This window comes from Lynx canadensis, chromosome B2, assembly GCF_007474595.2.
Source record: "Lynx canadensis isolate LIC74 chromosome B2, mLynCan4.pri.v2, whole genome shotgun sequence".
Classification (NCBI taxonomy): Eukaryota; Metazoa; Chordata; class Mammalia; order Carnivora; family Felidae; genus Lynx; species Lynx canadensis.
Window position 1 is genome coordinate 45,075,921 of NC_044307.1, and position 144,179 is coordinate 45,220,099.

Here is a 144,179-nt window from a genome sequence, read left to right on the forward strand (position 1 = left end):
TCTAGTTTACAACGTTACTGCGAGGAGTCTGATAATATTCTGATTTTGACCTTTTACGTAAAACCTTTTTTTCCCCCTCTGAAAACGTTTTGTTCTTCTTTTTTTTCTTCTGTCACAGAATATCATAGAAGAAATTTCACAATGCTGTCATCTCAGTTGGTTCAAGCTGCTATAACCAAATACCATAGACTGGGTGCCTTATAAACATTTATTTCCCATAGTTCTGGAGGCTGGAAGTTCAAGATCAGGATGCCAATACTGTCGGTTTCTGGCAAGACCCTCTTCTGAGATACAGACTGCCAACTTCCAACTTGGTGGAAAGGGCAAGAGAGCCCTATGGAGTCTTTTTTAAGAGCACCGATGCCATTCGCAAAGATTCCACCTTCACGATCTAACTACTTCCCAAAGGCCCCACTTCCTACTACTATCACTTGGGGGTTAGGTATTAACATATGCATTTGGAGGGGCACAAACCTAACTGTGGGTCTATTTTCACCTATCATCTCCTTGAGTGTGGCCAGGACCTGTGACCTACTTCCAGTAATTGAATATGGTAAAAGTCGTGAGATGTCACTCACCTGATTATGTTATACTTTGTCTTAAAAGCCCACTGGAGTAACAGACCCTTCTGGCAGGCTTACGGGCATAAGTGGCCACGTTAGAGAATCTCTTGTGTCAGGGAAGTATAGGCAGCCTCCGGGGTCTCAGGGTAACCTCTAACCAATAAGTCAGCAAAAAGTCAAGGTTCTCATTCCCACAACTGCAGAGAAATGAATTCTGCCAATAACTTGAAGGAGGTGGAGTTCCCCAGTCAAGCCTCCAGCTGAAAATGCAGCCCTTGATTACAGTCTTGTGAAACTGAGCAGAGGACGCAGTTAACTGTGTCTGGACTCCTGACTCAGAAGCTATGAGATAATAAACGTGTGTTGCTTTAAGCCCCTGTTTGTGGCAATTTTTATTTTTTTTTTTAATTTTTTTTTTTTTAATTATTTTTTTCAACGTTTATTTATTTTTGGGACAGAGAGAGACAGAGCATGAACAGGGGAGGGGCAGAGAGAGAGGGAGACACAGAATCAGAAACAGGCTCCAGGCTCTGAGCCATCAGCCCAGAGCCCGACGCGGGGCTCGAACTCACGGACCGCGAGATCGTGACCTGGCTGAAGTCGGACGCTTAACCGACTGCGCCACCCAGGCGCCCCTGTGGCAATTTTTAAATTCAGCAATAGGAACTTTTGCAATGTTTTACTCTTTTTCTGACTCTTTTATCGTTTTTAGTAGCATTTTGGGAAGTATCTGAGGTGAACGTGTGTGTAATCAGTGGATTAAACAAACGTGGCTTATGACATGTGATCAAACACCCTTTTTTTTTTTTGGTCTCTCATTATCCTTATGAAATTTATTCAAGAGTAAAAGCTTTTCTTTCCCACCAGATATGTTCCAGAAATTACTCCAACATGCTCCAATAATAGCAGCTTTGTGGTCACTTTGGATAGTTCACACACTCTCAGTTTGGTTATTAAGATGCTCAGTCTTGGGGCGCCTGGGTGGCGCAGTCGGTTAAGCGTCCGACTTCAGCCAGGTCACGATCTCGCGGTCCGTGAGTTCGAGCCCCGCGTCGGGCTCTGGGCTGATGGCTCAGAGCCTGGAGCTTGTTTCCGATTCTGTGTCTCCCTCTCTCTCTGCCCCTCCCCCGTTCATGCTCTGTCTCTCTCTGTCCCAAAAATAAATAAACGTTGGGAAAAAAAAAAAATTAAGATGCTCAGTCTCATGTAATAATAATAATTACAAATAATTTGGCTTAAATTTCTATTCTCCCCCAATTCCCTCTCCAACTGAGTCCTACTCTGGGTTGGCTCTTTGCACTGGCACATCTTTGCTGATGGACAGTTTTGCTTAATTTTTCTTCCTCTCCTTCTACCCGCCCCACCTTGGGCAATGAGGTTTCTGACCTCCTTTCCCTCAAGTCCAGGAAGAAAGATTTGTATTACAAGATGGGGTTGCCTTCATATGGTGCCAGGTCTCTGGATGTAAGGGAGGGAGTGTTCGGGAACTCTTCTGAAATTTCGTATCCCTGACCTCTCTCACATGCAATTCCTTTAGCTCATACAAATTCATCTATATTCCAGGTGCTCATCCCCTAATCTGGCTTCACCTCCAACTTCTTTCTGCTCGATCTCCACCACTTTGGGTGGCCCCCTCACACAGCACCCAAGACAACCCCTTATTGTCTCTCTCTTGCTTGCTTGTCTCACCATTCTCCGTAAGAAACACACACACATGCTTCACTCTGACAAACTGTAGGCATGCAGGCTGGTCTCAACACAGAGTCCATTTAGGGCCCCAGACCAGGGCTGTGGCCACAGTTCCAAGCAAGAATAAGAACCTCGTCTTCCCCCAACCAACTAGTCAGCCATAGAAGGCTAAGAAATCCTTCATTAAGTTTGAAGTCAGGGGACAAGTATCTCTTCTTCTCTCACCTCTTGGGGTAGATGAGGAGGTTCACGAAGCAGCTTTCTCCAAGGAAATTCTCATAAAATTCTCATTTGTATATCTCTGTGGAGTATGGAACATCTACTGGTCTCTGATCATTTCTTTTGAACATCTCACTTTGGTATCTCATGTGTACTCCATCTTGGTGCCACATGGAGCCTTACATCTTCATTTGCTGTATGCATGCCTATTCAATCCACCACCATTAACTGGAAGGTCCCCTTGCTCTCTTTATTTGTATATTATGAAGGCTATTCATGTCAGAAGGCTAACAGATACTCTTAAGACTTTGTAACTCTCGGGGCGCCTGGGGGCCTCAGTTGGTTAAGCATCTGAGTTCAGCTCAGGTCATGATCTTGTGGTTTGTGAGTTCATGCCCTGCATCGGGCTCTGTGCTGGCAGCTCGGAGTTTGGAGCCTGCTTTAGATTCTGTGTCTCTCTCTCTCTGCCCTTCCCCACTCACACTCTGTCTCTCTCTCTCAAAAATAAATAGACATTAAAAAATTTAAATACAAAAAGTAATTTTAAAAAGACTCTGTAAATCTCAAAATAGCCCATTCAGAAATCTGTTCTGTGTCCTACTTGAACATGCCTAATGAATGTTCATTGTGTCCATGGGGCTGAATTCAGATGCACTGCCCTAAGTGGGACCTACTGCAGTAGAGAGCCTGGTCTAAGAACCAAAAGGTTGGCACAAATTCACATGCTCTTCTTCCATCAATGACTCCAATGGGCATAATAAAAATGCATCCACATCTCCTCCCTTGTCAGTAGAAAGGTGGAAGAATGTGGGGCAGGGACTGTCCAACCTGGAGTTTGATCTTTATGGGCTCACTCTTCACTAAGTGCTGGCACTCACATCTGACCTCTCTAGCTTGAAAGACAGAACTGTTGACAGTGGGTATATCCAGGCAATATGAGGTGGAGACTGGGAGGAAGCTACCCCAACCCACTCTGATGCCATGAGCAACAGGAGCCTTAGAGACCTCTAGGATCAAACGCTTGGCATGAGCACTGACACGTCCATGAGAGGTAGGGCGTGGCGGCGAGGCTTCACCAAAGAGATTCTGTAAGCAGCAACTGTGGATGAGTGAGAGGCAGAACAAGAAAGGGAGGCCAAGGCGGGTGGACCTAATTAGGGTTACCACAAGTGACTATGAAGATTATGGCCTAGACCACTTTAGTTGGCACCATTAATATCACAGGTGTGAGAATGGCACCTTCTTGAGTACACGGCCTGTAAAGCCATATGTGGTGACCCTGGAAAACTATGGTCATTGCACCTGAGATTGTCCTTCATCATTCCCTTGGGGACTTCAAGAAATAACTGAGAGGATATGTTGAAAGACCCTAAGTTCAATTAAACAGACAGATAAGAACCCTAGCTGCTTGTTAGGAATTGAACTGCGTGTCTGCAAAATTCATATTTTGAAGCCCTAACCTCCAATATGACTGTATGTGGAGACGAGGCCATTTAGGAGGTGATTAAGGTTCAGTGAGGTGATCAGAGTGGGATCCCCATCTGATAGGATGGGCGCTCTTAAAGAAGAAGAGACACCAGAGACCTCTATTAGCATACAATGAGAAAAGACCATGTGGGGACATAGCAAGAAGGTGGATGTCTATGAGACGGGAAGAGTGGTCTCATCAGAAAATAACCCTAAAGACAGCTTGATCTTGGAAGTCCTAGCTTCCGGAACTGTGAAAAACATGAATTTCTGTTGTTTAAACTACCCAGTTTGTGATATGTTGTTATAGCAGTCTGAGTTAATATACTACTATAGATAGCCATTAAAAGTGGACATGACTTCATCTTGTAATCATGGTCTGCTGAGATTTGGGGCATGAGGACTACATGTAAAATAGGGACTAGATGATGCTTGAGATCCCTCACAGACCAGAGAGTGTAAGATTCTAATTACAATTAAATAAGCAGTGCCCTTGCCTTCTAGTCTGACTTATATAACCCACTTCCTGTTAAAATTAACATCCACGACTATTATATGTATAACGGCTATTCATCATCCGTGTTGCCCTGCTCACATTATTTCCCCTTTGTGCCTTCGTTTCTGCTGCTGTAAACCAGGGACAGTAATGTTCCCCACTCCCAAGCTTCTTGTGAAGATTAAGAGTTAACATATGCAAGGCACTTAGTGCCTGGCAGGGAGTGAGCAGTCTATGAATGTTGCTTCTTCTTCTTTGACCTCTTACCATTATCGTCACCATCACCATCGTCATCACAATTATTGTTGAAAGCAATCTGCCCTTGAAGATTTTTAGGATGTCTAAGATTTCTAGAAGCAGGGACGAGTCAGATAAGGCTCAGTCTTTCTGGGCCCAGTGGCCAGGGTTGAAACACTGGCGAGCCCAGGGGGTGAAAGTATGGAAAGGAAATGTCACTTTGTGTGGTGCCTGTCCACCTGCTGCTCTCTGTCTCATCTGAAAGTGGCATTGGCTGTACATGTAAACAACCCCAAAAGTACTCACAGTGGTTATGAAAGAAAACCAGGAAAAAAAAAAAAAAGAAAACCAGGATGTGTTACGGTATCTCCCCGGAAGGTGACAACCAAACTCTCCCTCAATTTGCCTCTTACATCGAAAGAATTCTGGGAGTAATGAAACTCATATCTGACCTTATAAGTATTGTTAAGGTTGAAGGTCATTTCTAAGGCTGTTATGGGCCATAGAACTGGACTAGGAACCAAAAGTCCTAAAAGCCCTCAGTACCCCTTTACTGGCTACACAATCTCCACCTCGTTGAACATGTGTTTCCTCATCTCTGCTTTAGATCTTCCTGGACATCTCACTTCACTGGACTGGGGGCCAGATGAAATTACAAGGTGTAGACCGAAAAACACTGCCTTACGTATAAAATCATATCATTATACTTCCCAACTAATGGCTACAAAGCTGTGTGAAATAGAATTTTTTCATTTTATTTCTGAATGAGTTTCAAAGGTAAGTGACTGAACCCAAAAAAGAAAAAAAAAGGATAAAATCCAACTGGAAAATTTGGGAGGGAAATGCCTCTCCTCTAGGAAATTTGCGCCAATGACTTTTTGATAGGAAGCGAACATGGGCCATCCATTTATCTCAGGTGATTTCGTGACGGTTTCTGACTGCAGTTCAGATGCCTGGGAATGTGACAAGAATAATGCTATTTCATGAAAAAGGAAACTGCAGTCTGTGGCAGTGAAAAGCTGGTACAACGGACGCAGCTTCTAATAAAACCTACTTTCCTACGTTTATGAAGCAATTCCTTTGAGTCAAACCACATGGAAATAAATGGTTCCGTTTAAATGAAGATAAAAAGAGCAGGGATAGAGCTGCTGAAACCTTCTCATTTTATTCCAGATGCCCACATCAGAAAATTCCATCTAATACTGTGCTAATTTTTTCACTGACATTTAGTTCTAAATGTCAAGTTGCACCAAAAATTTCCCTTGATTTTATGGTTCGCAGCCTTACTCAGTTGATAAAAACTGGGTTAGCATGATGTCATTTGACGATTCTCCAGTATGGGAAAGAGCATAAATGCCTAGGAGAGGAAAGAGACAATAAGAGTTACTGCTTCTATGTCGGAATCAAGCATGAGACCAAAATGAAAATATGCCTAGCCAGGTCCTTACAACTCTGGACAGCTCTGGAAAGATGATAGGGAAAGCTACAGAATGTAGTTGGATGATAGGCAGCCACATTTTCATTAATTCCCAAGAGACTTGCGTTCATCAGACATCTCTCATTGGAGAAGAGAAGCACCACAGCTTTCAGATACGGCTGAGAGGTGAGATAAAGTAGGTGTGAGATCATCAAATGTAATTGCTAGAAGGAAACTTTGTGGTCTCTTAGGTTTTTCATATTACTGACGAGGGACAAACATCCAAAAAGGTTAAGAGATTTGTAAACAACACGCAGGCTGGTTGGTGACACTGATAACAGGACCCAAGGTTTCTGGGTGGGCACACTGGACATTTGGGGAGGGAAGCCTTTTCAAGTTCAAACACCTGAACTTTATTTGGAATTCAAATAATTTTTCTTAGAAGCTAACGTGAGTGGCCCATTTCTCTGCCCTCATAAAGATATTAACCTAATTTAACATGTAGTGAGACTTGGGCATTTATTTATTTATTTTTTTTTTTTTAATTTTTTTTTTTCAACGTTTATTTATTTTTGGGACAGAGAGAGACAGAGCATGAATGGGGGAGGGTCAGAGAGAGGGAGACACAGAATCGGAAACAGGCTCCAGGCTCTGAGCCATCAGCCCAGAGCCCGACGCGGGGCTCGAACTCACGGACCGCGAGATCGTGACCTGGCTAAAGTCGGACGCTTAACCGACTGCGCCACCCAGGCGCCCCCCACCTGAGGTTTTTAAAAGTACCCCTTCAATTTTCCTCATGTGATATATTCATATTCTTTCTTCTATTTTTTATTAACCTTTGGCTTATTGTTAACTCACCTTTGTGTTGCAGTGGGTTGAAAGGCTTGGGGAATTTGGGTTTGGCAGATACATCTGTTGAGTTCTGCTGCATAAAAGAAAAACAAGTCATTCGGAAATTAATTCTATTCGTTTAGTGATGCTCTGCATTTCCGACATCTTAATGTCATTAGTGAACCTTTACTCCATTTACATGGTGCACTATTCTGTTTTATTAGAGTACTCCTTTCTCACGCTTTCTCCTGCTTTAATCTTTTTAAAATGCCTAAGGACTTATTTCTAAATTTTTTTTTCAACGTTTTTATTTATTTTTGGGACAGAGAGAGACAGAGCATGAACGGGGGAGGGGCAGAGAGAGAGGGAGACACAGAATCGGAAACAGGCTCCAGGCTCTGAGCCATCAGCCCAGAGCCTGACGCGGGGCTTGAACTCACGGACAGCGAGATCGTGACCTGGCTGAAGTCGGACGCTTAACCGACTGAGCCACCCAGGCGCCCCCTAAGGACTTATTTCTAAGTGAATCTTGTGTTCCTGTATATTCTCACAACTTCTGACAACAAACCAGAAAGAAGGTTTTTTTTGTTTAATTTTTTTTAATGTTTGTTTTTGAAAGAGACAGAATGCGAGCGGGTTAGGGGCAGAGAGAGAGGGAGACACAGAATCCGAAGCAGGCTCTAGGCTCCTAGCTGTCAGCACAGAGCCCGACGCGGGGCTCGAACTCACGGACCGCGAGATCATGACCTGAGCTGAAGTCGGACGCTCAACTGACTGAGCCACCCAGGAGCCCCAAACCAGAAAGAAGTTTTAAAGAGGGCATTATTGGGGTGCCTGGGAGGCTCAGTCGTTTAAGTGTCCAACTTCAGCTCGGGTCATGATCTCACAGCTCGTGGGTCCCCATGTTGGGCTCTGTGCTGACAGCTCAGGGCCTGGAACCTGCTTCAGATTCTGTGTCTCCCTCTCTCTCGGCACCTCTCCTGCTCATACTCTCTCTCTCTCTCTCAAAAATAAACATTAAAATAAATAAATAAAATAAAGAAGGCATTATCTTTTTTCATGTCTATGCTTACATTTCTTTGGTTCACACATGTATCACTAGAAAAGAAACCCCAGGGGGGAAAAACAATAGTTCTATAAAAATGGTCTCAAATAAAACTTTGCCTTATTCTCACTCATCTTAGCATTCAAATTCCTTTGTGAATAATCCTTTAGCAACTGCTGCAGAGGCTAAATAGAGTTCAAAAATTTGAAAACTGAATTATCTCACTGAAATCAAATTTTTAAAATGAAGAATATGTTCTTATGGGGAAAGGTAAACGTGTTAAGATACACTGTATCCTTTTCCACTCACCAGTTGATTTATTCATCAATTTAACATCTCCTATTGAGTACCACTGTATGCTAGACACTATGTTAGGCACCAGGAATATTAGAAAGAATAAGATCCATTTTCTATCACTGTCCATATCATGAGGAAGCTAAATCAAGATGGAAGAAAAAAGGTTCTTGTTATATGCAGTGGGCAACCCAGTGATAGCTCCTGATTTTCATGGAAATATAGAAGCTGCTACCCCACATTGAGCTCTGGAAAAAAAAATTATCATAGAGAGAGGAATGAGAAATGTCTGAAAGTTCCAAAGCATAATAACTGATTTTCTAGATTCAGGACTTAGTAAACATATACTAAAGAAAAATTCTACGGTCATTATCATTGCTTTTAAAACTGCATCCTGCCCCATAGAGAGAGAAGAATCTTAGATTGCTTAGATTTCAACACACTCAGGGATTCTACATGGTCTGGGGTAAAGCAGCCTCTTCAGACATGTGAATATATGGGGTTAAGCTCTTGGTCAAATAAAAGGACCTGAATCATTGGAACCATAAATAATTAAATATCTTCTCTCTGGAGGGAAATTCTGTAGGGGCCACCAGTGTCTGCCTCTTGGCGAAGAGTTGCAGAGAACATGGCTAGAGACGATGGAAGGGCCAAGAAGGGTCCCTGAGCCCTCAGCAAGGATTTGAGAGAAACTGCACCACGGGTCCACACAGTGTCATGGCGGCTTGAGGGATGGTCCTTGTGGAGAACACTGTGGGCTACTTTCATTCCTTTCAGCCAACAACCCAAATTTCACTGCCCTTTTAAGACCCTTATTTTGCCATCCATTTTTCCATCTCTTATTGGATAGCCTTTTCTCCTACTGTAAAAACAAAACAAAACAAAAAAGTATCCAGGTCTGAATTCTCTCACCCCCTGACCCAATCTGCACACGTTGCTCTATCTGCATCAAACTGATGCTTCCTGTGTCCAGGGAAGAGTCTGACCCCTCTGTCTTAAGTCGAGCTATTCCATGTGCCTTCCCAAGAATCTTCTTCCTTCAGTCATCCTTCCCAACCCCCATTTGTCTTCAGACTATCTTTGCTGGCTCATCCCTTCCAGCATATGGACTTGCTCACATCCTCGTGACTCAGCTCTACCATCACTGCTGTCCTGAGTCTGCGTCTGCTTTCCACCCTCACTCTCTTTTCTCTCACTACGAGTTTCTTGCAGGAACATTCCCACAGAGGTATCTTTTCCTCCCCTTCTCATTCCTCAACCGGGGTAATCTGGGTTCCTGTTTTACATTCAAACTTCCTCAGCATTTAAATGTGACTTCAGCTTAACTTGTAACACAATACCTCTTCCTCACCCCTCTTGATCCACTCTTCTCCTCCAGGCATATTGCAACTATTTGCAAGGCATACATATCAGTCTTCCTGTAGCTGAATATCATTGACTTTAGCAACAGCCAATAGATGAGGGTAAAAACAATGCATGTCACAGCTGGAGGGGGCAGTGCTTTCTCACCCATAGCAAGTGGTGGCTTCTCCCTTTGCAGGAACATTTTAGAGGGGAGGGGATACCTAATACCTGGCCCATGCCCACTGCTCAGTTGCTGACACAAGGGGAGTGACTCTCCGGTAAGGACAAAATTGGTATTCATCTAGCCACACTCCTGCACCCCATGATCCCAATGATCAATGTCATCAATTTACATAATGTCTAAGTGAGGAAATGGTGGTGATTTGTGATGAAATTAAAAGGGACACCATGGGTCTCCATGAGCCTTGGGAAATTACAAACACCCATCTTCTATTCTGCCAAATATACATTTATTTTAAAGCCAGTGAGCCACCTAACCCGAAAACAAAGTCCCACTTTTGTCATCTGATTTTAAAATGACATTGGAGGGGCACCTGGATGGCTCAGTCGGTTGGGCGGCCGACTTCGGCTCAGGTCACGATCTCGCGGTCCGTGAGTTCGAGCCCCGCGTCAGGCTCTGGGCTGACAGCTCAGAGCCCGGAGCCTGTTTCAGATTCTGTGTCTCCCTCTCTCTGACCCTCCCCTGTTCATGCTCTGTCTCTGCCTCTCTCAAAAATAAATAAAACGTAAAAAAAAAAAATTAAAAAAAAATGACATTGGAAAAGGAGTACAAATCCACAAGATGCCTCAGTGACCACAGCTGCCTGCTGACCAGTGTCAACACTTTACATTAGAAACAGGGAGAAAAAACACTGTCAGGCATCCTTACTTTTGTTTTCGTTTTAATTTATGTTGGGGTGTTTTTCTCTCTTTGGTTTTCAAATGAGAAAAATTCTGACTTCCTGCTTGGTGGGGTGGGGGGTGTCCTGTGTTACCTTGTTAACTTCAGGTCTTTCTATAATGCAGTCACATATGCTGTAGCTCCCTCCTTTTCTGAAGAATAGTGAGTGGTTTATTAGTTTCACATTTTCTGGTTGAAGAGTTTGGTTCTTCAAGACATAAACTCAAAATCACAGAAAGTCAGAACTTCTGCTTTGAGTGACCAGCCCAACAGTTAATATTAACAGTTGAAACAAAAATTAAAACCAAAAGGTACCATGTGACTTTCCTAAAATCATTCAGCCAATTGGTTACTGAGTCAGAAATACAGGGCAGGTATGCTCTCACGGGCCACCGATCCCTAACTCACAGCAATTTCCGGTACTAGGAAATGCAGAGCCAGGGAAAAATTTTAAGGTCAAAGGTTAATTTCTTCACAGTTGGGCTTTTTTTTTCTTTTTTTTTACTATTATTATTTCAAAAGATTATCTTGTCCCTTATAAAAATCTCTAAACACCATGTAGGTTTACATTGACTTAAGTCAGCTGACTTCTATCAAACACAAAAATCTCTGCTTTAGAGCTCGTTCTGAAAGGCCTTCAGTGTTTTGCTGAAAAGCAAAAGACTAAATTGACTTCAAAAATACAAAATATGAACACAAAGGCGTTTGTTCCTACTATATTCTCCTTAAATGGATTGCACTATCATGGCAAAGAATGAAACAGGAATCCTTTGTTGCCATACAAATGTCTCCGTTTGTAGATTTAAGAGCTACAGTTGCAAGAGACAGTTATACCCACTTAAGAGGGAAAACTCAGAGAGGACATTTCACATATTAGAAGTTAATCAAGGACTTCACCGTTTACTTTTATGAAAGCAAAATGGTCTACAGGAGGTCCAGAAAGTCATTCAGAGAAAAGGGTCTCACTGACTCTAGATATTGGCAGACAAGTCAGACTAAAGCAAATGATTGCTGTAAGGTAGTTGCCCACAAGAACACCCACAGACCTCAGTGCTTGAACATCTTTGTAACTTTCCCTGCCTTCTCATTCACTCATTTATACACTCATTCATTCATTCACTCATTCATTGTCTCACTCACTCAACTTTATGAGTATTGACGCTGTGCTAGGAACCATGCCAGATAACAGAAATATAATGCTGCCAGAAACTCAAGGGGTTATGCAAAAGTGGGCTTGCTGTAAAACGGCACACAGAGAAAAGTATGAAACCGGAACTTCAGGCATTGGACTCATGGCAGCAGATGATTACCTTTGATGCTTGCTTCTGAGAGCTTAAAGGAGTCAATTTGTTGAACAGCAATTGTCGCAGCTATAAGGCAACAAAGAAATATTGAAGACAGGCACATATTCAATCACAAAAGACAAATCCAGAACAAAACTACAGATTGGAATTGTTGTTTACTAGAGGTATTTCCCAGAAGCGCTTAATAGACCTTAACCATGACTATCTGATGAAAGGATTTGTTATATTTGTTTGCTTTACCTATAAATAAATCTAAGATTCAACAAAGAACAACAGTACCAAAAGCTGTCATAATTCAGATCCTAGGCAAATAGTAATTTATAATAATTGCTAAGTTGAAATTTATCTTTGAAGTAAAGACTTTCCTGACCATGTGAATGATGCCATTAAGAGAATTATTTAGTCTCCTCAAGAACAGCAAATTGCTTCTCTGTAAACAGGGATTTTGTGTATGTGCTAAAATTGTGCTAATTATAAAATATTCTTATCTTCTTATTAAAACAAAGTCCGTATCGCTTAGCTTACTGTCTTTACGTCTCTCAACAGACTTGCTCAAAGCTTGGGCAAAATAATGAAACAAGTTGATATAAAATTTTTTCTATAATCTTTTGCTCACATTGGTTGTCCTTCATTAGAGCTTTTATTTAATGTTAAAGGCTATTTAATATTTACCATATAAAACTCTAGAAATATGGGAGGAGATACTTCTTTCAGCATGTTGTAAGTAAATGCATAAATTTAATCGAGGAGAAACAGAAAATTCAACCTTCCTGAAAGTACTTCCGCTCTTCAATGACTGCGAAATGGTGGATAAAAGCAGCAAAATGAAAAGTAAAAACAATTTCCCTTTTTTGTCTACAATGTTCACATTATATGTTGTGATTAGTCCTATATAGTTTTTTTTTTATCAGAGGTGAGTATTTCCACTGAGTCTTCCTGAGTCTGCCTTTTATAAAATTATAGAATTTGATTACAAAAGTACCCAGGGTCTCACCTCTATTGTGAATAAGAGCCCAGAAATCTTATTGGGTTGGATGCCTGGATTAGAAGAAGAAAGAGATAAAGAGAGAAATGAACACACATACCTTACTATCCCAGAGCATTCCAAAACATAAGATGAAAAAACCCTAAAAAAAAAAAAAAAAAAAAAAGAATAGATCACGTGCATGGTCTTATCTTTTCCAGAAAAATGAAGCACTGATATGTAATACTATTCTATCACCCAACATGGAAGTTGCTTTCTTGTCTGTCTTCCTACTAGACAGCGGGCTCCTTGAAGGCAAGGACCCTGGGTCACTCCCCAGTGCCTGGCATAACACAAGCCCTCAAAAATGTTTGTGTCAAATGTATAAAGAAGTGAGTGAATAAAGTTTTAAATGCATGCCGAGATTTCTTTTCCCCCTTGTGTCATCCTAAACCCAATACAAATCACTTCCATTTGCCTCTATATCTTAGTCTTTCTTTAGAATAGGCATTAAATAAACATTGACTAAACATTTATGACGGCAGTGGGCATTGAGGTCCAACCCTAAGATCAAACGGAGGACCTTTATATGCACCCTTTCCATCAAGTCCACCCTTGGGGAACCCCTGGAAGAGGCTTTCTTGTACCTTGGAATCCTCTTCCCTGTCAGAGCACCCTCAACTGGTGCCTGTTCACACAGCATATCACCATGGGTCTGCCCTCCACAGGAGCTCCCTAAGCCCGTCACCATTAGGTCCGTGCTTTCAAGGTTTGCCATCTGTCCCACCACTGAAAACATTCACCAGTATGCTAACATAGGTGGAAAACCACTCGCTTTTAGAAGACGTATTAGCATCTGCTATGTGCCAGGCACTGTGCTAAGAGCTAACTTATGCCATTTAATCTTCACATCTACTTTATGATACAGGTAATGATATTATCCATTTAACAGATGAAAGAATTGAAAGAGAGATTAAATAATTTTTTATGGGTCACAGTTGATAACGTGACATATTTGAGCTGAGACCTCTTTAAGTACAGAGCTCAAATGTTTAACCACCACCTTCCTGAATCATTGTCCAGAGGGGACCAGCAAATTTTCATCAAACCAGGATTAAAGGCTCTCTTCCAGACTCATCAAATCCTAAAGATTACTTTGTCTACCTACTCTCTGACCACTCTCTGGTTGTGGAATGTAAAACCCATGCTTTGCAGCAGGGGTAGGCCAACTTTTTCTGGAAAAAGCCAGAGAGGACACGTTTTAGGCTTTGCAGGTCATACTATCGCAACTGCTCAGCTTTGCCAGTGTAAAGAAAGCAGCCGCAGACCGTATCTAAACAAACTGGTGTGGCTGTCTTCCAATAAAACTTTATTTACAAAAACAGAGCTGGCTACAGTTTGCCAGGTCCTGCTCTGTCATGCTCTAGAGACTTCCTTTGCACCATGCAGAGTCAACAATCACTCTTGATTTCTTTCCCTTTCCCTGTGTGCTTTTGCAGAGAGGTCTGCCCAAGAGAAAGGGGACTGAGTCAGCAGCAAGAGGGATTAACGTTAGCTATATGGACTCAAACAGATTTCAAATCCTGGGATGGAGGGGTGCCTGGGGTGACTTCAGTCGGTTGTGTCCGACTTTGGCTCGGGTTGTGATCTCATGGTTCACGAGTTCGAGCCCCGCATCGGGCTCTGTGCTGACGGCTCAGAGCCTGGAAGCTGCTTCAGATTCTGTGTCTCCCTCTCTCTCTGCTCCTCTGCCACTCACGCTCTGTCTCTCTCTCAAAAATTAAAATCCTGGGATGGATTACTGAAGAAGTCTAATATTCTGCTTCAGTATAAGAATAACTCTTGGAAAATATGGATCCTTTTGTTTGTTTGTTTTCTATTCACTGTTCCCAGGCAGTGTTGGTTTACAGACCTGGTCGGGCCGGGAGAGGAGATAGCCTCCAGAGTGGTATCACCAACCTCAGTTCTCTATAATTATTCCCAACACCTGATGATATAAGAAGTTATTCTTATTGTTCTTACCTGGAATGCATTGAGTAATGCAAAAATAACATGCCAAGCCAGATTCCGGTTGTCCACTATTGTTCCTATGCCAAAGCCCCAGGTGAGCCCCAGCAGAGGGGTCAGGATGAGGAGGCTCTTCCCCATGCGGACAATAGTGGCCTTGTTGTCCTGACTCGGCCTTTCTCCAACAGTGGGCCTCCAGAGCTTTGTGAGAACTAATAGCACCACAACCAAATTCACAGCCACAATAGTCAGTGCAGGAACAGCAAAGGCCAAGAGGGGTTTGCTTTTATCAGACCAATTAAGCCAACACACGTCTTTCCTTTCGTAGCCATTGCCAGGTTGCGTGACGGCAATGGTGACGACAGATATGATGAGAGGGCACCCATAGCCCAGGCAGAACCCGAAAGCCATCATCAAATGCAGGCCCACATGATGGAACACAAAGAGGATCCGATAAGCTAGCAGGATGCCAAGCATGAGCATCCAAAAGAACAAGGAGAGGTAGAAAAAGTGCATAAAAAACACTGCAGCTATGCAGACTCCAGAAAAGCTTACTGTGGAGTCTGCAGTGGCAGCAACGATAAACCAAACATCAGCAATCAGGAGGCACAAGGCTATGTTCACCATGCAAATATGGCGCGTGTAGGAAGTTTGGTTTTTCTTGACCTGCTTCCAAAATAGAGCTTCAATGATTAGGCATAAGGTGAGACTTCCGATGGAGATGCCCAGTCCCACAAAAGTGATCCATTTCACAAAGGGGATGATGGCAGGGGGGACTAAGGGTGACATCAGTATGGAGAAGGAGGTCAGGTGAGTACATTGGCACGTCACCGTGTCTGGAGTTTCATTCACTAGGTGGCAGCCCGCATTGTTCCATTGCAAATGCCTGAAATCCCAAAACACACAGTGAGGCTGGCTCAGATTTGACTCTGTCTTGGGAAAAACCAGGAAAATTTCATTTATGGAATAGTTTTGGATAACCGTGGATATCACTGGCCCATTGACCTGAGCATTTCCATTTTTGGCAATGGATAGAATATTCCCCAGGGTCAACGAGGCCATGCTGATAATAGTTTCTGGAAAGGACCCCTGGAATTGGTCTGACCCAATTAACACATGGCCTCTGATGGGAATGGAAGTATTTGGGGGCGATATTTTAGCCTCATAGCTGTAACCCATCTCAAGTTGGCTTTGGGACCCTGGAATCCCTCTCCAGTGAATGAATTCCCGAGAGAAACTCAGGGGCAGAGCTGTCGAAGGTACGAGGCTGCTGATGTTTTCCAGTGTCTCCAGTAATCGTGAGCTGGCATGCTGTTCTTCCTGCAGTAACACCGTCCAGTTGGTTACTGATGCTGAATTAAGGATGTGGTCAGCAATACTGATGACATCCTGAAATACAAGGATGAAAGTCGGTTTGCATTTTGAATAAGCAGTTCAGAGGACTAAGAGCAGAGAGTCATTAGAATATTAGGTATACTACAATTGCAGGGGCACCTGGGTGGCTCAGTCGGTTGAGCGTCCAACTTCAGCTCAGGTCATGATCTCATGGTTTGTGAGTTCGAGCCCTGTCTCGGGCTCTGTGCTGTCAGCTCAGAGCCCGGAGCCTGCTTCGGATTCTGCGTCACCTTCTCTCTCTGCCCCTCCCCCACTCGTGCTCTGCCTCTTTCTGTCTCTTAAAAATAAATAATGCAAAAAAAAAAAATTTTTTTTTTTTTTCAAAAAGTATAGTACAAATGCCCAGAGAGTTGACTTGGTTGAGGACCACATTCAAATTCATCAGCAATAATCAGCTTAGTTGCTCTGCACGGTGGAAGCTTTGGGTTAAGAAACTTGGGTCAGCAGAATCATATAAGTCTCAGAGTGATCTCCCCAGGGCATTCATATGCACACTGGGGATCCAGCATGGCTGACAAAGAATCCTGTGATGTGGGTTGCAGCAGGGCCCATTTCTGTCCTCAGAGATGACCAACATGGCTGCCTTATTAATAGTTCAGCTGAGGCTCAAGGAGTAAGATGTTATTTTGAACTGCTCTCCAACATTATGTTTCTTTTGCTAACATCAGAAGTTCTAAATTCATGTCATGGACGTTCAAGTTTTAATCCATGTGTGTTTATGACCATTTAATAGAAGAGAATATAAAGTAAAAATCCTTAAAAACTGGACAAGCAACCAGGAAGCATGGAATTATTGTGGGTTTTAAGTGTCAGTCTTAGTTTAAGAGATTCCTTTTCCTAACAAGCCCTTGAAAGGTGGACCGTGTCTCTGGCTTATGGCTCAGGTTCCCAGGCATTGTCAACGCCCCAGGTGTTGTCACTCTGAGTCTCACCCTAAATGGGCCCTCTGTGGCTTCTGGCCCTGAGTCCCATAGCATGCTTCTTGTACTGCCCCTTGGAACCTCTGCCTTCTTTTGGTTTCTGTTTGCCTGCTCTGTGCTCTTCAGTTTATTTTTAAATTTTTTACGTCATTTTGTTTTAGCTGGCTTCTAGTAAACAGCACAAAGCCAGGCTTTAAAAAAATTTTTTTTTGAGCATCTTTCCTTTGATTCAGGGAGTTTAACCTATTTATATTTAATGTCATCTCTGACATATCCATTCTATAATCCAGTTGTGTAAAATATTATGTACTTTAACATACACAATGCATGTATCCAAAATGGTTGGAAGGACATTTAGTTAAGAAATATTTATTGAGTACCTTCTATGTGCTACTTGTCATTTTGTCATTTTCTAGGCACTGAGGTAATACCTAAAATGTAAGCAATGGCTATTCTAGGGTGACCAGATTACATATCTTTATTATTATTTTTTGTCTATTTGCATTTCTTAGTAAGCAAGTTTTACCTGCATAAATTTTAAGCTAATTTTTATTTGTTTGTTTGTTTGTTTTTGAGAGAGAGAGAGCATGTGCACGCTCGAAGGGGAGGCGCAGAAGGAGAGGAAGAGAGAGAGAACCTAAGCAGGTTCCATGCCCAGCCTAGTGCTTGATATGGGGCTCGATCTCACAACCATGAGATCATGACCTGAGCCAAATCAAGGGTCAGACACTTAACCGACTGAGCCTCCCAGGTGCCCTTAAACTAATTTTTAAATATCCAAACCAGGGCCGCCTGGGTGGCTCAGTCGGTTAAGCGTCCATCCGACTTCAGCTCAGGTCAGGATCTCGAGGTCCGTGAGTTCGAGCCCGCGTCTGGCTCTGGGCTGATGGCTCAGAGCCTGGAGCCTGCTTCGGATTCTGTGTCTCCCTCTCTCTCTGCCCCTCCCCCGTTCATGCTCTGTCTCTCTCTGTCTCAAAAATAAATAAATGTTAAAAAAAATAAAATAAATAAATAAATAAATAAATAAATAAATGTTAAAAAAAAAATTAAATATCCAAACTAAACCTTGAATTCCCCGGTCAAAATGAGGGAGTTCTTAAAATATATACTACTAAAATTAGAGCTTTTAGCCACAGGAAAGATAACTGCAAAGACAGGAGAAAGTTGGCACCTGTGCCACACAGTGGAGAAGCTCATTCCTTCCTCCAAGCCTGCCTAGAGGCAGCCCCTCTTTGAACTCACATAATCAATCCCGTGACTTCATTGTACACTGTGGAGGAAGCAGTAAAGCTCATACAAAGACTGTTTGTTACATGACTCTTCAGTCTTTTTTTCCCAAAGGTTATTTTGAGAGAGAGAGAGAGGGAAAGAGAGAGAGAACACAAGTGGGGAAAGGGCAGAGAGAGAGGAGAGAGGAAATTTCAAGCAGCCTCCACACCGTCAGCACAGAGCCTGATGTGGGGCCTGAGAGATTGTGACCTGAGCCAGAATCAAGAATCCACGCTTAACTGACTGAGTTACCCAGACGCCCCTCTTTGGTCTTTTTCAATGGTGGGTCTTCAACTCAGGCTTTTATCATTCTTCCTAAGAGACGGGGCACACCTAAGGTGAATTCTTAGCATGCCTAGGTGACTCTGTCAGTTAAGTGTCCCATTCTTGGTTTAGGCTCAGGTCATGATCTCACAGTTAAGGAGACCATGCCCCACATCAGGGATTCTTTCTTTCCCTCTCTCTCTCTCTCCCCCTTCCCAACCTCTCGGGTTAAATAAATAAACTTAAAAAAAAAAATACAGTGAGTTCTTCTAGCACAGGCAGACCATACCTCCATGGTTGAATTGGACACCTTGAAATGACTTGACAGTGACAGAGACAAGACGTTGTCCAGAATGGACACCACTGAAGCCAGATTGCCAGCTGTAGTTGATGGGTTTTGCCGAATGACGACTGAAAGATTTCGCACCAAGGATGACACAGCTGCCTCAGTGGCATTGCCTGCGATCACACTGAAATTCTAGGAATAAAAATGGTTAGGTTCTAGAGAACAACAAAATGCTTGTGTTTCATATACATTTTTACCCTGATTATACAGAAACTGATATTCAGTGAGATTTGGTGACTTTCCAAACTACACAGCGGGAAGTGGAAAGGTAGGCTCTACTGGCACTAAGTCCTATGTTATATCCACCATGCGATGCCGAGAAATCCTTGCGGGATGAGAAGACAAAAGGACAGATGTGGAGATAGGACTACACTTTTCATTGGATCAGGAGTTTTGCTTCTTCCTTCAGGCTCCCCTCTGCCTTCGCTACACTGAGCTAGCTTGAAAGGCAGCCAAGAAGGGATATTCCTTTCCGTTCAAAGTCAACCCAGGAATCAGATCCCATCTGTTTTCCTTTTTGCTCTCCTCAACTGACAGTGCTGTTCTCTACTCAAAGCACCTGGGATCTGCCTGCCCTCACACTTGGAGGGGACTAGTCCCAGCTATGGTCCCTGTCTGGAACCGATGTAGAGAAGGCAAGAACAAGGATAGACTCCAGAAGCCATCTGGTCCAATCTCCCTCCCCAGTTTGCAGATGAGAAAACTCAGAAAGGAAGCAGTAAACTTTCTATACTCTTCTGAGAAAGATCATTCTGCATTTCATCTACAATAGCAGGGTCTCTGGCTGGGAGATAAGTTCTGCTCAATATGGACATCTATTTGCAAAATAGTGTCTGTGAACTGATCTCAGAGTCCCTTCTTTCTTTTCCTTGAGTTCTAATCCCTCGCCATTTGCTTCCATCTTTCTATCCACCTTGCCTTAAGGACCTGAAGCTTTCTAAGGAAACATCACGAGGAGGTCATAGTCTAGGACTGGATATCAAGCGATCACGTTTTTAGTTCAGTGCTATTGCTACCAGAGGGACCATTAGCCTCTTCGTCTTTCAATTCCTGATCAACAAAAATGGGTTGACAAGCCAGATGGCCCTTGAGATCCATTGCAGCTCTGTCATTGTATATGGTTCACCCCTGGCTGACCCAGTCCCTGCCCAGGTTTCTGACGTGTGATCCTCTCACTTGTACTGAGTTTACAGCTTCTGACTCACACCTTCACTTAGATCTTTGCTTCCCCGGTTTTCTGGACTTCTAAGGCCAGCTTAGTTGCTGTTTTACTATCTTAGAACTCTTCAGCATTGACTCATTCCTCTGCAGCACCCTCCCCACTAGAAACATCAACTCTGACTTGTTCTGACTCTCTCGACTTGCACCTGGACTCTGCTACCCATGCCCACACTCCCTGGGGTTGCCAGGCTCTGATAACACCCTCGACCTCTGTGCACTAACCACTGAGACAAATTGATATATTATCTACCGCCTAGCCCACGCTCACTGGGGGATGCCCACCGTGAAATTCAAAACATGAGACAGACACGCTTCACCTTCTTCAGTTCGTCCAGCTGAGAGTGTACACATGTCTCCCTGAGGACCTGCCACCCAGAGGGCTGGCACCTGGCTGTAATGTTTCCAGTGTAGCCGCTGCTACAGGGAAGAGTGTACTCGTCATTCCCGGACCCAAATCCAAAGACAATGCTGTTACACTGGGCTGGGAAAAAAATGGAAACAAAGAGGAAAAGTGTCTAAATATCTCAGCATGCCGTATAAACCATACGGCAGTGCTTTAGAAGTCATGTTTTCAGAGGCAAAACCCAGGCAAAATTCAGGAGTAGAAATCTGTCCTTGATGCCCAGCTTCAGCCTTGTCAGTACCCTTTTGTCCTTTCTGGCGCCTTCCCCAAGGCTGGCTGGTGTCTGATCTGTGCCAGCACTCTTGCTTTTGATGGCCTATCAGCTAGTAAGCCGCAGGTGGAAACAAGACAGGGTGCAATCACTCTCAGGAAAGAGTTTCACTCTGCAAGGAAGTGTCAGAAAATCAGAAACTCTTCCAGGAGCGAGGGAACAAAGTAGTAATGATAACGGTTAAAAGAGGAGCAGTTGCCGTAGCAGGGTGGCACGTGTGTTCCTTTGAAAGCTTCTCACATTGTGACCAGTCACGAGTTTGAGTCATTTCCACCACAGCCTGCTGAAAAGCCGATCTTCCACAGTGTCTGCCCTGGGAACTGGAGACCAGATCGCACCGAAATAGTCCACTGAAGCTGAGTTTCATCATGGTGAGGGGGGAAAGGCTGACTGTGTCTATGGAAAGTCAGTCTTAGAACAATCCTGTATCAGAAACATTTCCAATCTACTCCCCGAAGACACAAGTAAGTGACTAATTAAAGGACTCCCGGAACCTGAGCCAGGGAAGGGAATTGGGTAGTACCTTTTCCAAATACTCTGAAAGAGCTGTCTTCTAGTGGGAACAGCTTGCGAAGGCCTGCCTTCACCTTCTCAGCCACCTGTTCGATGGCTGACAGCAGCTCAGATGTGCTGCTGGAACCCACAACTTCAAACCCAGCAATGATGCTTCCATCCCTATAATGACTATGTGGAAAGAAAAATGAGATTCATTCAGTCACGCGGGGCCTGCTGTGTGTATGTACGGCATTGGGTCCACAGGAACACATCAAACAGATTTGGTCCCTGCCTTCATGAAGCTTACATTCTAGTGGAGAAGACAAGGCAAATAGGGAACAAGTGACCAGCATACATAAACAATTATATATAATTTATATAACATAAAATATACATATATATATAATATATACATTTAGTTAAGTGTTATGAGAGACAGGTGCAATGATAAGAATAGCAGGTGGAGGGGCACCTGGGTGCTCAGCTGATTGAGGGTCTGACTCTTGATTTCAGCTCAGGTCATGATCCCCGGGTCATGGGATCAAGCCCTGAAGCTGGCTTCGTGCTGAGTATGGAGCCTGCTTGAGATGCTCTCTCTCCCTCTGCCCCTCTCCCCTGCTCGTGTGTTCTCTCTCTTTCCAGAATAAAATAAAATAAAATAAAATAAAATAAAATAAAATAAAACAAAATTGCTTTAAAAATTAAGAATAGCAGGTAGAGATGAGGCTCACTTTAAATAAGGCTGGATAGAAAAGGCTTTTCTGTGCAGAGAGTCTGAAGCTGAGGCCCAAATGATGAGAAGAAAAGCTAATATTGCAAAGAACATCGATGTAGGGTGTCAGCAGGTGTGAAGGCCCGCATGCAGGAAAATGTCTATGAGTGGGACACATTGAAAGACTAGCTTCCAGGGGTGCCTGGGTGGCTCAGTCAGTTAAGCATCTGACTTCGGCTCAGGTCATGATTTCACTGGTCCCAGGGTTGAGCCCCGCGTCGGGCTCTGTGCTGACCACTCAGAGCCTGGAGCCTGTTTCAGATTCTGTGTCTACCTCTCTCTCTGCTCTTCCCCCACTTGCGCTCTCTCTCTCTCTCTCTCTCTCTCTCTCTCTCAAAACTAAATAAACATTAAAAACAATCAAAAAAAAAAATAAAGTCTAGCTGCCAGGTCAAGAACCGAAGTTGCTTCTCAGTGTGCAAATTCTTCAACGTAGGCTTCAATTATCCAGGGAGAATACATTGGGTTCAACAAAATCAGTACAAGTTAGAAGACAAAAATTAATTAATTACCTAGTTAACTAATTCTAGCATAACTAAGTTTTCAATGAGCAGGAGAGAAATGGTAGAAGATGATATTAGATAAGCAGCCAAGAGCCAGATCAAATAGGGCCTCAGAGTTTGAATTTTATTTTTTATTAAAAGGTTTTATTCTTTAGTAAAGGTCAGTGGTATGCTCAGGTTTATTGCTGAAGAACATCACTCTGGCTGCTGCACAGAATGGACTGAAGAGAGGGAAGCGGGGAAACAGGAGGACCCATTAGGAAAGAGGTGATGGTGGCTTGAACTTGGGTGCAGTGTATGTGGAGAGAAATGGCCAGGTTGTACTTGAAGGCTGAGCCACTGGAATTGCTAAAGACGCTGGGAATGGAGAAAAGAACCGGTCAAGAATGACTCCAAGGGATAGAAAAAACAAACTGAGGTGTATTCATACAATGGAATAGCACTTGGCAATAAAAAGGAGGCCCCTGACACTCAGAAAAACAAGAATGACCCTCAAAGACATTATGCTGAGGGAAAGAAGTCAGACACACAAAACAATTACACATTGGGTGATTCCATTTGTATGAAGTTCTAGAATAGACTAAACTAGCCTATGATGATAGAAAAATGAGCAGTGGTTATTTCTAGTGGCAGGTAAGGCATCGAATTGGCTAGAAAGAGGCACAAGGGAACTTTCGGGGTGATGAAAATGTTCTGTCTTATTAAAAGGTGGCTGATGCAAGCATTTGTCAAAGCTTATTAAACCGCACACATGAGGTTTGAGCATATCACTGTACATAATTATATCTCAGTAAAAAATGATTACAAAGGATAACTCCAAGTTTGGGTCTCTGCAACTAGAAGACTAGCACCGCTGTAATTGAGATGGGCATGATAGCAGGAGAAGTAGGTTAAAAGTTCTGAGAAGAAAAGTTGGAGGACCCCTGTTTTGGACACATTATATGTGACGTGCCTGCTAGAACACCAAGTGGAGATGCTCACAGGTTGTTGGATATTTGGGTTTGGACTTTATGAGAGGAGCCAAGCTCAAGTAATAAATTTAGAAGACATCAGCATACACATGGTGTTCGAAGTCATGAAAACAAGTGAGATCACATATATTAAGTTAATCCTGCAATAATTCCATGAGGTACACACTGTATTAGCCCCATTATGTAGATGAGGGAGCTGGAATCCTAAAGAGAAGTTGGGTCAAGCAATTATTAGTTATTAACTGATACTCCAAATATCAAATTCTTAATCACTACACCGAACTACCACTCACAATGTATGAATAAATCCAAATATTCTTTTACGTAGTGGGAATCACAATGTCTTTGCATAAATATGGTTATTCTATCAAGAAAACATTGTTTCCAAAATATTTTCCTGCCTATTATTTCATTTGATTTAATGAAGCTAAATCAGATTCCACATGTATTAACAGTACTGTTTAACAGAGAAATAAATTGAGACACTAAGAAATTAAGATTTACTTTAAATCATATACATAAAGAGTGAAACCTAAATAATATTATTTTATAGACTTATGCCTACTTTAGCTTTGATTTTTTCTACAAATTATTGGAGACAGCTTATAAGACATTTGGAATGGAATATACATAGGAAATACAAATGGAGGGGCACCTGGGTGGTTCAGTCAGTTAAGCGTCCAGTTTCAGCTCAGGTCATGATCTCACAGTTCATGAGTTCAAGCCTCACATCGGGCTCTGTGGTGACAGCTCAGAGGTTGGAGCTTGCCTACGTATTCTGTGTCTCCCTCTCTCTCTCTACCCCTCCCTGACTCACACTCTGTCTCTCCGTCTCTCAAAAATAAACATTGAAAACAAATTTTTTTTTGAAGAAATATAAATGGAAAGCCAGGACCAAGGTAAAGAAAAATATGAATATTGAAGACAAAAATTACTGATTAAGTTTCAAGTTTGTCTATGCATTCAGTGACTGCAAAGTCAGAAGGAAAATATGATTCATTGTATAGACTTTAGTATAAGAAAAAAGAGGTGGGGCACCTGGGTGGCTCATTTAGTTAAGCGTCCAACTCAGCTCAGGTCGTGATCTCGCGGTTTGTGAGTTCGAGCCCCACATCAGGCTCTGTGCTGACAGCTCAGAGCCTGGAGCCTGCTTCGGATTCTGTGTCTCCCTCTTCCTCTGCCCCTCTCCCACTCCCACTCTGTCTCTCTCTCCTTCAGAAATAAATAAACATTAAAAAAAGAAAGAAAGAAAAAAGAAGCAGTGTCCTTCCTAGTGCTGAATTTTAAAGAAAATTATCCACGTGGGCCTGTATATAAGAACATGGGATATCTGGAAGGATAAGATCCAGGACAGTATATTGATGACAAATGCTGTTGAAAATTTCCTATAGCTATTCTTTAAGTTAACTATGAAAAAAAAAAATATATATATATATATGAAGTCAAGTTCTCTGACCTCTAAGCCACTTCCTCTATCCAGCAGATTATAAATAGTTAGTAATCAATGTACACATGGCTAACTAACCATATCACTTTTGGAATGAAAGTATAAACAAAAAGATAATTTACTAAATATCTCTTTATTTGCTGTAGACAATGCCTACTGGGTTATGAGTTATGGTGCATACATGATACCTGCAGAAAAATATAATGGTTCGCCGTAGGCTGCCCCCACGGCTCCCAGTTATACAGCTTTGTACCATATCTCCCTGTGCTTAGGACAGAGAAAAACCATCCCTCTGCAACCCATAACCCTCATCTCCACCCCTCATCCTGTTCCATACGTGCACACCACGATCTCCTGCTTCATCCCAAGTTCTCCCACTGTGGGTTTGCAGTTCCAGTCTCTAATCTATAGCTTGGAGAAGGCCATTCAATATTTAAGTTTCCTCTTCTGACATTTAAAAGCATTACAGAATCGCTTCTCGGCCTTTTGGCTAAGCATTACAGACTTTTGTCTAGTTTTAGTAAGAATACTAGAAAGACCAGTTCTGCCCTATTTTCTGTCAAGGTCATTTGGGAACCTAGCACTAGGAATTCTGCAGGATGGGTGCACAATTCTGAGGATGCCCTTCTAAGGCCATTGTGTTACTTACCGAAATTGGGTGACATGAACCGACTCAAAATCTTGAATTCTTTTGAATGCTTCTTTAAGCTTACAAACAGAAAAAAGGGCGACATGTTGATCTTTGCCCCCATTCGAGGAAGATATTTAAGCAAAAAACTGATGGAGGTAATAAATAAACCAACAGAACCACTGAGCAAAGAGATACCACAAGAGGTAGTTGCTATTATACAAATACAGTTCAAATGGCACTTGAGAATGTACACACACACACACACACACACACACGCGAGTCACACCATTTATTTTTTAGTTTGCTAATAAAGATGGAAGAACCAATTTGTTATAAGGGGGGATTGGGTGCCAGATAACATAAATTTACCCCCGAAATGTATGTTTTCTCCCTCATAAAAATATGACATAAATTTCCATATGCATTTAAACTGAATCTATTGGAAAGTATTTGTGTGTCTTCAGTGAAAATCACACCTGAACCATCATCTGAGGCAGACGGGCACTAACCGAATTTTTGGATGACTTCATTATATAGTCCAGAATTTTTCTCAATAATTCTATTTAGCCTCTAACAAGAGAAGCTTCTTTCCGGAACAAATCCCAGATGCTGACAATTGAGCCTAGATCATGAAAATTTTCTTTTGACAAATAAAAAAACAGAAAACAATCAAGAAGACTCGGTAGGATATGACTCACATAAATGAGCAAAAGCGAACACAAGAGAAATGGAACGAAGTCAATTACTAAAACTCTCCCAGAAAGAGAATGTTCAATGTACGTCAGTTGTGAGCTATGTGATTAACTGTTCTGTAATAACTCATTGAATGTGAATGATTAAGAATATGCATTAAATAAACATGCGGAATTGAAAACACTTGAACTTATGTTTAGCCAACAATTTCTTATGTAATAAGCAGAAAGTGCTTACTTGAATTTCAATTCCAGTTGTATACTTGGAATATGAAGGAGAAGATGAATTCAAAAGGTCTTTGGTAAATCGTTCATTGATTTTGAAAGTGCCCCAAACCTCTACGGGAAATAAAAAGAGGTTGATAGATATAAAAATTATTCGCTTGAATTTATGACAGCATAAAATTACAGAAGTACATTTGGAGCCCATCTATTTAACAGCAGTATTTCAATTTCTTTTTGTAATGAATGTTCACCTAAAATAATATAGGAAGTGTACATAAAACTAGATTTTCAACCGTGAATTTGTAACGTAACAGGAAAGTGCTGGTGATCAAGACAACTTTATAAGTAGGTAAATGTGTGGCCACCATGTGTGGTTTAAAAAAAAAAAAATCAGTCACTTAACCCTGAAATACATGCCCATCTAGACATTGAACTTAAATACTGTCCCCATTAAAAATTAAGAAACAAAACAAAGCAATAAAACACTACTTGCTATCTCTAGCATATGCTTGTTTACCCATTGCTGGTACTTTTCTGTTCAGGGACAAGTTGTTGCCCATTTTTATATGGATAAATACCATTTATCCTTCATTAAGGACCTAGTGAAATGTACTTCCTGTGCAAGCCGTCCCCTGATCCCCAGTTGCAAAGATTCTTTCCTTCCTCTAAATTCCTACAGTCCTTTGTTCGTACCCCCTTTACAACCTCTTGTACAGACATATCTATTTGTGAGCATTTCTCACGTTTATATGTCCCTGCTCCACTTTGGGAAGACCTTTGTGAGTGTAATCCCTGTCTCATCCATGGTTGTCTCTCTTCAAGATGGAATAGACACAGACCACCCTTCAAAAGGTAGACTTTCATTCAAATTCGTTGAGGAAAATATATTATCTTCTTTCTTGTATTGTAGCCTAACCTCCCCAACTAGCCTTCTAATTCATACATAGAGAGAAGTGTTTCATTGTGTCCTCCCAGCATTTGCCTCTGATCCGGGTATAAAGATGGTGTTTCATAAATATGCATTGCCTTCGTGAATTGGCATCGTCCTGGGAAGGGGAGCGAGAAATGTCCAGAAGATCTGGGCTATTTCAGTTTCTCCTTCACTCTTTGCTCAGCTCTGCCCAAATCCAAAGCTTCAAGATAACTGGAGTAATCTCTGAGGAAACTTTTTAAAGACCTTCAAGCCCTGAAGCTCATGTCATTTGGCTCGCCTCATCACCCACTGAACATAAACCTAAGGCGACAGCTCACTCAGCTTCCACTGGTTTCCTAAAATAGACTTTTAATTTCTTGTTCTGTTTGGTAATGCATTCAGTACACCTACCTGTTGGCAATTTTGTACGTGTATTTCAATATAATCACTATGTGCTCCTCCCTGCTCTCACACCTCTAGACTTCCCTTTTCTGAAAGCTGATGTTGGCAAAAGAAATGAAAGAAGTCAGGAAAGAAAATCATGTACTCAAGCAGCTCCCCTACTTGGGATTTCGGTGCATCTCCCTAAATCTCAATAAAATCAGAGAATTGCAGAGCTCAGCTAGATGAACCTCAGGGTTGAATTGATGCTCAAATATCAACTTGCATGTCTGAATTTTCTGCAATTAGGATGTTCTCAGTGTGTGCAGTTAAGCCTAGTGGGGTATACTGTTACCACCTTTTGATGACCCTGCAAACACTAGCTCTGCTAGTTGAATACGTGGGTGAAGAGCTAGGGTTTCCTCTCCATGGCTTGTTGGGTGCCGGGGTGCAGGCCTGGAGCTCTCCTCCCAGCACCCTGATGTGCTTACTTGCTCTCTCGCAGAAACTGAGGCTCTGGGTGAGGTTGTTGAGATGACAGTCACAGCTCTGGAGGGCTCCGGCCGTGTGAAGGTAGCATTTCTGGGGATCAAGGCATGAGGGAGGGAACCAGGAATAGCCGTCCTCACAGGAACACTGCAGGACCCCATTCTGGTGCCCACAGTCTGCACAGAAAACAGAGCTTGGTCTCGCGGGGTCTGATTTATCAATTGACTAGCGTTGAGTTCTCATCCTTGTTTCTGACTTAGAATCTGAACCCAGTGTTTCCCACCAAAAGCCAGAAGGATAAAACTAGGATGGCAATGTGTTTAAGGTAAGGAAACGTCCAACTCAATAGATTCTGAGGCTGATATCAAACGCTTGGCAAACATAAAATCAAGTGGCTGGGTCTAGCATCCAAAGGAAGGATGAATGCCCAGTAGATAGCCCTTGGAATGGCAAAGAGAAGCAAAAGAGGGTATACAAACCTGATAGCTATTTAAGAGTTCTAGAAGGTATTTCTCCACTACTTCATTGCAGGCTCCTCTTATCTACCTAACACCGTTTTTAGGTAGGCCCCTTAAGCAAGATGGCAAACACCGAGAGACGTTTTTGAGAGTCATGAGGAAAAATTCCATCAGCCAATTCTGTAGTCTCAGTTCCTACTAACTGACCAAAAATGCCCCATCAAAAGGCATTCCTTTATAATAGACAAAAAACTGGAACAAAGTCACCAGACATCTTTGTGAAAACATGCATCATGATATGCAGTGAATGATTCTTTAATTTTGCCATATGTCAGAACCACCTGGAGGGTCTCATCCCAAAGTTTCTGATTCAGTAAGTCTGGGATGGGGCCAAGGATTTGGATTTCTATTAAGTTCCCTGATAATGCTGCTGCTGCTAATCTGGGCACCATACTTTGACAACTACTGCTTTAGACAAATCGTTTAACATCTCTGAACCCCAGCATTGTGGTCATTAGTGCTGTTTGTCAATTAGTTCTTGCACTTTTCCAGGCACAAAGTAAGATTACATATCTTGCCCCCACCCCCTCCCCTTCCCCGAGGTTGAATGGAACCATGAAACCAGTTTTGGCCAATAAATTGTGAGCAGAACTAACGTGTGTCACTTCTGAGGTGGAGAATTCAACTGCCAATGTGAAACCCTCTATTTTTCCATTTCTTTTTGGCTCAAACTGGGTACATTTGAGGTAGTTTCTGATTGATTAGCCTGGATTCCCAAGTGACACAAACACAACCATGCTGCCAAACTGCAGTAGAGATATAGCGTGAAGAAGAAAGAACGCATGTATCCTTTCCGGCCACAGATATGGTGGGGATGGTTGTCTCCATAGCATAACCTAACCTATCCTGACTGATACACCCACCTTCCCCATTTCTACTCCCAGTTCCCAGAGGGCAGATTTACATGTGGTGGTCTTTGCGCTGATAATCTTCATTGGTTCATGTAACCATAACAATGGAGGCTTCAAAAGCTTCAGAAAATTCTTCAAGTGTCTCTTCTCCTTGGAATCTCTGTAGGCCACCTGAAGCAGCAGCTCATATTCCTGGACTGAGCCTAAAGACAGGAAGAGAGTCAGGAGTCTCCTCTTTCAGCCTGAGAGACAAATATTGTCAAGGAAGCAACCACGAAGCAACCATCACATGTAGTCTGGGGGGTCACAGGCTGGGCCACAAAGCTTGTTACTGACATCTGCTTGTCCAGACATTAAGTACAAATGAGCGTCCAGAACAAACACTTGCAGGCAGTCCCACATGTGAGTGATATATGTCTATCCCCCCACTTCTGCTCAGGCAGCTGCTCCCACTCTTCCTGACCCACCCTGGCCTCCCCCTGCTGACTTTACACAGTTCCTCAGGACGTCCAAGGTCACGTTTCAGGGACCAAGACCCAAGGGAGAAGATGGGAGAAAATCCGAGTCACTCTTCCTTCTTACTCTCTCAGCTCTGGGCTCCTGGAAGTATCTCTGGCATAAAACCCCCAGTCTCACACTTAGCAAAGAGCCCTTTTTTCTCCTGGGAAGAGGTTCCAGCAATTAGCCAAGTTTGAGTACCTTATGTGATGTGCAAAAGCCAAACGAAACCAGACCCTACTCAAGTCTCATCAATGCCTTATCACTGAGGAGCAGCACCTTTTGTTTCCCTAGGGAGAGGCCGTTAAGCGTTCTGGGCTCAGAGAGAATATGAGTCCTGTGAGTATTCTCTCACCCAGATGACTCATTTAGGCACGTTCATGTGAAAGTTAGTGCACGATTTCATGGGGTTTCAAGATCCTCCAAAGCTCATCTATGGATCCCAGATTGAGAATGTGAAGGACCTTAGAGAAAAAGGGGGAAAAGGTGAACATCCTTTTATCCTGGGTCTCCTTTGATTTCCACTGGCAGTGAAATCTCTTAGAAGTCTTAGATTTCTCGGGACATCCATGCTTTTTGCAGGGACAGATGAGCTGGGAGCTTCTATGAGACTGTCCCATTTCTTAGGGACCTGGTGGGGATGTCCAAGCAAAAAGGAAATTTGTAGAGAAAAAAATCAGCAGATCAACCCCTAGACTTTTCAGAAGGCAGGAAGCTGGCTGAGGCTAACATGTTCCAGAACATTTATAAGAGCTTCCTATCTGCCATAACTTCCACCATCTCACTCCATAAAGCCTCAGCCCTGCCTCTTTCTCTCCCCTCCCTTTGTAGGCTGGAGCCTCTGCCCCAGGTTTGGGAGCCACACCAAGTAGAGAGAGCTAAGGGGACTCCTGTTCCCACTGCCCAAGCAGGTAAGAGGTGGGGGAATGGTCAGTGTTAGAGGTTAATGGCACTGGTTCTGGAGCCAGGTTGACTGGGTTTTAATCATTCCATTTGCCCCTAGCTCTGTTTTTAATTTCACTATCTATAAAATAAAGATGACCACTGTTCCTAAATGAGAGGGTCAATGTGAGGATTTAATTAGTCTAATGCACTTAAAATAGTGCCTGGCATCTAGTAACAGCTCAATAAATACTAGCTGTATTTTTACTCCGAGGGAAAATGTATTCATGGCATTCCAAATTGAATTTTTATTTCACTTTCTGAAGAATCATAGCCAGCCTTGCATGGTGGTAAGTTCAATGACACCATTAGAACACTGTTTTATGACAGACCACTGCACTGGGGAAAGGCTTTTGTGGACTGACCCAGGAACCGAACAACCATCTGTGGACATCATTATTTCCAAGAAATATATTCGGTGCTTGAAACGTCAGAACGACAAATTGAATTTCAGAACACAACCCATTTCTCGACTGAGAGTTGTACCCACTAATGACTTTGTTAGGATTGAGATAAGGAAGGAAAGGGAGAGCTATTTGTCAGGTATGGTGCAGGATGCTATGCCTTCGTATGTTATTTAACCTTCACAAATGTTTTGCTAGTAGGGATTGCTGTTATTCTCATTTCACAGATTTAGGGTCATACCACCAGTCACAAGCACTACTGAGGTTTGAACCCTGGTCCCTTGGCACCAGTGTCTATCACACCACACTCTACAGGAGTCTCACCTGGATGCTTTTTCTTATTCACAGTGAGTCCTCTTTTTGTTTTCATGCCTTCATTTCTCTATTTAAGAGGGGAACAAAAGAATAATTACAACATGGCCTTGTAATGATGTACTTCATAAGGCGCTGTTGGAACTCCCAGAACAATTGAAATTATGGATCTAAAAATCCAAACCAGGGATGGTGGAGAGGTGGCCAGAGAAGACCTCACTGAGGCAACTTTTGAGCACAATCCTGAAGGAGGTGAGGAACTGAGAATCCCTGGAAAAGAACTTTCCAGGCAGAGGGAACAGCACATGTAATATCCTTGGGATGAGAACATGCCTGGCATGGGAGGACAGAATGAGGAGGCCAGAGTAGCTCAGCGGAATGGGTAAGGGGAGAGGGGCAGGAAGTGAGATCAGAGAGTATCTCCAAGGAGACAGGCTGTGTAGATCTTTATAGGCTATAGCAATGGTTTAGCTTTTACTTCAGTGAGATAGGAACCCACCGGAGAGCTCTGAACAGAGGTGAGAGTGCTCTACTTTACTTTTTAGAAGGTTCAATCCCGCAGCCATGTTAGGAACAGACAAGCACAAAAGCAATGAGAGCATCTCAAGAGTTAGTGCAATAACACAGGTGAGAGATACTGAAGGTGTGGATTGAGGTGGTAGCCATAGAGGTAATGAGAAATGTTTGAATTCCAGGTGTGTTATAAAGATAAAGCAAAACAAAACAAGAGCCAATGGTTTAGATATGGATTATGAGGAGAGTCAAGCACGAAAATAAATTTTCTTCCCAGGCATCTAGAGGGACAATGGCACCACTTGCTGAAATGAGAAAGGAGAAGCAAGCTTGGCAAGGAAAAACTCAAGAATTTAATTTTGGACTCATTAACTTAAGGGGCCTGTTGGACACCCAACTGGAAATAGCAAGTAGGTAGTAGATACACGGGGTTAGAGTTCAGGGGAAAAGGCTGAGAGGTAGATGTAAATTGGGGAGCCATCAGAGAACATTAAAACCATGATCCTAGATGAAAGCATCAAGAAAGTGAGCGTAGAGAGGGAAGAGAGTCCAAGGATTGCCCATGCCAATCTGTATGCCTCTTCTTGGTCAAAGAAACCATAGGAAGGAACGTGCTGAGCTAGCAGAGATCTCCAAGATGGTTCAGTCTGAGTTCCTTATTTTGCAGTTCGATCATCTAAGCTCCAGGAGATGAAACTGTTTGTCCAAGGCTACACAGCTCATGTTGGTAATGTTGAGACAAGAACCCAGGACTTCTGATTCCAAGTCTACTAACTTATATAGCTCCAGTTGCTGAGGGAGTGATAGGTTCTCAAAGTGCAGAGGGAGAGAAGAGTGGCGGTAAGGAGGAAAAATGGGGCATGTGCCAACTCACCCCCAGGAAGCCTTCCCCGCCGTCGGTGAGTGTGAAGAAAGAGATGAGCCAGAGCATGCGGAATTTCATCTTCAGCTGGTCTCCCTCCTTACCGTGGACTCAACCGGGGTCACGGTCTGTGGCCAGACGATCGATGTACCATGCAAGGCTGCAAAGCTGATGCAAAAAAAAAAAACAAAAAAAAAAAAAACCAAAACCGAAACCAAAAAAAACCCAAAAAACCAAACAACAAAAAACCACCACCAACAACAAAAACAAAAACAAAAAAAACAAGTCGTTCAAGCCAAAATTTAAAAATGCACACAGTGGTTGGGCCTAAATGAGCAGATCAGAAGCCCTGAGTGTTTGATGATTTTTCCATTTCACGTGTGTAGCCTGAGATACCATTACTTTCGCTCCAGTAGCAGAAGGTATTAAGTCTCTGTCTTTCCAAACTTCCCAGAAAATTGCTCAAGAGCACTCAAATTTGCCTAAACACAGGCTATTTTATTTTATTTGTTTATTTAAAAAAAAATTTTTTTTTACATTTATTTTTGAGAAACAGAGACAAAGAGTGAACGGGGGAGGGGCAGAGAGAGTAGGAGACACAGAATCTGAAGCAGGCTTCAGGCTCTGAGCAAGTGGTCAGCACAGAGCCTGATGCGGGGCTCGAACCCACGAACTGTGAGATCATGACCTGAGCCGAAGTCGGACGCTCAACCGACTGAGCCACCCAGGCGCCCCAACACAGGCTATTTTAAAATTATGACTTGCTTAACTTTGTGACTAAATGCATTCAACATCCAGCCTTTTTATATTTCACGGTTTCCCTTTTATCAGTAAAAGCAAGCATTAAAATAACCAATGATCCTTAGAAGCGTTAATATACATGGAATATATATTGGAATATATATGGAATAATATGGAATCAGTGTTTAAGCATAAAAGTAATAATGAAGCGATGCAGCAAATTTCTTTCTTTATAGTTGACGTAATTATCAACAAATTATCCTCAAGTTTATGGTTATGTCAGAAGAATTGAGACAAAATTCAGCACATGGTCAGGGTCACAAAATTCATCATTTATACCCAGGTTATTTGGTGTCAACAACAAAAAAAATCACCATAAGTTAGAATTGTTCTGTCCAATATAGTAGCCACTGGATACATGTGGCAGTCTGAATTTTAATTTTAATTACAATAAAATGAAATGAACAATGCAACACCTCAGTCACACCAGCCACATTTCAGGTATTCGATAACCACATGTAGCTGGCGGCTACCAATATTAGGCAGTGTAGACACAGGACATTTCTGTTATTGCCAAAAGTTTTATTAGGCACAGAATACTATTCAGCCTTAAAATAAAAGGAAATCCTGTCCCATGATACAATATGGGTAAACCTCAAGAGCATTATATTAAGAAAAAGAAGCCAATTGCAAAAAGGCAAATCCTGTATGATTCCACTTGTATAAAGTATCTAAAGTAGTCAAGCTCATAGAAATGGAAAGTAGAATGGCAGTTGCCAAGGGCTTGGGGGAGGGGGAAATGGGGACTTGTTATTTCATGGGTCTAAGTTTCAGTTTTGCCAGATAAGAAAGTTCCAGAGATCTGGTGTATAACAATGTGTATATACTTAATTAACACTACTGCAACCACACACTTAAAAATGGTTAAGGTGACACATTTTACGTGGGGTTTTTCTCACAATGTTTGAAAAGTGGTATTGGACAGCATCGACAGAAATGAAGGAGTGCAATGGGCTCGCAACATTCTTTCACATTGCCATAGGAAACGACGAAAAAATAGGATTCCTAGCCTCGATAACCCACCATTAGAATAAGTGTGCTTGACCAGCAGCACAGAAAACGCAGAGTTGGACCCTGCCTTCCAGCTCTTACCTGGTTTCCTGGGTGTACCTTAACCCTCACACAAGTCCTGACATCCCTGACAGGCCCCCACACTTTGCCCTCTGGTCTACAAGAAGAGAAAAAAGGCATTAGGGACAGGATAAAGACTACCACAGGCGTGGCCTACGTGTCAGCAGCGATCCTTTCCAGGGCTTTCTAGGGAAGTAAAAAAAATAAGCAATGAACCACATACAACTTTTGTGTTTACCTTCTCCCCTTAGGTGAATTTCGATCCTCTCCCATCGCTACCTTCCCACTTGCCAAAACTCCTTCGAAATCTACTGATTTTAACTTTCTTTGAGCAGCAGCCTATGCTCCAGATTGTTCTTATAGATTCTTGCTTCTCAAAATTTATCTTCTTCAGGTCCTATTCCCAATGGCCTGCTCTGTGCGTTCTCAAAGTGATGGATATTTATGCTTAGGGCAGTGTTTTTCAAACTTTTTGACCAGGCTCGATAAAAAGAAATATATTTTATAACATGTGCATGTATAGACACACATATAATAAAATGTAGGAGTATGTATGTATAAATAACGGAATAGTTAAATAACAGAACAATTCTGTGAAACGGAACTTAATAATTTCTGAGACGTGCCCTTGGACATTTCTATTTGTTTTTGTGTGTGTGTGGTTGCTGTTGTTTTTATTCAAATTCCAGTTAGTTAACATACAGTGTAATATTAGTTTCCGGTGTACAAAATAGTGATTTCACACTTCATACATCACCTGGCGCTCATCACAGCAAGTGCCCTCCTTAGTCCCCATTGTCCATTTAACCCATCCTCCCACCTACCTCCTCTCTGGTTAACCATCCGTTTGTTCTCTTTAGTTAAAAGTCTCTTGGTTTATCTCTCTCTCTGTCTTTTTCCTTTTCTCATTTGTTTTGTTTCTTAAATTCCACATTTGTGGAAAGCTATTTGTCTTTCTCTGACTGACATATTTCAATTTAGTGTAATACTCTCCAACTCTACCCATGTCATTACAAATGGCAAGATGTCATTCTTTTTTATGGCTGAGTAATATTACACACACACACACACGCACGCGCGCGCGCACACACACACACACACATACCACATCTTTATCCATTCATCAGTTGGTTATTTCCATATCTTGGCTATTGTAGACAATTCTGCTATAAACATCAGGGTGCATGTATCCCTTTGTATTCTTCAGGGAAATACCTAGCAGTAAAATTTTTGGATGGTAAAGTAGTTCTAGTTTGAACTTTTTCAGGAATCTCCATGCTGTTGTCCAGAGTGGCTGCACCAGTTTGCATTCTTACCAACAGTTCAAGAGGGTTCCCCTTTCTCCACATCCTCGTCAACACCTGTTGTTTCTTGTGTTGTTGATTTTAGCCATTTTGACAGATGTGAGGTGATATCTTATTGTGATTTTTTTTTTAATTTTTTTTTTAACCTTTATTTATTTTTGAGACAGAGAGAGACAGAGCATGAACGGGGGAGGGTCAGAGAGAGAGGGAGACACAGAATCTGAAACAGGCTCCAGGCTCTGAGCCATCAGCACAGAGCCCGATGTGGGGCTTGAACTCACGAACCGCGAGATCATGACCTGAGCCGAAGTCGGATGCTTAACCGACTGAGCCACCCAGGCGCCCCTCTCATTGTGATTTTTATTTGTGTTTCCCTAATGATGAGTGATGTTGAGCATCTTTTCATGTATATTGTTGGCCACCTGAATGTCTTCTTTGGAAAAATGTCTATTCATGTCTTCTGTCCATTTTTTAATTGGATTATTCATTTCCTGAGTGTTGAGTTTGTTAAGTTGTTTTACAGATTTTGGATACTAACCCTGTATCAGATATGTCACTTGCAAATATCTTCTCTAATACCATAGGTTATCTTTTAGTTTTGTTGATTATTTCCTTCACTATGCAGAAACTTTTCATCTTGATAAAGTCCCAATAGTTCCAATACCTTCTTGGAGTGCAGCCACATTGCAGAGGAAGCCTGTGCTCTTTCCAACCCCATTTTCACTTTTTCTCCACCTCCAGGGAAAACATTTTAATGTCAGTTCCTGAGCACTTTTGGGACCACGGTCTGTAGTGGTGAAGATTTCAAAGAGGGAAACAGTCTCTGTGCCTGTAAGGTGTGATCTATCCTGTCCTTGTGCCAGGGTCTGTGTCCCAGTGGGAGGCTCGCCCTCATATGGCTCTTTCTCTCAATTCTCCCTCTCAATCTCTCTCTGAAAAATCTTCTTTCTCATCTATGTTGTCCAGAGAGGCTGCAAACCCAACCCAATAAGGCCTAGATGACAGCCTGGGCATCGTAAGGAAACTCTTTCTCATACTTTTGGCCTCTTTATCCACTCTTCCTCCCATGTGGAGGGTGTATTCCAGGCTGGCTCCTCGGACTTGCTAGAAATGGTAAACTGTCACTTACAGTCAGGACTTCAGAACAGTGATTCCCAGTCACCGCTCTGTAGGCCAATCATGAATAGCTAGACTATAAAACAAGATGGGGAAAGAAGAAGCGGATGAGAAAAGAAAACACTGGGAAGCTCATTAGAAAATGCAAGTATCTGCATCCCACCCTAAGCGTACTAAATCTCAAACAGGCTAGGCCCAGCCATGTGCATTATTAAAGTTACCAAGAGATGCTGGCCTCCAGGCAGGTTTGAGAGTTATTATTCTAGACTGGTTCTGGGATAGGAAAAAGGAGTTCTGCCCTAAGGCCAATCCTGTGATTTGAATTCTAATTTGGGGCTTGGGACCAAAGCTCAAACTAATCAAATTTTTTTCTTTGCTTCCTTGGTGTAAACACCTCCTCCTTAGATAGAGTTGGAAGACTGGATTTCAGGTAAATAATGGCTAGTGTTTCAGTGTTAAGTATGTGCCATACAACATTTGGGACACTATTCATTGTCCAGAATTATTCGTTGTTTTTCTGAAATTCAAATTTAACTGGGCATCCTCTATTTGCCAACTAGTCAAAGGTGGGAAAATGGTATCTCAAGGCACACGGATCAAAACAAGCACTGTAGTTGAATTGTCCAGGGTTCAGTTACCAGCTTTGATATTATCAAGTAGATGCCCTCTGACATTTTCTCAGGCTTCCCGTACCTCAGTTTACTAACCTATAACCATGGAGGAAATAGTATATAATTCAGAAGTTCTTACGAGAGTTGAATGCATTATTGCATACAAAGTAACCAAAACAATACCTGGCGGGTGATAAGCCTCAATTATGTTAGTGGTTAAAATGAACATTACTAACATTTCAATTTCAGCACCAGTTTTTACAGTTACTTGTTGAATTGTGTCAGAATTTGACTTCGATTGTGAACCAAATTAACTTACCAAATAAAGATGCTCCCAGGTCTACGGCCACCGCTATGTAAATAGAAGGATGGATTTCAGCCTCAAGGTAATACAGTTTCATAGTAACTGAATTATCTGACTCAAAGGAGGGTCATCAACAGTGTAGATGTCAAGAAATACTGTGTGTGTGTGTGTGTGTGTGTGTGTGTGTGTGTGTGTGTGTAGGGTACGGTAATCTTAAATCCCACTTAACATTGCCTTTACTCGAGGCAACCTTCGTGGTATTCTCAGGACTTCCTTTCCAAACTGAAAGGGTCCTGATTATTAAAAATTCTCTGAATCCGTGTGCCTTAGCCACAAACAAGGAGCTGTTGTTGTCATCAGAGTATATGTGTTTACATCACTTGCTTTTGGCAGCTGGGGGCCAATGATGCCTGAGCCACAGCTGTGTTGGCACTGGCTGCAGAGGGAAGGCTTGGCCATGGCAAGACTCTCGTCACTTCCTTGAATTCATTTAAGTGAATTCATTCCTGATAATCCCTGTCCTTCAGTTTGCAGAGAACAATCATTAAGACTTACTGTTACGCCTGTGGAGAAGGCTGTCCATTGTCTCTCCATTCTTCCAGTTATGTATTTATGGGCTCCAAATATTATTTATTTATGTCAACAGCTGTCACCTTATCAACAGCGGTGCTTAGTTGGAACTGCTCACACCTACACTTCCCAGAATTTTTAGCAACATTCTAATCTTAGGCACGGTTGACCCGTTGAGCTGCTTTGTTGGCACCAATATTTATGGGATTGTTTCTTCCTCCTTAAATAGAAGAAATCCTAGTAGAGTTGTCTCCCTCCTCTCTGTCTTGGACTCACATGGGCACGTGTATACAACACACACACACACACACACACACACATGCTAATGCGAAGAGCAGATCTCCAGCTAGGATCTGAAAGAAATCATGACTCAAATAGAAGTGCTTGCTTTACAGGCAGAGGACCTATACAACCTTGGTTTTATTTCATGTCTTATTTTATAACTCTTTGGTAACATTTTCATTGGATCTGTCTTTGTGTAAGAATCCTTGGGCCTTCTGCCATTGAGAAAAGTTTCTTTGTGCTCCTTTAAGTAGGCAGATATAGTAGAAAAGGTGAAAAGATAGGTGGGGACAGAGAAGGCAACCCATTCACATCTGGAAAAATGCTGGGAGGTCTGGTGAACCTTATGAGCTAGACAAACTCCTTCTGGAAGAACTACAATTTAAAGTTATTTAAAATCTTGGGGGGCCTGGGTGGCTTAGTCATTTGACTTCGACTCAGGTCACGATCTCACGGCTTGTGAGTTCGAGCCCCGTGTCGGGCTCTGTGCTGACAGCTCGGAGACTGGAGCCTATTTCAGATTCTGTGTCTCCCCCTCTCTCTACCCCTCCCCTGCTTGCACTCTGTCTATCTCTCTCTCAAAAATAAGTAAACATTAATAAAATTTTTTCTAATTTAAAGTTATTTAAAATCTCAGTGAGTATCTGCATAAATATGTGTGCACAGTAAATTTTAAGCACGTATTTCACATTTAGCAGGTTTTTTAGCATGCTTCTGTTGTATAAACATAGTGGAAAAGACCTAGATTAATTAGAATCCAACCCCAGGTTTGTCTCTTATCTGTCAGAACTTGTGAAAGTTAAAAAACAAAACGAAACAAAACCTTGCTGGACTCAGTTTCCTCCTCTATAAAATAACCAATAGAATAAGGTGAGTTCAAATCCATTCACATTCAGATTCTATTGTTATATGCCCATTTCCCAAGTTCTATTTGCATATTATTTATTTATTGTTCTTTTCCTTAGTGTGTGTCAGTCATCAAATAGAACCTGGGAAAGATAAAAAAAAAAAAAAATTTACTGGGCTTTATACCTGTTTTCTCTTCAAACTGGTTATTCTAATTCTGGAACATCTTTTGAAATGGGCTGAAAACCTACTAAGAATGATGCCCTTGGGTTGAGAATAGAGGTGTGATTTTTAAGAATCCTAGAACTTTAAGCCTGGAAGAGACCAAAGGAATGAATGACTTAGCTCAGTCATTCCTTCCCCAGGACATTTTACCAATCTGCTAAACTCTAATTTGAGAGCTTCCAATTTCCCAGGCACCGTGCCAAGCACTGGAGGTTCACAGCACAGTCAGGCGGGCTGTTCATACACCCTAACTCTACCCATTAAGAGAAACTCCAAAAGCAGCGATCCAGACCCACTTTTGAGGAGAACTTCTGGGTTGCTGGGGTCTCTGTTTCCTATTTAAACTCTCCAACATTGCATCGAAGGGATCTCCCTTCAGAGTCCAGCTTGTGACCCTACCTCCTCCTCTGATCCTTTTTGTTCCAAAAATTAACGTACGTTTTACAAGTCTGTGTGTCCTTTGCCACTCATGGGAACTTCAGTTGCAGGGGATTACTCCTAATGCTGGTGCTGTCAGCCTAGCACGGCTGTGTGTTCCCCACGAACAAAGATTCTGGGCTTTTTTAAGTCATTCCATCTGTGCTTTGTGTCTTAGTTACAGGATGAACTGTTGTTCTGAGCTCATCACCCAAGATGGATGTTCTAATACAGTTCATTTCCTACAGACAAGTCCAACTCAATCCCGTTGTAAGAGCCTGACTGCCAGCCTCAGGGGTTGGCTCTATTCCAACGCCTTGTAACTGAAGCTTTTCTCCTGTCACTCTTGGTTCGGTAGAGTCAACATTACCACCAAGCCCTTAAACGATGATCAATGGCATTCCAGAGAAGGTGCCAAGCTGTTTCTTCCAGCCAAGCCTTCAGCTCAGCAATGGGGACCCAGCCTTCCTGGAATCCCCAGATGACTTCTTCCTCACATGACTCCATGGGTAAAACCCATGGAATTTGAACTTCCTCTCATATTGTTCCTTTGAAAAAGTATTTGCATGGCACTTGAGGGAGGTGATGGTTACATAAGAAGAAGAAATAAGAATAATTCTTTCTAGTTTACAAAATACTTTCATATGGATTGATTTGTTATTTTGGCAATGTTGTAAATAAAGTGGGAATTATTTCCACTTCACACTTGCAGAAAATGAAAAGGGCAGGCCTGAATCCTACATAAAGACTTATCTTTAAATGTTTATCCTGTAAAGAGATTTTTATTCTTTAAAAAGAATTTATCAACTATTTCTCTAAATTTCTCTCCCCAAAACAATCTAACCTTCCTCTTGGACTTTGAGCCAATGCATTTTGTTGCTTGGGAGATGATTTTAAGAAAATCCGGATTGTTAATTTGATCTCCATCTGACTTCCTTACGAATAAGGTTTCTTTGTTCAAGAAAAAGAAGAGTATACATTTCAAAGCAATCCTTCTAACAAATATGAGTGTCTTCAGTGTCAATGGATGAAAATACACTTTATCAGGCCTACTGGAAAGAACCAGAGAACAGGCTTTGTGGCAACTTCTTATGTGAAAGTTCAGATTAAAGATGTAACAAGCTCTTCCTGGGTATCTTTTTAAATAACACAAATATCCAACTTCATTCAATGCTTAGAGCCATAGAGTGATAAATCTTAATTATTTCAAATACACCAAAAAACAATCATTCTTTGTTTCCCTATGCCTAGTAACAGTATTTTCATCATAATTTCCCGGTGAGTAAAAGCAAGTTTTTCAATCATATTCCCCAAGTGATTCTTCTAGAAATAGAACCAGTTTCCTGGCATTCCCCCTACCTTGCAAATATTATGGCAGTTGATATTCCAAAACCTTCCAGGCTCCACTCTATGTTCAGATAAAGACGCATTATGGTGGCAAATTCGTTATTTGGACTCTTACCATCTGCCCTCAAATGTTCGTTCTGTGAAACTTCTTGCATATCCTTAATTCCAGGCAAATCGGGATTTTTCCAGGTTAGAGTGAAGTCCTGCCTCTATGCACTTTGACTTCTGATCTGCATGGCCAACGTGCCCTCCTCGTTTGTACCCCTGTCCACACCCCAGTGAGGTGTAGAAATGCCAGTTTCATCACCCTGTCCCCAGCATCTTTTTTAGTGTTTGCCAAATCGATAAGCAAAATTTTTTTCTAATTTTAATTTCCATGTCTTTGATTATCACTAAGAATAAGCATTGTTTTTCAGATGTTTATTAGCCATTTGTATTTTTTTTTTCCTGGCTTGACTTTTTAAGTCATTGTTCTAAGTTTTTCTATTGAAATGTTTACTTTTTCTTAAGAACTGCTTCTTTGGAGCTTTTATGTAACACGGATATTGGCTTTTTTTCTCTTCTGTTATAAATCTGTGCCCATTTGTCTTTGGTCTTTTAACTTTTTATGTTCTGCACAAGAGCTCAAAATGTTCATGAAATCACATCTGTCGATCTTTCCCATTTTGTATTTTAAACTAGGAGTCAACCTCAAAAAAAAGTTTTATAAAATGATTATAAAAATATTCTATGTTTCCTTCTAAACTTTCATTTTAAAATACATTTAAACTTTTATTCCTTCTGGACTTACTTTAGGTGTTGGTATGAAATAGGCGTTTACTTTCATTTTCCCCCAAATGAACAACCAGTTATCCCAACTATGTTTCTTAACTGAACCATTCTTTTTCAAGACACCTTGATAATTCTTTGACAGTTTTCTTTTTTCTTTTTTTTTTTTAACATTTATTTATTTTTGAGACAGAGAGACACAGAGCATGAATGGGGGAGGGTCAGAGAGAGGGAGACACAGAATCTGAAACAGGCTCCAGGCTCTGAGCTGTCAGCACAGAGCCCGACGCGGGGCTCGAACTCACGGACCGCGAGATCATGACCTGAGCTGAAGTCGGCCGCTTAACCGACTGAGCCATCCAGGCGCCCCTCTTTGACAGTTTTAAAAGCCACCTTGTCACATAGTGAAATTCTGATTTATGTATCTGTGAATTGTACCATTGTGTCTTTTTTTTTTTTTTGCCATTTACTTGTTTAATTGGTATCTTGATCAACGATACAGTAGAGTGTTATATGCCTAAGAATTATATCGTTAAGTTTCTTATGGGAAACAATTAGCCAGATTCGCTAAGAGATTAAGTATACAAAAGTCTTCAAACAAAATTAGGCTAAACTACAAACACAAGTGTGCAAGGTTTTCATAGAAAATATAATCTCCTTAAGACAAGGTCTCTTTACCCAAAACTTCGCAGGTGTGAACCTGTTTCATTGTGAACAGTTATCCTAATACCACAAATTTACAGTAAATGGGTGCTTACCCCTAAACAATAAAGGAACTTATATGATCAGGGTTTTTTTTTTATTTAATCTTAGTATAAAAAAGCAAATAAGGAAATTATCTTAGACTTTATTTAACGTCTTAATTTTAAAAGACTTTATTTAAAACAAAACAAAAAAAACTAGAGTTTCCAAGGTGTGTGGGCCTCAGAGATTAAAAACTGACATTTACAATGAGGACCCACAGACACTATGGGGGCCTGAGAACCCTCATCAACGAGATTTCACTACAGTTTCACAGTTTGAGGGCTACATACCTCACTGCTATTCTCCTCTTTATTATTGTTACTTGTTATTTATGCAACAGCCTACTCAGGGGAATTTACTCCAACCTTATGAAGTTCCAGGCACTGTCACACTGATTCTTACGGAATTTCATTCTCAACATCTCAGAGCCCAGGTTTCCACCTGCCATTGAACAGGACCCCCTGAGATTATCTTTGGCTTTGAGGGGAGAGGGGTGGTGAGAGGGCCTCCCTTCCCCACGGGTTTTGTGTACCATTCAGCAAAGCTAGAATCAGCTGTGCATGTGACAGACTATGTTTCAGGCCATGATACTATAGACCTTTTCCACTATCCCTCCAAGTTTCTAGGTTATTTTCACAACTATTAAGAACAGGTGTCTATCTATCCTTGAACTGTAGAGACCCTGACGTCCTGTGAGCACTTCCCTGCTCAAACACAACTAGAACTCCCCGATGTGTCTGGGAACAGTTTCCCCTTTTCTGTAGCTATGGGTTTTTCCTGCCAAAGAGCTTGAGGAAGAAAACAAGGCAGAATATTGTTGAAGTGGTAAATACATGTTTAGATTGGCTGGACTACGGTTTCCTAAGCGGCGTTAAGCAAAACTGAGAATTCAGTGACATCGTACCCAGGATACCACTTCTCCACTGTCTGAGTTCTTCACCCTTTATGGCACACCCCTCCCGCTGGTAATGCCCTTCGATACTCAGTACCCTCTGGCTGCTTCCGGTTTACTGTTGCTCCCAACCAAAGTGCTAAACTGGTCACTTACAGACCCTAGTTTAAATGAATGTGTTCATTTATTTTTTTAGGAGAATATTTACATTCCTTTAATTGTGGAATGAATGAATGACAGCAGAGGGCATGTGGATGCAAAAATCTGGTGTTCCCCTTACCCTCAGCACAGCAAGAGACAAACTGTGTAATGGGAACCCTACCCCTACTTTAAAAAAATAAATAGGGGTGCCTGGGCGGCTCAACTGGTTAAGTGCAGACTCTGGTTCAGCTCAGGTCAGGTGAGGTTCAGGTTTGTGAGATTGAGCCCCACGGGGTACATGAGGTCCAATTCCGCACTGGGCTCTGGGCTGACAGCATGGAGCCTGCTTGGGATTCTCTCTGTCCCTCTCTCTCTTTCTCTCTGCCCTTCCCCTGCTCATGCTCTCTCTCTCAAATATAAATAAATAAAAATAAACTTTAAAAAAATTATAGAAATTGACTGCCATTTTAGAGGGGAAGGGCATGTACACCCGTGAGGCATGTCAACAACAGTTCCCATCAGTTTGTGGCTGCATACAAAACAGAAGTGTTTGCAAGTCAACCTGGTAAATCTCAACATGCACGTGCTCTGATTTTCAGTCCTAATGCTTATTGCCACCATTCAGCAAATTTAGTAATCAGAGCACAAAAAGCTTAAATAATGTGCTCAAGGTTATAACCCTTGCTAGTATTACTAAGTGTGGCCATTTTGTAAGATTGCTCTTAATTTCGATGATGGTTGTATAAGTAGCAGTGGTCTGTTACAGGAAAAGAAAAAAAATAAATAAAAGGCTGTGCAAATATTCTAATAAATTATAGAATATATGCTTATCTATTTTTATTATTTCTTTCCTATCTGTAATTTCACACCAATGTGTGTCATTATCAAGATTAGTTTAACAGGTATCGTCACGGAAAAGCCACAGGTATCATTTACCTATATCTCTTCCACCTTGATCTTCTTTCTGTACTTTCTCCAGTGACTTCCCATATCTAGGATATCAGGCTCACATAAATGAATTTTTCATTTCAAAAAAAGGAAAAGGAAAAGAAAAATTACCAATTTTCAAGGCCCATCAGTCAGAAAATAGAGAGTTATCGCTTTATATATATTAGTGGGAAGGAGCAGGGAAATGATTGTAAGGGTCAATGTTTGGATTTTTTCTCAGTTCAGGGAAGGAGCTAAATTGCAAAGTATTCCCAGATTTATACTGGTTCATGCAAAGCTTACAGGAATTTGTTCTAAAGTGAAAATAAATTTAATCTTCTCGAGCATATTTGTATTTTAAGAGATTGCTAAAGCTAATATATTACTAACCAGTGGAAGTCGTGAGACTGATATTTGTAAGGTTCCTTGGTGGCACCTTCTTTATTCCAGCCAATCTACCTCCCAGGCACACCTGAAGAAGAGGGTACCCCTTATTCTGTGTTATAATCGATAGGGAGACGTGTGTGCTGACGTGTGAGTCAGCAAACCTCGAGTCTGCGAATCAGCAAATCCCCTCAATTTATATAGTCACCAAGAGGATGAACTCTCTGCTCGTCTCTGCTTGTTGCTTTTTCCATCCTCTGTTCCTTTATTTAACCTTCTTTGGGAAATGGGATGTTGAAATCAGAGTTTTCCCCGGGGGAAAGGGATCTCAATTCAACAGGTAGTACTGGGTTGATAGCAATACACAGTCTAAGGAATCAAATCTCAGCTATTGGGCTTACCTGGTGATTCCTCTCTTCACATCACAGCCTTAGGGAGCCCCTCCTCCAGTGTACCTGTGGTTCAATCACTTCTTAATGCTGTTTGGAAAGACATCGCTAATATCTGACCAGCAGCTCACTGGCATTCATGCAGGTCCACTGATTCATAAGCAACTCCTGGTGCATGTTGCTGCCCTTGTAGGCAGACAAGCCCGGGACACACCCCCCTCAAGAAGGAAAAGAGAAATACTTTTATGCTGACTCTCCCTCCCACTTGGAGTCAATACCAGGCCTGGTAAGAGGAAGGAGATCTGAGCCCAAGACCTAACGATTCTTGCAGCAGACAGATTTCTGAAACCACAAAAGGAAAGTGGGGGAAAAAAATGCTCTAGGGGAACGCGGAACACTTCTGTCCTAGATCAGTTTGCTATCAAATGCCACTCTGTCGAGTTTCATGTCCAGCCTCAGGACACCCGCGGGTCATACCCCATAAAGCGGAAGGAATGCAGCCCTTCGTGTATAATTCCAATGGCGGGGGAGGTGGGCAATTCCAGTGGAGTGAAGATAGGGGTCAATATTATTTTTCCTTTTCTGACTTCTTTCCCAGACAAAGGAACCTCAGACTTACCCGTGGGATAATATGGAATGGGCAAAAGAGAACAACAGCGTACATGCTGAGGGTGGAATGCTCTTTGGCCTTAGAAAACCTAGAATGGAATCATGTTAACTTTTTAATAAATGCTTCTTTGCTTTCTAAGGACCCATCTGATTTGAAAATTACCATACACACGTACACACACACACACACACATATATATATTGTTTAAGTGTTTATTTATTAATTTTTGAGAGAAAGACAGCACAAGCAGGGGAGCGGCAGAGAGAGAGGGAGAGAGAGAAAATCCCAAGCAGGTTCAGCACTCTCAGCACAGAGTCTGATGTGGGGCTTAAACTCACAAACTGCGAGATCATAACCTGAGCTGAAATCGCGTGTCAGACGTTTAACTGACTGAGCCACCCAGGTGCCCCTAACACCCTTATATTCTGCAAGTGACTTGAGGTGGCTCACCATGTCAATGCATTTAAAAACATTATATTGGACTAGAAATAAGGAAACGTGAACTATGAAAGTTCTATATACACTACACAAATGATAGAAAGCGAAGCTATAGAGTGTCAATGAAGAAAAAGAATGCAAATAGAAACCTATGAGGTATTTACACTATTTTATAAATTTGAAGCTTAACTTTAGGAGAAGAGCTTCCTAGCATTCAAGAAAAGGGGAAGTCAATCAGGTACATTGTTCTCATCACAGAAAAGAAAACATTCATCTTCTTCAGAAGGAGAAAATGATCTTCAGAGCACTGGATTCTAATAGAAATATCTCTTTTAGAGTGAACAATTCTCCGAATAAAATTGGAGCTCATAATTTCATGCTGAAGACCTTTGGTGTCAAGAAGGCCTAAACACAATGTGACCTTCTTGTTTCCAATACCAATTGAGCCACTTGGTCTATAGCATAATTTTTCATGATCAGGTCTAAGTCTGGTCCAGTGGAGAAGTTATCAAGAGAACAAAGACGACTTGACAATCCCTAACTGTTCAAAGGCATCAGCCATCCCTCCTTTGTCGGCCACCAGCCTGGGCAAAATAGAGCTGATCTCGCAGTCTAATCAAGTCAACGTCACTCTCTGCTGTGCCCTTTCTGCAGGGTTTGGCGCATTTTCCAGATCCACCAATTGCAAATGGAGACCAAATTTCCTTTCAGTACAGAAGGTCGAGGGCTTCCAGAAGGTCCTCACTCAGTTGATCTGATGTCTGAAGTTCTAGGATTAAATGCCATCTTTTCAGTTCAGTGCTATTTGTTTCCTATTGTCTGTGTTAAAATGCAAGTGCATGTAGGAGCACAGAAGTCACTGACACCGCAGTGGGAATGTGTTTATAAAATGGTACTAATAGTCTATTAATTACTTAGGGAGGAAAGTGACCGTGGAATTGGAAGGGGGTCAGGCAAAGGAGTAAGACAGACAAAATGGCCACTCACTCTGGAGCTTAATGGGGGAGGGCTTGAAGCTCAGATAGAAGGTCTGTTAGTGACCTCCAGCTCATCGTGTTGCAAAGCCCAGCAACTTCCTAGGGGCTGGCATGTGGCCCTTGGAACCAAAGGGATCCCTATAGTTTCTTCTTAGACCGAAAACACTTTAGCAGATAGTAGAAAATTAGGCACCCAATAGACACCAATAATTCCTTGAGTAGATTGGTTTTGGAGAAAATCTGAATCCAAACAAATGAATATATTTAATTGTTTGTTAATTCTGCATTTAATGGAAGGAGATCCTAGTATGCCCAATATTTGGGTTGTTTCACAAATAGGGTGTGCTTTTGAATTACTGATGGGTGACTCACCACTAAGCCACTTACTCACCCCTTCTAGTTTCCTCCTAACCATCTACTAACACATGCGAGGCTGAATTCAATACTTCCTGGTTAGGTTATAGGGCTCCGGAGTCCCTGCGGAGGACAGAAAGCAAAAGAGAGTAACACGGGTTTTTGCACACTGTGGCAGCATGGTGACATATCATTCTTCTGAGCCCAAGGAGAGCTGGTCTTCTGGGAAGGCAGAGTTGAGGAAGGCTTGCCCCTCTGGTACAACGGCAACTCTCCTTTGGCTGCAAAATCGCACACACTCCCCTGTGAAGCAGGTACAAGGTGTCCACCTGAGCATACAAAGGCAGCTAAACGAATGTGTTTTGGTCCCTCTGGTATATTTTATATCGTCTGCTCATCTGGACCACAGAACTTCCTTGACTAAACCAGCCCCCAGCCCCGGCATCCTATAGATAGATGCCCAAGAGAACAAGGAGGAAGACCAGGGGGCCGAAGAAGCCCTTTGAACCCTGTCAAATCATCTCTCTGTTTGCGTTGGTTTCCTGGGCAGTCTGATGGCTTGCTTTCCTGGTAAAAGAGTAGAGTCACAGCAATAAATAGCAACAACCCTGAGGCCCCGGAGAAAGGACAAAGCGAACAGACTCTCGTTATTGGAACTAGTTTTCTAAATCTTATCACGCATTATCACCGAGTGTGAGGCACTATCTGAATGTGGTCAGCAGGTGAGCTGGAGAGGATCCGGGAGGGCAGTGTTTATCCTTCAGAGGTGCTGGGAGGTCTCTGCCCTTGGTCTTAGAGAAGCTCTAATCCAGGGGCTGTAAACACAGTTGGTCACCTTGAATGATATGGTGACTCGAGGGTGTGATAGGCCCTGAGCTGTTTCAGGTGGCTTTATTCCACACTGTGAAATGATTAAATGCAATAAGAAATATTTCAAGTATAATTAAAAAACACACACACACAAACCTGAAAGGAACAGTAAAGAGAAGAGTTGAGTGTAAAATGTACATTATAGTGAGAAGGTTTTCCTAACTAATAAAGATTTTATCAAAACTGATATAGTCTTTTAACACTCAACACCAGGGCTTAAAAAATAAAGAGAGATGGGAGTTATTAAGTTATTTGAGGATAAAGCTTAGTCAAAGGGGCTTATGAGAAACTGTTTGGGGGTGGTATTTAATCATTGTAATGCTACTTAGCTTGAATATAAGGTATACTCAAATAAACAAACGGAGAGCTCACAAAACTGTAGGAAATCTTTTCCCATCCATATCACAGACAAGTGTAGCAATCTATACACATGAACACTGGCCTGGGCAGAAAATCAGAGAAGAGATCAACAGTCAAGCACGTAGTAACAGCCCCCATTTACTAAGCACTTACTATGTTCCAAGTAGTGTTCTGAGCAGTTTCCAAGTGCTTTTATACTCCCAGCAACCCGCGAGGCAGTTCCCACCATCATTCCCCTTTTATAGGTGAGGAAATGGGGGGACAGAGCAGGTAAGTAAATGATGGGCCTGCCTTCAGTCTGTGTTCCTCTTTTTTGTTGTTGTGAATTTTTTAAGCTTATTTATTCATTTTGAGAGACACAGAGTGCATGGTGGAGGGGCAGAGAAAGAATGGGAGAGAAAACCCCAAGCAGGCAATGCACTGTCAGTGTGGAGCCTGATACGGGGCTCGAACTCACGCAACATGAGATCATGACCTCAGCAGAGATCAAGAGTTGAGCGCTTAACCAACTGAGCCACCAAGGCACCCTGCGAGAAAAGGCAGGTGAGAAATACAAACAGAAGTGTCCGACCTTTCCAAAATAACCAAAGAAAAGACCAAGGCAACATTATGGTCTTAGGCACTAATGAGACATAGCATTCTTATCAGCTGAACCTTTCATAGTAAAATGAAGGGCCACCAAAGCCCCCGGAGAGAATCCACGTTTCCATTTCATTCAGCGAGTAAGCTTCACGTGTCCCTAAATTCAAAGCCCTGGACAAACTTAGCAAGGCCAAGCAGAATTCCCCCACTGCCTGTCATCAGTTCAGAGCTTACAGGGTTTGAATGCCAGAGGTAACACTGACTACGAAAATCATGAACTTTGCTTCTTTTTCCCTCTGCCTGTCTTTAAAATGAGAATTACACAACATCAAGCAGCTTTCTCTCTAGACTCAAGGGACCCAACCTGTGTGGCGGGGACAGTGCAGCCACAGGCAACAGAGCCCATCCACTTACACTCAACGTGATGTGGAAAAATCCATCAGCGGGTTGGGGCAGCCTCAGTGGAAATGCTCAATCTGATGCAGTTTACAAGAATCCTGCTTTGACCATGCAGGTTCTAGAACACGAGACCTTTAACAGGAATGTGCATTTCTCCACTGGCCTATAGCGCCAGACAAAAGTAACACAAACAAGGCTCCCAAACAACAGTCAGGAGTCTGCTGGATTAGAAGCTAAAACCCAACAGACTGTCACTCCGTCTCCCAAGGGAGAGATCCTGTGGGTGAGAAGATCTCCCAGAACAAAATAAATCCGATTCTGTCCCTGGGCATTTTTTCTTTGTCATTGTGGCTGTACTCAACTTCCTCATGAGGACAAACATCTGAAGAGGCGGACTGAGATGAAGACATTCTATTTTTTGCGGAAGTATGGTTTCTGTTTAGCAAACCGCCAGTTGACCCCAGGGTTTCGGAATGTCCTTTAAGCAAAGGGAGACATCTAGTGGCCAAGATTTGCATGTTAGAAGAGAGGTTCAGTTGCCTTGAGGATGGACTGGGGCACTTGGCCAGAAGGGAGTAGAAAGAAGGAGTGATCTCAATCAGGTAACCCCTGAGACCCTGAGTTACTTTGTTCAGATGCTTGGCAGGGATCCTGCTTGTGGTGGAATTCATTCATTCATTCATTCATTCAGCTATCTTATTAAATATTGACTAGGTACAAGACTGCTAGGCCATGGGGACCTCAAAATCTATATACATTGCCTTCAAGGATCTTGTAGCTTAGTAGAAAGACTAGACCAGCAACAATCAGTTAAAATACATCATGATAGGGGCTGAGCACACTACGTTATAGTAGCCCATAGAAAAGTCACTTAAATGAATCTCCAAGGGTGAGAGGAATAAATGCCTAGACCGCAATTCCCAAACTGTCACCCTGTGGGCCCCATCTGGCCTCCATATGTGTTTTGCTTGGCCCATGCAATGTTCTTAAAACTCTGAATTAGTTGCTAACATTTCAAACAACAGGGGATTTCACATGAAAATCCAGATTACAGCTTCTTTTGAAAAATGACAAGATCTGACAGCATGGTTTCCATATGGCTGTAGGGAGATATTAAAGTGGAGTTGGGTAGGGGCTGCTCACCTTCCTGTTCCTGTTTCATAACAATAAAGAATTTACTTATTTCAGTGAAGTTTTGGTAGATTTCACACGAATGGGGTACAAAAGTCAAAATTACAAAACTCTATTCATTGAAAAATTAGTCTCCTGCAATGCCTTGTTCTACAGCCAACAAATCGTCACCTACAAAGGCACTCACTATTGTTACCAAGTAGAGATTGAACGTATCCCTCCCTAACCCCTCACATCAAAATTAATTTCATCTGTTTTACAAATTTTAAAACAAAATATAAAACTACAAATACTAGAAGAAAACAAAAAAAGGTTATTTTCTTTGTATTCTTTAAATAATATGTTCATTTATGATTAAGGCATTTTGTAAAGAGAGACCATAATTCAGGCATCACAAACACACACACACACACACACACACACACACACACACACAATAAAAAGGGAATTCTTCTTGGCAAAAAATACAATGAACAGCATCCAAACATAAAGTACCTAGAAAAATATTTTTGATTTATATCAGAAATGACTTTTTCTTGAATATGTAAGTAGTCCTTATAAATCAATAAGAAAAAGACACACCAGGGGCTTGTGGGTGGCTCAGTAGGTTAGGCAGCTATCTTGATTTTGGCTCAAGTCATGATCACATGGTTCGTGAGTTCAAGTCCCATGTCGGGCTCTGAGCTCGTGGCATGGAGCCTGCTTGGGAGTCTCTCTCTGCCCCTCCTCCCCTCTTGCTTTCTCTCTCTCTCTCTCTCTCTCTCAAAATAAATAAATAAACACTAAAAGAGAAAAACATGCCCAAGGACACAAATGGGCCAACAGGAATAAGCCAAAAAAAAGAATACAAATAGTTCTAAAATATATTAAAAGGATGAAAAGTGATGTTTCACCTCTCAGGTGAGAAAAAATTCAGCAGAAATGATAACATTTGTGCAGGTGGGAAGAAACAGGTAGTCTCATATGCAGCTGGTGGGTGGGTAAACTAGCAAGTCAGTATCAAATTTTAAAACGTGCTTGTCCCTTGGCTTAGCAGGTCTACAGGCAGACTTCCGTTAATGCATCTCACTTGGTTGTGCTCCACAGATAATGTGTTTCTTTTTTTTTATAAACTGAAGACTTGTGGCGACCCTGAGTCAAGCAAATCTATCAGTGCCATTCTTCCAACAGCATTTGTCCATTTCATGTCTCTCTGTCACATTTTGGCAGTTCTCACAATAGGTCAAACTTTTTCATTGTTACTGCATTTGTTACGGTGATTCGCGATCTGTGATTACAGCTCGCTGAAAGTTCAGATGATGATTGGCAATCTTTAGCAATAAACTGCTTGTTAACTAAGGTATGTGCATTGTCTTTGTATACCTAATGTTACTGCACACTTACTAGACCACCATACAGTGTAAACATAACTTTTATATGCACTGGGAAACCAAAATGTTTGTTTGATTTGCTTTATTGCTCTATTCACTTTATTGCGTTGGTAAGGAACCAGACTGGCAGTATCTCCAAAGCATGCCTGTATCTCCAGAAATGTAAGCTACAGATATGCTTGCCCATGTGCAAAATGATATCCACACAAAGATGCCCGGTGCAGAATTATTTCTAATATGTGGAAATTAGAAGCAGTATAAAGTTCCATTAATAGATGCGGTGGATTGTATTTGTTTAAAATGTGTTATATGCTCAAACCATAAACCTTTTTCCTGTCTGTGTCAAGCAATTGAAATTCTGAAATTGTTACTACAATGTCAATTAGCTAAAGTTACAACAGAAATTGGTCCTAAGAGTGGGGCAAAAGCTCTCATAAGAGAGATCTGAAAATATATGGCATTAGCCTCTGGTCTGCTGATGGGAAGCAAGGAAATTTATTGGAAAAGAACGGAGGCTGTGTATGTAATGCAGTGAAACATTTTATGAACTTGGATGGCAGATAACGTGCTAACCAAGCTTGTGGCTTTAGGCAAAGAAGTTAGAATCCCTTTTAGTGCAACAGTGGCTCTCCTGACAGGGCAAGCCTCTTTAAAATATACTTGGCTTTTTACCTATCTTATTCCAGTTAGCTCTAGGTGCCTGTGATATGATTCATAAGAAGAAACATGTATTTGGCCTTTTCCCTGTGCTGGCAAAGAGCTCCTAAAACCCTTGGAATTTCCTAAGTAATGAATGCAGTAAAATTGTCTCATGTTAACGAGATGATTTTTGTTTAGCACTAGGATGCGGGGTGGGGGAGGCTGGCTGCCAGGAGAACCAGCTGAGTGGTTAAAGGATTAGAACTTTTAACCCCACCGCCCTGACCTCCCTCCCGGGGGAAGAGATTGGTGCTGGAGGTGCTTGAATCCGTCGCCAATGGCCAGTGATTTCATCAACCATGCCCGTGTAACGAAACCGACATAAAAATCCATAAGGACGGGTTTCAGAGGGCTTCCAGGTTGGTACCCATGTGGCGATTTGGGGAAAGTGGCACACTTGGAGAGGGAACAGAAGCTCCAGCCCTCTCCCCAGCCTTGTTCCATGCATCTGATTCATCTGATTCCTGAGTAATATTCTTTTATAATAAACTGGTAATCTCGTAAGTAAAATGTTTCTCTGAGTTTTACGAGCCACTCCAGCAAATTGAGCAAACCCAAGGAGGAAGTCATGGGAACCTCTGATTTATGGCCAGTCGGTCAGCAGTATAGGTAACAACATGGGGTTGCAACTGAAGTGGGGGGTGTGGGGGACAGTCTTGTGAGACTAGCCCTTAACCTATGGAACCCGACCCTATCTCCAGATAGACCGTGTCAGAATTGAGTTAAATTCTGGGACACCCAGCTGGTGTCCAAGAATTGCTTGGATTTCTGTGGAAAACTCGCCCCCTGCCCCTCCCCCACACACAATGGAACTGGATGCAGAACTTTTAGTGCCAGTAGTTATGCGCCCAATTCTTTTCCAGACAGATAACCTTGAGGGAATCGGGCTTCAGAGGGAGAGGCACACCTTTGGCCTCTTTTCCCTGAGCACTTTTTCAAAGGAGAGTATTGACTTAGAAGCACCTTAATCATTCCAGCTCTTTAAGCAACAGGTTTGATGGCCCTACCTTGACTTGTTTCTAGCCATGAGTCTTAGCTATAATTGGTCCTAATCACTGAAGGTCCATCTCACTTTTATATTTTACCAGTTAGAGGTAGGAATTAGTTACTAGTTAGAGGTGGAAGTATGTTACATCTTCTAGTCGGAATTTTTGTGCCTATTGTTTTTCCTTTTTGCACCTGTGTGAGAACTCGTCATTGCTTTCTTGCAACATGTAGTCTAAGCGGGCCAATAGCAGCTAAGGCGTGCTAATAATTGGTGTTTCAGCTATCTAGCCATTTTTCCCACACCAATGACTGAACAATCCATCTTTTCCTCACTGTTTTCAGATGCCACCTGCATTAAATATTAAATTCCCGGGCATCTTTGGGTCTACTTATGGACTACTTATCGACTAGTTTACTCGAGACTAAACTCAACACTATTTGCTGTAGCTTCATGATATATTTTCGTATCCAACACAATAAGTCTCCCTTATCATTCTTCCTTTTCAAATGTTTTTCTTTCCAATGTTTAATAATTTTTTATAGAGGGGCGCCTGGGTGGCTCAGTCAGTTAAGTGTCCGACTCTTGATTTCAGCTCAGGTCATGATCTCACAGTTTGTGAGTTCCAGCGCTTCGTGGGGCTCTGCATTGACAGCATGGAGCCTGCTTGGGATTCTCTGTCTCCCTGTCTCTCTGCCCCTCCCCCACTCACATGCTTGTGCATGCTCTCTCTCTCAAAATTAATAAACACTTAAGAAATACTTATTTCTGGGGCACCTGGGTGGCTCAGTCGGTTGGGCGTCCGACTTTGGCTCGGGTCGTGGTCTCACAGTTTGTCGGTTCGAGCCCCACCTCGGGCTCTGTGCTGACGGCTCGGAGCCTGGAGCCTGCTTCGGATTCTGTGTCTCCCTCTCTCTCTGCTCCTCCCCCACTCGTGCTGTCTCTCTCTGTCTCAAAAAATAAAATAAAACATTAAAAAAATTTTTTAATAAAAATAAAATAAAGAAATATTTATTATTTATTTATTTATTTACTTACTTATTTATTTATTTATTATTTATTTTAGAGAGAGAGAGAGAGACAGAAATACAGCATGAGCAGGAGAGGGGCAGAGAGGGAGACACAGAATTCGAAGTAGGCTCCAAGCTCTGATCTGTCAGCACTGAGTGCCACACGGGGCTCGAACCCACACACTGCAAGATCATGACCTGAGCCAAAGTCCAACACACTTAACCGACTGAGGCACCCAGGTGCCCCATTAAGAAATAATATTAATGTTATACATAAACTTTAGAATAATTTTTCCACATAGACTTTATTTTTTATTTATTTTTTGAATGTTAAATTGTTTTGGATTTTATTTGTTTGGGTTTTGCTAATTGATAATAGGTATATGACAGAATTTGATTTGGGGCTTATTTTCATTGTAGCATATGAACTTAGGAGATACAGATATCCTATGTGTATATATATATATCTTTCATTCCCTCTTAGTATTAAAGGATATAGTTATTTATGAAAAATAGTAATATAGTGCCTCTGTCTTATAGCAGTTTACAACAGAATAAAACAATAAATTAACAAGGTATTATTAGGGTGATGAGTGAAGTTCTTTCCTAAGTGTTCATATTTAAGTTGAAGGATGAGAACGATAACTATATTACTATCAATATATTGGGAAAATTGGGGAACTATATTCTGTATTTCAGAGAGAGAGCATGAGAAAGAGAGAAAAAATATTGTAAAGATCTTTAAACGGGAAGAAAACATGACACAATCCAGAGAATGTCAGAGGGATTTAAGACAAGAAAAAAGTCAAGAGAATGGAGAGCCACTAAGAGTCATCAGGTGAATTTGAGAGTTTGGAATTTCAAGGCCTTGCAAGGCTTGTTTAAAATAAGGAACAAAATTAAATATTATTATAAGTAATATTAAGCATAATCCTGTAAAAATTTCAAGAGGGGCATTCATATGATCTGTTTGGGATATAAAAGGAATACTCAAGATGATGTGTGAAGAATGAAGGACTAAAGAAGACAAAATAAGGCAGTAGAGAAACCAATTTAATGGCTAATAATAATAGTCATTTAGACATTACTAAGGTTGAAGAGGAAGATGGATGCAAATATGTTTTGAGGAGATCATTAACCTAGATGTTGAATTCACCAAGGATGATGATAGAAGTATATAGGAAGATTATGAACCATAAATATTCCTAAGAAGGAGGCCTCTTTTCCCAAAGTATATGGTGTCAGAGAAGTAAATGTTTCCTGCTTATGTGTGTCACTGGGGAAAAAACATCATCAGAGAATAGCCACATATCATCCACATAGACTTTAAAATCAGTTTGTGGGTCCCTCCTTCCAGCAAACACCACCCTCCCAAATCTATTAACATATTTATTGAGATTTTGTTAAATGTATAAATAAATTTGGGAACCATCAATGTCTTTTGAATGTTGAGTTCCCATAATTAAGAATATGATTTGATTTTCTAGTTCAAATAAAATAAAATATTAAGGAATAATTCTAACAAATATACAAGATCAATGTGAAGAAATCTTTCTAAATTTACTAAAGAACACAAAAAAGAATTTTTTAGTTACATCCAAAGCTTGTGAAGCATGTGTGCATGCTCACATGTATCATTAAAATATAAAACAAAACTAACCTGATGTTGAGAAATATTTCCACTCAGGATGATGTTCCATTGCAAGTTTACCATGAAATTGCAAAGAGGAGCTTCTGGGATAAATGGGTAAAAGATACACCTTTATTTTACTTATTTGTTTGTTTGTTTGTTTTGCTTTTCAAATTCTTATTTAAATTCCCGTTAGTTAACATACAGTGTGGGGCACCTGGGTGACTCAGTCGGTTAAGTGGCTGACCTCAGCTCAGGTCATGATCTCACAGTTTGTGGGTTCGAGCCCCGCGTTGGGCTCTGTGATGACGGCTCGGAGCCTGGAGCCTGTTTCGGATTCTGTGTCTCCCTCTCTCTCTGCCACTCTCTCTCACACACTCTCTGTCCCTCTCTCTCTCTCTAAAATATAAATATTAAAAAAAAAAACAAAAACAGTGCAATATTGGTTTCTGGAGTCGAATTCGGTGATTCAACACTTACATACTACACCCAGGGCTCATCCCAACAAGTGCCCTCCTTAGTGGCCATCACCCATGTAACCCATCCCCCACCCACCTCCCTCCACCAACCCTCAGTCTGCTCTCTAAAAAGATACACCTTTAAAAATAGATACATTTTCTTCATAAAGAAAGGGTGGCAAGGGAAAGGAAAGAACACAGGGAGACAAAAAATATATATACTCCCTTTTGCTGCTCTGGCTATTTCTGGTTGTTGCTGTTCTTTGATGACCTTGGAGTATGATGCGTATTTTCAGACAGCTTTTATTTTTCTGCACACAAATGAAATTTCAACAGGGCCAGAGCATGCTCAATTATCCATCTACATTTGCTACCCACCCCCCTTTTTTCTCTCTCCCTTCCACCTTTTCCTCACATTGGTGTGGTGGGGGAGGGTACTGCAAATGATGAAGAGTGAATCCAAAACCTTTCTTTTGAAATACGTGTTCCGTCCCCGGGTAAGCATCAACACTGATTATTGACAACCTCTCTTAAAAGACTTCTTTTAACTTGACTTAACTCTAATTCTCAGACCTCAAAAGCAGAATTTTATGTAAAGTATTCTCACATTAAATGTGTCTTTCACGTATTCTGTAAGCCTTTATTCAAAACTTGATCAAACACATTCTCACACTTACACTTTGCAAGCTGGAGACCTAATTTATAATTTGTCATATACAAAACCTTTTAACAAAAACTTAAACAAAAATCCACATAAATCCACATAAAGGATATTAGGGAGTCGTGTAAACATATCTTCATAAACCTATATTCTCTTTCCTAGTTCACAGTTAGGCAGCAGGTCAGAGTTAGGGGTGCAGTTACTTAAAGTGGGAAAGCAAATTTAAATGGCTCATCAAGTGCCTGAACATAATACCATGGCTAAACAAAAGTATGTTTAGTTTACCAAGTGTATTATTAGTTAGGGTTCTCCACAGAGATAGGACCAATAAGGTATATGTATATATCTACTCAGAAAGAGATTTATTATAAGGGATTGGCTCAGGTGATTACAGAGGCTAAGAAGTTCAAGATCTGCCATCAACAGGCTGGAGACCCAAGAGAGGTGATGTATAGTTCCAGTCCAAAATCAAAGCCCTAAGAACCAGGAGAGTCAATGGTGTGAGTTCCAGTTTGAAAGCTGGCAAGTTCAAGATCCAAGATCCAAAAAGAATCCAAGTCTGAAGGCTTGGAAAGACCAATGTTCCAGCTCTATCAATCAGGTGGCAATCTTCTCTCTACTCACAGGGAAGTCAGTATTTTTGTTCTACTCAGGCCTTTAACTGATTACATGAGGGCTACTCACATTATAGAGAGCAATTTTCTTTATTCAGTCTAGAAATTCAAATATTAATCTCATTCAAAAACACCTTCACCCTCATTACAAGCTAACTAGCCACAGACTGTCCAACCCAAGGTTCTGGATTTTTCATGCTACTCTTATCAGCCTTCACATGATTTCTTTTTTTTTTTTTGAAGTTTATTTTTTTTCAATATATGAAGTTTATTGTCAAATTGGTTTCCATACAACACCCAGTGCTCATCCCAAAAGGTGCCCTCCTCAATACCCATCACCCACCCTCCCCTCCCTCCCACCCCCCATGATTTCTACCACGTTCTTCGAAAATTATAATACTGTACTATTTTGTTGAGACTCATCTATTTAACCAGCCAGAAATAGATAAAAATCAATGAAATATTGGGCATTACACAGAAGCCATCAGTAGATCAAGACCTGCCATCTTTGTCAATGGCATGGAAAATTTCTGACACTTCATCTAGATCACCTTAGCCACCCTGATCCCAAGATAACTCCTATCACCTGGTAGATATCAGGTATTTGGATACACAATACCTGAAGAACCCAATATTAAATCCAACTGTCCCCAACAACTCTGACTAGCTAAAACAATATCTAGACCCTTCAGACTCACTCAACAAGCATCAATGCTGTGTTTAACATGACCCAACATTTCAAGAGGTCTCCAAGGGGGACACCTTTTCAGAGCGAACACTTGGGAATGGGGAATACACTGAGAATGACAAATATCAGTTCTTCCCTGCATTAAAGCATTTTAAAGTATTGGCTTGCCTACCAGATACAAGAAACAAAATCCAAGAGACAGAAAAGATTTTTCTGAGCGTACACTATTTCAGGTGGTCTTTGGAAAAGAAGTATATGCTATAGAACAGGTTTCTAAACTAAGAAACAGGGAGAACTGTCATTGAGAGAAAATGTGAGGATCTACCTTTCTCTATGATGTGGACAGGGGGAGCAGTGAATTTCATTCAGGCATAACAATACCTATGCAATTCCGCCACTGACTCATGGAACCTGTTGAAGCAGCTTTTCCATGTGGTTGTCCCACAACAAACAGACCACAACGCTTCCTTCAACCACCCATCCTCCTGTGCCACCTACTCCTTCCTAGGGGACACAAATAGGCTTTGAATGGAAATAACCAAGGCAATTCCACTAATTTATTTCACCTACTAATTTTACAGTTATGGAACACACTAATGCCGGGAAATACTTTGCATGGACTTTCTCAATTAAATTTCACAACAACCACCGATGATGGGTTCTATTTTTTTCTTCCATTTTATAATGACAAAACCAAGGCTTTGAAAGCCAGTTCATTCAAGGTCACAGAATCAGTAGAAAAGCTGACTGTGGAAATCAAGTCTGCCTACCTTGGGTTTCTGAACTTTTCCTTATTTATCTTTAAATCATGCCTTAATGCCTGTCAGTCCAAATTTAGAAATCATGAGACTTTAAGTATATGGTTTAAAGCAAACTTTATCAGTCTTGGGATATTTCAAAGGATGAAATTCTCCCATATGTGCAATGCATAAAATTTTCTGAACCTACAGGTTAAAAAAAAATGCTACTTCAGAGATTTTATTTGGGTCCCAGAACATAAATCTAAATTACTGCTTTAGATTCTTAAAACAAGTTTGACTGTTTGAAGACGCGATGGGAGCCTTGCGCCTGCCTGTTTTGTAATTTTACTCAAAATCATATGGCTGACATTGTTTTTCCCTTTTTTCTTTTCCCCAGCTTTATTGAGATATAATTGACATATACCATTGTGGACGTTTAAAGTGTACAATGTGAATAACTTGACACGTGTGTCTATTGTGGAAGGAGTACCACAAAATAATTTGATTTCACCAACTCAACCTGAGGACCTCTTGAAGGGATTGAGGTAACCGGAGTTTCTTTAATTACTGAGGGACTTAACTGAGCTAAACACTAGCAACCCCACCCTCAGGGGACATACAAATTAATAAAGGACATGGACAAATAATAATAGTGTAACCACCTCACCTATAAATTTGGGAATTGGGGATTAACAGGGCTGGTGATGAGCAGACTCATCCGGGTCATTTCATTAGCCTCGCAATGAGCTGACCCTACACCCCGTGAAACTGAATTTGGGGGATCTCGTTGACGTGGTTACAGCCGAGCTTTCTGTAACATTAATATAATAGCTAAGTGTTAGATCAACAGGTGCCCAAAGAGGTACTGAGCACCTAGCCATGTCTGACCGCAGAAAATGTACGTAAATCGCACCCGTTTTGCCAATCAAATCCACTCCCCGCTTCTTCCCAGAACTCCCTCGTGCCTCTCCTGTTCCACCATGAGAAGCAGATAGTGCAGGGGTTGAGAACAGAGCTCAGGGAGACGACCGCCGGGTTTAAATTCAACGCCACGTCATGGGCTGGTGACGCTAAATAAGCATCCCCCCCTAAACTCATCCATAAACCCACAGCACCTCGCGCCTACCTCGGAGGGTTGCTGTGCAGATTAAATAGGACAACGTATGTAGAACACTTTGCTAACAAGTAGCGTGTAATAAATGCTTTTACAAAAAGCGGCTTCAGAAACGTGAAATAAAATAAATTTCTAAAGTGGTCTCCTCCAATGAATGTCCATTTCCTTCTTCTCCATCTCATCAGGTTCTGTAGTGAATTGAAAGGCTGAATCGGGGGCGCCTGGGTGGCTCAGTCGGTTGAGCGTCCGACTTCAGTTCAGGTCATGATCTCGCGGTCTGTGAGTTCAAGCCCCTCATCGGGCTCTGTGCTGACGGCTCAGAGCCTGGAGCCTGTTTCGGATTCTGTGTCTCCCTCTCTCTCTCTGACCCTCCCCCGTTCATGCTCTGTCTCTCTCCGTCTCAAAAATAAATAAATGTTAAAAAAAAAAAAAAAAAAAAAAGAAGAAGAAAGGCTGAATCAAGTGCTCTTCTCCATGGCTACTTTCTCCCTGACGATTCTGGCTCTTAACGGGAATGATTTGCTTTAAATAACCAGTACCACACATGTAAGCCCTGGATAATAGGTTTACTAGATTCTGGCGACTCTTGAAGAGGAGCTTGGTTGGTGGGTAAGGGACAAACGGGCAAGCACAGTGCTGCTCATGCTGGTCCGGGCTGGCCAGGATGTCAGAGTGTTCCCAGGAGGGCACAAGAGGGGACCAAAGACTGTGTTTCGACCTTACGTTCCTACCCCCGCAATCTATTTTCTAGCTGTACAACCCAAGATAAGGCCAGGTTTGGTTGGTTTCCCTATAAATGGGAAGGATCCCATTTTCCCTAGCTGCGGTAGGAAAGCTGAACCATACCCTAACTGTAAAACCTCTTTCACCGCCAGATCTGAAATTCTCCTGGCACGTGTGCCCCTGGGTGTGGGAGGCTGCAACACCCTGAAGCCAGGTGACCTGTACATCTGGCCTCTCTAGAGGCCTCCATACCTTCCAAGTGAACAAGACATGTTGTTCTTACTTCCCTCCACTCCCTCCAAAATCTGGAATCTCTTTCCAGTCAGGCTCATGAGCCAACAGCTACTTGAACCCAGGCTGCCAGCAGGGCAGTGCCCAGGGCTTGCTGATGTAAACACTGATGAGGAATGATGGAAGTTTGGCTCTGTCCATCCCTTTCTGTGCTATCCTCAGCCAAGGGCCTGCAGGCTTTCATCTGCTGAGCTGAACAGTGTTAAACAACAACATTATTCTCCCTGCCTGCCTCAACGGCCACCCCTCCTTCTGGTTGCCGTCTCAAAGGAAATAAGCAGCAAGGACGGAAGAGCCCCTGCCATTTAGACCTCTTATAAATGGGGAGGATTCTGGGAAAGACAGCCAGCTTGTCTACTTTCTTTAATACTGGCCTGGTGACTAATCTCAAGGAGAAATGACAAAGAGATAGAAGAGGGGACTGGGGACTTCTTCTGGCGAGAGAAGAGAGGAATTTGTGAGCCAAGATTCCTGATCCAATCTGTAACCAGCCAAATCCTGTCTCCCCCCAGATCTGCCCTAGGCATTACAGGAGTAGGTCCTTGGTGAGAGTGGCCATGAGCCCAAGGCCAACGCTGTACCTCACACACAGTGGGAAGGCAGCAGTCTTTGGAGGCCATTATCAAGGGACTGCATAAAACTATGTAGGTTGTATCTTCCCAAGAGCACCTGGGACAGCAAAGGCTGAAACTCAGCTTGGTCTACACTTGCCAAACCATTGTATTGTCTCATAATATAATGCTCAAAATGTCCAGATTTCCATGGCAAATCATTTGTCATATCAAGAACTGGAAAGATCCCGAAGCGAATAAAAATAAGTAAGCAATAGATCCCAACATGGAGATGACAGAGGTGTTAGAATTATCCGACAAATATTTTAAAGCAGCTATAACAACAATGTTTCAATGAGCAATTATAAACATGCTTGAAACAAATGCAAAAATAAAAAGTTTCATCAAAGAAACAGAAGATATAAAGAAGAAGCAAATGGACATCTTAGAATGGAGAAGTAAAATAATCAAAATAAAATCCAATGTATAAGATAAGTAAGTACTGTGAACGTAATGTTTTAAATGCGAACTAGAGTTAACACTGCTGTATGATATACAGGAAAGTTGTTAAGAGAATAAATCCTAAGAGTTCTCATCACAAGGAAAATTTTTTCCTTTTTCTCTTTTTTCTTTTTATTTTAGCTATATGAGAAAATGGATGTTAGCCGAATTTTTGAGGTAATTATTTCACAATACACGTAAATAAAACAATCGTGCTATGTGCCTTAAACTTATACAGTGATGTATATCTATTATTTCTCAATAAGACTTGGGCACAGAACTCAGTGTATAAGTTTAGCAATAAAATAGAAGACACCAGGAAAAGAATCAATTAATTTGAAAATATAACATTAGCAATCACCCAATTTGAATAACAGAAAGAAAATAGACTGGAAATAAATGAACAAAGCCTTAGTGACTTGTGGCACTATAACAAAAAATTTAATATTCATTGAAGTCACTGGAGTCCTAGAAATAGAGAAGAAAGCAGACAGGGCTGAAAAAAGTACTTAAAATGTCAGAAAATTTTCCAAATTTGACAAATGACTTAAATTTACAAGCTAAAGAAGTTAAACAAATCTTAAATAAGATAAATCCAGAGAAATCCACACCAAGACACAACAAATTCAAATATCTGAAAACTGAAGACATAGAAAAAAAATCTTAAAAGCAGTTAGAGAAAATGATATTTTACCTATAGTGAGAAACAATTAAATTGAAAGAAAAGAATTCTTTACCCAAAAAAATATCCTTCAAGAATGAAGAGCAAATCAAGACATTCTCAGATGAAAGAAAACTAAGAAAATTTATCAATAGCAATCCCACCCTAACAAAAATGGCTAAAAGAAATTCTCTTAAAAAATAATAATGGAGTAGGGGCGCCTGGGTGGTGCAGTCGGTCAAGCGTCCGACTTCAGCCAGGTCATGATCTCGCGGTCCGGGAGTTCGAGCCCCGCGTCAGGCTCTGGGCTGATGGCTCAGAGCCTGGAGCCTGTTTCCGATTCTGTGTCTCCCTCTCTCTCTGCCCCTCGCCCGTTCATGCTCTGTCTCTCTCTGTCCCAAAAATAAAATAAACGTTGAAAAAAAAATTAAAAAAAATAATAATAATGGAGCATAATGTTAAAAAAAAAAAAAGAAATTCTCTAAATAGGAAACAATGAAAGAAGGAACTTTCGGGGGTGCCTGGGTGGCTCAGTCAGTTGAACATCCGACTTCAGCTCAGGTCATGATCTTGTTGTCTTTGAGTTTAAGCCCTGCATCAGATTCCACTCTGACAATGTGAAGCCTGCTTGGGATTCTCTCTCTCCTCTCTCTCTCCCCCTCCCCCACTCATGCTTTCTTTCTCTCTCAAAATAAATAAATAAACTTAAAAAAAAAAGAGGGAACTTTGGAGAATCAAAAAGGACGAAGGAACCTGGTAAGCAAAAATATGCATAAATACAATAGGCTTTTCTTCTTTTGAGTTTTCTAAATTATGTTTTAAGGTTGAAACAAAAATTATACTGCTATTTGGTGTGGTTCTAAATGTATATAGAGGAAATATTTAAGACAATTATAAATGACAGAAGGTAAAGAGATTTACAAGGAGGTAGAGTTTCCACACTTAACTCCAACTGATTAACACCAGTAGAGTGTATTATGTATATATACACTTAACACAATCACTTAAAAAAGCTCTACAAAAAGACACACTCAAAAACACCATAAGTAACTAAAAAAAGAATTATAAAAATATTCAAGTAACCCTCAGGAAGGCAGGAAAAAGAAAACAGAGAAATGATTGGGCAGAGAGAATAAACAGAAAACCAAAAATAAAATGGCAGGCTTGTACCCTAACATATCAATGTATTACCTTAAATGGTCTGAAACAAATGGTATGAAAACAGCAAATAAAGGACAGAAATTGACAGAATGTACCAAGAACATGACCCAATTATATGCTATCACAAGAAACTCACCTCAAAATATAATCATATGGGCAGGTTAAAAGTAAAAGAATGTATGTTATAGAACTATTAAGCAAAAAAAAAAAAAAAAAAAGATTAAGAAGCAGGAGTGTCTATATTAGTATAAAATCAAGTAAAAGTCAGAGAAGAGAAATTATCAGAGACAGAGAAAGGCACTATAAGATGATAAAAGGTTAATCTACCCAGAAGACATAGCAACCGTACATGTATATGGACCAAAGAACAGAGCTGCAAACTATGTGAAGCAAGAACTGAAAGGAGAAATGGACAAACCCACGATTATAGTAGGAGATTTCAACATGCTTCACTTAGCAACTAATAGAACAACTAGACAGAAAAGCAAGAAGAATATAGAAGAACTCAACACTATCAACCAACAGAATCTAATCAAAAGCTATAGAGCACTCCACTCCAAAACAGTAGAATATACATTTTTCAGGTGCCCATAGAACATACACAAAGATAACCCATATCCTGAACAATAGGGAAATCTCAAAAAATTCAGATAATTGAAATCATACAGAAAATGATCTCCAACTACAATGTCGTCAAACTAGAAACCAATAACAAGAAAAATTACAAGAAAATCTCCAAACTTCTAGCAACCTAACGATACATCTTGAAATAATCCCTGGATCAAAGAGGGAGTTTTCAAGGGAATAAAAGAATACATTAAACTGAATGAAAATTTGAAAAAATAACATATTGAAACTTATGGCACAAAGTGAAAGCAGTGCAGATAGGGAATTTTATAACACTACATGAATACTTCAGAAAAGTGGCACGGGGTACCTGGGTGACTCAGTTGGTTACACGTCTGACTTCAGCTCAGGTCACGATCTTGTAGTTTGTGAGTTGCAGCCCCACGTCTGGCTCTGTGCTGACAGCTCAGAGCCTGAGGCCTGCTTCAGATTGTGTGTGTCCCTCTCTGCCTTTTCTCTGCTCACGTTGTCTCTATCTCTTGCTCAAAAATAAACAAACATTAAAAAAATAGAAAAGTGGAAAAATCACAAATCAATATTCTAAGCTCCCACCTCAAAAATCTAGGAAAAGAAGGGCAAAATAAACCAAAGCAATTGTAAGGGAAATAATAAAGATAAGAGCATAAGTCAATGGAACTAAAAACAGAAAAATAGTAACGTCAATGAAACAAAGACCTGGTTCTTTGATAACATCAATAAAACTAACAAACCTGTAGCAAGACTGGTTTAAAAAATAAGAGAACACACAAATTACCAATACTAGGAATGAAACAGGGGATATCATTGGCGATATTAAAAGAATAATAAAGTAATGAATAATAATGTAACACTACAAACATTATACACGTAAAGCTGACAACTTAGGTGAAATGGACTATTTCTTAAAAACCACCACAACTCACCCAGAATGAAATAGACAATTTGAATAGCCCTATAAGTAAGGAAATTAAAGTTGTAATTTAGAAACTGCCCTCTACCATAAAAAAAAAAAAAATCTCCAGATCTAGATGATTTCACTGGAGAATTCTACAAAATGTTTAAAGAAGAATTAACATAATTCTACGCACTCTTTTCCAGGAAATAGAAGGGAGATGAACACTTCTAATTTGTTTAATAGAGACAGTATTGCACAGATTAAACACAGACAAATACACAGATAGACAAACACAGAATTAAAAAAAAAAAAACAAACTATAGACCAGTATGCCTCATGAATATAGACAAAAATCCTTAACAAAATATTAACAAGTAGAATTCAGCAAAATATAAAAGTAATTATATATCATGATCAAGTGAAGCTTATTCTGGGAATGCAAGACTAGTTTGATATTGGAAAATCAATCAGTGTAACCTACCATATTAACAAGTGAAAGAGGAAATATCAAATGATCATATCAACTGATGCAAAAACCATATTAAACTTCCAACATCTATTTGTGATATAAAAAAAACCTCTTAGAAAACTATGGGGCACCTGGGTGGCTCAGTCGGTTAAGCAGCGGACTTCAGCTCAGGTCATGATCCTGTGGTTTGTGAGTTTGAGCCCCACATCTGGCTCTGTGCTGACAGCTCAGAGCCTGGAGCCTGCTTCAGATTCTGCGTCTCCCTCTCTCTCTGCCCCTTGCCTCCTCACGCTCTGTCTCTGTCTCTCAAAAATAAATAAACATTAAAAAGAGTTTTTAAAAACCTCTCAGAAAACTAGAAATAAAGAGGAATTTCCTCAATTGATAAAGAACATCTACAAAATGCCTACAGCTACCATTAGGCTTAATAGGGAAAAACAGAGTACTTTCCTCCTAAGATTGGAAACAGGGCAAGTATATCCACTCTCATCACTCTTGCTCAGCGTGATGCTGGAAATTCTAGCCAATGCAAAAGGGCAATCAAGGAAATAAAATGTATATAGACCAGAAATTAAGAAATAAAATTGTCCCTATTTGCAGATAATATGATTGCCTGCATAGAAAATCCCAGGGAAACTAAAATGCACACACACACATACACTCATGCACGCGCATGTTTGCACACACACACACACCAACTGTTTGAACTATTATGTACATTTAACAAATCTGCAGAATTCCCATGTAAAGGCAATTATATTTCTGTATACTAGAAATTGCATTCCTAGGCATTTGTGTAAACCTATGTTCACACAAAAAGCGGTACATGAATGTTCATAGCAGCTTTATTCATAATAGCCAAAAACTGGGGGGTACCTAGGTGGCTCAGTTGGTTAAGCATCCGGCTCTTAATTTTGGCTCAGGTCATGATCTCACAGTTCATGGGATCGACCCCACATTGGGCTCCATGCTGATAGCAGGGAGCTTACTTAGGATTCTCTCTCTCCCTCTCTCTCTCTGCCCCTCCCCTACTTGAGCTCTCTCTCCCTCTCTCTCCCTCTCAAGCTAAATAAATAAGCTTAAAAAAATAATGGCCAAAAACTGCAAACAACTCAGATATCCCTCAGCAGCGGAATGGTTAACAAACTGTGTTGCATCCTACCATGAAATACATCACAGCAATGAAGAGAAACAAACTACTGATACCTGCAACGTCCTCTGAGAGAATTTCCAGAGAATTATGCTGAGTGAAAAAAAGCTAGTTCTGAAAGATTATATACCATATAATTATATTTATATAATATCCTCAAAATGTCACAATTATATAAATGGAGAACAGATGAGTGGTTTCAAGGGCTAAGAAGGGGGTGTAGATGGGAAGGAGATAGATATGACAGTAAAAGGGCAACATTAATGATCCTTGTGGTGAGAGGAGTGTTCTGTATCTTGACCGTATCAATGCCAATATCTATATTGCACTATGATGTTGAACTGTAGTTTTGCAAGATGTTTACAGTTACCATTAGGGGTAAAAGTATACCAGAACCTCCTACTGTTTCCTACAACCATAAGTGATTCTACAGTTATATCAAAATTAAAAAGCTTAATTTAAAAAAAATTAAAAGGACACATCATGCAGCAATGCAAGGTAAATATAGTATCCACTAAGTTTTCAAGAAAGCAAACAAATAAAAGTCATGCAAACAGTATTCTACCCAGTTCTGTGGGTTCCAAATGAGTCATAATACCATTCTACATTCAAGCAGAAGGGGAATTAGACCCCACCTATTGATGAGGGCATAACAAGGTCCCATTATAGAAAAGCATGTGGAATGGGAGATGTGGCCATCTTTTGAAAACACAATCTCTGAGTGTTATTTACCACCATCTTTTTTTTATTTTTCTTTCTGGAAAAGGGCTGGAGAATAGATGAGTGAATCCTTTTATCCTATTTTTATCACATCTCTTCTCTTTCATTACTATTCTCCAGCTCCCTTTATTTAGGTTTCTGCTATCTTGGACTGTTTTTCACAGACTTCTTGATGTTGAGCTTGTTGGCTGGAGTCTTCTGAATGTTAATTCTGGGATGTTAGAACAGTTACAAATAGGTACTAATGGTAGGTCTAAGTCTACTCAAAAAATGTGTTTCTGAAAAGGTAAATTGTATTTTGTAAATCAAGTTATCCCTTAAAGTTCTTTAGGAGACTGTATTATTGGAAAAAAAATTTATAATCAACATTAGTAAATGCTTTCATACATCTTCCCTGAATTGATATGTTAAATTGTCCTGAATTCGTCCATTCTGCAAAAAACAAAGGATATCCTTTATGTATTTGGCCAAAATTTGCCAACTATTTCCTTTAGGATATGATTGCTGTTTCCACCTCTAAGGGTCCCTCCATCTTTGTGTATATGTAATAATGTGAATTGTTTTTCTAGTAGCAATGAAGAATTTGGGCAAATCCATTGGAAGTTCTTGGTTGAGTTCTTACTGCTGAACCTGCTACCATAAACTAGAGATAGTGACCTTTTATAATCTAACAGCTGTTAAATAAACAGATAAAAGGCCTAGATAAAGTGAAGAAAGGAGGTATGTTCTGCTTAAGTAATGTTATTTGTTCAACATCTATAAGAGAAACCAAAGGCCTAAATACGATTTTTTGCTTAAAACAATTATTTAATGGATAAGAAAGGTGTCTTACCTCTCTAATACCTATAGAGATAAGGTTTTAATTGCAAGTATCCTTGGGAGAGAAACTCACTAGCTTGAATTCACACTAATAAATGCCTACTCCTTCATTGTTTTCTGAGACATTTGGGGCAGTGGGCTCTGTATATGTGGACCAGGTGAAGAGATATAGTAGCCCGAAAGAGAAAAGTACATTACACGGGCAGTTAAGAACCACAACAAGGGGAAGCGTGGACTTACCCCAAAACACCACAATTTTCCCTTTTAATTGGTTCCAGGTCCCATAATATGTGCACAGGAACACATGACTCATCAATTTACTTGGCCTCTTTCTTCCTTTGCAGCGTTTTCACTTCTACTATACGCAGAGTCTTTAAGTTGGCAGCTAAATATTTGGGGTCATAGAAGATTCGAGGTGGAAAACACTTAAGAGACAATCACATCCATGCCTTCTGACTCTGGAAATCCTCTGCTTCACACAGAGAGCAGTTGAAAACATTAGGAAAGCTTAACCGAAAGAACAAACCCAGGGACTACATTGATCGTCTTAAGGTAGTTGTAGTTGAAACGTTCTCCTATGAAAGGGGTATTAGGTTTGTTCTCTCTCAACGTGGGGGTTCAGAGTCCAAAAACGGGCTAGAGGCCAGAGAATCCCAATGTTGGGAAGCAGTTCTGTGGCTAGATAGGCTCACTCAGGGGCCAAGCAGCTACTTAGCCTGGATGCTCTCTATGGGTTTCAGCCTTCAAAGAATGGTAGGATTTGATAACTTTGGGTTTTCTTTCTCCCCTGGGATTCTAGAGCTGTGCTATACAATAGGGTAGCGTCTAGTTATAGAGCTCTTGAAATGTGGCTAGTGGAGTATGTAAAATACACACAAGATTTCAAAGACTTGGTACTAAATAATTACAAAATACCTCATACTTATTATATTGATTATATGTTAAATAATATTTTAAATCAATTAGCCTAAAGTATATTTTTAAAATTAAGTATATTTTAAAATCAAGTTTCTTTTTATTTTTTTGCAATGTGTCTCCTAGAAAGGTTTAAATTAAACATCTAACTATGGGGCTAATATTATATTTCTATTGGAGAGCACTATTCTAGCTAATCTGAGGCTTTTTCCCAACTCAAGGCCTCATACTTTCCTAAAATTGCATATCTTGCAGCCAACTGTGGCATGACCCTTTCCCACTTCATGCTTTGAAATTTATTCTAAGACCCATCCTTTGGATAAACAATACTGGCACAGTATGACATAGTTTCAAGAACACACTTATGATAATTTTCAATATGAATGGGAAAGATAAAGATTCCCTAACCCTCCTCCAATTACTTACTAACATAGATTATAAGATTGGAAGATTGGTATTTGACCTTGAAAAGAACATCTGGTTCAAGTTGAATTTCAGAGGGGTTAAATTTGAGCGCAAGAAATACACTGACACGTAGGTAGTCAGGGAGCATGAAAACTAGGGATGTAAGAATCACAGTAGAATGGGGACACCTGGGTGGCTCAGTCGGTTAAGCATCTAACTTCGGCTCAGGTCTTATCTCACGGTTCATGAGTTCAAGTCCCTCACTGGGTGAGCATGAGCCCCGCTTTGGATGAGCCCCCCTTCTTTCTCTCTCTCTCTCTCTCTCTTTACCCCTTGCTCACTTATACCCTCTCTTTCTCTCTCTCAAAAATAAATAAATAAATAAAATAAAATAAAATAAAATAAAATAAATAAAATAAAATAAAATAAAATAAAATAAAATAAAAGGGGGAAAAAAGAATCACAGTAGAATGACGCAACCAAGTCTTTATCCCAGGTAGTTATAAAGGATGAAGGTTTCTGGGTACAGCAAGACCCAGGATGATTGCCAGGTACTTAGAGGCCAGGGATTGGCAAGGATTCGCAAGCAAGCACCTATGCCTCCTCACCCTACTCTGTACAAAGACATCACCAAAACACATTGATAAAAATCCACAGTTGGGCAGGAATCTTTCTACTGAATGGCATGTGTAGGGCCTCAGTTTCCCCTTTTGTACATGAACCCTTGCATCCAGAGATTGTTGTATATATTAAGTGAATGTTGTAAATATGTAAATGTTGTATGTAGAATGTGCCAGAGTAAGTGCTCAGTAAATGGTGGTAGGTATGATGCGTCTTTCCTCCGTCACCTTTAGGCAAAAATATTCTACGGAGGTAGACCTGAGGATGTGTTCCTCACAGCCACCAGCGAGTGAACTTGTGCTCGCGAAAAGTAAAACAGCACACCCCACATTCAAGTTAGTTGTGTTGCCAGTACCTAAAAGTCAAATTCAAATCCATTTGCAAAACTTGTAAATTCAAATTGCTTAACTGTTCTCTAAGCAAAATATTAAAGAACATTAAAAGCACTTACCCTGACAGAGCTATTGTAATTTTGACTCACAGCAGGGTGTGTTTCTGTGCTATCTCATACTCAGTAAACACTCCACAAACCCTAAATAAGAGAAAATTCAAATTCTTGATTATTAAAAATATTGGGTAAACCCAATGACTTTTAGTTCCTTTCTCATAGCAGATTTATCTTCTAGGAAAAAGCTCTTCAGTTGTCAATACTTGAGATTTGTAAGTTACCCTTATCCAACTAGAAATGGTAAGAGTTCATTCATTCATTCAGAGGAACATTTATTCCATTCTGGCATGGTAATAAGGGGCCGGCATGGAATTGGGGGCTGGGCACGGGGAAGTTGTTGTAGGGGAGGTTCAAGGTCTAAAGAGGAAACCACAGTCATGGGAAGTATAATGGCTAAGTGTAGTTAGAAGTAAAATGTCAAATATAAAGTATCCTTTGTAGGATGTGATCTGGAAAGGGAAGGGAAGAGAAAGGGAAGTAGCTGGGATGAAGGGGGAAAAGACACAGGTTGAGTAAGAATGTTTTTTTTTGTTGTTGTTGTTTATTTATTTTGAAAGAGAGAAAGAGAGAGAGAGAGAGGCAGAGAGAAAGGGAAAGAGAGAATCCCAAGCAGGCTTCATGCAGTAATGACCTGAGCCGAGGTCAAGAGTCAGATGCCTAACCAACTGAGCCACCCAGGTGCTCTAAGAGAATTTTTTTAAGGCTTATTTATTTACTTTGAGAGCAAGACAGTGCAGGTGGGGAAGGAGCGTAGAGAGAGAGAGAGAAAGAGACAGAGAGAGAATCCCAAGCAGTCTCCATGCCCAGTGCAGACCCCAATGTAGGGGTCAATCCCAAGACTTGAGCTAAAACCAAGAGTCAGACACTTATCTGACTGAGCCACCCAGGTGCCCCCAAGAGAATGTTTTTAAAAAATAAGAGTGGCTTGAGCATTTTCATAGGATATGAGAATGGACCGGTTCATGGAGAAAAGGATATGACAATACAGAGCAGGGATAACTTGGGACAAGCTCCTGGAGGAGACCTTTGGATGAAGAGCACAAGAGTAGGGACCAGCAGTAGCCTGGAAAAAGGCTGCCTTTGCCTGAAACTGGAGGAAAAGAGAGAGGCACACGGTGGGGGACAGCCTCAACCTTCCCTCACAGGTTGGAGGCCAGTAGGTCTGCTGGCAGGCAAAGGCTTGAGGGGAGTGAGGAAGGTTTAGGAGGGCAGATGTGGAAGTGACGACGTGCCCACTGTCACGACGATCGGAATTAAACCCTCTAAATGAATAAGAACATTCTGTTAGAAATGAAAAAGGAATTGGTTTAGGCTGCAATCCCGGGGGTGGTTTTCCTCTGAAGAGATACCCAGCTTACTTAGAATTTCTTTGCCCTTTATTTTTCACACTTCTGTGTTCATTTTAATTAAATTGGCCTTTATTCTTGTGAATAATCAAGGAATATTCTGGGATGAAGCATGCCGCAGCATGCAAAAAAGCTACTCTCATTTTTCCCTGTGGATCGAGTTAGCAGCCCCCGAGAGCTCATCATCACTCTGTCTACTGAAGTGACACAACCATTCTTGTGGTGCAGAATTACAGTAAGTCTGGGTTGGCAATCTGCAGAGGTTGTCAAGGATCCTTGTGAACGGAGCGAGCCTCCTGGTACTGAGGGGAACAGGTCTGCTCTGTGTAACGGTATTGTGGTGAGAAAGCTCTGACAAAAAAAAGGGCACAACATCTCCTTTGGAGACCAGATCGTGGAGCCAAGCAAGATGCTATCTGGGCTTGTCGGTCTCAGAGAGAAAGATCGTCTTGAAACAATTTGGGCAGGAAGACAATAGAATTCTTTATTTCTTGGCACAGGAATGAATGAATCTTTATCCCAAATGCAAAGCAGGCTTTAATCCAAGGACAATAAATGGTGAGACCAGCATTCCAGGAACAATCATGGGCTTTCTCTGTGTGCTCACAGTGAAAACAGTCCCACAGGGCTTCAAAGAGATACGTGGACTTCTTTTTCTCTTCTTAAGTAAACAAAATTAAGAGCGAACAAGCACTTCCTACAGCTGTGGAGGCCAGAATTTCTCCCTACCCTATCCCAACCGTGACCCCAAACCCAGGAGCCGCCATCATCTTTTCTGGCTTAAAGCAGTGTGCACACAGTGACCTTGAGGTTGAACATGAAGCTATCTGGGCGCCCCATTTGAAAAGCAAGGTTGAAATATTCTCCAGGGCAAAATGAACTTTCCTAACCCCCCCGTACCTCACTGCTTTTTTTCCTATTCTTTGAAAATAAATACATGTGTCTTTGAACAAACCCTAATATTGATCATGTGTGTTTACAAAATGGATAAACTTGAGGAGAGTCAGATAGTTTACGACGAAAAGTGTGCACTGAGAGACTTTGAATTGTAAGCTCTTTGATGCATTTTAACAATTAGTTTTTATTTATAGAAATAATTGAATTTGGCCTTCCAGTACAAAGGAACATTCCAGCGTTCCTTTAGCTCACCTTTCAACTCCTGAAGGAGAAGCTTTATGCTAAAAAATTAGCCGATAAAAAGCTGTTGCTGGTCAGGATGGGACCTGGAGTCAGCTGCCCCTTTGTTTTCTACTTCCTGTCAGGCTGGCAGAGTGCCATCCTCATAAAAAGTCTTGTCTTTGTAGGGGCCGGCAAGGCTCTCTGTAGAGTCACCTCTTGCCACTTCTCAGAAATCACTCCTGAGTCAGGGAATTGCGAACAAAGATTGTTCCACGTCACATGATCCCCTCCTCCCGCAAACATCCCTCTTTGAAGCTCGTGGTTTACACATTCCCACAAGGTCAAGTCAAGGACATTTGGTCACATGCAGAGTTATGGAAATAGCACACATAGGGCAGGCCATGCAACAAACTCAGAGATTCAAAATTCCTCTAATTCCACGTAGGATGTCACATGGGACTGATTCCCTTTGAAAGAGAGCTGTCCTTTTCCCAGAGCAAGACCGAAGTGTGACCAATTCTTTGGGCCAGACAGTTCCTGTTCAGTTTCATGAAATTTCTGCCCTGGACCAACCATTTGCTGAACACGAAGGTCACAAAAGACATTGAAAAGCGGGTCTGGGCCTGAGGGATCTTACAATCCAGACAAAAACACAGGAAACACACACACACCCATAACATAGTTTATTGATTCATTTATCCAACGAACACATTTTTGTTAAGAATTCTACTTTGTGGCAAGCACTGCGTTAGATACTAGAGAAATAACAAACAACTAAGTCTTGATCCTGTCCTTAAAAAGCTTGCAGTCCACCTCCCGGAAACAGGCCCGTCCGTAAACATAACCTCTATTGAAAGGGAATGTGTCAGGCCACTATCAGGGACCAAAACGACTTGGACATCCGGCAAATGTTGTAAGAGGTCTTTACAGAAGACATGAGCAAGTACAACAGAAATCAGGGCAAACTGCATGGAAAGATAAGATTTGATGTAACTCTTAAAGGACGGTTAGGATTGGGACAAGTAGAGAGAAGAGGTGAGGCCATTCCAGGAAGAAAGATCATCTGAGATTATGAGGAGGGAAGTTCCCAGGACAGGGTGGAAATAGCCACAGCTGGAGTACATTACTATGAAAGCTTGCAGTTCTTTAAAGCAGCAAAGCCTCCAGCCCCACACTGAAGCAGTTGGCCACAGAGAGGTTATCACTGAAATGATGATCAAGATATAATGCAGACATTTATATAACTCATCCAGTTCTGCCAGTTTTTTGCTGTACATCCTCAGATCAGTTACTTACCCTGTCTGAGCCTCAGTTGCCTCGTTTGAGATGATAGTACCCACTAGATGGGACTACTGTGAGGGCTAATTGAATTGTACGCGAAATACGTCAGAACGGTGCCTGACCCATGGTATGTGCTTAATAAATAGATATGATTATTAAATACAGAAAAAGCACTGGGGGAATATGATAATAAGGGCTAGCATTTATTGAGTGCTTACTATTTGCCAGGGAACGTTCTACATGCTCTACAAGTATTAGATAATTTCACACACACCAAAATATTAACCAAGGTATCTCTGGGCAGGCGAGGCATCAAGAGATGGCTTGGAAAGATTTCTCCCCTACACTTCTTAAAACTTCCCTTAATGCCTGTTTAAGGTAACACCTAGATGCAGAGCTTGAGACAAGGATTACAGCCCATGTGATGCATTGATGAAGCTTTCAGGAGAAAGGGAAAGAGAGAAGAGGATGGGGTAGGGAAAGTAGCTAGATAAGGAGGCAGCCTCACTGGGGATCTTGCTGTAGTCTAACCCAATAGGAAGCACTGGAGTGTGAATTGTACCATAGCATCAATTCTGCCTTGAGGGAAGGGGACCACCTTTTTTTTTTTTTTTTTTTTTTTACCAATCAGTCATTGGCTGCAGGCTGCCCCTGGGGTGGGGGTGCTGGACATGACCTCCCTTGTGACTCCAGCCAGAACAGGGCAGTTCTCTGGAGAAGGGAGCAGCTGTAAACAGTTAGCAGCCCACATTCACAGCAGCTGGAGGATGCATGCATTGGCTGGTTAAAAGGGATCTGGGCTCTGTGTAGCAAACCACCGCAAACTTAGTAACAGAAAACAACAGCAATCATTTATTTTCTTTACAAATCTGTAATTTGAGCAAGGTTTGTCTGGGACAATTTGTCTCTGTGCTCCATGCTATCAACTGGGGCAGCTTGAAAACTGGGGTGGGGGGGTGGGGAGGTACTTGCCCAGGGATGGAACCATCCAAAGTCTCACCATGGCTCAATTTAAAGAAAATGTGTTTTGTACATGAGACTTTAACACACCTCCCTAATTGTCAACCTCCAACCAGTTCATTGCCTTTAAGCTCTTCCTACACAAAAATTCTGAAGCCACCACTATTCTGAGTGATGGAATTATGATGCACTATTATTTTTAATAATAATAAACAGGCCTTCACAGGTAGATGCTATGTTATATAAAGGGCAAAGATTAAGAAAAAGTTACAAAAGTAATGCACTGATGGAATTTGGCTTTGGTAAAGTATTGGTAAACTCTCCAGCAGAGTCAAAACTGTAGCAAAGTAGAAGACTGTTCTACCTACTGTGTGTCAGGAATAAAGGTCTCTATGTTGGGAGATGGTTGTCTTTATTTTTTTAATTGTTTTTTATCTGATTAGAAATTAATACATGCTATGTCAGTCAATACTGATTGCCTATACAAATTAGCCACCTTCTCTTTTTATTTTGAAAGAGATGGGGGAGAAAGGGGAGAGGGAGAGAGAGGCAGAGACAGAGAGAGAGAGAGAAAGAATCTCAAGCAGGCTCCACACTCAGCTCAAAACCAGACATGGGGCTCGATCTCACTACTATGAGATCATGACCTGAACCAAAATCAAGAGTCAGACACTTAACTGACTGAACCACCCAGGCGCCCCATCCATCTTCTTTTTTTTTTAACATACTTGTTTATCGAAAAGATTTTTTTAAAGTTGGGGCTACATTCAAAAATTAAAAATTCACAGAATATAAAAATAAATGCAGTGAAACGGAACCTGGGTGGCTCTGTCAGTTGAGTGTCTTGATTTCCACTCAGGCCATGATCTCAGGGTAATGAGATCAAGTCCCACTCAGCTTGGAGCCTGCTTAAGATTCCCTTTCTCTCTCTCTCTCTCTCTCTCCCTCTCTCCTGCTCGTTCTCTCTCTCTCTCTCTCAAAAGTAATAATAATAAATGAAAGATATGTAGTGAAGTCTTCTTTCCACCCCTGTCATCTGCCCAGTTCCCACCACTTTTCTTAGCATATCTTTCCAGATTTTGTTGCATATCAGGCAAATAATATAAATATAGGTTTTCCTTTTTGTCTCCCTTTTACATAAAAGGTAGGTTATTTTTCATAGTCTACTATACATAGCTTACCTTTGTTGTGTATATCTTGGAGATCTTTCCAAATGAATTCACAGGCATGGACGTATCTGTGATACACATAAACGTATTAGATTGCCCTTTGTAGAATCCTGCCAACAGAACATATTTTCAAACTTGTATTTTTACAAGTCCGATTGGTGAAAAAATGGTATCTTTGTGTAATTTGAATTTATATTGGTCTTACTCAGAATGATGATAAGCATTATTTTACATGTTTAAGAGTCCTTTCCATTTCCTATTCTCTGAACTGCCAATTCATCTCCTTTACTCAGAATTCTATTGGGTTGTTGGTCTTCCTTTTATTAATTCCTAGGAGCCCTTTATATGTTAAAGAAATTAGCACTTTGTCAAGGATGCAAATCCCATTCTGCTCTCAACCCTCGCATTTGTTTAGATCCTGGGCTATTTCAAGCCTCCTGACACACATTTACTATAGAAAACATGGAAAATAGGAAAAGAAAAAAATAATCAGCATAATCTCACGCAAGAGCTCTCAGAGCTGACAAACATAAAACTTTTTTTGACCTATTTCTTTAAGGAGATGAGAGTTGCAGAAAAGAGTGGGGGGCGGGGGAAGGAAGGGAACATTTACTGAGCACTGGCTAATGCCTGCTAACAACATTTTATTCCTGTAATTCCATGTATAGAGCTCAATACAGCTTTATCTGACGCTTCATTTCCGTTGTACAGCTAAGAAATTTGAAGCTCAGACAAGTTAAAACAACAACAACAACAACCAGACCAAGATCATACAACTAGTAAAGAGGTGGCAGTGGGGTTCCAACTTGGATCGGTCGGAGCTTGGAGTTCCTTCCCTTTCTATAGCTCCCGTGGCTTCCTTGCCACCTGTGTTTTAAGAGTAGGCTGTTACATCCTTGAAAGATCAATAACAGCCAACATCATCAAGAGGATAACAATCTCAAGAAAGACAACAAAGACCTTGTTGTTGTTTTGAATACCACTGGAATTCATTCATTCTCAGTTCTGGAACATTCAGAGGTCTGGAACTATGACAGTCAGCAGGAAGTAAGGCCCAGCTGGCTGCTGCTGGCTCCTGGCCACGTGTAGACAACCCTTGGTCATTTGTCAGTGTTCCCAGGGGTGCCTGCTTCATGTTAAAATCCTGGCAGAGTGCCCCACTCCACTGTATAATTGTACTGGCCATAGCAAGGCTAACTAACTCCTCTTGATGCTTCTGCTACTTCCGTGGGCCCTGTAGGCCAGAAGAACCCAGAAACAGAACAGGACACACCCATAAGCGCAATCCAAAGGCTGGAGACTCCTCCGGTTTCTTAAAATGGGTAAACATTTCACTGTCAGATTGTCACCATGCAAATAACAGGCAGAGCTTTCTTCTGGGCTAGAGTAGAATATTAGAACTAGAGTTGGCATTAGTGTTTCCCTAACACAGCTTGGAGAGCCCTGAGATGATGGAGGAGGTTTCCATAAAGGCCCCTGTGGGGGACCAGGAAACGTTGAACAGGTGAGGGTGTTCACACCCCAAGTTCAACCAGATCAGTTCTACTTCTGCCTGTAGCTGCCACATAAGGTTTATTTGGAGAAAGGGCTCCCAGCAAAAACAGGTATGAGAACCACTTCATCTTGCTGGTGTAGAAACTGAGGCTCAGGAAGGGTTTGATGCAGGCAATCACATGGGAAGTCAGTGGCAGGACTAGGCTTAGTGGCTGACTCAGCAGCCAAGGCTCTCTTTCTACCGTCTGGGCTCCATGATCACACAGAGTCCCCTGTTTCCTTTGTGCTGGGTCCTCATTCTATGGATTTGCAGCCAACGATTCCCCAGACCGTCAGTTGTAAATCAACTCACCCTGAATTCTCAAAAGTCCCTCTGTGTAGCAAGCTTTCAGTAACAGTGTTCCTGGCTATTCCCTCCTCTGCGGCATTCACAGCACATCCTTCTCTGCGGCATGACAGGCTGAGCCCTGTTGGAACCAGCGACAAAGGAATGATGTGCCCACCTACGGACACCAACCAAGATATCCTCCCAGACTTTGAACCAAGTGGAAACATTGGTGAAAGTTCTACAACTAAAAAAACTATCTATACATAAAGTCGTGTGATGCCCTGTTTGCCCATCATTATCAACCATCATATACCCACTTGGGCGGGGGGGGGGGGGGGGGGGGTGGTGCATCAGCAGCGCAGACCCAGGAACCAAGGGCTGATTGGAAACAACCGTGGCTGCAGCCGAGGAACTCGGGGTCATGATACAGACAAAGAGCAACAGCTTGCTTTTATGTAACATTTTTGATATTTTGTTCCTCGTGGATTGTTTTTCATGAAACTTGATTAAGTATTGTGTTAAAATTTCTATCTTTGGTTAAAAAAATAATTCTTGATTGCTTGATTCTTGAGGTTTTTTTTGGCACTCCTTCAAATTTTGTGCCTCCCTCACCTGACCTTAGGCTAGTGCTCCTGCTCCCTTGCACGGTCTCAACAGCATCTCCCACCTGGGGCTTCCAGACCCAGGCTAGTTCTTTATAGAACCCAAAAACACAATAGCCCATGTAGCCAGCCAGTATTTTACCTCTTGTATCCTCCTTGAAAATCTGAAGGCCCACACTGTCACTTTTTTAGTAGAAACTTCCAGCATAGTGTGTTTATTTTTTTTTTTACATTGAAGTATAGTTGACATAATATTATATTAGTTTCAGGTATCCAATGTAGTGATCTGACAATTATATACATTACAAAATGCCCACTATGATAAATGTAGTCACCATATAAACAGTATTATTGACTATATTCCCTTATGCTCTGCTTTTAATCCCCATGACATTTATTTTACAATGGGAAGTTTGTATCCCTTCATTTCCTTCACCTATTTCACCCATCTCTCCATCACCCCTCCTCTCTGACAACCACCAGTTTGTTCTCTATCCACATTCTTATTTTATTATGTATCTTAGCCCTCTCCACCCACTCCCACCGGCTCCAATAAGGAATTCTCTCTCAAGTCATAATTCTTTTTTGGAAAGGGCTATGTTCTCCCTCCACCTAGCAATTCCTCCTCTTAACGGATGCTGAATTGGCCCCAGGGCAAGACTTGGTTACCGTCAGGACAGAATCAGACACGTACATTCTAGAAAACTACACAAAGGAGTTTCCAATATGTTCATACATGGTTTGAAGTTCCCAGTGTCATTTGTCTCCCCCACATTGCTTCAGTCATTGCAATTCCTTGTTTCGACAAAAGTAATGTGGAATTTGGGAATGTCTTAGTGTGAGCTTCTCAGGCACCTTCCTTCCCTCACAGCTGTTGATTGTGAAACCACCACCACTGACTTGGAAATCGTATGCTAATGAAGTGTGTGGTCCGTGAACAAACTGAGGGATTGGTGGCAAATAAGTTGTGCAATGCCCCCTGCTTTGCAACACACCGACACAGGTGCAAAAACACGAGGTTGAAGAGGGTCAGGAAGGTGGTTTTGCTCTTTTCCTTCTTCTAGCAGTATCTTAGAAATGTAGTTAGCAACATGCTTGGCCATTTGCTTGCCCAAATTAGTCCAGAGTGGCTGGCTGTGGTTGGCTGTGACTGGCACTCACTTCCCAAAGCCTCACCAGACTTCTCTCAGTGGTAAGGCAACCAGCTGCGGAGATCAGGCTTATAGCACCAGCACCCTGAGCTTCTTACACGTTCCCCACCTTCCACTCCAGTGACTCCGCCCATTTTTGTTTATGTGTCCTCAGTTTTGCTCACATCCTTAAATCTGGGACGTCCCTTCTGAATTCCATTTCTTTCCTTCTTGTTCTCATTAAGGCCGGAAGGAGTCAGGTCACTGAGGAGCTGTTTTGGAGGCTCACATCTGGAGTTTGCTACCCTTTGGTTCCATGGTTATAATCTGAGCCTGCTGTGGGATGGGTTTGAACATCTGCAGTGAGATTCATATCTGAATCAAACGAAGATAATTTGGAATTCCATTGTAATTTATTGACTTTCTAGTCGTACCTACTGCATTATGGTTTTGGTGTTTGCTGTAGAGATTACAATATATTTGAATTCTTAATGTGTTAAACTCAGCTTCAAGTTAATATTGTACTACTTCATGTAAAATACAGAAATCCACATCATTTATACTATAGTTCTAGTATGTGTTACATCTACATACATTATAAATTCCACATGACAATGTTATAATTTGGGGTTTTGCTTATATGTAGACGATGTTGTTCTGTTTCTTCATATATCAACTAATTTTGGATTATATGGCAGACATTATGAAAAACATGTTATAGAGAATCTGGATTCTGTTATGTTCCTCTGAAGAGTATTGATTTTTTTTTTTTTTTAAAGTCAATTCCTTGTGCATGCATGATTCAGAGATTAGTCAGAGATTTAGGCAGTTTAGAAACTAGAGTTTGGGGCTTTCCTTCTCTGTTCCTTTCCTTTTTCAGGGTTTTCTCTTCTTCCAGCCAGTAAGATATGATTTTCCACTTGCTTTACTCACCCCCACAAGCCACAGACGGGGATCTTCCCTCAGGCTAACAGCTATTAGAAAAAGGGGCAGAAGGAGAACATACCCAGTGCCCTCTACTTTGTCTGTTGTCATACTCTTCCACTATCTGTGTGCTTTTATTCACTTTTTGGTACCTTCAAGTAATTGAATTTTTTCAGTATCTCTTGTCCAGAGTTCTCAGTTTTTATCTTTATGTAGGTTGGCTCAATAGAGACCACTTAACCAAACCAAAACCAGAACTCTCTCAAATAATATTGGTTGGATAATTCTCCTTATGTAAAAATGGCATAGGGCAGGTGGAAAGACAATTTGCAGTTTTATTAACAACCTGGTGACAGTTCCAGCTCCATAAATATTTTTGGAGCACCTTCTAAGTTCTAGGCACTGTGACAGTTACTGAGAATACATAAAGCCCACAAGCTCTGTTACACTTTTATTCCGGTTAAGAGGGAAATACAACCTCCTTTCCTTCTGGCCTGTAACACGTGAGCTATTTATTACCTTAGCTGGGAAAAGAAGGGGTTAAATTCATGACCACAACTGACGGAGATGATAGAAAGATACACAGTTCTGTACCAGATGTATCCCTGCCTGTCCTATTTCACTTTCCCCCAAACCAACTCAAGTGATGCAATTGATGCTTTGTTCTTTTCCCTTCTTTTACAGATGGGGGAAAAAAAGTGATGCTCTAAAAGGTTCAGTGTAACTTGTCTGTAGTCTCATCACTAGTAAAGGGAGGGATTGGTTCTAAACCCTTGTTTCTTTCCACTCCCATTAACCAAACTTGGAGATGTTTGGTCTCTACCTCAAACTTACTGTCTGACTCTGGGCAAAACAGGAGACTTTTATTTCCTCTCTGTAAAGATAAAACTTACATGTACCCTTGGTACCCAACCTCACCCTTCCAAGATAAACTGGATGACTTAAGAACCTTTCAAATACTTTAGGTCTACACTTCAAATACCACGAGGATGAATTGTCTCCAAGGTGCTTTGTTTTAGTCTAGGAACCTCTGAGTTTCAGACAATCTGTAAACATTAATATGCTGGGTCTTTCTCTGAACTCGTTATGGTTCTTCTTGTTCTATCCCTTATTCAACACCTCTTACACCCTGTCTTCTAGAGGGCACCAACTATCAGTCTCCTCTCTGTAAGGATTGCAGCACCTTAGATGCAGCAGTGGTATTTAACAATAATAGACAAGAACAACAATGCTTTATAGCTAAAGCATGCTTTTTATTTTTCAACCTCCTCTTTCAGATATTATTTCATTTGATCTGCACAATGCTTTGGGGGTAGCCTCCATTATACTTTCTCCTTCACCAAGTGAAATACTAATTACATTATTTTAATGTCTTTTTTTTTTTAATGAGAACATTATTTCTATTTTAGGAAGGCAAGTTTTATGTGCCAAAGAACACAAGATCCCTAAGAGATTCTCAGTCTCTGACAGTCCCTCAATGTCAGGGTTTATTTCCTATTTTCTTCGTATCCCAATCACCTAACTCTGTATTTATAACATAATCAGTGAGCGTTTGACAAAAATAGTAATGATAAACCTAGCACTTATTAAGTTTTAATATAATATCTCATTTTATATATGGTGTATAAACAAATCTCAAAAAATCCAGGCTCCAGTTCCAACCCTGCCATTCAATAGTGTCATGGTTTGGGCCCAATTACTTAACCTCTCTGGGATTCTGCAACAGTCTACCTCACTCAAGGGCACAAAGTCAGTAAATAGTAGATCTGGGCTTTGAACCCACATTCCAAGACCCATGAGTTCTTTCCATTGATTCTTCTCCCTTTATGCTCTCTTTCCCACGGGAAAAAAATAATATGGAAATGTGACAAGTTATTGGGAAAATTTACACTTGATGCTATGTAATCTGGGGACAAAAAACTCCCTCATTTATTTTCTGCCTAATTGGTGCAGTTCTTTCTCTAGTAGTTGACCAGGCGGTGCTGTTTTCGTGGACCCCTAAGGCACAGAGCAAGGGAGAACTTAGAAAGGCAGTTCACCCCAGCAGTGTTGGGCAAGGTGAGCCCAGTGTAACAAATCCACCAAAGGAGTGCTAAAGGCCCATGGGTTCCAGCATCCTTCCAAGAGGAACACGCTGAACTGCATCGTTTGGGTATAAACATGTGTTTCTTCTCAAAAGAAACAGACTCCCCCAGCAAGCCTTTCTGAGCTATAAGCTGGACCAATCTGTTTGCTTGTGAGGGTCGACTCCCAGCTGATGTTTTGGTTGTTCTTGGCTCCATGAGCAAATGGCCATAAGGGAGTGATTTGCTGCGGCTTCCGCAACTTGGCAACCAAAGCTCTTGGGTGTTCACTGGGTGTTTTCAATCCTGACAGCTACTTTGGGCTCTCCGGAGAGACCAAGGCAGACAGGCAAGAAGAAATCCAGGTGGTGGGCAAAGAAGAAGACCTGGGGCAAGCCAAAGATGGATAAAGGATTGTCAAATGACCCTGAAAACACACAATAAGACAAGTGAGAATGTATTCTGAACGTCCACAGGACTTCATCCCAGTACTGGTTCAGATGTTTTGCCTAGAGCTGTAGACGTAAGGCTCTTCCCATGTAGAAACCTAGATGGTTTCTAGATGGAGATGTTTGAGTAGCCGTGTGTAACTGCTTTCAAGCTCTTTCCTTATGTGCCACGTTTACCACAGAGGTGGCACAGGGGTGGATTGTGACAATGCTGAGTCATACCCTAAGGGCATGTAGACACCCACGAACCAACCAAGAGCAATCGGCCACAGTGGGAAAAGCAAGGGGACCGTTTCTAACCTCAGTATATTCACTTCATAAACTGAAGCAAAATCCTTAGCTTGTCCATGGCAGCAAAAATCAAGGCTGAGCAATGAAATCCCCAGAAGAGGTGGGTTCTAGTGTGAGCTCTTCCATTATTCAGCTTTGCAACTTTGTGGCCCCAGTTTCCTAAAATCTGGCCTCCGGATACAGAAAGAGAGAGGCAGCACAACACGGGAGGGAAAAGTGCATCAACTTTGGACACAAAGGGCCTGCAGAATGTCATTTAACCTTGCATAGCTGACTCATGAAAAAGTTATTTTTCAGCAAGTATTCATGAAGCATTGACGAGGTTCTGGGATGCGGCTAAGAGCAAAACAGACCAAATCCTTGTTCTTGTGGACCTTTTACCTTTAGATAGGCAAATCGATAATCAGAAATAAACACATGGACACGGGATATAATGCCAGATAGTAATAAGCTCTATGAAAAAATGAATAAAGCAGGAGAGGAAAGAGGGAGGGTTGGCCATTTTAGTTAGAGGAGCCAGAGGCAATACACCAACCTCAGAAAGTTATTGTGGAAAAGCTAAAAGGGAATATATTTCACCGGCAAACACGAAGCAGACGTACCATAGCACTGAATGTTTAAATGGCTAAACTGACTACTTCTCATAAGATAAGAGTAGGGTTTTCAGGCTACGTCCACGACTGAGAAACAAGCTAGCCTGACTATTGCTGCCATGTCACTTTACCTGGCTCCTTTCCACACGGTCTCCTTAGGTTTGGGGGTGTTTTGTTTTGCTTTGCTTTGCTTGTTTTTCCCTCATTCCTGCGGAGGGAACTTGACCTCTGGTAGCAGGAAGTGAACGCATGTAAAAACTTCCTCGGAGCAGTGGTATTTGATACCACTGATGATGTATCCCTGGTTCGTCTCTGTCCCCAGCTTTCAGGGGCTCAGCACAGGGCTCAAGGTTTGGAGCGTGACGCCTGTTTGTTTTGGAGCGATCCATCCACCAGGTGGTAGAACCTTCCCGTTCAGGAAATGAGCCCTGAAGCAATCAGGCCAGTGGACTCCATCTGCCCAGAGCATAACAAAGGGCTCCACTGTGCAGCCATATCCTGGCCCAGAAAATGTCTACAGGTAGCAATACCCAGACCATGCCCTAGCCTGACTCTTGGGCTCAAGGTTCTGACTTACAATCTCTGCGAATTCATGGAGGTTAGGGCTTTAAGGCGGTTTTAAAAGGGAAGGCATCTGAGAGGTGACACTTCCCCGTCAAAAGCCAAACTCTCTGTTTTGTTCAAGTGTGACTCAGTATGTACATTTCTGAGGAGTTTCTGCCTCCATGTTAGGGCAAAGCTTTACTGGAGGCTGTAGGATATTTAACAAAACAGCTTACGATCATGATCTGTTGTCATAGGTACATTACGGAGATTAATAAGTAGAAAAAAACATTTTAAATGTTTCTGGCTGTCCAGTCCACAGGCACTTTCCAGTGGAACGTGAATCTGTTGTTGTTCCACATGGTCCTCACCTCAAACACCGTGTAGAATGAACTTACCCTAGAAAACCCACGCTGACCAGCTTCCAGATCCCTAACGATCCTCGCATCCTGCTATCCACGCTCTTATGTAGCCCCCCTCCTCGCTGAATCAGTAGTGATTTGTGTGGTCAATGGAGTAGAGCAGAAAATGACAATATGTCAGTTTCAGAGGCTAGTCAGAAAGAACACGGCAGCTCCTACCTTGGCCTCTTAGATTTACTCCCTCTGGGTGTAAGTAGCCACCATGCCATAAGAATTCTCAAGCAGCTCTCCAGAGAGGCCTCACACGAAGAACACCGACAACATCTCACCTATAGGCAGCATGTCAATGAGCAGCCTAGGAAGTGATCCGCGGCCCCCAGTCAAGCCCTCCAATGACTGCACCCTCAGCAATGTCTAACTACAACCTAACGAGAGACCCTGAGCCACCACCCAGAGAAGTCACTCCCATGTTCCTGACCCACACTGTGAGAGGTAATAAATTATTATGGTTTGAAGCCACCAGGCTTGGGGTAATTTGTTACGCAGAGGGTGATAACTAATACAAAACCAATTCTGAATTACTAGGATTGAATGGAAGAAACCACAGTCTGTTACACACACTCAATACTAGATTCCAATCAATGCTATACTATTTTGCCCAACACCACAGCAGCGATTTTTAGAGAACTATTACCTGAAATTGGCATTGGATTTTCAGTACTAGTTAAGGGCCAATCTTTGCCTTTAAGACACTCATGGGCATTCTAAAGGAATAAACCATTTTTTTTTAGTTTATTTTTATTTATTTTGAGAGAGAGATAGAGAGCAAGTGGGGAAGGGGCAGAGAAGCAGGCTCCCTGCTGTCAGCACAGAGCCTGATGTGGGGCTTGGACCCATGAACTGTGAGATCATGACCTGAGCTGAAGTCAAGAGTCAGACACTTAACCGGCTGAGCCACCCAGGCGCCATCAAGGAATAAACTTTTTAAGCATTGCCTCTGAATATGATCTCCCAGATGTGCTGGGTTTCACATTGTCTTTACATTCTGTAGATGATACATTGGATTTCCTATAGTTATTGGTCAAAGACTACCAGAGAGGTGGACATCAGCTCACTTCCGGCACTTCTGGCTTGGTATGCATGTAGCCAGAGCGGATCCCTCCCTCTAAAGAAGGCCAGCAGGCCAGTGGATGCAGGTGCTGGTGGTTACAAATTGAACCAGTGAACTCAGAAATGGTATAAGGTGGGAGAACATGGGTGGGGGACACCAACCATCTGCCTCAGTTACCAAGTCAAGGCCTCAGCCACAGAAGAAGGCACAGATCTGAGACCAAGGAGCACAATCAAAGCCCAGCTATCCACATGGGCGTTCAAGTCAGGGCCGGACTAGTCGCAGAGGCATCCTAGAACCTGATTGGTAAGTCTGACCTTCCTAAAATCACTCTTGCCGGGAGCAAAAGGAGGAGGCTTAGAGACTGGGAGTCCCTCCCATGCCCCTCCACCCTAACCACAGGCACAAGATCACCCTGTTGGGACTGTGCTACCACATCCTTTCCTTGCTGCACGCTCTCACCTGAAGCAGCTCGTCTGCTGTGGGCCATCCTATTGAAGGGACAAGTTAGTCCTTCAGAAATAAATTCACCAAGGAATTTAAAGAACCAAAGGACAGCACTCTCCTCTTCAGAAATCAATGAGTTAAAGTAGGGCTTGGCACACAGTTGGTGCTCACAAATTTAAGCTGGTTTCTCCCCAGCCCCTGTCACCACTGCCTTGGGACGGCCAGGCAGGAATGGAGTCATGATGTTAATCCAAATCTGCACGCCGAACTTTCTTGTTTCCTCAACAAAGAAAACCCCGACATTGGCACTGAGTCCTTCAATGCGTAGTGGTACTGCTTTTTTCACTGGGAATCTGCTTTGCTGGTGGCTTACTTCCCAGGCCTCATTACCAGTCCAATAGGATAGGAGCATGTGGGAAGAGCCAGCACGGGGAACAACCAGCACCTGGGCTTGGACTTGAGGAACCTCCTGATTTCCTCATGACTACCCAGTAGAGTGGTGTCATGGTATTTCACACTCGGGTCACACAAAAAAGAATTTTTTCCTCCAAACTCCCAGCCTATGTTTTAATGTACCTCAAGGAAGGGACTTAGGGAGCAGAAGCAGAAAAGGTTTTGAGGGTCCTTTTTCTCTCTTGCATTTGCTTCTCTAACTTCAACCTCCAGAGGGCACTGATCTTCAAAAGACTAAACCCAAACACCAAGGTTTGGGCACGGCTGAATGCCAGCTGTTTGGCTGAACAGGGTGGGGAGATCCTCAGCAGTTGCTAATTCCTCTGTGATAATATGATACTTGTGAAATTGAACCAGAGACTTCATTAGCACTTATAAATGGGATTTCTTCCCCCTGCTAATATAAGGAGTCCCAAAGCCAGGGGTTTGGCTACTCTTCAGGTCCTCCTCTTACAGAGGTTCCCTCACCTCCTATTAGCTCCATGCATCTTGTAGGCTTCCTCTGGAATACTCAACATTCTTGGTCATGCTGACTACCTGGGTAACATCGGACACTGAAGAAACCTGGTTGCCCAAGGAGCCGGTCCAGAGACTTTCAGGGCCACCAGGAGGCAGCGGTGATGCTTCACAACTGTGTGTTAGCAAACAAGGATGGAGTTTTTTGAGGTTAATAGACGTGGTTCAGATCTTACCTCTGCCTCTCGCTAGTTACACGACTTTGGATAAGCCGTACTTGTAAATAGAAACGATAATGAATCGCATAATAGCTTGGCATAGAATAAACTCATTTGGACATATAAAACACTAGCGCTGTTCCTGGCACAAAATAATGGGCTTTGTAAGAATTACTTCCTTCCTCAACATCTCTCTCGCTACCTTTAATAATACCACACAGGACGGTTGGATTCCTGCAAGGTTTTCTACAGAAGCCTCAGTCACTTACTTGAACCAAATCTTTGCCTCCTTAAAAAGAAACGTTTTTTTCATTGGTCTGGCACCCCCCCCCCCCCCCCAGAAAATAAGGAAGGGTGAAGACCAATGTGAGAGTCAGAAAGCCAGCTAATCTAGGGACCCTGGCTGTCTTTATCTTTGTACCCTGACTCTTGTGGAGCTGGAAGGGAGTGGGCAGAGTCTCCCGAGACACAGCAATCTTGGGGAATGAGACTGGAAAACTTCCTTAGCAGAAAATTCTCCTACAACGTGAGGCAACCATGCTTCCCCATCCCTTCCTCCAGTGTCTTACATGTTTCAAAGGTGATACCTGAGCCAAGTTCTACAATGAGTAGAGAAAATGCAGAAACAATCTTGGGTAAATGCACCTCCCTTGTGTCCCGGATATTACCCAACAACTCATTGGGCTGCAGCCATGGAAAGGGCCCAGTTTAAATCCCGAGATGGCTGAAATCCTTGTCCTCAATGATCTTTGTCTACCAAGGGAGACAAGTAATAAACAAGCATGACAACATCGTGTATAAGCTCTGTGTTTGGAGGCAAGTACCACATGCCTAGGACTGACCTTGCGGATGAAGATCTGGGCTGTACTGAGGACGAGCCACATCCTTCATCACTTGCCATCCCGTCTTTGGCCGCCCAGAATAACTTGCCTGGGCTGAACCTTCTTGAGTTCTCTGTCCACTGTGCTATCCTGTGACTTCTGTGCCTCAGCCTATTTGTCTTAAATAAGGACCAGAGACTAGACCTTGAGTACTGCAGGAACAGATCTAACCAAGGCCTAAACGGGGGGGGAAATGTGAAGAAAATTGGACTTTTAAATGTTTTTTAAATGTGTTTTTAGAATTTGTTGTGAGGCTCCTCGATTACAAAGCTGAAACTATCTTGAAAACAAACAAGCAAGCAAGCAAACAAACCGGAATTTACCAACCATCCTGCTTTTTTCCTGGGGCTGTTCCGGTTTTCACACTGAAAGTCCATGGCCTAGGAAAACCCCTCAGTTGGGACACACTGGGATGGTTGGTCAAGCTAGTTGTGTTCTGAACACAGAAGTACCAGCAGAGCACAGAGATAAGGGTACCAACCCAGTGCTTCAGCCTGGAACCATGAATGCATAAGCTAGTAAATGGCCAATCCACAAGGCCCACGTTGCTTCCTGAGTATGAATGTGGAGATATATAATATTTATCAAACACAAAAATTGGTTAAGTACTGAATGAATATGAGACTGTATTTAAAAAATACAAGAAATTGTGGTTTCTTGTTCTTGACAAAAGGTCTAGAGAATAACCTCACTGAGGGAGACTGTGCCTTGCGTTTTCTTGGAGAGGCTTCACAAAATCACATAAGGGTTAACAGCATGGGCGTTGATATAAGACAAATCTGACCCTGAAGCTTGGCTTTAGGCTTATAGACTGTGTGACCCAAGGTAAAGTTTTTAACCTCTCTGTGCATTAATTTCCTTTTCAGGAAAATGACAATTTCTACTCAAAGTCTTATTTTATAAATTAAAATGATCACAATATATGAAACATAATGATTACTCAATAAATATTACCTGCTATCAAAAGAAAAACAAGAAGAAGAACAAATACCTACCGTTTTGTTATCTCTGGGGTACCAAGAAAAGTTAGCAAGAGGCTAAGAGTTAGATGGCTCATGAAAACAGTTTTGCCATGAAGTATTAGGAATATGGCTTTAGATTAATTTGGGTACTATATTTGCATATATTCCTATTTTCATAGATTGAGCCTTGAGCTGAACATCTTTATTTGCCTGTCCAATTTCACCGTCCATCTTTTTCTCCATCCGTCCTTGTGCCCTGGAGGCTGGCCTCTGTGGTTGACGTCAGTGGACTTCTGGCCCTTGGATTGGGCTCAAGCCAGCTGACTGCTTCCCAGAACTGAAGGTCACAGCTCCTGTCCAGAGCCCTCTCTACCCAGCCCTCTCTGACTCCAGGTCCCTGCCTCCCTGCTCCTGTCACTCCTTCAGGCTTGGAGATGTTGATGGTTACTTCCTTGACCAGCCTCGGAGCTCTGCACCATCCTCTGGGGTTTCCCAATAGCCTGACCACACGTTCATAAATCATCCCATTGTAAACTCTCAATTTATCCAACTGAATGTGTTTTTTGTTTCCTGCTAGAAGGCTGACAGACACAAATATCAGGAGAACATCTAGCTCAGTGATTTCCAAACACAAGTTTGGGCAGAGTTCTGGACTGGCCACATCAGAATCACGTATGGAGCTTTTGAGAAAACAGATTCCTGGACCTCGTACCTGGAACACTAATTCAGAGGAGCCTTGGGTGAGGCCTCCCACTGTACTCCTGCTACAGAGCCAGATCTGGGGAGAGTTCACCGCCGAGGCCTCCAGTGCAGCTGGACTGTTTTTTCATCAATGTTTTTTGTTCTTGCTTCACATTTCATTCTCTTTGATTTCATTTTGGTTAGAAACCAGAAAATACAGCACATACAGAAACTATATATAGCCTCTAGAAAGGTGATGTCCATTAGGGTGGAAATTTTGGTCTATTTCTTTCAGGCCTAGAACACTGCCTGGCACGTCGTTGGCCCTCGGTGAGGATGTGTTACGTGAATGTTGGGTGAATCATTTACTGAGAACGTTTGCAGAGCTTTGCAGGGCTGAGATGAGTTCAAGTTGGTGACCTCAAGGAGGATGTGACCTAAGCTCCACATTTGATAAAGATCCAAGTAAACAAGTGATCTTGATAGAGAAAGGTGAATTCATCATCGGAGTTAAGTCACTTGGTGCATATAGGTATAATTTCACACTAGTGGCTTTCCTGGAATTTTTCCCCATCCGTCCTTGGAAGCTTGATGTGCAGTCCGCTAGACGGGGTGGCTTATGCTAAAAGCCAGGAAGTTACTGGCCATATGGGGAGGTACTTTTGAGGTGAAACTTTTTTTTACTTTCCCCTGCTCTACACTATTACAACCTCCAGAGGACTCGTGGTAACATTTTAAACCCAGAGGTTGCTGTACATTTTCAATTCGAGTGTTCAAAATAAATTTCTGAGCAGAATAAAAGCCCAGAGTCAGGCGCGTCCTTCCTACACCCTACCTAGTTCTACCCAGTCCTCTACCTATTCCCAATTGCCCAGGGGGACTTGTCCCTCCTTTTTTTTCCCCACCACTGTCCCTTTCTTTTTGCATTGCTAACAACAACAACAACAACAACAAATCTCTTGGCTTATCTTTTTCTAACAATACACATCAGCAAAACTGCTAACTAATTGACCACTTTTCATGCCAAGACTAAATTGGCTTGAATAAACTTGGTTAGAGAGCGTTCTAAACCTTTCCTTTTTAAAAAAAAAATTTAACATGTATTTATTTTTGAGAGACACAGAGTATGAGTGGGGGAGGGGCAGAGAGAGAGGGAGACACAGAATCCGAAGCAGGCTCCAGGCTCTGAGCTATCAGCAGAGAGCCTGATGCGGGGCTCGAACTCACGGACCGCAAGATCATCAACTGAGCTGAAGTCAGAGGCTCAACTGACTGAGCCCCCCAGGCGTCCCAGTTGGAGAGCATTCTAGAGTAAGAAACACACTTCTCCAACTCTTTAAATGGATGATATGGCTCATACCCTTTGTGAACAGCATCTTTTCTAAATGACCATGGTCATTATGGTGAAAATCAATTATTGATTTTAAGGTGTTTAAAACCCACTGAATGCCTAGCAGCCAAGAAATGTATAGCACTACTTGGTCTTTTTATAACTGGCCCCAGCCCAATGCATTTGGTCAGTCTGTTGTTTGCTCTTTACAGCTTTTCTGTCCCCTCCTTTGCTGATTCTGGCTGGCTCTTGTCAGAATGCTTGTTCCTATGAAATTGTCCCCATAAAGAGCTCTCTGGGCAGGTGAGGGGTCACTTGGGGCTTTTATGCACGTGTGTATTTCTGCTCGGAATTATGCAGGAGCTGATCTGAGAGGAATCTTCACAATTTGAGAGTTGTTATGAAATGAGAAAGTTCTAGGAATTAGCAATAAACCGACAATTCATCAGATGTCTAAAAATATTTTTTAAAGATTCGAAGCAAAGATTAAGAAATTTGTGCCATTTAACTTAGAAAATAAGTCTGATGAATGATTAGATCTTGCTTCTCAAACATTTGTTACATTTCGGAGCGTATGCAACCTAATTAGAGAAAAGGAGACAGAATGGAGAAAGAAAGAAAATGACTATGAAGGTTACTTGAAACGTCCTTCCAAAGGGAGTTACAGAATCAGCTGGCCTTGTAATCCCTACACCTAACATGGCTTCCTAAATTTACCTGGAACCCCGGACTGAGGAACAAGGTGGGGGTGGACAGGGGGCGGCGGGGGGGGGGGTGGTGGTGGTGGATGCTATGCGTTCTCCAATTTCCTTCTATAACTTCAGAATTCGGAAAGTTCATTTCCCTATGGTCCTCCTGCAATTTTATACCTGTTTAAGGTATCTTGTCCATGGATTCAAAACTATGCCTAATCTCTTCAATAGCTTGGTTTTTGTTGGAATATTGCGCAGATAAGATGATAAGATAAGATAAGATAAGATAAAAGATTTCTTACTTCACCTAAAAAATAAAAATAAAAACAAATAGAGAGGAGTGCCTGGGTGGCTCCGTCGGTTGAGTGTCCAACTTCAGTTCAGGTCATGATCTTGCAATTAGTGGGTTCAAGCCCTGAGTCAGGCACTGTGCTGACAGCTCAGAGCCTGGAGCCTGCTTCGGATTCTGTGTCTCCCTCTCTGTCCCTCCCCTGCTCTCCCTCTGTCTCTCTCTCTCTCTCTCTCTCTCAAAAATGAACATTAAAATTTTTTAAAAATAGGAGAAATGGAATTCAGGATTTTTAAAATATAGTATTGTTTCTGCTCTTTGGAAGTATCTGTGCCCCAAAGCATCCTAACTCAGCCCAACACCAGTCTCTAGCATTAGATACTACTCTGCATTATATGTTGGGGAAATTGGAAGTATTAGGAAGGAAACCATGTGGAAAAACAGAGGTTAGCAGATACCCAGTATCTTCCTTCAGATACCAGAGGCATGTATTTACCCTCTATGAAACGTGGGTCTAGTATTCTCTGGTCTCGTGTTTGTATCTCAAGAACCAAAATTCAAGCAGTGGAACATGGAATGACTGTCCCGTGGTTGCCTGGAATTAGTCAGGCGAGGTATTTACTGTTCAAGAAAAAGTGTCCTCCCATAAGTACCAGCAGGCTTCATCTGCCCTGGAAGGCCCTCCCTGAACTTAGTCACAACTCCACCCCATTCTAGGGAGGAAGTCATCAAACAAATGATTCAAAACATTTTCATTCGAAAATAATAATAAAGCTGACAATGCCTTCCTTTCATAGCACAGCAGAAAAACCCCCATGACCAGGGAAACAGCCTGCCTGTTACCTGCATGACTTGGCAACTGGGGCCCGCTGCCACGGGAGAAGTTTGTCTGTGGTACCACAGTGGCTGAGAAAGGGCAAATATATTCTTAGAGCAACTGTGTGGTTGAATCGCCGAGAAGTCAATCGAGTCCCAACTGCTCGCATTTAGCAATTTTTGTTAAAATTATAGTTCTCTGAGGATTCTCAGAGAATTCTAGTTCTCTGAGGAAAACATCAGGTGACAGAGGACAACAGGAAAGGAACCGGTGTTGGGGCCAAAGAAGGCAAAACAGCAAGGAAGAGAATCAAGTCACCTGTCCGTCCTCACAAACCACCGGTTTCAGACTGACCTGCCCGCTTCAGGTATATCCTCAGTCCGCGCTCCAGTTACGACACACATTCAAGGAATTTTGGAGCTTTAAAGAACTTCAGAGAGAATATAGTCTGCCTCTCTCATTTCAGAGATGAAGAATAGACACAGGGTCTGTTTCTTCTCGCGTCTGCAAAGTGATTTGCTGAGTGTCCCGGAAGCTGACCGGGATTAGAACTGGGGTCTCCTAACTGCTCATCCAGTACTCTTTCCATGTGTCATTCGAGGAGCTTTCCCGGCCTAATGGCCCAAATTGCGGGACACAGGCTTTAGCCTAGATCTGCCTGTGGAAAGGAAGGGAGCAGTGGTAAGCCAACTTTTATAGGGAACTCCCAAGGAAGTCATTCTGTACTCAGGCGGGTCCCCAATACCCCCAGAGGCCTTATTTTTCTCTTCTTAGTGGCCCAGCAGAATATTGAAATGCATGTTAAGGTAAACTAAATGGCCATGCTTTTGATGGCAGCTCAAATTTCCAGTCTTTCAAGGACAACATACCCGCCGGCCCAGGGATACTGGTTTCCAACACTTTCACACAGCCCGTGGTGGCCTTTGAGAGACTCAGCGCCTTAGTGGTCACAGCCTTCCTAGCTGGCCCAGAAGCAGCCAAGACACCATTTCTCTTTGGCCTCCAGAACTAGAGGCTGTGCACTGGCGGGACAGGAGAGGATTAATGTACCAGGAGAGTGAAATGGAGGAGCTCCCTGTTGTCCTTTTTGCGATCGTTGCTGCTGCCTCTGGACCAGGAACGGCTCGGAGTCTCGATTCTCTGCTTCCCCGTGGTGGGCGTTTTCTCCAGGTCTCCAGCCCCAACTCACCTCAAGCTGTAGGCTTGTGTCTCTCGGGGTCTGCAGGGGTCTCCACGGGACGTCCTCTATCACCTCATTCTCAGCAAACCTGAAACTGAACTCACTCTTCCCCCCTGACAGATGGACATCCCCATTTCTGTTTGAAAAACACCCAGCATCCTCCCAGTTCCACCTCTGTGTTACTTTCTAAGCCCCTCCCCCTTTCCCGTTCCCGCCTGGCGTATCCTCCGGTCGCCGTGTCTCTTCCGGGCTCCTTGTCTATGTGTAAAGTCTTATCTTCGGCCTGTAGCACCAGAACAAATCACTATGCTGCAAGCTCCACGCTGCGTGCCCAGTGCATAGGAAACAATACATTTCTGTCTGTTTAGGTCACTCAATGTGCAGTATTTTGTTAGGGCAGCCTTAGCGAACTAGGACACTGCCTGCCTTTCCCTTCGCAGTTCCAGGGTTTACTCTGGCATTTCAGTCCTCCGGGCTGATTTTTTTTTGCACGCCATCCCCAGGCTGATTGTTTGGCACCCCACTCCCTTTGTCTGATCTGGTGAACTGCTAATCCTTCCAGATTCAGCTTAAGTGTTCCTTCTTCTGGGATCCGTTTAGGAGACATCCATCCCCTCCCAAGCCAAAATTGATCTCTTCCTCCTCGGTCATGACTCACCAGGGACTCTTGGCTATAGAGAACAAACTAGTGATTGCCAGAGGGGAGGTGGGGGCGGGGGGAGGCGATGAGTGAAATAGGTGGTGGGGGTTAAGAGCACACTTATCATGATGAGCACTAAGTAATGTATAAAATTGTTGATCGCTGTATTATATACCTGGAACTACTCTAATACTGTATGATAACTATACTGGAATTGAAATAAAAAGCATAATAAAAAAATACTGTTGCTCTGACCCTACTCCTGAAGATTCTGGTCAAATGGTCTGGGTGGGGTTCTGGCATCAGTGTTTATCGAAAGCCCCCCAGGTGATTGTAAGTGCTGCTGGGACAATACACACTGTATTAACATTTATTTATTTTTGAAAGACTGAGAGAGACAGAGAGCAAGTGGGAGAGGGGCAGAGAGAGAGGGAGACACAGAATCCGAAACAGGCTCCAGGCTCTGAGCTGTCAGCATAGAGCCCGATGTGGGGCCCGAACCCACGAACCATGAGATCATGACCCGAGCCGAAGTCAGACGCTTGACCGAAGGAGCCACCCAGGCGCCCCAATACACGCTGTATTAGACAGTGCCCCTGAGGGATAGGGTTTCCACCTTATTCTTTGATCTGCTGCTACCCTGAATAGTGTCAAGTAAGCACTTCCTAAATATTCCTTGCCCTGGATGAAGGACCCCAGACCTTTTGTCTATTCTCTCTTTCTCTCCTCATTTCTCTTCATTTAATATTTTCACCACTGCTAAAAAAATAAAAATAAAATAAAATAAAAAAAACATACATGAAACAAACCCTCTATAAAATGGCAATTTGAGATTTAGAGAAATCAGACTGTCTGAAACCAGCACAGGCAGGGGGACATTGAAATATGATAATAGTATTTTAAAGGAAGGTAAAGCAAAAATGCAGAAGCCCGTGTTCAATATCCGTTTCCCCACCTTCTCATGTTTAAAGTAATCTCTTTGCTCTGTGGGAGCACAGAACGTGGGAAACCAAACTGCCTCATCAACCCCGCACTCTTACACCCACGCCTTTCCCTCCAGGGATTTCAGAGAGGAAATAGATGCTATATTTATGCTTTTCTAATGCCCTTAACCAATCATCCCTCAGTGACAGTGAAATATGGGAAGATTTGGGACCTCTGGTTTTCCTTCTAGCACCCCCATTTAGCTCCTTTCAAATACCGGGTGCCCTCACAAGTCTTTCTCCCTTTCTTCTCCCTCTAAAACTCTAAAACGATGGGGTGTCTGGATGGCTCAGTCAGTTAAGAGAGTTAAGTCAGTTAAGAGTCAACACCTGACTCTTGATCTCGGCTCATGTCATGACCTCACGGTTTGTGAGATCAGGTCGTGATCTCGGGGTTCCTGAGATTAAGCCCTGCATCGGGCTCTGTGCTGAAAGCTTGGATCCTGCTTGGGACTCTCTCTCTACCTCTCTCTCTGCCTCTCCCCAGCTCACGTGCTCACTTGCTCACTCTCTCTCAAAATAAATAAATAAACTTAAAAAAAAACAGTCTAAGATGAAATGACTGATAAAGAGCTATTTACTTTCATTTTTTTCTGGAGACAAAATTAATGATCCTCACACAAGTTTAAAAAATACAAAAAATATTAAAAATTAAAAATAAAAAGGATTGGTAATCCTACCATGAAGAAGTAAAAACTGTTAAGATTTTGGTATGTTTTGTCATATATTACATATCTATACAAGGAAAATTTGTCCATAAATATATACAATGCATGTGAGTAAATGAGTGAGAGAGGGAGAGAGAGAGGAGGGAGGGGACAGAAGGAGGGCAGGGGAAGGAGGAAGGAAAAAAGGGAAAGGGAGAAAAGGAAGAGAATACATACTGACTGTCTCATGGTGAGGAGACCTGTGTTCACACTGTACTAATTTGCTTCTTTATATACTCAAATAAAGACTCAACCTTACAATGCATTAGGTTGACGATGTTCCTGAAGATTCCAAAGAGGAGATGGAAGAGGGTTCTCATCTTGCTGGCCCACAGCTGTCACCATCTTTTTTTTTTTATTTTAAGTTTATTTATTTTGAGAGAGAAAGTGCTCATGGGAGGGACACAGAGAGAGAGAGGAGAGAGAGAATCCCAGGCAGGATCCGTGATGTCAGCACAGAGCCCGACTAAGGGCCTGAACTCATGAACTGTGAGATCACGACCTGAGCCAAAACCAAGAGTGGGATGTTTAACTGACTGAGCCACCCAGGCACCCCAGCTCTCACCATCTTTATCGCCAGTGTGTCTCCTCTTTTCAGCCTCCCACTCGACATGCTGCCCAACTTCACATCCCTTCCCATCCCTTCTAGGGCTTACCTTACAATCTGAGACTTTGGGCCTGTTAGGACAGAGTCTGTACAAGGACGGAACAGGTTGTGTAGAATCAGAGTGGGAATCAACGTCCCCCAACAGCACCCCACCCTACACACCCATAACCATAGAAACGCCCCTTAGGAGCCTTCTGTAAGGATCAAAAGGGGTTGAGTTATCCTAGCGCTAACTGAAAAACATTGCAAAAGAGTCAGACAGCAAAAAGAAGTTTTGCAAATCGTATAGCTTTCCACGAGGGATTCGTTCTTGAAAAATAATGTAGTATGGTAGTGAAATGCCTTGTCTCCGGAGGAGGCAGACAGGCATGGGATTGAGTTCTACTAGCTGAGTGACGAGGACCAAGTTACTCTACATCTTGAAACCTCAGCTTATCATCTGAAAAATAAGAACAATAGCCTCCTCATAGCATTGCTATGAGAAGTAAATTAGATACTGTATGAAAAATATTTAGCACAATGCCCAACACATGAGCAGTGCTCAAGAAATGCTAGCTGTTATGAAGACGGTCCTCTGGCTGACTCATGCCCTAGGAGTGTTGTTATTGTGATTTCCTGAGAAGTTTTTTTAAGCATTATTACTAATGGCCCTGGAAATTTTTAGGCTTTTGATACATGGTAGCTACAAAGATCTAGTTTGTGGATTACTTTGGCTAATGGAGCATCTTTGAAACTTGCTTGATTGAATCCATGAGAAGGAATACATATTATAAAGAAACCCATCACATACACTTGTGCATGTGTGTGTTTGTTTATAAATGAAAAATAAGTCCATGACATGCACAACCTTCTGACACGTAGTGCACTTTGATATTTTCTACTGTAGTTTGTAAATGGTGGACATAATCAACTTAATTAATTTTTGCAACCCACTAAAAACTTGAGACCTACAGTTTGAAATCCATATACCATGGGCCATCAAATGGAATGTCCTAAGGAATGGGTGTCTCTTATCTCCAACACAACCATCCCTTATAATTTTGAGACCTATAACACCTTCTATTATTATTTGTTCTATGTTTCTTTGTCTTGCATCCTTAATACATCTTCTGAGGTTAGAATAAAGCTGCATGCTTTCTTGGAATCTTGCACAAATTTTATGATAGTGGTAGAAACAAAAGACCTCAGAAGAATTGTTTTTAGGTGAAATTAAATTTATATTTGCAGAAAAATTAAGAAACAGATTGTTCTTTCACAAGAAAGTCTTAACACAAATTGTAGAAGATAATCAGATGTCAAAATTATCTGTCTAAAAAGGTCTACACCAGGGGCACCGGGGGGCTTGGTCGGTTAAGCGTCCAACTTCAGCTCAGGTCATGATCTCGAGGTTCATGAGTTCGAGCCCCGCGTCGGGCTCTGTGCCAACAGCTTGGAGCCTGGAGCCTGCTTCGGATTCTGTGTCTCCCTCTCTCTCTCTGCCCCACTCCTGCTTGTGCTCTGTCTCTTAAAAATGAATAAATGTTTGGGGCGCCTGGGTGGCGCAGTCAGTTAAGCGTCCGACTTCAGACAGGTCACGATCTCGCAGTCCGTGAGTTCGAGCCCCGCGTCAGGCTCTGGGCTGATGGCTCAGAGCCTGGAGCCTGTTTCCGATTCTGTGTCTCCCTCTCTCTGCCCCTCCCCGTTCATGCTCTGCCTCTCTCTGTCCCAAAAAAATAAAACGTTGAAAAAAAAATTTTTTTTAATGAATAAATGTTAAAAAAATTAAAGTAAAATAAAAATAAAAAGGTCTACACCGGAGTGTAAAAGAAGAGATATTGAGCAAAATACATAACAAAAAACCAGCCAATCCTACTAGTCCTTATCTCCATCTACCGCCACACCATGTTGCTAATGACAATTGTTAAAGGGCTGGATGCCAATGACGTATCATCAAGTAGGTCATGACGTTCTATCCTATCTTGACTCTTGTCTTTCTAACTGTACTCTTTCAAACTTTCTCTGAATTATGATTCCCTCTGTCACTGACAGAACCGCAACTGTATCCACTGGCTTTCCCTAAGTGACTTAATCAGAACTGTCAGACAGTGAAGATCCTAGGAAGAGACTCTGAGACTGAAGCACACTCTAGGTCCAGCACCTGCATTCCAGAGTCACACGTGTCTTTCAGCACCTGCAACCGCCCACGGTCCTGAGCCAGATGAAACCAGCTTGCAGAACTTCTAAATCCAGAGACCTCATTGTTTTTCTATTTCACACATGTCTTCTAATCTTAGTCCTATAACCTATGGACCTTTGCCTCCATTGGAATTCCTAAACAAGCTATACTCGCTCCGCCAGGGTAGAGAAGCTACTTGAGTTTCAAGTAAAGGTTCAAGTTCTTACATTTTTCCTTGGGTCTTTGTGCTTCAACATTATGCCTTAGAGAAATACCACAGGAAAAAAATCTCAAAATATTAGTAGTAGTCTAGTGTTGACATTTTTCTTGCTTGCTTGCTTGCTTGCTTGCTTTTGTTCTTTCTTTCATTGGTTCTTTCTGGTAATTTGCTGAATTTTGTACCCTTTCTTCAATGAATCATGAGGTGAGGGGTATAAAAATGATTACTTAGGAAAAAATTATACTCTCTCTCCCTCTTAAAATGTCCAGGAGCTTGTGTAGGAGAATTCTTCCTAGTTGGTGTGTTCATACTCAGTATCAAAGGCAAGGTCAGAAGAACAGGGCAATTTTATGTAGAATAATTATTAAAGGGAAGATGACCTGGGTTCAGATCTTCTTTCCTTTGTTATTTTGTAGCTAGTGGCTCTAGAAAGACGCCTTGCCCTGCCTAAGCTTCAGATTTTTTTTATCAGGAAAATGAGGCTAATAATAGTATATAACACTCACTCACTGGTCCCAAGCTAGTACACAATAAATATTATTATTATTATTATTATTGCTGCTGTTGCTGTTGCTGTTGTTGTTGTTGTTGCCATAAAAGCTTTCCTCCACCAGAGCCCTTACAGGAAAAAAACTTTTGGTGGTGATAGAAATGCTTATTATCTTGACTGTGGTCATGGTTTCACAAGTGTGCATGTATGTTGAAACCCACAAAACTGTATACATTGAATATGTGCAGTTTTAAAAATATCAATTATATCTCAATAAAGCTGCTAAAAAAAAGTCGGACTGGCATGCATGAAAATATGGAGGAGGCAGCAATAGTATAAGAGACTCCATTAGAAACTAAATGATGCTATTAATAAATGCTTAAAAAGAATTTCTGATTAAACAGTAGAAATGGCAGAAAACAAACAAAGAAAAAAACCAAACAAGCAAATAAAAAACCCACAGAAGCCAGAGCCCATACTCTTGGATAGAAAGAGGACTCCAGCAGCACAAGAGAGGCAAAACTTCATTTCTAGTCCCACCAAGAATTTCCCACCAATGAGTAACTAGTTTTGTGGCTGGAGGCTATGGGAAGGACCTACAAGGTCGATGTGACCAAGCGAATGTTCCATAATGGAGCTTCCAAACTTTCAGATGTTACTAACCTTCTGCTCCAAACAGCCTCCCCAAGGCCAGGGGTCCTAGGAGTTCACGGGCTCTTCCTGACAGTCCCTGAAAAGCACACTGCCAGTGACGGAGTGAGGCTGAGTGAAGGTCCGCACATCAGTTTGAGAGAGATTCCCACAGAATGGTTATCAGAAGCAGATAATCTGAGGCAGGATGAGGAGGACAGGCTGCAGCTTGTGTTTCATAACATTATCCAGATTTCCCCAGACTCCACAACTTTGACCTTAGGTCCTAGAACCACAAGCTGAAAGCACATGAACTGGGAACAAGGGTCACGTGTGTCCCCAGTTCCCAGAGTTTCCTGCCAGGCTTCCTAGTGGCGGGGAACACTGTGCAGGCCCTTAAGCGGGTGTGAAGGCTGGCCCCGAGTTCACCAGGCCTACTGAAAAGATAACTTCCTGGCTGGGGTGCCCAAGATAGACCACCTGTAATGGGGAGAGAGCTTTGGATATTCCTGAGGCCAGCTCTCTACTCTTTTAAATGCTGTGCACTGTAGCTCAGCCTTTAAAGGGAGTTATTGAGTAAATGGTGACCTCTGGCTATTCGCTTAACCCAAAGGATGAGTCTAGGAAAATTTTTCATGATATAGATGTTAGAAACTGATTGTCTAAGCCTTGATTCGAAGAAATGAACCTGCAGAGTCATGTCATAACATTCCCCTGCATTTCTTAGTTTCCAACAGTTTAGCCCTGAGCCCTGGAGACCCAGGAAGCTGAGAACAGCAAAATTAGACACTTGCCTCATGCTGAATTATCATCTCCCACAATTTCCTGTCAACTCTGCAGTTGTTCTCTATGTCACGGCCTCACAAGGCACACAGTCACATCTCTTAGGTCAGGAAGGACTATTCCACTGCCTCTTAGGAACTACACTCACATCATGAGATACACTCACAGCTTTATGATTTTGACTTCCCTTAAACATCTTCCAGACCCTTTGCAGAATGAAGCTTCCATACGTAACAGGCTTGGACATTCTGATGCAGATGCAGAGTCAGAAGGGAAGAGCTGCTTCCCCAATTCTCCCCAGCCTCCCTCCCATGTGCAGAAGCTCTGATTTGCACCTAGCAGGAGCCTTTGATAACACATATACCATTGCCATATATTACAGAAGCCACAGGCTTCTGGTCAATGCCCCTGGGTTGGGCCAGGCCACAGTATGATGGACTAAATCTAGTTGCGTCTCAAGATTTGGAGCTTTATGAGATCTAAGGAATGAGGGAGAAGATGAGTTAATGGTGACTCTGTAGTTTGGAGCCTGGATGACTGAGTCATGGTCGCTGATAGAATAAGCAAGTCAAGAAGTCCAGGAATGCTGAGGGTGTGGGGATGACAAGAGAGCAGACCTGTGGGTTCCTTTGGCATGGAGTCATTTCAGAGGGCATTCCGACCTTTGTTCTGAGTCCAGAAAGGATGAATCTCACTAGACAAATAAAACTATTTTGGAAGACTTGAGGTGGGAGGGATCGCTTTGCTATGAAAGCGATTGTTTGTCACAGGAAGTAGCTAGAATAAGAAGGAGAGGGGCGCCTGGGTGGCTAAGTCCATTAAGCATTCAACTTCCGGCTCAGGTCATGATCTCACGGTTTATGAGTTCCAGCCCTACCTCTGTAGGGTCCTCTGTCCCCCTCTCTGCCCCTCCGCTGCTCATGCTTTCTCTCTTTCTCTCTCTCAAAAATAAACAAACATTTAAAAAACGAAGGAGATATTATGAGATAAAACTTACTTGACACGTATACATATAACAAAATAGCAATCTTCCATTTTCAGTATAATATCCAAGGAAAAGAGAAATTGTGAGGAAGATTATGGGGGAACTACCCCATCCCAAAGTCAACCTAGACTCTCAACTAATCTTAGTAATCAAGAGTAATGCTCATCTCCCAAAAAGCCTTTTATTTATTTATTTATTTATTTATTTATTTATTTATTTTTATGGAAACATGATTGTTTCCAAAACCCTCAACACTCACTCTCCTCTGAATACTTTTTTTTTTTTTTTTTTACAGTGTAATGTTAGTTTCAGGTGTACAATACGGAGATTCAACACTTCCCTACAATACGCAGTGCTCATTAGGACAAGTCTTCTGAATACATTTTAGTTTGTCAATGTGCCTCTGAAAATGTAGCATCTAGAATTTTAGAAAAGTCTCTAAATGCAATATGATATAAAACCAAAACAAAAAAAAAGTTGAGAAACCTATTATCCATCTTGTGCTCACCAGTTTCCCTTTATTTTTTTTAATTTTTTTTTAATGTTTATTTAGTTTTGAGACAGAGACAGAGCATGAGTGGGGGAGGGGCAGAGAGAGAAGGAGACCCAGAATCCGAAGCAGGTTCCAGGCTCTGAGCTGTCAGCACAGAGCCCGACGCGGGGCTCGAACTCACAAGCCGTGAGATCATGACCTGAGCCAAAATCAGACACTCAACCGACTGAGCCACCCAGGCACCCACCAGTTTCCCTTTAATGTAACCTAATGTCACACTGGTGACTGAAGGCAAAAATCTTCCAATGTTAAATTATACAGATTTTAGATGCTTACCAATGCAACTTATTGAGATCACTTTAAATCTGAATTCTGACCTCTTATTAATCATCCTTCCCAACTTTGTGTCATTCCCAGATTAATAATCAGGCCACTTGAGATGTCTCTCAAATGTCTGATAAAAATATTGAATTGAGCGAGAGGGGAACCAAGATCACTGTGGCATATAATATCATTTTCCTCCTTCTCGACTGGTTTCTTCAGGATCATATTATTTTTTTAATGTTTATTTATTTATTTTGAGAGAGAGAGTGGGGGCGGGAGGTCAGAAAGAGAAGGAGAGAGAATCCCAAACAGGCTCTATCTGGTTAGCACAACTCCTGACCTGGGGCTCGATCTCACAAACCGTGAGCCAAAATCAAGAGTCAGACGCTTAACTGACTGAGCCACCCAGGTGCCCCCGGGATCATATTATTAATGTCTGCTTCACTTACTTACAAAATAAGCCATTAACTATAAGTATTTGAAGATTTTATAAGCTATTTTGTACTGCCTGTTTGATCAACTTCGTTGGATAAAGAAATTAAGTGTCTGACTCTTAATTTTGGCTCAGGTCATGATCTCACGCTTTGTGAGATCGAGCCTGTGCTGACAGGATGGAGCCTGCTTGGGATTTTCTCTCCCTCTCTCTCTGACCACCCCCTCCCACTCTCTCTCGCTCTCTCAAAGTAGCTGTTTCATTATAAGGAAAAAAAATACCTGTTATTAAATTGGAATACAAAAACATAAAGTATTCAACTTGAGGCTCCCATTTGAGTTCATAATTTAATGACTTTCTAGCTCTAGATCAAAGATTAAGGCTAAAGAGAGTGGAGAACCCATAAGATGGATATTGACAATGGCTAGAAGAGGTCACCACTCAAACCTCAGCAGTGTGGTGACATCACAATTACTAAATGACATTCATGGGACATTTTATGGTTGTGTAGGCACATGAATCACCCTGGGGCTTGACATAAATAGAGTAATAAAAAGAGGCCATTTAAAATATCATTTCTCTCTTAAAATGATGTTTCCCCATTGAGCTCAAGTCAAGGAATTTGAGTAACTGAGGGACATATTTTAGTGTGATTATAAAGGCGGCAGAGGGAAATTTTTATGGGTATGTTGATATTCACCTAATAAATTTTGTGAGTGAATTAGATTGAGTCTCTTCCCAACTATGGTTTCCTGAAGGATAACCACAGTTTCTCAGAGAAATAACCTCCAGACAAACCCATACCTTTCCCTCCTGTAGTCTCCCTAGGAAAAAAAAAAAAATAGACTTGTTTGCAATCACAAGATTTGAGTTGCTAAGAGTGTGTATTCACTGCCCAGGCATCAGAGGCCCCTTGCCCTGAGAAGGTCAGCAAGAAGGTTGGAAATAGGCACAGACAGAGGGCACAGGGTTGGATGGAGAGTCAGTGACTCTTCTCTTCCCTTCTATGTCGCCCTGGCCCAAATGTGGCAGTAGTGCTTCAGATTCATGCACAGAAACATCACACTAGGGGGACCAAACACCCAAATTTGCCAAGGACTGAGAGGTTGTCCGGGACATGGGATTTTCAGTACTAAAACTGGAGACGTCCCAGGCAAATGGGATGAGTTGGTGGCTATACCTCATACAACTGACAGTAGGATTATAAAAGCTCATCCAAGTCACCAAATCCCTTCTCTTATTTCCCCCTGAAATCCCAACTGGTATGGAAAATAAAAAGAAAGAAAGAAAGAAAGAAAGAAAGAAAGAAAGAAAGAAAGACCTGTCCTTAATGTCGTCAAAGCACACGATATTGAATTTGACCCCTATCTGTGGATCCTGAGGGTGTGCAGGGTTATGGTTTATTATGGGTTATTATCCACTGTGTTATCCATTTAACCCGGTGGGTGGGGACATAGACTCTTGCCCCAGGCTGTGTGAGTCCAAATGCCATAGAGAATTTTTCTTAAGCTGTCCATTGTTTTCAGGCTTTTTATTTAAAAAATGGGAATGAGAATGGGGCCTACCTCACATGCTGGCTGGGAGAACTGAGTTATAATAGCAAGTACTGAGAACAGGACTGGCCACGTGGTACAGAAACACCTGCTATCATTTCCATCTCTGGCAAACCAGCAGCTCTTTGCTTAATCGCTGTTTGATCATTGCCTGCAACACTCGCTATGCGATCACTCTTTCTCAGTTCCAAGCACTGTGCTAGGTGGGAGGAATACAGTGGGGGATAAGGAGACTAAGTAAGCTCCAGCTCTGGAGCAGATCACAGCTTCGTAAGCAAGACAGACAAAACGGTGAGGGAAGACGGATATTAGGAACCAAGTTATAAATGCTGCGGGATGCCTTAGGGGGTAGCTTAACTGTTTGCAGAGTTAAGAAAGCGACGACTACATTGACATCCGAGGGAGAGTAAGGAATTGGCCAAAGATGGGGAGGTGAATGGTGGCAGCACTGACAGCAGAGGGAACAGGGAGCAACCTCAACTGTTGTAAAGTTTGGGAAACGCGCTACCAAAACCGGCTGTCCTGTGCCCTGTGAGTCCCACTGAGAAACCCAAAAATTGTGGCAGAAACTAAGAACTGTCTCCCATTCCCCCCCTCCTTCCCTTTAGGGATAGGACTCTGATCTCCTCTGGGTTTTAGCTGAGCCCATAGCTTCCCAGGTTGGAACCTGAGCCTGGCCTTGTGACTACGCCATGGCCAATATGCTAACTTTCAGAACACGTTTTTTAGAAAGGAATTTTCTTGCCCTCTCTTTCCCCTCCCACCTTTCCGTGGGCTGGAATATATGGATGTGGAGCAATCCAGTTTCAACCGGGCAGATGAACCCAATATCCCAGGAGACAGAAGAACAGCATGGAGGAAGGAATCCGGGTCTGCAAATGGCCAGACCTGTGGGGCCAGACCTGTGGGGAACAGACTTCTTGCACCGCTGCTTCTGGACTAATTCAACAAAGTGAAAGAAACAAACACTTTCCCCTGTTTTAAGCCATAACATTTTGGGGTCTTTTTGTTTCAATATGAGCTTATCGTTTTCCCTAACTAAGAAAACGGGAGAAGACGACAACATTGGATGGGGAAAAGGGAGAGGGAGAATAGAAGACAGGAAGCAAGTCAGCTGAGGAAGAAAGGAAGGAAGGAAGGAAGGAAGCTGAGGAAGAAAGATAGGACTGAGAAGAAAACAAAAAAGCTGTTTAAATTTTCCAATGCTCAAGTGACTGAGGGCAGTAACTATTTCCAAATAACCAGATCTGGCAATTGCAGAAAAGATGGTCTGAATCAGTCAAGGCCAAGGCACGAGGGAAATAGATGTATGAGGGAGCTGGCCCAAGGGCTGATCTACAATCTGTCTGGCAGAACAGTCTCCACCTCTCCAATGCTGAAGAAAAACTTAATGACAAGCGCTAACTTTTGCGGGTACTTCCCATATGCTGAATTCTTTCCACGGATTCCCCCCCCTCTTCTTAATCCTACAATGACCCCAAGGGTAGGTAACATTGTGATCCTCACTCTTCATTTTAGGACCAAAAAGTTAAATAATTTATCCAAGGGCACACAGAGAGCAAGTGACCAAGATAGGATTCAAATCCTATCTTCCTCAGTCAGGTGTCTCCACAGCCTACTTGTTTCACTGCTATACCACATTTCAGAGTAGATTGGAGTCTTAGGGGGAGCGTCTGGAGGTTTCAAAAGACAATGCAAATTTGATCAAAATGGGGTAAATTCTCAGCCAGCATAGAAAAAACACAGAAGAAATACACTCTGCACCAGGTGACCCTGTCCACCATCCACAGCTGACGGGCTCTGAGGGGCGCTTGACCCAATAGCAGCGGATCCGTAGTGTCTCCAGTGAATATGCCATGACTGGCACAAAAATATGACCAAGTATAGCTCTTCTCCTATACATGTGAGCTTGAAAACATCAAGAGAATGTACAGTTACAGCTAGCACTTAAGCTAAAATGTCTTGATATTGAGAGGGAGGCTAGAGTAGGCACGGGCAAGTTTGAAACTGAGAGATCAGAAAGGATGAGAAAGAAGAGAAAAGAATGGAGATGGGAGGGTGTCATGGGAAAGAGAATATGCAGTCTAGGAAAGTGAGCCAGGGAGAATTACACAGGTCAAGTTCAGGCCATTTGTAGCTGGAAAATAAAGCGCTTCTTCCGAGATAACCCGAGGAAGTCTTTATTCTCTGCAACCACACAGCCAAAAGGTGAAGAGAGGTGGGGAGGAGGGGGGGAGGTAATTTACCTAGAAAAAGGGTTCTTGCAGTGTGTTCTAGGAATCCCTAGGGACTCCTAAGAACTTTACAGGGTCCCTTTAAGGTCAAAACGATTTTAAGGAGAGGAGAGGAAGAAGAGGAAGAAGAGGAGGAGGAAGGAGAGGAAGGGGAGGAGAGAGGGAGAAGGAGAGAGAAAGTAAAGGAGAAGAAGAAGGGGAGGAAAGGAAGGAGAAGATACCCTCTTTCCACTCACTCTCATACGTGCGTACAGAGTATCAAAAGCTTACTGATACGGTTTGAAATTTCACATTGCAACTCATCTTTAAGAATCAAACGTCTGTTGAACACCAGGGAAGGGAAGCAAAAATAATATAAAAACAGGGAGGGGGACAAAACATCAGAGACTCTTAAATATGGAGAACAAACTGAGGGTTGCTAGAGGGGGTGTGGGAGGGGGGATGGGCTAAATGGCTAAGGGGCACTAAGGAAACTACTCCTGAAATCATTGTTGCACTACATGCTAACTAATTTGGATGTAAATTAAAAAAAATTTTTTTTTAATTAAATTAAAAAGAATCAAACATCTGTCAAATTTTGCTGTATTATTAAAGAAGAATATCCATAATTTCCTGAAAGGCTATTAAGATACTCCTCCTTTTCCTCACTAATACATGGGTGACAAGGTAGATTTTCAACCAAAATGATACATCACAACAGACAGAAGAAATAGATTTAAGAATCCATTTATGGGGCGCCTCAGTGGCTCCGTCGGTTAAGCGTTCGACTTCGGCTCAGGTCACGATCTCGCGGTCCGTGAGTTCGAGCCCCGCGTCGGGCTCTGGGCTGATGGCTCAGAGCCTGGAGCCTGTTTCCGATTCTGTGTCTCCCTCTTCTCTGCCCCTCCCCCGTTCATGCTCTGTCTCTCTCTGTCTCACAAATAAATAAACGTTAAAAAAAATTAAAAAAATTAAAAAAAAAAAGAATTGATTTACTAAAACAACAAATACGTGCCAAAATGTAGAACAATAGCATTCTTACTATTTTTGTTTGTTTGTTTTGGAAACGATAGCTGCTTTTCATTAGAAATGATATTATGCCATCAAGGAATATATTTTTGTTATTTCGAAGTGAATTAATAAGTAAAATTTTTAAATGTTCCCAGCCCTAATATTCAATAAGGTCAATATGATATCAATGGCCTACCTAAACCAAAGCTCTTTGGGGTCCTCAGTAATTTTTTAAGAGTGTATGGGGTCCTGACACTCTTAAAAGGGCTTGAAAATCACTGTTCCAGTGATTTTAATCCCCCTTCATCATTTTGCTTTTCATCCAACCTGCTTTGCATGCTGGCCATAACCCCCTGGGACGCTGCTTTTCCACCTTTGAAGCCGCCTCACTCTCAAGTCACATTAAGAAGACGGACAGGAAAAGCCCAGCGTCCCTGGCGTGCTGCGAGGCCCCCTCTGCACCGCCTAACCAGCAGGCACTGGTTTTAACTCACCCTTTAATTATAGCCTTAAGTTATAGCTCTCCAGCTGTTTTCATTTAGTGGGAGCTTGTTGACAAATCCAAATGAACTGACTTCTTAAGTAAGATTCATGGAGATTGCTTCATATTGAAATATCTTCCCTCCAGTTAAATTATTTATTTCGCTTCAAAGTTATGCTGATTTCACTTTGCACCCTCTTTGGGAACACAGAAGGCTAAGTAACCTGTACTGAGACTCAGTATGGCCAGGCAGAGTCTTAAGAGCTTTCCATGAATGGCTTAATTGACTTCTATGGGTAAGCCTCTTGGGGTTGTTGCAAAATTAACTACTGAGGAAGTGTTCAATAGCAGGACAAGCTCAAGAAACCACGGTTGTTGTTAAAGCCTCTCAACTGCCTTGTGAGTTATCTATTGTTATCATACCCACTTTACAGATGAGAAAACAGACGTTAAGCAATTCCTCTAATGACACCCAAGCGGTATAGCCAGACTTCAGGGCCCATGAGCATAACAACTATACTTATGACTTTTATTTGCTAGAAATTTACAAAAGCTTCAGGCAAGACTATTTTCAAAATTTTACTTCAGACGTCTAACGGTCTCTAAAATTAGAGAAGTAATCTTTTTCCACTTAAATTACTTTGTATGGCTTTTCAGAAATAATTATAAACAATCGCTTCTCGGCCTTTTGGCTAGGATCAAGTGTAGAAACAATTATAAACAAATTTACAATTACTTAACTGTCCTTATCAACACTGTAAAAAAAAAAGGCATAATGAGTTGACAGTTACCTAATGTTGGGGGTGATAAAAGGATAATTTGCCCCCATATCTCCTCTTTTAAAAGGTGAAATTTCGGGGCGCCTGGGTGGCTCAGTTGGTTAAGCGTCCGACTTCGGCTCAGGTCATGATCTCGCGGTCCGTGGGTTTGAGCCCCACATCGGGCTCTGTGCTGACAGCTCAAAGCCTGGAGCCTGCTTCCGATTCTGTGTCTCCCTCTGTCTCTGACCCTCCCCTGTTCGTGCTCTCTCTCTGTCTCAAAAATAAATAAAGGTTAAAAAAAAATAAATTTTTTTTAAAAAGGTGAAATTTCCCTACAGGTAAAATTTTCTGTCTCTCCTTTTCTCTTTCTCTCTCCCTCTTTCTTTACTTTTTTGTCTCTGGTTATCTAGATCACTAAAAACTCCTCTATTTTGGATTCTGGACTGTGAATCCTACAGGTCACAAAAAGAAGACTGATTGATTTGGCTGACTTCAAACACGTTAATGGCAAGACCGGGATCCTACAGGGTTCTTTCCACCTGAGTGTGCGTTTAGTTGATACTCAGAAAAACCATGCCACAAGATGTTAATGAGCAAAAGTTAGAAGGCTGGCAAGGGAAGAGCTATGTATATTCGTGTTGGCGATGTAAATTTCCATTATTATTAAATATAGTAACCATAGTGATACTTTCACTTTCCCAGGCCTTTTGTTCTGAGGATCATAACACATGCCACAATTCACATCTGTCTTCTACATACCCAGGGAATAAGGGACAATTTCCATTTTACTCACTGGGGTACTGAAAAGATTACCTCTAGAGCTAAGGTCAAATACAGTAAGCTGGAGGAAGCAGAAGGATGTGTGGTCTAAGAGTTGGATCAATAACAAATAGACCATTTAGTGAGTAAACATTGGAGTCAAAATCAATGATGCCCAAAGACATAGTTCAAAGTTTATCTGTGGATAAGCCAAGGCAGTGTGAAAGGGTAGCTGCATTCTCAAACCAGCACACTCTTTAGGAACAGAGTTTAAATTTATTTTAGTACAGGGGAAATATGCCCTCAGTTACAACGGATGAGAGAAGGAACCAGCCCTTTGGTTCCTCTCATTGTTTACAATTAATAAGAGAAATAAATAAAGATAGAAGTAACAGCAAAAGAGAGCGGAGGGAAGAAATTAGGAGTCTTGTAACACTTAAGAGAAGTTGGGAAAATGTTGCTTTTAGGGATTTGGCAACAACTGAATTTGTGAGTGTTGAAATAAAAAAAAAAAAAGGCAACAGGAAATCGGCTACATGGCTGTGGGGTTAATAGACAACAAAGGGCGAGGTTTTGAGTGTTACAGAGTTACAGAATGTTCTGTAATTCAAATCGGAAGACACACAGCTTTGAGGACTCTTCCAAGATGCCAGCCTCAGACCCAGCAACTAGAATGTTTTTCCAAAAGGCACGGACCCATATGAATAGAAGTCGTTTAGAGCCAGAGATGGAAGTGTTTTTACCTCATCACAGGCTGAGCTTCTCCCACTTGAGAAAAGGATCAGGAGTGGCCCAGTACCAGCATGCTGAACAGAATGTCATGCACAAGTCCTCAGCGGAGAGGCTAAGCAATGACATTGACAGAGGGGCACCCAAGAGGTCTGGGCCATTTTGAACCAATGCCTGACAAGGGAGGTGATAACTCTCCCCTAGGTATGATGTGCCCCACATGCCCTGAAGAATCCCGGGCTGGTGGGGAAGTAGGGGGAACACTTTGCGGGTTTGCATGTAACAGACTAAGCAGAGCACAGATGAAAAAGCCGACATCTGGGCCTAGAAGACGATGACCTCCACGCTCTGGAAGTGCTGTTGGGAGACACAGGTGAGAGGAAGTCCTCTGCAGACGTGTCCGTGTTCTCCTTCCCAAGGCCACGCAGTAGGAGCTGCAGGATTCTCTGTGTGGGTGACAAATATTTTGAAGCACATTGGACGTACTTTTCTGCAGAACGTGGACAGCACCCTGCCCCTCCCCCACGGAATAGGCTAAGCCGACTACATAACTCCTTGCGCTCTAGAAAGCCTTCCTTCCCTTCACCATGATGGTAATTCTGTGAGCCAGGCAGGAATGCTTACGGAGGGCAGTCACAGGACAAAGCTACAGCTGTCTCCTCTGATTGTCATCTTGGTTTCATCAGGCCTGCAATAAAAGAGTCAGAAAAGAGGAAAAGTAAGAAAGAAATTTCAAGGGCAAACGCTGGTAACCCATCTTCCTTCCACCCTGCCCCCCCCCCGCCCCCAATCTCTTGGCTGAGAGGCTGAGTGCATCACACTTCATCTCCCCCCCTGTGTTAATGACACCAGATATTAAGAAGCCACTGTGTAGCCACGGGCATAAAACACCCAAATTGCTTGAAGCATTCCTTCAGAGACCCCAGTGCCACCACAGACAGCAAAAGTGTTCACAGATGATATCTTCTCTTTATTTGTGCTTAATATATGAGGGGTCAAAGGGTGCACACCCTTCCCTGCAATGCCAAGCACTTGGCAGATGGTGAAAAAAACCAACTTGGACGGCCAAAGCCCCGCTCTGGGGATTGCGGAATGGGCCAGGAACACACCGCTTAGTGAGCCCTACCAATACTTACTTCTTTTTTATTTTTTTAAATTGTTTTTAAGTGTTTCCCGTGGTTTCTTTTTCTTTCTTTAAATATAATTCATTGTCAGATTGGTTTCCATACAACACCCAGTGCTCATGCCAACAAGTGCCCTCCTCCCTGCCCATCAGCCACTTTCCCATCTCCCCCACCCCCATTTACCCTTGGTTTATTCTCAGTCCTTAAGAGCCTCTTATGGTTTGCCTCCCTCCCTCTCTGTAATTTTTTTTTTCCCCATCCCCTTTCCCCTGGTCTTCTGTTACATTTTCTCAAGATCCACATATGAGTGAAAATATATGGTATCTGTCTCTGCCTTATTTCACTTAGCATAATACCCTCCAGTTCCATCCATGTTGCTGCAAATGGCCAGATTTCATTCTTTCTCATTGCCAAGTAGTATTCCATTGTATATATAAACCACATCTTCTTCATCCATTCGTCAGTTGATGGACATTTAGACTCTTTCCACACGTACCCCAATATTTATAGCAGCACTTCCAACAATAGCCCTACCAATATTTAAACACAGGTGAGGACAAGTCAAAGGAGCTTCAGAGATAAATCTTTTTACAAATAAGTTCTTGATTTTGGCTGTCCTACCACAAAAAGCAATAGTGTGAGTCACAACAGGCCAAACACTGAAATGCACAACGCTATGGCCAAAACTCTCCTCCCCTCCCACTCCTGCCTAGGCACCAGGTAACTTAAATATCATTATTAACAGTTTGGTATCTATTCTATCTACCGTGCTCCAGAATAACCAATCCAGCATATACTGAGATTTTTTTTTTTTTTTTTAACTCCACATGCAACCCATCAGGAAAATCCATTAGCAACACGTCCAGAATCTGACCACTCACCCCCTCCAGGGTGACCACCCAGGTCTGAGAAGCCTCATCCCTGGCCTGGTTTTTTTTTTTTAAGTTTATTTATTTATTTGAAAGAGAGAGAGAGAGAACATGTGTGAGAGTGGGGGAGGGGCAGAGAGACAGGGAGAGAGAGAATCCCAAGCAGACTCCACACTGTCAGCATAGTCAAACCCACGAACTGCAAGATCTTGACCTGAGCCGAAACCAAGAGTCAGAAGCTTAACCGACTGAGCCACCCAGACACCCCCCCCACCCCGCCCCAGCCTGGATTCTTATAGTACCTTCCTAAGTGGTCTTCCTATTCTCTTTAGGATTAAAAAAAAAAAAAAAAAAGATGCACATTCCTTCTCTGCCTAAGTCCTCTAAATAGCACTACTTTAGAGGTTTTGCCTCAAGGTACTTATCCTATCCCGCAAGCCCTGCCCCAATGCCTCATCCGAGCTCCCCCAGCTCCTTCTAGTGCATTCTATGCTCGAGCCTGCGCCCCAGCCTCCTGCTCAGTTCTTCAAACACACTGGCCACACTGCCCCCAACCAAGGGCCTTTGCCAAAGCCAGCCTCCTCTGTTCAAAATGCCTTTTTTGGATTTCACAATGACTCTGTCCCTCATTTTCTTTAACCTTTTGGTTAAATGTCACCTTCTCAGTGTGGCACGCCCTACAAACCTGATTTTAAAAGTAAGATGGGGGCGCCTGGGTGATTCAGTTGGTTAAGCATCTGACTCTTGATTTCGGCTCAGTTCATGATTTCACGGTTCTTGAGTTCGAGCCCCACATTGGGCTCCACACTCACAGTGCAGTGCCTGCTTGAAATTCTCTCTCTCCTTCTCTCTCTGCCCCATTCTCTCTCTCGCTCTCTCTCTCTCAAAAAAATAAATAAACTTAAAGAAATAAGTAAGATGCTGTGCCTCACTTTACCTTGCCCTCACCTCTACGTTATTTTGTTCACAGCACTTACGATCCCTTCTGACAAAAGATGTCACTTTCTTAATTTAATTTATAGTGCTCGGTAGTTATTGTTTATCCCCCAACTAGAAAGTGTGAGAAGGTTTTCATCAGTTTGCTCTGCATTTCAAAGGCTTAGGTCGGCGCCTGGAACACAGTTCACGAACGATGAAGGAAAAGTATGTTTGCATCATTGAAAATGACTGCCTTTCACCACATGGGTGTGTGCTCTGTAATTGATTCACTCCTGATAGGGGGCTAAACAACAACAACATAAGAAGGATCTTGACTGGGAAATAAAGTTTGACTCATGGAGTAGAAGGAGGAAATTGTAGAAAGAGGGCCTTGTGCCCCAACACTATTATATACTAAGACAGACCCTTTTAAAACACCTATACAGCACGCCTATGTGAGTGTTGCCGTTACTGGTACCAATGAGACAGTGCACACAAATAAAACCAATAAAAATGCAAAGGATCTAAAAATAATCATGGTCAAACCTCATCATTTAGGAAGTCAATCTTCACCCTTTGCTCTTCTTTGAGCTGTCTTTCTAAAAACTGGAACTTACTGGGGCACTTGAGTGGCTCAGTCAGTTAAGTGTCAGACTCTTGATTTTGGCTCAGGTCATATCTCATGGTTCATGGGTTCGAGCATGGAGCCTACGTGGGATTCTCTCTCTCTCTCAAAATAAATAAACTTTAAAGATAAAAAAAATAATAAATAAAAAAAATTGGAATTTACCAATGCTCTACTGTCTGCTGGGTGCAGATATGAGAACTAATACAGTCAAGTGTATTCTATTAGGAGAGAATGAGATGAAAAATACCAAAATAAGAAAGGAAAGGAACAGAGAGGGGAGGGGAGAGGAGAAACACATGTAAGATAGAAACTGATGCTTTACAATTAGAGTTTTACTTTTTTTTTTTTACTTTTTTTAATGTTTATTTATTTTTGAGAGAGAGAGAGAGTGGGGTGGGGGGGGGGCAGGCAGAGAGAGAGGGAGACACAGAATCTGAAGCGGGCTCCAGGCTCTGAGCTGTCAGCACAGACGCGGGGCTCAAACCCATGAACCGCGAGATCGTGACCTGAGCCGAAGTTGGGCCTTAACCACCCAGGTGCCCTGATTTTTAATTTACTTAAAACGCAAATTATTGTTGTCTTATGTTTGGGGTAGCTAAACGGAAGTAAACTACAACGTAAGGCCCATTTCTTTTCACAACATAGGCAGGCAGCCCAAGTTACATAACATAAGTATGCATAACTGCTTCTACAGATGAAATCTCTCTGAGGTCCAAGTCATAAGACACTTGCTTCAGCTACGTTCCAAGACCTGAGAAGCCCACTTCCATCCAGTGCAGACGGGTCAAGGCCCTCTCGCTGGGCCTGTGCAAATGTCCGCAAGTGGTCATTTGACTTCAAGGTGCCTGAACCCTCCACCCCCTGATCATGTCAAAACCGCATCTTTGAACATACGACGAACGAAGCAGCAGGATGGTAGGCTGGGCCTGTGTCGATCAGCAGTTCTCCGACCCTTGCTGGCTTCCAATCCCATTCACGCGCGCTCTCCCTAAAACCTCATAAATACCCAAGACCTAATTTTTCAAGAAGGGGAATCTAAAACCCCGGATTTGACTTCTCCCTCTCCTCGTTCGGCTGCCTTGTGAATTAAACTTCCTTTCTTACTGCAAACCCGTTCTCAGTGTTTGGCTTTGCGGAGCCTCAGACATAGAAGCTGTGGTTGCGTTGCCAGATCGAGTCCCTCCACCGTCTACTGTGCTCGTTCAGCCAGCCACACACATCTTTGCGGCAATTTGCTTTGCTTACTGTAGCCTTCCCATCCCGCTCCCCAAGCTGTCAAGTTGCTAGGGCAACAGTAAAGGGCTGGCCTGAAGAATGGATTAGAATATCCATGCTGTGGGGTAAAGTTTATTTGGGTTATGAGAGGGTTGAGATTTCCCCCCAGGAATTACTGTGATTGTTCTCAAATCTCTCATGGTCTGTAAATATACGTGACAAAGGTTCAACACCCTCTCTACTTGGATGGAGTTCAAGGGCCTTAAAAGTCTGGCCAGAGGGGAAAATCTCCTGGCGGGCATTTCCCCTGAAAGCCATGAAATTCAACTCAGTTATTGAACACTTAGCTAGTATTTGAAGTTGCCTGCCATCCAAGCATATTTCTCTTTCTCCCAAGCCTCTCCTTCCCTCACAAAAAAAGAAAGATCCCTTTGATCTACACAAGATTATGAAATGATTACCATAGTACTGACCCTACTGAGCCAATCAGATTGGCCGCTTGATCTTCTCTTTCACCATTTGGCTAAACACCAGTCGCCCAGCTCAAATACTTTCGGTTCCAGGCTCTGCCTCTTCTCAGGTGTTGTGGCCCAGAGGTGAGTGGGGGAATGCAGAACAAGGATGGCAGGGGAGCCAATCTGGCTGTTGCCATGGCAATTTGCTGTTGAATGACATCTCGGTGTGGGTGATTGGGTGACACCCATAATGTAGCATGTTTTACATTCATTTCATGCCATAAGTACTTTTCAAACAGCTGATATGTACAGAAACTGCCACCCTGGGGACGCTATTTCTGTATCTGTTGAAAGATGTTAGTGAGCCACACGTGATCCATAGACATAAACCCTGTCCTTACTATCATGTATTTGTATAAGAGAAGTGGAGCGCCTACGTGTATTATCACAACACATTCGTAAAAATTAATCATTGCACAGGAAAAACAAGGAGAAATGTCATCTGATAAAGGGAATGTCAAGGAATCCAGAGAACCAAGCCATATGGCACCAGTAATGTCTATGCTACACTTGGAAACGATGAATTCTTTTCTGAACAAGAAAAGGAGAAGCACTGGGAGAGGGACAGAGAAGAGAAAGTGACACTTCACTGTCAGATCTAGGGTAGAGCTGCTGGAACCAAGCTCGGTTCATGGAAATGTCATTCTCGCTCTCCACATTCATGTGTCCTGCACGCCCTGGCCCTCCTGCACCCTATTTCCCTGCCCTCTACTTTTCTGAAAGCGGCAGGGCTGTGACCCCCATCTCTTCCTCAGCGTCCTTTCACTGCCTCCCCTTGGGCCCTTCAAGGGCAGATAATCTGCTTTCAGGAAATGACTCATGCTAAGGTATACATTACCAGTGTTGACACAGCACTGACTCCTAAGGAGATCATGCACGTTAGCAAGAGATAAGCCACCTTTATGCCAATAAATGACGTTGGACCTCAGATTGCAGGGTGCTTGGGGGAGTAGGGAATGAATGTTGCTAGGAGGGGTGGCTCCCTCAGAAATATCCACTTCACCTGGATATGAGGTCCACTCCCTCCCCTTTCTTTATGTGTTTATTTTGGATCTTCCCTCCACCGAAATGTAGGCTCTTTGAGAGCCACTTTGTCCATCTCGTTCTCATTTACCTCTACATCCAGTGCCTAGAACAGTGCCTGGCCTACAGTGGATACTCAAAAAACCCTTATTACCTGAGGGTTTAGTGAATGTTGTCTGTGTCTAGTGCCCTGCAGCACAGACCTGCTGAACTAAGGAAGAAAAGGGGAGGCAACAAAGTCCAGAACTTGAAAAACATGTTCATTGTTAGAAAAAAATTAAAACAGATAAGCAAAAATAAGAAAATTAAAAGCACTCATAATTTTCTCTCCATTTATTGTTAACATAGTAAGGTAAACCAATCCAGATTTTTATCTCTCTATATATATTATATATGTAAATAGATATCCCACAAATATACTATATACTGTAGATATACTTTGCCTGTATTATATGTATTATATATTATATATCATATCTATATGAGATATTTAACATATCTATATATTATTATATATCTATATCATATATAATTTATATGTATAAATTTATATGTATAATTTATATGTATAAATAGATATATATTCTATCAATATCTACAAATAGTTATACTACATATAAACTATGTACTATAGGTATACTATGCCTATATTGTATATATATATATATATAAATATACTATATACTATAGGTATACTATAAATATACTATATATATATGTCTATTATACACACACACACACACATACACACACTTTAACCAAAAAACATCACACTGTCCTTAATATTTTATACCTTGTTTTTAAAGATACAATAAATTGGGGCGCCTGGGTGGCTCAGTAAGTTAAGCATCTGACTTCAGCTCAGGTCATGATCTCGCGGTTCGTGAGTTCGAGCCACACGTCGGGCTCCATGCTGACAGCACAGAGCCTGGAGCCTACTTCAGATTCTGTGACTCCCTCTCTCTCTGCCCCATCCCCTGCTCACACTGTCTCTCTCTCTCTCTGTGTCTCAAAAAATAAATACATGCTAAAAAAAAATAAAAACACAATAAATCGCAAAAATCTCACCATGTAATAACATATTTTATAATCTTTTAAGTGACTGTCTAATAGCCTAGCACCACTTAGTACCAGCAGGCTTCTCTTCAACCAATTCCCTATTTCTGGACATTAGGGTGTTTCCAACTACTATTTATAAAAACACAGCTAAGAATGTCCTTATTGCCAAATCTTTGTGCTTGTTATGTCCTCATACAAATGAAAATATTATCCATCATTAAACATTGGCAATGACTATTGGATGCACTCTGCATGCCGGTATACTTACATTACTTTATTTCATCCTCCCCAAACCCTATTATTCACAGACGAAGAAACTGACTTTGAAGATACTGAGGAATTTGCCTGAGGTTACCATTAATCATGTCTTTTAGTGCTTTTGATATATACTCTCTTTTGGAAACACACTTTGGAATGTTTCACGGAATAAGTAGGCACTGTTGCTTCAGGTAAACCTTCTATTAAGGGAGAGATTACACAATCTCCCTTAGTGAACTGTCCCCGTGTTCTATTGACCTGTTAACATTTACTTTCCTCTTATTTTATCCAAAATCTTTGTGATGGTTTAATCACCCTGTAGTACCTGGCAGCAATGTATCTTTTGATGTACATACGCTCTGATCAGACTGCATTCCAGAGAAGCAGTGTGGTCCCGGACTCGGAGTCCTAAAACAGAAGACGCGAGCCCTGATTTCATCTCCTCTCCTGGAATGGGACTGTAGGCACATCAGTTAATTTACCCAAGCCTCAGTTTCCATAAAAGATGGTAAAAATTGGGGCGCCTGGGTGGCGCAGTCGGTTAAGCGTCCGACTTCAGCCAGGTCACGATCTCGCGGTCCGTGAGTTCGAGCCCCGCATCGGGCTCTGGGCTGATGGCTCAGAGCCTGGAGCCTATTTCCGATTCTGTGTCTCCCTCTCTCTCTGCCCCTCCCCCGTTCATGCTCTGTCTCTCTCTGTCCCAAAAATAAATAAAAACGTTGAAAAAAAAATTAAAAAAAAAAAAAAAAAAAAAAGATGGTAAAAATGATTTGCACCTAACTTGTCTCCCAGGGTTGTAATGATGGGACGAGAAAATGAAATCAAAAGAGCTTTCCAGAACAATGGGGATGCAAGGTATAGCTACCATTAGCAACGCATCATCTTTATCATGACCCCTAAATTGATTACCTTGCTCTTGATTCAGACCTTACCCTGAATAAAATGTTGGTGCTTTTTGTAAGTAATCAGAGAGAAAGAACATTGTAGACAGGAAAAAAAAGGAAGATGGAAGAAAACAAAGGTCAGGAAGGAATGAACTGTGCCATTGGGGAACACTTGAGGGAACATCCTGTAAGAAGGAGCAATTGATGAAAATTCAGGACAGGCTTGGGGTGCCTGGGTGGCTCAGTTGGTTAAGCGACCAACTCTTGATAATCTGCCCAGGTCATGATCTCACCGCTGGGTTCCAGCCCTTAATCAGGCTTCGCACGACAGTTTGGAGCCTGTTTGGGATTCTCTCTCTGCCCCTCCCTGCTACGTTCTTGCACACATGCACTCTCTCTCTCTCTCTCTCTCTCTCAAGAATAAATAAATACATGTTTTTAAAAAATCTAAAAACCAACAACAACAACAAAACCCCTTTAAAATTCAGAACAGGCTGAAAGACTGGATCTACATTCCAGTGTGTGTATTCAGAAGACAGAGCATTAGAGAAAGTATCTCTCATAGGGAAACCTAACCAGACCTGTAGACACCTCCAGGCTTCACCGATAATTAGTTTTGCATCTCATTTCCCTAATCTTTAAAATAGAGGAGTTAAATTCTATACTTGGACACTTCTAGTCTTGAATTTGACAATTATCCAAAGTATCCCCTATAAAATTCCTTTGTCCTCAGGGCTTTGGAACTTTCTTGTCCTCCTTCCAAGATCCTGTGCTTCACGAACACTGAAATGTCACCCTGCAGGGACAGAAGAGTAGATTTATAGCACCTGGTGTCTGTTATTCAAGATGTGGTCCCAAAGGCATTTTGTCTTTCCAGCAGCCACAACACAGAACCAAGTGGAGGTTTTACAGAAGATCCCATCCATATTGCCAGCAAAGTCTAGCGGGCTTGAGGAAATCCACTGCATAGAGAAGTTTAATTTTTAAATTTCATTTCTGCTTGCTAATCAGTCATTCCCAATTGAAAGAAAAAGAGGTTAATCTAATACAGGCCTTGAAACAAAGCAGAAGATTAATGTGAGCTTCTCAGGAAGAATTCTGGGGATCGCACAGAGAAAGGAAAATGAATAACTGATATTAAGCACGACATGTCAGAAAGAAGCTTGAATGATTTCTAAAGGGAACTATTCTGTCTCATAATTTCTTAAAGATGCCCTTCTCCCCCTTAAGGATGGATGTGAGACTAATGGTTTTCCTTCCTCTCTTATTTAAATCAGAGAACTGAATGACATCTCACTGCCCAATGATTCTAACATTATTACTTGGCTTTTAAAAGGCACAATAGATGTTTCTCTGAATGGCTTGCAACTGTAAAAGTGTCATTAACTTTGCCTAATTTACAAAGCTATTGGGGAGGGGGGGACAGGGGCCTTCAGGAGTAAGCCCTGAAGTTCAATCACTAATTTTCCAATTCTGTGGAAGGCAAAAAAAAAGGGGGGGGAGGCTTGGTGCAGGTGTCTCCAATTCTCTGCATGGAAAAGTGGGACCTATTCTCTGAAAGCCCATCATGTTATATGGGAAAGCTTTGTCTTAAATTGTGTAGACATGAAGTTGGGCAATGACTCCTATGAGGAAATCCAATTCCTGGAACCACATAGATGGGGGGGAAAAAAGATTAAAAACCGATAGGCAGCTACGTGTCTTGTTAGTGGTATTTTGGAAAGAAATTTAGCGGAAAGGATGAGAACGTAATGAAAGTTAATGAAGTGAATCGTGTCAGTTACAGAAGCTGACCTGAGTTTTAGGGATTACCCTGAAGATTTCTGTTGTGGGAAAATACCCAGGAAGTGACTGAGCCAGGCCAGTCTTTACTGGAGGCACGTAGAGGAAAAGGCAGGGTTGGTTGTGAATGTCCTCTTCTGGGAACACTCTGGAAAGGGGTAGTTTGGCTGCTGGGATCAGGCCAGCCCCACACGGCCTGGGTTTGCAGGGCTCAAGAGAAACAAGGATTGTGGACAGGAAGGACAGAGTGGTGCTAAGAAAACCAAGGCAAGGGAACAAAGAGGAGGAGGAGCGTACTAAGTGTGGTGGTCTCATTGTGACAGTCCTGCTGTGTCCAGGATTGAGCAGCGTGGTCTAACAGTGGGAGCGTGCACAGCTCTGAATAAGATAGCTCCCCCTTCAGCCTACTCTGAAATCCCCACATATTTCCATAACAGCAAAATGCAGACCCTTGTGGGAAAGCAAAACAGCCGTTGTTAGGAATATTGGAATAAATGAAGCCTTGATTACTCATTCATGTCTTGGAAAAAGTTTTCTTTACCAGAAGTTACCCCTTTCGCAGGAATTCTGATGAAATGGGTACAGTTATTTTCACAGTAACCATGGAGAGAGGGGGACCGGGAAATGCTTGCAAAAGGTTTCATCCATGGAGGTGTTTAACAACGGTTTATTGAGCACGTACTCTGTCGCAAAGTCCTATACTTGAAGGAAATACTCTCAAAGAGGCTGAAGATAACATCTCTGCCCTCAGGTTCTTACAGACTAGTTTGGGATCTAAGACATGAACTGTAGGAAAGGTAACAACTTAACAGAGGTAGACATGAATGCCAAATGAAAAGCAGAGTAGATTCTAAGTGCCACAAGAGGTCAGAGCAGAGAGAAGACCTTTGAGGAAATTCAGAGCTACCCGAAGACAGGGGCCTGAGTAGCATGTTGCAAATGGCACAAACAATGCAAGAGGGGAAGGTGGGAGTGGGGCCAAGGAAGGTCTCAAGTGGTAATTAGCTAGAGGATGAAGACGTGTAACACAGGAAGACACAACTTGGAACAGGAAGGAGAGCTCCAAGAGAGGATCACAGCTGGGAACCAGACTTACCCAACACCAACCACCATACCTCTAGTAGGCCAGTCTGATACAGCAGAAAGAGTGAGTTTGCAATCAGAATGACCATGAATAAGATGACTGTCTTGCATTGGGTTCAGTGCAGTGCCTTGGTGTTCTCGTTTGTAAAACTGGACAAAAATCCCTATTTCACAGGATAAGATACATAGCAATGAGCCTGACACATGGTGAGTCCACACAAGTTCTTTCCCTTCCCTGACCTCCAGATTCTCACACACACACACACACACACACACACACACACACACACATCTCCCCAATAAGCCAGGAAGAAAAAGGACATTCACCATATACCTTTGTTTAATTTGATCCATAAATCAATTCTGTAAAGTATCCTTAGGAGAGGGAAGAGTGGAGACGTAAAAAGGATTCTCAGTTAATAGAGTAGAACATCTTCTAGGTTGAGTTCTTTTTTCTTTCTTTCTTCCTTTCTCTCTCTCTCTCTCTCTCTCTCTTTCTTTCTTTGTTTCTTTTTTTTAGGGGAGCCTGGGTGACTCGGTCGGTTGAGCATCCAACTTCAGCTCAGGTCATGATTTCATTTTCCACCAGTTCAAGCCCCGCATCAGGCTGTGTGCTGACAGCTCAGAGCCTGGAGCCTGCTTCAGATTCTGTGCCTCCCTCTCTCTCCCTCTCTCCCGCTCGTGCTCTGTCTCTCTCTCAAAAAATGTTTAATGAAAACATTAAAAAAATAAAATAAAATAAATTTTAATGTTTATTTTTGAGAGTGAGAAAGAGAGAGAGAGAAAGAGGGGGAGGGGCAGAGAGAGAGAGAGAGAGAGAGAGAGAAAATCTAAAGCAGGCTCCAGGCTCTGAGCTGTCAGCACAGAGCCTGATGCAGGGCTCAAACTCATGAACTCATGAACAGGGTTATTTGACTCGACAGGTTCTGTGCCCTTTATTGTCTTTGAGCCATTTTATAACTTTAGACATTATAGAAAACTGATAGCATTGCAAGTGAGTATTGTCCATAAAAATGGAAATGAATTGTGTCCAGTAGAAATTCAACTGATTTCTCCCTAGCAGAAGAGGACAGTTTTGCACTTATTAGGAAGTCTACTTCGGTATTACTTATTGAAGCCTCTTCCTACGTCTATTCTATGGATTGTCCTTTGGACTGGATGTAACTTCTTACTGGCTTCCTCCATTAATTGATGGCTTAAAGGGAATCTTTCACATGTGCTCACTTCATGTTTGTGTGAGAGTCAGAACGTTACCATTTTGAAAATTTTCCTTTAACATTGGAAAAGTACAGTTGACCCTTTTTTTTTTTTAATGTTTATTCCTTTTTGAGAGAGAGAGAGAGAGAGAGAGAGAGAGAGACAGACCGTGAGCGGGGGAGGGGCAAAGAGAGAGGGAGGTGCAGAATCTGAACAGCTGTCAGCACAGGGCCTGATGTGGGAATCGATCTCACGGACTGTGAGATTATGACCTGAGCCGATACCATTGTACAACCGACTGAGCCACCCAGGTGCCCCAGTACAGTTGACTCTTGAACAACATGGATTAAAACTGTGCAGATCCACTTATGTGTGAATAACTGGTACATTGGTTTTCACAACACAGTACTGTAAATGCATTTTTCTCTTCCTTATGATTTCCTTAATAACATTTTCTTTTCTCTAGCTTACGTTATTGAAGCAATACAGTCTATGATATATATATAACATATAAAGTGTATATTTTTTAATAGCGTATTTATTTAGAGAGAGAGAGAGAGCATGCACAGAGGGCAGAGAGAGAAAGAGGGCAAGAGAAGATCCCAAGTAGGCTCTGCGCTGACAGCGTGGAACGCGTCCCACATCCCCCCCCACCCCACCCCCTGCCTTGGGGCTTAATCCCAGAGCCTTGAGATCATGATCTGAAACAAAATCCAGAGTCAAACACTCAACACACTCAAACAACTGAGCCACCCAGGTGCCCCTAAAATGCATGTTAAATCGACTGTTTATGTTACTGGTAAGACTTCCAGGCAACAGGTTATTAGTAGTTGAGTTTGGGGCAGTCAAAAATTACACACAAATCTTCAACTTTTCAGAAGATCGGCACCCATGGCCCCTGTGCCGTTCAAGGGTCAACTGTATAATGATTATTGATAACTAATTCTGTACATAAGAGAACCAAAGGAAATAGTGCAAGACTTACATAATGCATTTAAGTGGATACATTTACTGATGATAATGCCTATCAAGCCCTCCAAAAGAATGGTAAAATGCCTCTGAGCTCTGTGTTCAGGTGGTCATTTCCCTCAGGAAATCTACAGTTCAATTTTTTTTTTTCCACAAATAAATCTCACCTGGGCCATCCTTCTTCTGCTTGCATGGAGAACTGCTTGCTCCATCACAGTTCTGGGATTCCCTTCCATCTCCATTCAGGTCCCACACTTTCCTCCTTATTTAATCCTTTGTTTTTGAGATGCACAGGCTACAGTACCATTTGAAAAAGAGTTTACGAGAAACAAATTTTTTGAAATATTGCCAGTCTTAACATATATCCTTATTCTACTCTTGTCCCTGTTGTGCTGTTTGGGCTAGTATAGAATTCAGCTCTTCCTGCAGAAAAAAATAAATTAATTAAAATAAAATAAAATAAAATAATAATATTAAAACAACTAACTTCCTTAGAATTGTTATTACGTTTCTTCGTTGTCTTTTTTGCTTCCCATTTTCATTGAGAAGACAATACCATACTTTTTCTTGTTCTGTGAATGGTCTGTATTTCCTCCTGGAAACACGATTTTTCTCTTTATTCCCAGTTTATGGATATTTCATGATGAAGCGCATGGGTGGGAGTGTTCTTTCACTGTACTAGGTCCTTGGTGGATACTTTCCATCAGGAAACACAATTTCTTCTGTAGTGAGATGTTTATTTGTATTATTATAATACTTTTCTCCCTCCTCTCGTTTTTGGTTTCTATTTCTGGAATCATATTATCTACTAGATCAATGTCTCTAAGTTTCTTATTTTTTTCTCTACTTTTCAGGGTTGTGTGCATGTGTGTGTGTGTGTGTATGTGTGTGTGTGTGTGTCTTTTTTTTTCTATATCCGAGAAGATTTCTCCAACTTCATCTTCCAACCTCACTTCATTTTCCTTCTCTCCTATTTTAAACTCCCAAGAATTCTTTCCTGTCTTTGACTGCTCCTTTCACTAGAATGTTGACCTGATTCTACGGATACAGTAACTTCTCTTGACCTTTGAAGATTTTTTTTTTCTCTTTGAAGATTTTAGTTACACATTTTTAAAGTTTGCTTCTATTCCCTGAATTCTCTCTATTGGCAAAAAAAACAAAAACAAAAACAATCTCAACTCTAGCAGTGAGCTGAGCTCTGCCTGGTTCCCTGTCCTCGACCACAGCCCCGGAAACTCTCTAAAGGCAGAAGCTGGGGCAACCACAGGACTCAACATTTGCTTTCTGCCTCTCGGGAATCAGTGTCCATTGTTCCCTGATGTCCATTGTTTCAAAAACTGTTGTTTCATGTATTGCGTGTGTTCTTGGTCCTATCAGTTGGGAAGGGAAATCCAGTCCCTCTTATTCCATTTTAGGAAGAAACAGAAGTTCTGTGTGTGTGCATGTGTGTATCTGTCTGTATGTCCTTATTTTGTAAAAGCATCAATTTTTGAGATCTCTTATTTTTTAATAGTTTTTTCTCAATTTATTGTCTTGATGTAATATTTATATATTTTATTCACACTCTTGTCTAATGGTGCTGAGAGTAGTAAAATTTTCTAGTGTTTTCACCCTAAACCTAGGGTTTGACATATCTTTTTTATTGTTTGGTAAACAAAGTATCCATCCATTATAGTTTTCTTATGTGTTTGAGTGTTTGTCTATGTTTTTAAATCAGAACTAATTCTTGAACTTCATGAAATGCCTTTTGACCATTAATTAAGATGAACATCGTTTTCTATTTGATCTGTATTAGTGTAGTATTTAGTTTATGATTAGTATCATAATATATGTCAGGTACTAAGCTATTCTTAGTTTTCAAAAATGAATTCCACTTGCTGCATTTTATTGTTTTGCTGAATTATGTATTTTTAATATTTAATTGAGGACTTGTCATCCTTATTCTTAAATAAGAGTGGATGTTAGTCTTCTTTTTTTTAGTTCTATCTTTGGAAGGTCTTGATACAATGTTACTTTGGCTTTCTAAAAATAAAATGAAAGCTTCCTATAAACCCTCTGAAACAGTTTAAATGGTGCAGGAATTAACTCCTTACTTAAAAATTTGAAACAATTCACCCATGAAGCAATTTAGGCCTAATATTTTAAGCAGTGGCCAGCAGGTGTAGGAGTCAGGGAGGTGAGTGGATAGTGTTAATAATTTTTTCAGTTTCTTTCCTCTGTTTTTTTAAGTTTATTTATTTTGAGAGAGAGAGAGAGAGAGACAGAGAGAAAGTGTGAGTGCAGGAGGGGCAAAAAGAAAGGGGGACAGAGAATCCAAAGCAGGTTCTATGCTGACAGCAGTGAGCCTGGTGCTGGGCTCAAACTCACCAACTGGGAGATCATGACCTGAGCTGAAGTTGGAAGCTCCATCAACGAAGCCACCCAGCTGCTCCGTGTCTTTGTATCTTCTAAGGTAAATTTTGTTACTTATAAAATTATCCTCTCACCCAAGTCTCCAAGTACATTTGCATATTATCTTGCAAGATGCTGTTTAATAATGCTTTAAGTACCTTGGGGCGCCTGGGTGGCTCAGTCGCTTGAGCGTCTGACTTCGCTCAGGTCATGATCTCACAGTTCGTGAGTTCGAGCCCCGTGTGGGGTTCTCTGCTGACAGCTCGGAGCCTGGAGCCCGCCTTGCATTCTGTGTCTCCCTCTCTCTCTGCCCCTCCCCCACTCATGCTCTGTCTCTCTCTGTCTCAGAAATAAATAAACATTAATTTTTTTTTAATAATGCTTTCAATATCTTCAGAACGTGTGGTTATTTCTAATTTCTCACTGATACTTATATCCGTGATTGGTGGTGTTTTTCTTTTGTCTTCTTGATTAAACTGGGCAGGGGTTAGCACATGGTTAAGGGGTACTGGGCTCATCTGACTCCGTGTCACTTTCTCTCCAGGGCGCCAGCTAACAAAGTAGCCTCTTTCGGGAATGTTGCCTGACTCTTAGCAGAGAGGGAAAAGAAATGGACACAGAAGATCACATGCTGGCTCTTAAAGCTTCTGTTCAGAAGCGATACACATCACTTCTGCTCAGATTTCACCTGCCAATGCAAGACCTGGCTAAGCCCGTATCAATGAAGCAGATAAATTTAATCCTCCCCAAGAAGGGACAGCACATATCTTGAGGGATTATGCAGTCTACGGGAGGAGACGATATTAATAAGTTTGTGAGGATAAATCCACATAACCTCCTCCGTGTGGTGCTTAACCATAGTAAAGACTTAACTAAATTATCCCACGCAACAAACATCACAGAACCCCTGCTGCACTCTCTGCTTCGTGCCAGAGAGATCATGTAATTGCATGGATTCTTACTTACAAACGCGTTCTACCCAGTTCCTCAGAAGTGAGCCATGAACGTATTTGAGCTATCTCCCAGAATCTGTGGGAGAGCCAGAGAATGTGGGTTGGAGGCTACCGCTCTGCGAACAACTCCCAGTGAAACCACGGGCCAACTCCAGACAGAGCCCAAGGCCCCACAGATTGTTCCAGATGCCAGAACCTTCATCACTACTGTCCTCTAAAAGCCTCAAGCCCTCACACCGTCCTGGCCACTGATGGATCCTGACAGCTCTTTGCACAAATCATTCCCTCTGCCTCTTAGGCTGTTTGCGCACCTTGTGTCTGACGAGCTCTTCCTTTGTACTACCTTCAGATCTCAACGCAGTGAGGGACCAAAAGGGAAGTCACCGAGTCCAGGGGGTGGAAATCCTGTGGTAAGACACACTGGGGAGTGGGCAAGACTGCGCCTCACATCCCCCACAGAGCTCTGAGCCTGGCTGGTTGCATGGGCCCGGGTTGTGATTCAGTTGGTGAAGACTGACAGGGCTGTGTATCAAGTTAAACTTCCCCCAAGGCTCTAGTCAGGGTTTGGAAGCATCAATCTAGCCTAGTGTCCCCCTTAGAGTGACTTTTCAAATGTATTAGTGAGGCAGCAAGAGAAAAGGACGGTTTGGTGAGGGAGAGCACTATTTTGTAAACGCCTACCTTTTGCCAAGCACTGTGCATCGGGGCTTTGTATAAAGTACCTCAGAGGTTGGTGTATTGACACAAATGAGGAAGCTAATTCCCAGCAAGGTTAAGGAACTTACTCAAGGTCATGCAGGTTAGAAGGAATTAAGAACAAGCTTTGAACTCATGCCTCTGTGGTTCCAAACCCACATCATGGTCTTCCATAACGCTTTGTAGCCAACTGCGGGTTGGGGGGGGACAATGCACCAGGCCCGTGGTTCTCTACCTGTGGTCCCACCAGCGACATCAACTGGTTTAACAGGAATTTCTCAGAAATGCAAACCCTCAGACCCCACCCAAGACCTAGTGGGTCAGAAATACTGCGGTGAGGCCCAGTGACCAATGTACATTGGAACACACCGTCCAGGTGAGCGTGGTCCACACCAAAGTTTGAGAGAGAGGCCGGCAGTGAGGCTGGTCATTTTCAAGGGTACTGATGAAGGGCCTCTACACCCACCTTTACCATTTCCTTAGCCTCTCTTCTCCTTCCAACACACAAAAAAAGCAGTCTTAGAAAGGCTTCTTGGACAGGACCTTATGTTGCTACTGTGAATCTGTGGTCAGCAGCTGGGCGGTCGCTATCGCTATGTTCACAGATGTTATTGTCCTGATTTAAAAATAGTCCATCAGAACCTTGCCCCCAGGGCCCATGAGTAACAGCGTGTGCTTTCTCTGCTCCCCTGGAGAATAGAGAGGACAGGAGGAGCATAAAGAGAGACTTCCTGTCCCTTTGTACTTAGAAGAATGTCAAAGAACTGGGGAGAATTCTCATCATCCTCGATAAAGGAAATCCCACAAGAGGGGCCCTAACAAGGCACAGTTACCCCAGGGAAGCATGAATCAATCATTTTTTTATGCTTTTTTTTTTTTTTTTTTTTTTTAACAATTACCAGCCAAAACCATGTTTCAAAGAGCACGGGAGCGGTGTGATAGGCAGGGAAAAGAGAATCAGGGAAATCAGAGAAGAGAGAGGCACTCTTCAGGGTTCCTGGAAGGAAAAAAGGTGGTTCCTCCAGTCAGCCTGTCCGGGTCTGCCTGACTGAGGGGTGTGGGGGTTTGTCACGTGCCCATGAGATGTTGCCGTTTTCCCACAGCTGGGAGAGTTTTCTCCTCCCTCTCCCCTTCCCCAGTTGCAGCCATTACCCTCACCTGCCAGGGCCCCAAACAAATTCAGGGTTTCCCTAAAGCGTCCAACTCAGGAAGAGTGACCCAATTCACGGTGCCTCGAGAGAGCCTGGCAATTGCAGCGTTAGGTCACAGGGCCTCTTTGTCATTCGCTCTAGACATGTGTCAAATGCCAGCTTAGTGCCAGGACAGCCCAGATCTGAAGGGACGGCAGCAACACTGACCACACAACCTTTACTTGGGATCTAAATCCCAAAGCAGAATTATGCTGACCCATGAGTTTTTAAGCAGGACACTGGGAAGTTTAGAGAGTTGGTAGAGGAAAACCTGAGGCTAAGTAGGACCCAAAATCCATTTATTGCCTCCGTCAATAGTGATGGGGGCAGACAAAACAAAGCTCATTCAGTTTACCCAAGGGAATTGGGCTTCACTTCAAAGCCAGGGCAGCTTGTGAAATCTCAGTAGCCTCTTTATTTATATGGTAACAAAAGAAAGAGGGGGAAGAAAACTGTATTTGCTTTCACTAAGCAGACACCACAGGTGAGTATTGAATCTGTCTTTCTTCCTCTGCTACTTTCTTTCTTTCTTTCTTTTTTCTTTCTCTCTCTTTTTCTGGAGAACAGTTTTTGGTTTTGGTTTTGGTTTTTTAACCAGATGCCATTGTAGGGAAAGGGCCTGGGTTCTGAATGAGCATTTTTCTAGAAAAAAGCTTCTATGCTGGTGCACCATTTATGAATCATACTGCAATTGCTCACAGAAAAATGGGGACCAGGCTGATGGTAGAAAGCAAGCTGAATTATTTAGAGTACTTAATCACATGGCTGACTCTACTTGCCCTTAAAAGCTCCTTCACCAACCTCTCATGGGAGTAGAAAAGTAACATTGAGGTTCAACAGATCCCACCAACATGAATCAAACTCAACATGCCCAATTAGTAGGCTCCATGTTTGGTGGGTTAGTGGAAACTGGGACTCAGGCCCTTTCATCCTCCTTCTATACCTTCCTCACTGCCAAGGTGAAGACCTTCCTCTCAAACAAAGATAAAGTGCAGACTTAAACATATGTAATAAACATGTGTTGTTGTTGTTGTTTTTCAGTCTCCCAGCATTTTTCAACACCTCTTGTGATTGGGAAATTCCTCACTGTAGACACCAGGCTTTCTTTGCCAGACTAGGGCCTGGAATGTTACTTAGCTGTTGCCATGAGAGCCACCTGCTTCAGACTTTACTTTGGAAGCCATAAAGGAACAGGTACCATGCAGATTGCACTTTGGTGAGGATGGCAATGGCCAAGTCCAGTTTCCCAAGGCAGCAGCAATGGCGATTCCAGCAGTAGCTTCCAGTGTCCCTGCTCAGAGAGGAGCCATTCCTGTTGTCCCCAGCCCAGATCTTCTATCCAATGTTAGGCATCCCTCACTATGTAGCCCCTAAGCCCAATTTTTAAGTCCTAATGGGGATTCTGTAAGCTATCCATTCCCCAGTAAGGTAGTTTTCAGCCTAAATTGGCCCGAAGTGGATTCTGTTGCCTGCAACCAAGAATCCTAACTTGTACAACACGCTCTGTCTCATTTAATGCCCAGAACAATCACGTAGAGGTGGGTTAACCTCATTTCACAGATGGGAAAATAGAGAATGTAAGCAGTCATTAAGCCTTATAAAGGGGAAAGCTGAGTTAACACATCTCTTTTTCCAGTTCCATGGCCCCTGAAGCACTTCAGGGTGCACTTAGAATTGAAGTTTCTTCTTTTTTTTATATATTTTTTTATGTTTATTTAGTTTTGAGGGAGAGAGAGAGTGCGTGCACAAGCAGGTGAAGGGCAGAGAGAGTGGGACGCACAGAATCCAAAGCAGGCTCCAGGCTCAGAGCTGTCCGCACAGAGCCTGACGCGGGGCTCGAACTCACGAGCTGTGAGATCATGACCTGAGCTGAAGTCAGCAGCCCAAATGACTGAGCCACCCAGGCACCCGAGAACTGAAGTTTCTTGGATTTGTCTGCCTCCAGTCTTCTCTCCTCAACTTGAATGTCATTTCTTTTCATTGCTCAGCATGACCTCCCAGCCGCTGGGACCCTATCGAATACCTGGCCCTTCTGTGGCACTTGTGACTTATGGCCATCCACCCCCAGTCCTTCGTGCAGACACCTGCAGACACCTTCCCTGAATCACTCAGGCCTTCTTGCTCCCAAAGAAGCTCAAGACTTCGTCATCTCAGAACTCTTCCCCAGCCCGTCTGCAGCAGCAGGTGAGACCCGTTCATCTTGGCTTTCCAAGAGATGCTGGCAACAGTTGCCCATGGCCTGACATGCTGCCTGTCTTTCAGTGATAGTGGCAGCGGCCACAGGCACTGGGACGCCCATCCCCCTTGCAGAAAATGAGGCTGTTTATTACGTGGTGGGTGTTCTAGATTTTGTCTCTCTTACCTCCCCCAATTTTCCTTCTTCCCTGCGAAGTCTCGGGAAACTCAGGAACTGGTGCCCCTCAGAGTCTGACAGTCTCTCAGGGTCCCTTGGGGTTTGGTGTTCCATGTCCGGAATCTTCCCTACTAGTGAGCACAAGGCAGGCACCGCGAACAAGACCATCTGGGAATGGCGGCCGAGAAAGATGTAATATTCTAAACCACTGTCTGTCACTCAGATGTGATGGGCTGACTGTCTGCGTCCCTCAAAATTTATATCTTGAAGCCCTAACCCCCAATGTGATGGTGTCTAAGGGTGGGGCCTTTGGAGGTAACTAGGTATATTTATTTTTTTAAGTTTATTTATTTATCTTTCGAGAGAGAGCAAGTGGGGTAGGGGCAGAAAGAGAGGGGGGAGAGTGAATCCCCAACAGGCGCTGCACTGTCAGCGCAGAGCCCCATGCGTGGCTTGAACCCACAAACTGTGAGATCACGACCTGAGCTGAAATCAAGAGTTGGGCGCTTGCTGAGCCACCCCGGTGCCCCGGAGATAGCTAGGTTCTCAAGAAGGTGGCACCCCATGATGAGATTAACGTCCCATAAGGAGAGATAGAGAAACCAGAACACCCCTCCCACTCTCTCTCTCTGCCACTCGAGGACACAGCAAGAAGGCAGGAAGAGGGCCCTCACCAGGAGCTGAATCTGCCGGCACCCTGACCTTGGACTTCTCAACCTCCAGAACTGTGAGAAACAAATGTCTGTTGGTTAAGCCACTTCGTCTCTGCTCTTTTGTCATAGCAGCCCAAGCTAACTCGGACAGCTGGCATCCCATCATTGCTGTAACTGATTCATTCTTCATAGCATCCACAAAAAGGGGAGTGGAAAATAAGCAACCCACATTCCCCAAGTGCCCACCCATGCTCTGTGCCAGATGATTTAAGCTATTCACTTAATCTTTACAACAACTTTACAATATCATCTCTTTTGTTTTGGTTTCGTAAACAGGAAAATGGAGCTAATAAGGGAATACACAACCAGAGTTATATAGGTAGTACCTAGAAGTATGACTTGAACCCAGAAGTTTTTTAATGTTTATTTTTGAGAGAGAGACAGAGCATGAGGGGCAGACAGAGAGAGAGGGAAACACAGAATCCGAAGCAGGCTCCAGGCTCTGAGCTGTCAGCACAGAGTCCGATGCAGGGCTCGAACCTATGAACCGTGAGATCATGACCTGAGCCAAAATCGGACGCTTAACTGACTGAGCCATCCAGGCGCCCCTTGAACCCAGAATTTTTGATCCCATAGTTTCTCCCACAATAAAGTGAAATTTAAATACAAGGCCTACCTTCTTAGAGGCACGTAGCAAAACAAAATGTTGATGAACAAAAGATTTTATCTTTTTTTAAATTGTTTTTTAATTTGAAACAGGGGAGAGAGACAGAGGGAAAGAGAAAATCTCAAGTAGGCTATATGCTCAGGGCTAAGCCTGACACGGGGCTCAATCCCACAACCCTGGGATCATGACCTGAGCCGAAATCAAGAGTCCTACACCCAACCGACTGAGCCACCCAGGTGCCCCCAAAATTTTATCTTTTAAAGTCCAGGGTCCAGGTGTTTGTTTTGGCCTTGGGAATTTAGAGAAATGTAAGTATTAGTTGCTTGTTCTTTAGTTTATTTCATTTAATCACTCAAAAATATTGTTTCCTTAGCTGACAAGCCTAGAGATTCAGGCAAGCTACATCTCATTCGTTTTAATATATCTTATGGTGACACGACTAGCAAAATGCAACAGGAAAATGCCATTGGGCTTGGGATGGCCTTAAAATGCAGAGCAAAATGGGGAAAAAAAAAGTATAATTCTCATATTGTCAGGTTATAGTCTTTGATGCAAATTTTAAGTGAACTGACTAATAAATGAAACGTCTGCCACCAGAAAACACAGAGAATTCCAGAGTTTTGACTCCAAAATTTCCCATCATCCCTCTTTGCCTCCACCAGCCATTTTAACAACCACTACCACCAAAGATTATGCACTGGATCCGTTTCAAAAATCTGGGAAGCAAGTAGATGAGAAAGTCTTCTTTATTTTTTTTTTCTTTCAGTTGAGTATGTTCTTCCAAGATCTCATGATTCCAGGAATATGGAAGGCAGTTCTGCTAACTAAACAAACAAACAAACAAAAACATTAGTGCTAATTCGCTCCAGACCTAGAATGGAAACAAAGAAATCTATTACTCCCTGTGATGAAATTCAAACAGGCAGATAGGGACCAAGAAAAGTGTGCCGACTTTAGGATCACAGTGTTGTTTTGTGTCTCCCTTCACTGGTGACGCCGTTCTCCCCCAGTGTTCTTCCACGTGACAGATACCCAACAAATTAAAGTGAAATCCACTTGGCCACCATTAAAACTTTGCCACCAGATAAAATCTGTGCCCATCGGCTGGGTTAGGGGTCAGCTGATTGGCAAATACGCGTGTCCTAAGTTCTCAGAGCTGTGCCTGGTGCTGTAGAAAATAGAGAGGTTCAAAAACGTGTCCTTTTACTGAAAGAGGTGATAGGCTTTTATGGACCAAGATGATCACAAATGACAAGAGGGAGCAAAGTCAAATGATACTAAATTACTACACTTCATGGCATGTTTTGCAAGAGCTGTAAGGTTTTGGAGGGGAGGGGAATGGATTTGAAGTCTGTTGGTAGGCAGAAGCAGGCTCATTAGATTCCTTAGCCTCAACTTATCCTTCCCCGAGACCAGCTCCGAGCCCAGAGCCTTCCCTGCCAGACCGGGTAGCATCTTATTAACCTTAAAGTCTTCAGAAACTCATTCCTTACTAGCTTCCAGTTCAAATAAACAGAAATGCATGAATACACTACCATGTGCAAAGTAATTCCTGTGTTTTGAGGACACAGCAAGCACTGAGAAACCAGTATTCTTCACTGAACCACTGAAGACCACTACCCTTCAGTCTTTGGATGTGGGCTGCTGCAGAAAGGGGGCATGTGGCCTTGGGCAAGGCAACCCTCTTGAGCCAAGGCAAATATTACAAAGGGCTGACAGTTGAGGGTATCTGCACGCGGTAATTCTCAGCAGGTGGAGGAATAAAGCCCTACAGGGCTGAAAGGAAATCTAGGCAATGCGCCACAGCCTATGCTGGTCTTTCCCTCATCCCACTTGGATCCACTACTTAAAGTTCTGGAAGCAACTCCTCTAGGCTTCTGGGGTCAGTTTGTAGGGGGGAAGCTTCTCTCAAGGAAAACTTACACAGGAAGGTTAGCCCTGGGCACTGCAGCTGGCTTCAGGGTAACTGCTTATACCCATTATCTCTTTCCTCTTCAACCATTGTAGATGCTCCCCCCTCTTGTCTAGTACTTGGAGTCCTGGTGACTTACCTTGTGGCTTTGCCCATATCATCATCCCCAAGGAATCTCACCCCTGGTTACCCCGCCTTTATGTGATTGCTGCACGCATTTCTTATCGGACAAGGGAGTATCAAGAGGAACCAGGAGGAACCCAAGTGAATTACTTGGGTTATAAACAGGATTCTCTTTGCCGCCATTGTGTAACAGAAGCCATACTTCCTCCTGATTATCAAGGTTAATTATCCCTGCTAGAATTGTGGCTTAAACCTGCATATATAGCCACCCCATCCTAGAATCCAGCTCAGAGTTTTGCCTCATCCACCAGCTGGTTGTTAGGGATACTCTATATGGTCAGAGGTGTGAACTAAGAGAGAGAGATTCTGTTGGATGGATGACATGGGTGTCCGGGCCACTTGCTTAGGGAACTTGCTTGTGTCCTCTGCCCTGCTCCCACCCAATTCTTCATGTGCTGCTTTCATCTTGCAATAGATGCTTGCTGGATCTGTCCAACGACATGACTTGGTGGGTCGGATAGAACCCTGCTCATGAGGGACAGCTGTGACTCCGTGGTCATTAGATTTCTCATGATCAATCATTCCACCTCTTCCATGACTCAATAGCATGCCAGGAGCTTTTTTTCAAAAGGTGTATAATTGTTTATTAAAGTTTGTGTGGTCTTATTCCAGAACCCTAGGGTCTGTGTTGTGATTTGTCTTTGGAGCTTAGCATACTCTTTACACGGAGTCTTTTCCCACCACTGAAGATACTTCTTCCCCCCCGCCCCCCCGCCCCGAGTACTCCTTTATTTATTTATTTATTTATTTATTTATTTTTAATTTACATAATATCACTCGTCTATTAGGTCATTAGGCCAAAGGCCAGTGTCAAATAATGCACAGAAGCCTTAATCTGCTGCAGGCCCTAATCAATATTGGCAACTTTCTGTTTCCCTAGGTATTTGGGCTGCAGCAATATTCCTAGATGTGGAATGTGCAGCCTCCAGAATTTCAAGAGGTCCACCAGGTGTTGAGTGCCCTTCTTTCCATTTGGAGGTGCAAGATGAAATCATTTACCCTTTTCTGCAGAGATGATCTGAACACCTAAATTTTTTACTCATATGGAACCCCCTAAATTTTTCTAGTTTTTTACTACAGCCGGAAGCACATGGGGCTTCTATGAACCAGTCACTACTTTTTCATCTAGTCTGAATAGCATGATTCTATCCATATAATGAACCAATAGATGTTGTGTAGAATGTCCAAGTGTCCGAGAGTTAACATAGCCTTAGCGTAAGACTGTAAATGCATACAGGTTTCTGTCTGAAGTGAATCTGAAGCCTTCCAGATATCTTTTTCTCTGATAGAGATAACAAAAGAATGGATTGGCCAGATCAGTGGCCGCATACCATGAATCTGAGGCTATGCTAATCTGCTCTAAAAGGGATACCTCAGGGCCAGCAGGTGCAACGGACACCAGAACTTGCCTGAGCTTGAAATATCTATAGTCATCCTACAGGATCCATCTGGTTTTTTCAGGGCTCATGCTAATAAATTAAAAGGAGATAGGATGGGAAAGAATTTCAGGAGTGGTACTAACTTCTTTCATTCCTCCAGGATTTTTTTTTTTTTTACTTGCTACCTTGGCAGGAGAGTAGAGGTGCAACTCCAGAGGCTCCCACTCAGTTTTCTCTGCTACAGTAGCACATATCCCACCAGCTAAGAGGCCAATGTCAAGATTGTGCCTGTTACCAAATATGTCTCCTCCGACTATCCATTCAAAGACTGGTTAGGGGACCACTGGATGAGTCCACAGACCCAGAGGACACACTGCAATCCAGACATAGACCTGAGCTCCATTTTTCACCAGGTGTCCTATGCCCTACTCTAATAAAGAGCCCAAGTTGAGGCTTCGAATCTCTGTACATCAGTGTTAATTGAGACCCAGCATCCAATACTCTCAAGTGTTCACTATTCCCTTTTCCCTAACATATGGTTCCCTGAGTAAATGTGTATAGATTCACTTGGGGGAGTACTGGAGGAATAATTCTCTGTTAACGTATTATGGTGTTACGGAATCCTTCCTCCTGGGTACACAACCTACCCTTCGGTCAGTGGGTTCTGGGTTTGAAAACGGGCTTATATGTGAAACCGGGTGAGAAGTCATGATTTTGTGTTGGGGCAGCTGCCCTCAGCATCCTAATCATACACCTTTGATAGCTTTTGATCCCGTAGACCGCATAGGTTCCTTGTCGTCTGACCATCTATTTTGATCCTAGTGATGCGAAGTTGTGTTAACTAATTCCATCATTCTCTGTGGGTCTGATCCCCTGGCTGTTTCTCTGTCCTTGCCTTTCATTATGATAAATTCTATCCACCTGGCTTCCTAGGGTTAAGTAACACTATCTGCAGCTATTGTTCTGGGATCCTATTATCCCTATTGCTGTCAGGCAGTCCAGCTCTGTAGTGGCATCTCTTATAACAGCTCTGCAGTACAGATCATGGTCACTACTGAGCTTCTTAATAATGCTGGTGCCCCTCTCATCAGCACCTCTCTTAATGCCACCAAGAAAACCCTTTGACTTGCAAACTTACCTTTTATTTCTTTTTTTAAAAAAATTATTTGAGAGAGTGTGTGAGTGGGGGAGAGGGGCAGAGAAAGAGAGAGAGAGAGAATCTCAAGCAGGATCCGTGCTCAGTGTGGAGCCCAACACAGGACCCGATCCCATGACCCTGGGATCATAACCGAGCTGAAATCAAGAGTTGGATGCTTAACTGACTGAGACACCCAGGAATCCAGAACACTTAGCCTTTACTTGTCAATTAATCCCTCACAGCCTTTCATTACCTAGTTTCCAAACTGTCCGTTGTGCTTAGCAAAAGCTACCCAGTTTTACTGTTCATAGAATAACTTTTCTTTCCCCTATGTCTCAAAACTGCTAGAACATTCTCTTCTGTAAGAATACCTTTCCAGTTTACATCTGGTGTAAGTATTAGCAGGTGCACTGCTATCTCATGCCAGATGCTATCCTGTGGTTGGTGGAGGTCCTCATTGCCAAACGAGCAGCAAATGATCCGACTCCAAAACCTCATCTTAGCAACTGATTTCTCAAACCACTCTTGGCACCAACTGTCATGGACCAAGTTCCCAGGAAGCCGACGCTGAGCCAGAGAAACACACAGGAACTGTATTACAGATAGCTCTTGATATTAATACCTGTGGAAGAAAAGGGAAAGCTTATGAGGCAGTCTTGACAAAGCCCCAGTTGACTCCTTGGATGCTCTGAATCTTGGATGACCTATAGAGTTGTGCAGAGTTGGGCCAAGAGGCCAAGCACTTGTATCTCCATATTAACTAGTCATTAGATACAGGCTGACTCAGGAAACTGGTCTTCAATTTGGGTAGGATGACCTTTTTTAAATAATTCTGCAGAGGACTGATAGCTGAAGGCTCTGTGGACCATGTAGCAAGCAGCTGGGGAAAGAGTCCTTTGTTAATGAGGGATTTGGGTGACACAATCCAACATCCACCACAGCTGCTGACTTGCTGTGTAAGGAGATGGGTAACTAACACGGGCTTTACAGGACCAACCTCAGTTGGCTCACACTGGAAGGCTGTGTGCCTAGAAAAGGACTGTTAAGTTTAGAAAAATTATGTGGACTACATCACAGGTAAGTTGCTGAGTCAGGGAGACATCAAGGTAAACTGTGAGAGAGGTACAGCATGGAGATTCAGGACACAATGATTTTGACCTTTCTGTCCTGAGCTACTAAGCGACCAGAAAACTCATTTTACTTCTCTGCCTCTCAGTTTCCTCAACTGAAAATAAAAGAAGATATTAGAAGACTTAGAAGATAATATAGGAGGAAATCTAGAGGACCTTGGCTTTGAGGATGAATTTTTAGATATAACACCAAAGGCATGATCCATGAAAGAAATCATTGATGAGAGGGAATTCATTAAAATTAGAAGCTTCTGCTCTGTGAAAGACTACATCAAGAGAATGAGAAGACAAGTCACAGACTGGGAGGAAATGTTTGCAAAAAATACATCTGATAAAGTACTGCTTTCCAAAATATACAAAGCCTTCTTAAAACTCACCAGTAGGAAAACAAACAATCCAATTTAAAAGTAGGCCAAAGGATGCCTGGTTGGCTCAGTTGCTTAAGTGGCTGACTTCAGCTCAGGTCATGATCTCACGGTTCGTGGGTTCGAGCCCCGCATCCGGCTCTGTGCTGTCAGCTCGGAGCCTGGAGTTTGCTTCAGATTCTGTGTCTCCCTCTGTCTCCGTTCCTCCCCTGCTCATGCTCTGTCTCTCTTTCTCAAAAATAAATAAACATTAAAAAATGTATTTAGATAAATAAAAGTAGTTCAAAGTTCTTCTTCTTATTATTATTGCTGTTTAAATCAAGTTAGTTGACATACAGTGTGGTCTTGGCTTCAGGAGTAGAACCCAGTGATTCATCTCTTACATATGACACCCAGAGCTCATCCCTAAAAGTGCCTTCCTTAATGCCCATTATACATTTAACCCATCCCCCAACCCACCTCCCCTCCAGCAACCCTCAGTTTGTTCTCTGTATTTAAGAGTCTCTTATGGTTTGCCTCCCTCTCTGTTTTCATCTCATGTTTCCTCCTCTTTCTCTATGTTCATCTGCTGTGTTTCTTAATTTCCACGTATGAGTGAAATCATGTTATGTGTCTTTTCTCACTGACTTATTTTGCTTAGCAAAATGCATTCTAGTTCCATCCATGTTGTTGCAAATGTCAAGATTTCATTTTTTTTTTTTGATCGTCGAGTAGTATTCCATTTTATATATACACCATGTCTTTATTCATTCATCATTCAATGGACATTTGGGCTCTTTCCATAATTTGCCTATTGTGGATAGCACTGCTATGAACATGGGCGGCATGTGCCCCTTCAAATCATCATTTTTGTGTCCTTTGGATGTATTGGGTTTGTATTTCCCTGATGATGAGCGATGTTGAGCATCTTTGCATGTGTCTGTTAGCCATCTGGATGTCTTCTTTGGAAAAGTGTCTGTTCATGTCTTCTGCCCATTTCTTCACCGGGTGATTTGTTCTCTGGGTGTTGAGTTTGGTAAGTTCTTCCTAGGTTTTAGATACTAACCCTTTATCTGATATGTCATTTGCAAATATCTTTTCCCATTCCATCAGCTAAAAATACGCCAACGATCTCAACAGCCACCTCACCAAGGAAGATATACAGATGCAAAAAAAAAAAAAAAAAAAAGCTTTTGAAAGCGTGCTCCACATAATAGTCATCAGAGTAAAAGGCAAATTAAAAACGACAATGAAATACCATTGCACACCTACAACAATGGTATGAATTCAGAACACTGATAACACCAAATGGTGGTTTGGAGCAGTAGGAATTCTCATTCATTGCTGGTGGAAATGCACAACAGTACAGGCACTTTGGAAAACAGTTTGGCAGTTTCTTTCTAAATTTTTTTGTTTTAACGTTTATTTATTATTGAGAGACAGAGAGACAGAGCATGAGCAGGGGAGGGGCAGAGAGAGGAGGAGAC

The 144,179-nt window shown here is 42.2% G+C and overlaps 1 protein-coding gene and 2 long non-coding RNA genes across 4 annotated transcripts; all 3 read right to left on the bottom strand.

The window, feature by feature from the left end:
• Positions 1-5,953: 5,953 nt before the first annotated feature.
• On the bottom strand, positions 5,954-33,473 carry LOC115514028 (adhesion G-protein coupled receptor F1-like). The gene is made up of 14 exons (XM_032593175.1): positions 33,299-33,473; positions 31,924-31,981; positions 29,809-29,958; positions 28,389-28,562; positions 26,617-26,717; positions 25,705-25,763; positions 21,391-21,551; positions 20,511-20,674; positions 18,916-19,104; positions 14,794-16,167; positions 12,893-12,934; positions 11,814-11,873; positions 6,947-7,013; positions 5,954-6,028 (listed from the first exon to the last, which is right to left on the bottom strand). The coding sequence occupies exons 1-14, from the start codon at positions 33,365-33,367 to the stop codon at positions 5,955-5,957; spliced, it is 2,742 nt and encodes a 913-aa protein (XP_032449066.1). The 5' UTR covers positions 33,368-33,473; the 3' UTR covers position 5,954.
• A 13,924-nt stretch (positions 33,474-47,397) lies between these two features.
• LOC116738074 lies at positions 47,398-103,813 on the bottom strand. Of its 2 annotated transcripts, XR_004343636.1 has the most exons (6): positions 103,688-103,813; positions 80,773-80,887; positions 78,939-78,994; positions 57,871-57,944; positions 48,842-48,927; positions 47,398-48,242 (listed from the first exon to the last, which is right to left on the bottom strand). It is a non-coding gene; the product is annotated as an uncharacterized LOC116738074 (long non-coding RNA). The 2 variants fall into 2 exon arrangements; XR_004343637.1 differs by lacking the exon at positions 80,773-80,887.
• Positions 103,814-137,334: 33,521 nt separating this feature from the next.
• On the bottom strand, positions 137,335-142,765 carry LOC115513321. The gene is made up of 3 exons (XR_003968662.1): positions 142,726-142,765; positions 141,590-141,840; positions 137,335-137,430 (listed from the first exon to the last, which is right to left on the bottom strand). It is a non-coding gene; the product is annotated as an uncharacterized LOC115513321 (long non-coding RNA).
• Positions 142,766-144,179: the final 1,414 nt, after the last annotated feature.

Excerpts from the sequence above, each read along its gene's own strand:
- LOC115514028 (XM_032593175.1), bottom strand. The coding sequence starts at position 33,367 with ATGAAATTCCGCATGCTCTGGCTCATCTCTTTCTTCACACTCACCGAC. Across the intron at positions 31,982-33,298 it reads GCGGGGAAGGCTTCCTGGGG|AGAAATGAAGGCATGAAAAC; the intron begins GTGAGTTGGCAC and ends CCTCTTAAATAG. Across the intron at positions 19,105-20,510 it reads AGCTGGACGAACTGAAGAAG|AATTTCAGTGTGATCGCAGG; the intron begins GTGAAGCGTGTC and ends TTTTATTCCTAG.